This window comes from Miscanthus floridulus, chromosome 13, assembly GCF_019320115.1.
Source record: "Miscanthus floridulus cultivar M001 chromosome 13, ASM1932011v1, whole genome shotgun sequence".
NCBI classification, from domain to species: Eukaryota; Viridiplantae; Streptophyta; class Magnoliopsida; order Poales; family Poaceae; genus Miscanthus; species Miscanthus floridulus.
In genome coordinates, this window is record NC_089592.1 from 71582198 (window position 1) to 71720789 (window position 138592).

Genomic DNA, 138592 nt, shown 5'->3' on the forward strand with positions numbered 1-138592 from the left:
CAATCCATATCCATGGCACACGCCAACATATCACACAAGAGGTGAGGGACTTATCCATGTCAAGGGATAGGATATCCTAGACTTTGGCTTTTTCTAGGCATGGCCATTTTTATTCTAAATCAGGCATCCTACGATTTAATTTCATAAATCAGGACCATGTCATTTACTGGATGTAGCAATTGCCTTTTCAAAAATTTCAGCATGATAACACTATACGCAAATAACATATATGAATGATCTGTTCCGTAAAAAAGCATAAATCAAGGTGGTTTGAATTAGGGTTCGAATGCTCAATTTTGCCCAGAAGGAAGGGAAGAGAGGGGGGCGGGCATACCTGGTGTGTGACTGGTGGATGCTCGTTGCCAGCAAAGGGTTCAACAAAGACCTGGGCAGCTGGGAGTAGGGCGGCGGCGGTCGGCATGGCCGTGTTCAGCCGGTCGAATCTAGCCCTGGGGTAGGCGAGGTGAACGGGAGCGGGGCACCGGGAGCCGCGTCGTCGGCGTGCAGGGGCGGGACACTGAGGGCCGGGCACGGGGCGCCGAGAGCCTATGTCATCGGTGCGCGGGGGTGGGCGCCGAGGGCCGGGTGCGGGACCGCTGGAGGCTAAGGCTCCTCGCTCGCCGGCGGCGTCACCGCTCCTCTAGAAACCATAGGGCCAGTGCACGGGAGGGGGCGCGGGTGAGGGGAAGGGGCGCGTGATGGCGTCGGTGAGGAAGGGGCGTGGGCCAGCATCGGCGGGGCAGCCTGACGGCGTCGGAGGAGAAGAGAGCGCCCAAATGAAGACAACACCCGTGCACCCTCGGTTTTATAGAAGGGATGATTTGTAGGGGCGGTTCATGATCCAGCCATTGTAGGGGCGGTTCCTGATCCAGCCGCCCCTACAAATGCATTTGTAGGGGTGGTTCCTGATCCAGCCGCCCCTAGAAATATATTTTTATTTTTTTAAATTGTTAATTCTATATTATAAAAACAATTATGTATATATAAAACAATTGTGACCAAAATAAAAGTAATATAAAAACAATTATGTATATGCACAAATATGATATTTTGTATTATTCTATATATGAAGAAATATATATATAAACAATTGTACTCAAAACAATATAGAAAACAAAAAAACAAAAATTAAAAATTTAAATTTTAAAACTTCGACTACAATTTTATGACATTAAATAAAAAATATAATGAAAATGTTGTAAACATAAAAGTTGTATAACTCATCAATATGTACAACTTTTATTTTGGTCATCTTGTCATGTGACTTTGTTTGAACGATTCAAATTTTGAAATTCAAACAATTTCAACTTGAAATAATATTTTGAAAGAGTAAATGATTTCAGATAAAAAACTCATGAATACCAAAGTTGTAGAACTCATCAATATATACAACTTTTATTTTGATCATATTTTTATTTGACCAAATTTAAACAGTTGAAATTTTGAATTTTAATAATTGGCAACTTCAAACAAGATTTTGAAACCTTAAATGATTTCAACAATAAAAGTCATGAACACAAAAGTTGTTGAACTCATCACTATCTATAACTCATCAAGATCTCCTACTTTTATTTTGGTCATTTCTTCATTTCATAAAGTGTTAAGTGATATCATAAAGTTTTAGTAGTAATAGAGTGGATGTTCAAATAGAGTCATCTGGATGTTACAAAGGGTAGTCTCACACACATGCATAAATATAGTCTCACACACATCCAAAAATATGTAGTCTTACACACGTACGTAAATATATAGTCGCACACACATCCATAAATGAAGTCTTACAAACACACATTTATATAAACACTCTATGTTCAACAACTAGCTAGCCGGTGTAACGGCTTTTCCCTTGACACCTTTTCGTTCTCATAGCAATATATTTTTGAGGAGGTTCTTTTCCACAACACTGATCTTCTTAGAAAAGTCTGTGAATAGCGGCATCTCATCATAGTTATTGTAAGCTTCAACATCGTCCATGCCATCAACTCCAATAATGTACTGTTTCTCGGAGGCAACCACGTGCTTTGTCTTTTTCTTTGGGGGGAGGTTACTTTGTGGGTCAGACGTATAGAAAACTTATGCAACATGTGAAGCGAGCACCCAAGGGTCATCTTGGTAGCCTAGATTCTCGAGGTCCAGGATTCTTAATACAATCTCGTTCAGTTGGTATTGTTTGATCCAGCGGCTTCGAAATAGGGCCACCGTTATATCCCTTCCATAGTCAAGTTCCCATATCTCTTCAATGATGCCAAAGTATTGGATCTTTCGCCCCAATTCATCGAGAGCCTCTATTCGAACGCCGCTGTTTTGGTTCATATATTTACTATCCTTTGCGTGTGTATAGTACGTATACCCATTAATGTCATAAGCATTTCAAGATGTCACTTGTCTTGATGGCCCCTCTGCTAACCTACTAATGGTAATAGAGTCTATGGTTTCTCCAGGCGGTATGTTTTGGTCCTTCAACCATGTAGTTAGTCATTGCTTGTGTTGTTTCATGACCCTAATCATCCGAATGGTTATTTCTCTCCGCCATAATGATAGCCAAGTGTTCATCAATGTACGGTTGCATCAGTTGTGTACTCTGCAAGACACTATAATGCGCCCGACTCACCTCTTTGTAATCATGGTCGATGAACACTTTTCTATCACTGGTGCCCTTCCCAGCCAGCCTACCCTTGTGATGAGAATCGGGTTTACCAATCTCTTTTTGTACTTTTAGGTACTCTTGACAACACTCAACGACTTCTTCAGTACTGTAACCCTCTATTATGGAGCCCTCAGGGTATGCTCGATTATGCATGTATTGACTTAGAACTGACATGAACCGTTCATAGGACCACATTTTATGCAAGTAGCAAGGGCCCAGCGCCTGTATCTGATGAACCATGTGAATCATGAGATGTGGCATTATATCAAAAAAAGCAGGAGGTAAACACATCTCCAGTTGATTTTGTATCTCCACCATAAATTCATGTAGGTCACTCAGCTCTTGCTTGTCAATCGTCTTCTGTGAGATCTTCGAAAAGAAGTAGCACATGCGGGTGATGGCCATTTTCAAGAACTCTGGCTTTCTAGCCCTGATTGCAATAGGTAGAAACACTATCAGCATCACATGGCAATCATGAGCCTTGTAGTGTGTTATTGACGAGTCCTTCATCGACACTAGCTTCTTCACATTTGCTGAAAACCCAGTCGGGACTTTGATCCCCCTCAGGAAAGTGCATATAGCGCTCTTCTCATTTGGTGTTAGGTTGAAGCACGCCATGGGCAGAGTGTATTTTCTATTAGCCTCAGGTACCAGGTGAAGCTGTTACATCACGTTTAGCTGCACCATGTCTTTCTATGCTTTCATACCATCCTTTGACTTCCCTGTGTCCATCAAGGTAGCAATGAGACTCTCAAAGACATTCTTCTGCACGTGCATAGCATCAATAGCATGGGGGACCTCCAAGTCTGGCCAATAAGGCAGATACTGAAAGAAGATCGATTGTTTCTTGAAAGGTACACCTTCGACAGGAGGTGTGCTTCTATCTCTGTTCGTCTCATCTGGATTCTTCTTTCCATAGACGACGTGTATGATTTTCACCATTCTGTACACGTGTTCTCCGTTATGACATCTCTTCAGAGCGGGTTCAATCTCTGGAGCATTGTCATAAAATCTAAAGAACAATTTGCTATGGTACTTGTGACTTGTCTCTAAGAAGCGTTGGTTCCTTAGGTAAACTATCTTCTTGGATGCATCCAGGTACACCTAAGTAGTACCATCCAAGCAAACCAAGCATCCCGTCTTCCCTTTGATCTGTCCAGACAAAGCAAACAACGTGGGGTAAAATCATTGGTAGTAACAAATATTATTGTTCTACATATAAAGTCCTCCTTTCAGAATGTATCGTGCATCTGCTCCCCATGCCTCCATAGCCTCTCCATTTCTTGCATCAAAGGCACGAGGAACACGTCTATATCAATGCCTGGTTGTTTAGGGCCAGAAATAAGAATAGTGAGGAGAAGGTACTTTCTCTTCTAACACAACCATGTTGGGATGTTGTACATGGTCAAGATCACTGGCCATGTGGTGTGGTCGCTCATCCTCTCATTGAAGGGATTCATTCCATCGGTGCTCAAGCCAAACCGTACATTCCTTGGGTCATCGTTGAATTCTTTGTGCTTCTCATCAAACCTTTGCCACTGACTACAATTAGCCGAGTGTGCAATCTTATCATCATCCACCTTACGCTCATCATCCCACCATGTCATGAGTGTGGCTTCTTTAGGGTTTAGGAAGATACGTCTCAAGCGGTCGGTCACTGGCAGGTACCACATTACCAAGGCAGGAATTCTTCTCTGCTTTGCATCGTTGCCTAATGGAGTGTCCTCTAGGGGCTGAGATTTTTTATACCACCTTTTTTGTACCCTTCTTATTCCTCTTTTTTCCCGTGGAGGCTTTGTCCCTACCGTAAAGGTCATTGTTCTTGTACCGGCTGGCCCCACACTGGAGACATTTATCCAGTGACTTGAACGTTTTACCACAAAAAAGTATACAGTGGTTGGGGCATGCATGGATTTTTTTCAACCCCCATTGTCAATGGACATATGACCTTCTTCGCTTGGTATATGTTGGCGGGAATTGAGTTTGGTTGTGGCAGCACCCATGATAGGAGATGCAATAGATCATTGAAACTACAGTCTGACCAGCCATACTTAAAGCCTTCAGGATGAGCAGCTCAAGCACAAAACGTAGCAATGTCCAATGTGTCGGACAACCCTTTTCAACACCATACACAGTCTCCTTCGATGCTTTTATCATCCTTTCCAAATTTTCTAGACCTTTCGAGCTATTTAGTAAAATCTCTGGTCTAAGGGCTCGAATCATGTCCTCCAAATCATCTTTATCCCCGACACATGCTCCACCATCATTATTGGCACCACCTTCATCGTTACCATCCCAACCACCAGCATCACCACCTTGTTTATTGTCAAACTCGAAATCCATTCGTACATCAAGCTTTGTTGAATATTGGGACAGGGAATTCTATGGTTTCGTTGTCGTATTCCTCCTCATCCTCGTCGTTAACAATAACCGTTTCACCATGATAAATCCACACTGTGTAGTCCTCAACAAATCCTCGTATAATCAAATGTGATCTGATGATAGTCACATCTGTCCATACTATACGGTTCTTGCAATCTTTACAGGGATAAATAATTGTATCCTTATTCTCTTTCAATGTCGTTGCATGCTTCTTTGCGGCTTCAATAAATTTATCCACCTCTTCATGAAAACCTGCTTTGAACCTTAACAAACCATACATCCAAGAGTTCATGTACTCTATCTTTTACAACAACAACAAAACAAACATTAAAGGACTACTTTTTCATATATATATATAAAATGAATCAAATTAATAATTACTTGAGAATAATTGTATATACTTCAGATATATATGAATATAAATCTAATATAATTACATTAAGCATACAAACACACTATGGTAGAGGAAAATTAATTAATGGCCCATTTATCCATAATTAATTAAAATATATATTTATTGATTACAATAAACAATTTTAAAGACAACAATTGGCAACAATTATACTTTACCCAATATCTTTCATACAAACCTTAGTCTAAAATTATAAAAACGAAATTAATAAAAAAACCAAACCCTAGATCTAGATCTATATGCACAGGAAACATGCATAAAACTAACTAATTGTTCACTAAAATCAAGAAACATGGACCAAATAAGAGTATGATCTTGTTCCCCTCCCTAATTTACCCTAGTACATTTGAAACTTGGGTCTAATTTACTTCATAAGTAGGTCAAGTACCATAGAAAAGAGAGAAAAATAAAACTTTAATTACTCACTAACCAACCATTAAAACTACAAAAAAGTGTGGAATAACATTTTTTTACCTTCTACAACCTCTCCATCAAAGGATTTGAGACCAAAACCTTTCCCCCTAGTAAAGCAATTTTTGGGAGGTGCCCAAGACCTCCCTACCTTTCTTTCATGGGTTGAAGTGAGTGACTCGAGGAGAAAGCAGGTGCAACAGTTGTTTTATATGTTGATCATTTATAGGGGCGGCTGATGATTGAGCCGTCCCTATAAATCGGAGCTATTTATACAGGGGTCATTTGTAGGGGCGGCTGGTGATTGAGCCTCTCCTACAAATCAGAGCTATTTATACGGGTGCCATTTGTAGGGGCAGCTCAATCACCCGCCGCCCCTACAAATAGAAACGCCGGGAGCGGCTGGTGAGTGAGCCGCCCCTACAAATTAGATCCATTTGTAGGGGCGGCTCGTATCACCAGCCAGCCTCTGCTGTTCCATTTGTAGGAGCGGCTGGTGTCTGGGCACTTGAGCACGGCATTGTAAGGGGCGGCTCCATCACCAGCCACTCACTATAAAAAATTCGACCCGTTGCTCAAAATCGTTTTTTACGTAGTGAAATGCACACCTTCTGATTAAAATGTGAATAGCATATACATGCAAAGTACCAAGCACAGTGCTGCACTGCTGATAACCATACTTTGGAAAACCCTGCTCATCATCCATCCACACTAGGGATCACACACAATCAGTATCTGATCAATGGAGCAAGCTAGGTTTTGATGGATCATGCATGGATCGGATAATATACTGATAGACTCTATGCCGCCGAGTGTGACGCATCACGCATGACAGTTTGTACTAGCTATTTAGATGGAGATGAAGAGTTGGGACTTGCTGGGAGGTTGAAGCACTGCCAGTCGTACACGATGGCACACCTGCAAATATGCTAAAAAGCAACAAGATCGCATCTCTCCCAACCTCACAGAAAGTCCTAGCTAGGATGTCGATCGTATCGCGCACCTCACGAATCGGAGCATAGATAGTTATCTCATGGCTGGTTCGCCTGAGCTATTTTTCAGCTATAGAACTATATTTTTCTCTCATAATATTTTAATATAAATATTAATATAAATTAAATTTCAGCATAAACGAAAATGACCCGTATCTGACAGTATCGTGTCAATGGCAGGGAACATTGATGCGGTGGGATAGGCGGTTTCGTCGGTTACTTTCACGGGTTCTTTAGTCCTGGGAAAGAGGCAAGACGACGCTCGTGAGCCGTGATGCATTATTGCATGAACATACACGTTCAGAGCCGCACACCCCACCGCGTAAATAAAATAGTTTTAGCCGCGCCACGGGAAAAAAATCACTAAAAAAATCAGTGCAATTGGCTGTAGTCGCGCAGAGATCGGGAGCTCGGGCTGAGCTCCATCTGTTTGGTCGATCTCTCCACTGAGATTAGCTCAACGGTCAATTTGTATCTTGATTCGCGTCCTGGACGTTCAACCTTACATGGTTGGTGGATTCTGTCGCACTGCGCTATATAAAGATGAAGGCGGTGGCTCGACAACGAGATTCACCGGTTGCCACAGTATCCCACCGACAAAACTATAATCCAATCTAAGGGCAGCGGCGGCGGGAAACGGCGCCACCGTCCTCCTCAACTCGCCGCCACCTGACGCCTGTCGTCATTGGACTGTGTCGCCCCTCTCCATTGAACCCAACTCGACAGCGCCTTCTTCACCGACGCCATGGCCAGCTCCTCCGCCAAGGCCACTGATGGTCGGTAACACATCCCCTCTCTTTAGTCTCTCCCTCTGTCTAGTTCATGATCTTTGTCGTTTTATCTCGAATAGAAGCATGTACACCCACTCATCTATGCTAGTTGACCTGGTTTATGCTTACACCGTCAATATGCATGGCTGCGGTGGTGGTGAGTGGTGGCTGAAGGTAGACCGTGACGCCTAAGAGGGGGGTGAATTAGACAACTTAAAATTCTAACTCTAAAATATGGCTTCTTTTTCTAACCCTAGCAAAACCTATATAAAAGATAAATTATCTAAGTGTGCAACTACGGTTTTGCTAGTGTGTTGCTATCTCTACCGCAAAAAGAGTAATACAATCAATGTAAATGCGGAAGCTAAAGAGCAAGGTAGAGATATGCAAACTCCCATCGACGACTCCGGTATTTTAATCGAGGTATCGAGAAGCGCACAAGCTTCTCCCTAGTCATTGTTGGAGCCCCTCGCAAGGAATCCCTCACAAGGACCAAGCTCCCGGTCGGATAACTCTGTGGAAAGCCTCGGGCCTTTCCCACGCGCAAGTGGGTCTCCAACGTGCCTTCCGGCAAGCCTCTCCCGGATGCTCCCCGCCGTCTTCACTATCAAGCTTCCGGCCAAAACGCCGCGGGCCTTGTTCCCTCCAGTACACGGTGGCGGTCCACACCACAAACACGGTTGGTGTGATCTCGTAAGACTACAAGCCCCTGCGATGTACAATAATGGTGCGCGCAAGCACCGAGTGGTAAGAGGTATGCAAACCTCACTAAACACTAGGCCTAAACCTAGAGCAAGTGCATAAGTGATGGTCTAATCAACCTAAACACTTTGCAAAGCACCTATGCTAATCACCTAATGAAACACTAAGCACTATACAAGTAGAGATCACTAAAATGGTGTATCAACACCCTTGGTATGTTTCCTCAGCTCCACACACCTCATTTGGCCGGTTGGGGGTTGTATTTATAAGTCCCACTGAGAAAGTAGCCGTTAGGGGAAGAAATCCCGCTTTTCTGCTACTGACCGAATGCTGATCACGTCCTGATCGGACACGTCCGATCGTCCCGACCGTTGGAGCCGTGAACTACTGATCGGACGCTGCCAGTGTCCGGTCACATGCCATCGGACGCGTCCGGTCGCATTTTCACCGCTCTGGAACCTCTCTATACTCGATCGAACTCTGTTGTCCAACGTTCGGTCGATTTTGCTGCCAGCGTCCGGTCGCTGCTGCTGACGCCTGTTTGCCGAGCCTCTTAATCGGAGCGTCCGGATCACTTCTGTGAGCTCGTTTCTTCGTGATCTTGCATACGATGTAGGTTCCTATCTTCATGCTTGGACTTTGCTTGATGTCTTGGATCTTCTCTTGTGCTTCTAAGGTCTTGCTTATGGTGTTGATCATCGGATCATCACGTTGCCTTCGTCCAAGTCACATCTTGCATCCTATTGAACTACAAAACAATCACTTGCAAATTCATTAGTCCAATTTGGTTGTGTTGATCATCAAACACCAAAATCCAAAGTAAATGGACCAAGGGTCCATTTTCCTTACAATCTCCCCCCTTTTTTGTGATTGATGACAACACGACCAAAGCAAGCAAATAATGAATTTTGAAATTAAAAAGCTACCTACTTGCTAGGATGTAATGCAAGGGGCAAGATTATATGATACTAAAAGATACTACTTGTAAGACTATATAGAAACTTATCTTGCCCTTGCAAATGTCCCCATGTGGTATTATGGATTTAAGCCTTGCTTCCTACAAGTTTTTCCCATTACTTAGGCTAATCCATAATCCAATATCCTCTCTTTCTCGGACCATTACTACAAATTAATGCTTGCTTTTGGTCCTCTGAATTCTCCTCCTTTGGAATCAAACACCAAAATAGGAAGACATTAGTAGCACAAGGGAGGGTCAAACTTTGTGATCCTTTGTGTGTAGAGTGAAATAGATCACAAAATTTGACTCTCACATTATATAGACAAAGCTCCCCCTAAATATATACTCCCTCCATTCCTTAATATAAGCCATATAGTTTTTAGCACCAATATTAACGCACAGCTTGAGGAAGGATACGAGACCAAGGAAAAAAAAGGAAAATCAGGCCATCTTCTCTCTCCCAATTAGATTACTTCCTAAATCTAAGGAATTGGATGAGGCAAGTGCTATGTACGGTGGGAATGTTTCTAAACTAATCAGTGTGGGAGCTGATACGTACCTATATTTTGGAATTTTCTTTAGAAATCTATATGTCTTATATTAAGGAACGGAGGGAGTATAATAGAAGACAAAGCATATGCATAATTGGCAAATTTTTGCTCAAGGAAATTTTATCTATAAAATGCATGGAGAAAGCATATAAATATCAAAATGAAATCAACATGATGATATTGGTTTAGAAATACCACATGCGAAAACCAATTTGATTTCTACCACTTGCAACTGGTGGTGGATCTTTAAAGTATGATGCTTAACTCTAGGGACTCTATTTTCCTTGCAATGAGACTACTACACACATGATAAGATTGAAAAGGTGCTAGTCTCAAAGCATCCAACTTGTAGAGTAACCTCCCTCTAAATTTGTGCACACAAGTGTGGGATACTTGTAGAAGTCATGCATATTGATTTTAGAATCAATAATACCACTTGAAAGATGACGTCTCATGAATGTGAGAATCATTTTTGAAGATGATATTCGGGAGAAATTATCTACAATTTGGACTTTGCCACATATTAGATGAACAATTAGAGGACAAGCTATGTGCCGTGCTCCTAAACAATTTTAAACCATGTAGGATTGCTCCAAGGAATAAGAATAAAACCGAGCAAGCCTACCATATGAAATACCTAGTGTATGCATGACAAAAGATATAAGCATGCAAATACAAACCTAGGCATGAATAGTAACTAGATGCTAAAAGATACCAATTGTAGGAAAATTAAAATCTAATACCAATTGAAACAAATAGAATCTAGTTACCTAACATGGGTAGAGGAATTTGGGTTTATAGTATTCACTAACCCACTTAGCAATGACTTTGTCCATCACGATGCACCCCATGAAATGCATCCACACTTTGTCAAGTCTCCAAATTCCTCGAAGTCCATTGGACTTCTCATTTCCTTTTGGGATCCAAACTTTTTTGGTGCTCTTCATATTGGAGATGATTTCCTTTGGCACCCAAAAGCGTTTGACCCCATTGTTGGCTTGCTTGTTCACCTTGATGGCCATCACCTTGTCATTTTTCTTCTTCTTCAAGAGATAAGGTGTGGAGGCCTTCTTGTCCACCTTGTTGGTATAGGTGTTGGAGAGCTTGCTTGTTTGCTTTTTCTCCTTCTTCTTTGCTCCTCCCCTATTCTTCACCTTGCACTCATAGGACTTGTGGCCTTCCTTGTGGCACACGTAGCAAATCACGGTTTGTCCTTCATCAAGCTTCTTCACTCCCTTGACGGTGTTATCTTGATGAAGTTGGGCTTGCTTTGCCTTGCCTTTCACTTGAGTCAAGTCCTTGGTGAGGTGAGCTACTTCTTGCTTGAGTTGCTCATTCTCCTTTGCAACCTCTTATGTGCATGTATCTACAACAACTTTCTCAACACAAACTTGATTGCACAAATATGAGTCTAAACATAAATCATTACAAGAAGTAGAGGCATCCTTTTTAGAAATGTTAGAACTTTTCCTTTTAGATGCCTTAGTGGGAGTTGTAATAACGGCTTCAAGATTAGCAACTTTATTAGTTAGCTCATCACAATGTTTGCACATGGTTTCTATTTTAGCAAGAAAACTTTTATAAGCATCTTGTGAGCTAGCTAATTTTTCTTTTAATTTTTCATTTTTCTTTACAAGTTGCTCATCATTGATTGTGCATGCATTTGTTGTTGCACTAGCCTCAAGTTGCTCAATTTTAGTAGATAGTTGAACATTAAGATTAGCAAAATTCTCATATTGTTCAAGCAAAGTTTTGTATGCTTCTTGTGAACTATCTAGCTTTTCTTTTATTTTTCCCGAGCTTCTTTTGTTGACTAGTGCAAACTTTAGCATAATTAAGATTTTGTTGCATAATTTCTTCATAAGAAGGTATTTCATCATCACTATCACTCTCATTAGAGGATGAGCTTTCATTACCTCATGTCATAAGGCACACACGAGAAGAGCTTGATGATGAGTGCTTGCGCCCTCGCCTCTTGTGATGATGTTCTTCTTTACTTGAAGAATTATCACATGATCTTATTGATGTGAGAGCTTGGTTCTTGCACGCCTTCTTCTTTGTCTTGGGTGTGGGCTTGTTTGGACAAACTTCAACAAAGTGCCCCAACTCGCTGCATCCATAGCATCCTCTCTTTCTTTGCTCATTTCTTTGATTGGTGAAAATGAGATCTTAGATTTGGATGGGCACACCCTTGACATTGAGCTTTTGGATCATCTTCTTCACCTTGTTGATTAGTTTGATTGATTCTTCATCAAGGTCAGAGGTGGAGAAGGAAGATTGATCATCATCACTTGAATCTTCTTCATCATCATCATTATCCTCATCTTCTTCTACTTCTTCACTTGAGGAGCTTGAGCTTGAGCTTATCTCAACTTGCTTGCTCTTCATCTTCTTCTTGCCACATGCAAGAGCTTTGCCTTTGCTTGATGAAGAGGCTTCTTCTTGACCCATCTTGCGTGACATTTCAAATGCCACTATCTTGCCAATGACTATGGCTGGGGTCATGGTGCTCAAGTCCTCCATGTTGTGAAGGATGGTGATGATGCTTACGTATTTCTTTTGTGGTAGCACAGAGATAATCTTCCTCACGATGTATGCATCATCTAGCTTTGTTAATCCTATAAAATGGAGCTCATTGATAATTAGATTCAAACGAGAATACATATCATGAACAAGCTCATCATCATTCATTTCAAAGGAATCATAATTTTGTTTAGCTAGACAATATTTTTGCTCATGGATACTACTTGTGTCGTCATGGAGCTCTTGGAGTTTTAACCATATTTCATTTACCGTATTTAAGGTAAATACTTGGTTAAATACATCCATGCTAAAAGATTCAACCAAGCAATTTTTCGCTCTAGCATTAAAATGAATTTTGTTTTCATCACTCTTCGTGGGTTTATCGGGATTCTTAATGGGTTTCATCCCATCACGAGTGACTCTCCAAACTCCTAAGTCAACCGCCTCACGGTAGCAAGCCATTCTAGCTCTATAATAGGGGAAGTTAGTGCTGTCAAAGTGCAGAGGCCTTGAGGTGTCCATCCCAACTACTTTAAATAGCGTCGGCTCAACGATGGTTAAGCCAAAGGTCCAAAATGAGCCAACTGGCTCTGATACCAATTGAAGGTAGACCGTGATGCCTAAGAGGGGGGGGTGAATTAGGCAACTTAAAATTCTAAATCTAAACTATGGCCTCTTTTTCTAACCCTAGCAAAACCTATGTAAAAGATAAACTATCTAAGTATGCAACTATGATTTTGCTAGTGTGTTGCTATCTCTACCGCAAAAGGAGTAATACAATCAATGCAAATGCAGAAGTGAAAGAGGAAGGTAGAGATATGCAAACTCTTGTCGATGACTCTGGTATTTTAACCGAGGTATTGAGAAGTGCGCAATCTTTTCCCTAATCCTTGTTGGAGCCCCTCACAAGGAATCCCTTGCAAGGGCCAAGCTCCTGGTCAGGTAACTCTGTGGATAGCCTTGGGCCTTCCCCATGCACAAGTGGGTCTCCGACGTGCCTTTCGGTAAGCCTCTCCCAGATGCTCCCCGTCGTCTTCACTATCAAGCTTCCGGCCAAAATGTCGTGGGACTTGTTCCCTCTGGTAAACGGTGGCGGCCACACCACAAACGCGATTGGTGTGATCACGCAAGACTACAAGCCCCTCCGATGTACAACAATGGTGCGCCCAAGCACCAAGTAGTAAGAGGTATTTAAACCTCACTAAACACTAGGCCTAGACCTAGAGCAAGCGCATAAGCGGTGGTCTAATCAACCTAAGCACTTTGCAAAGCACATATGCTAATCACCTAATGAAACACTAAGCACTATGCAAGTGAAGATCACTAAAATGGTGTATCAATAGCCTTGGTATGTTTCCTCAGCTCTACACACCTCATTTGGCCGGTTGGGGGTTGTATTTATAAACTCCACTGAGAAAATAGCCGTTAGGGATGAAATGCCGCTTTTCTGCTACCAGCCGAACGCTGATCACGTCCTGACCGGACATGTCTGGTCGTCCTAACCGTTGGAGCCGCGAACTACTGATCGGACGCTACCAGCATCCGGTCACATGCCACCGGACATGTTCGGTCGCATTTTCTCTGCTCTGGAACCTCTCTGTACTCGACCAGACTCTGTTGTCCTACATTTAGTCGATTTTGTCGCCAGCATTCGGTCGCTGCTGCTGATGCCTGTTTGCCAAGCCTCTTGATCGGAGTGTCCGGTCACTTTCCTCCAGCGTCTGGTCACTTCTGTGAGCTCGTTTCTTCGTGATCTTGCATACGGCGTGGTTCCTATCTTCATGCTTAGACTTTGCTTGATATCTTGGGTCTTCTCTTATGCTTCTAAGGTCTTGCTTATGGTGTTGATCATCGGATCATCATGTTGCCTTCGTCCAAGTCACGTCTTGCATCCTATTGAAGTACAAAACAATCACTTGCAAATTTATTAGTCTAATTTGGTTGTGTTGATCATCAAACACCAAAATCCAAAGTAAATGGGTCAAGGGTCCATTTTCCTTATAGTGGTGATATGATGCAGTGGGAGAGAGGGCACGAGAAGGGGTAGAGAGGCGACAGCGTGCGCGCGTGGAGCTCTAGGAGCCTTTTATAGGACGGAGAGGGGGAGGTGCTGGTCGTAGACCTCGTCTTCCCACTAATGGCGGCCGATGTTTTCACTCATGATTGATCGATGGGATGAGCAGAGGAGTATGATTGCATGGTGATTGCGGGGTGGGCTCGGCTGAGAATCAAGGTGGTCAGTGGTCGGAATCCTGTCTGGATTCATGAGCAGCAAAGGAGAGTAGGAAGGGAGAAGGAAATTAGAGCCGGCAGGAGGTGGAAGATGATGGGCGGCCCTGCTTCTTGATGGCGTGAGAGGGGAAGGAGCTGACTGGTAGGGCCCACGTGTCGATTGCATGTGAGAGGGAGGCGAGATGGGTTGGCTCCACATGGGAAGAGGGCGCGCGAGTGGAGTGGGCGGGCAAAAATGGACCAAGGCCCAAGCGGAGGGGGAGACGGGAGAGGGAGGAGCTAGGCTCCTGAGCGGGCCAGCGCAACTTCTGGGCTAAGGCCCACGGGAAAGGGTGTGGGACCGAGGTGGGCTTGGGAAGCTTTCGACCCAGGTGGTTAGGATGGCTAGGACAAAATGGAAATGAAAGTTTCTAAAAAAACATGGGTCCCCAATTCGAGTGGATTGTAGATGTAAGCATGTCTCCTCCTGCTTCCTCAATTTTCTTCCCCGGAACGCGGTGGCACATGGCCCACGCGGCCACCTGGAGGCACGGCACGCACGGGTCTCCCTCCTCGTGGCCTCAGCCTTCTGTTCCTATGGTCTCGGTCTTCCTTGCCATGGGCTCCATCTCTGCTTGAATCAGTTCTATCATATATCCCTCCCTGCACTCTCCTCTAGTGGTCAAGACTGGCTCTTTGGCTGGTGGTGAATCTGCCTTCTCGGGCAAGCCTCTGCTCGACCAGTGGTGGATCTCCCTGGCGCAAGTGAGGCGAGGCGTTGCTCAGATGAGCGAGGCCTCCTCATTCCTCCTGCGTTGAGATAGCTCAGTTGGTAGAGCGTTGAGAATGATGAGTGAGTCTCGATTGTCAGTGTCTATTAAAAAGATTTGAGGGCTCTGATTCGAGGATTCCTACTGAAATAGAGCCAAAAAATCAAACCATTAAAAATAAGGGAGAACTCTTAAATAAAAAATAGGGACCCTGTGGTGGAGTTGCTCTTAGAGCTCTCACTTCTCGTTCTACCATTTAGGCCTGTTTGGATCCGATTGGATTTTAAGAATCTGGATTAAAAAAATTGATGCATTTTATTAGATTATGTGCATGTATGTTAAAAATGCACTAAAATCCTACCCTATTTAGGGGGTGTTTGGTACGGATCCAGATTCTCGAACAAACATTTTGGATCTAGATTCTCTCATAAAACGTTTTGGATGATAAATCGGAATTACTAGACCGTTTGTTGTAGGGGCTGGTTTTTTATGAAAAAATGGTTTTTTCGTGATCGGGGAATATAGCTCGTTTTTCATTAAGAAGAGAAAATTACACGATGCAACTACGAGAGAACCCTCGTAGCATATATTATAAACCACCAAGTGTAATACCTCTAGTGTTACGAGCTCGTTTAGCACCGAGGTTTAGGCCTAAGAAAAATTTCCAAAACGAGTTTCTCAGATTTTAAAATTTAAAATATTTGAGCTTATGTTTAAAATGCCATTTTTGGCAAATTATATTGAGCAAAGTAATTAAATAGTGCTTAAATATTTTGTCTCTATGAGTTAGTGTGTAGTAAGAACTTTTGTGGAGGAAATATTTTTGTGCGTAAGGTGAGGCCCGCTTCTTGGCTTTTTGCTCAGCATAGGAACGCCCGACAGCCCACGCCCTACTGTTGTCCTTGCCTCACTGCCTTCTGGTCGTTTGAATACGATGGTGCGCCCCCCTGCTCTAAATCCATCAGTCATCCAATTTATTTGGGTCGCTCCGCGTTGTCGAGTCATTGTTTGCTCTTTCTTTTTCTCTGCTTGTCTGCATCGTCTTGTCTCTTCTCTGTGTACTGGATGAGCACAGCAGCTTCATTAACTTTTCCTGGCACGGCGTACTGCGTACTCACCTTGCGTTGTAATTATTCACCATCTCGTCTCTCGTCGTGGCTCCGCATTTCTCTACATTGCAAAGTCTTCCCCATCCACCCGCATCTGAACTGGTCCACTGCACTGGGCGTTAGGAAGGGGAGCACATGGTCCTTCTCTCCCGCAAGCTTGTCCACAGTGCCCCGCCGCGCCAGCCGAGCCATCCAGCGGCAGCAGACACCTTCTCCCTCGCCTACTACTACTATGCTCGGCACCCTGGCGTCCATGCCCCTTGCCCCTGCATGCCCGCACCTCGCTATGGCCACGCCCGCCGTACCACGCCGCCCGCCCATCGCCTCTCCTAGTTTCCCTCGTGCGCGTGCGAGCATCCATGACACCATCCTAGCTTTGCCTCACGCTGGTCCACAGTTTCACCCACGATGCCTCTTCGTGCATGATTCCACCTCTACTCTCCCCTCTAGTTGCTGCTCGCCGTGGCCGCGTTCGCCTTTGGTCGCGTCCGCCACCGACATTGCCACGCTGTACGTGTTCGCCCGCTGTGCTGCCGCATGACCCGTGCCCTCACGCTACGTCCTTCTCTGCTCCTCCGCCGCTTGTAGCTTCGCCTTGCCTCGCTCTTCCGTGCCTGCCGTTTCCGCCTCCATCGCCGCCACCACGCGCGAGCACATTAGGCTCGCCTAGAGCTGCCCTACCAGCACTGCCCTTCCGCGCTCCCTTCTCGGCCCCGCTGCGCCGCAGCCACCGTGTACCGCGTCGCTCCGCGACAGCACCGCCACCGACTAGTTCCCTGCCTCTGCGCGGCCCTGTTTTAAGGTAGAAAAAGGACTCATGCACTAATAGAATGTTTTACCATGTTCACTTTGCAAAAGCGCTAGACTCATAGATTCACAAAAAAGGGGCTTAGTTGATTTAGAGAAAACTTTGGGGTCTCATCGCTAAAGTGTCGTCGCTGCGCCGCATGTGGCCGGCTTGCTGGGCCGCCAACCACGCGTCCCACTTGGGCTAGGTTGTTGCTCGCCATGCCTAGGCTGTTCGCACTAGCATGCTGGGCCGGACTGGTGCCGCCTGCGCTGGGCTGCGTGTACGCGTTGTGCACTAGGACTACCGCGCGCGACTGTGGGCCGTCCTGGCCGCACGCCTCGCCTAGTCCTCTGGCCACGCGCGCACTATGCACCGCCTTGGCTGCCTTGCCACTGGACCAGGCCGAGCGGGCCGCTAGGGCGATTTGGTGGCCGCTGGCCTTTAGTTTCAAAATCAATTGCTAAATTAGTTCAGAAATAAACTTGTAAAATAAAAATAAATTTGTGTAGTTGTTCAAAAATTATGAAACTAATTTTGTTGAGTTTCTAAAATCATGATCTATCTAATAGTATATTTTGTTCGCATAGGTTCGGTATGTTTTTAGGATTGCTCTAATTATTTTAAACGGTTTAATATTGTTAAAATGTGAATTATAGGAATTTCTGTGATAAATCGATGATAGTGTTGACTCTAAAATTTTTACAGTAAATTACTAATATTAGTAGCTGCTCACTGTAATTTTTGTAGCTCTAGAATAATTAGTTTGCGAGGTAGATAAGGATGCCCTATGTCGAATAAAGATTAAATCGATAGAATGAAATAAAGAAACACCTTGGAATTATATAACTAAAAGATTTGTTAGGAAATAACGTCTTATTCAACCATATGGATACGCTGCCTAAGTACGGTGGTCGTTAGAATTAGTTCGTTGGCTTGAGTGGCGTAAATCGTAATTTACGAGTCACGGTTGCAGTTGATTAATCACGCATTTGCATTACATCGCATTGCATATTATAATAGGGACGTCGATGGATTGTGGAGTCATCGGGAGTTGCTAGAAAAATGGTGCTTTTGGGGATCGTGTCGTCATGATGGAAAGCTAACTTCTAATTATATTTTACCTAGTCAAGCCCTAGTGCATAACCCCTATTATTCTACACTTTAAATTATATTTATGCATTAAGTTTTAAGGAGTTGAATGAAACCAACTTGCATATATATATATATATATCTTTATCCTATGAGTCTTACTAGTATGATAGGATCGTATAGATTGATATGCTATAGGACTCCGGTAGAAGTCGAGTAATTGCCTATCACTCGCGAGAGATAGAAAATATATTACTATATTATTATCACTTGGAAAATATAAATGGTGGAAAAAAGGGTGATCGAGTAGGGATATGGTTTGGGTATTGGTGGGTGTAAGAGGTTGTGTCCTGTGGCCAACGGGCATAGCTTGGTTATACTACTTTCTCTGTTCGTATCGATTAAGGACCGGTAGTTACATAAGACTCTAGGCAAGTCACAGACTTAATATCCCGAGCATATACTTGAGTATGGGCGCTTGAAAGACTGTACTCTTTTGTCATGGGTTCTGGCTCATTCTAGACTGACTGTTAGGGTGGTTTTTAGGTTAGGAGGTCCTTGCACCACACTGAGTCTAGGACTCAGGGGCGGGGGCTTAGAGTCCTAGTTTGGACGGGGACCTAGACCCCATGACAGAAGGGTAGTGGGTTGGTCCTACTTGTGTGTGGGGTACAAGTGGGGCATATGTTTTCGGGGTACCCAGCTGGGGGCATTGATTCACAAATCGTCGGGCAATCCGGTACGACTTGTTTTGGGGTCTAGCACCGTAGGAAGAACTAGAAGATGAAAGATAGAAAAAGGAAATCTAATTACTTACCACTTGCTTGAAAGTAGCACATGCGCTTACATAGAATGGTTAGTTAAGGAACTAATGCACTGCTAACAAAAATTGAATATCAGGATGCACTTTTAGTAATGCTCCTGTAGATGCAATAAACCCACAAGCCTGATAGCCTTGCATATCCTTTGAGTCTTTTCTTTCCTTCTGTCGAGTAAGTCTTGCTGAGTACAATTGAGTACTTAGGGTTTTATTTTCCCCTGTTGTAGGTGACAGGTGGAGGCTATAGCTGACCTTTGTATGTGGATTCCTCCTGGTGGGCTTAGAGAGGATTTTTATTATGCTGTGATCATAGTTTTATTTATAACTCTCACTAAATGTTTTTATAAATGAAAGTTTTATATTATGTTGTCCTAGTTATTTATCAATGCTTCATCATGCCATTAATAGCTATTTGTTTTTGCTGTAATTTTGATCACATGTTTATATTTTGCTGTTAATTTAAATTATTTATAACTCTGATAACATGTTCATGTTCCACTATTATAAATAATAAATATTATACTCTAATGTTATATTAAAAGTGATATAAGAAATGGTTAAAATGATGTAAGCTTTATTCTCTCATTTATGATCCTGATGGGAAAATGTGAATTTTTTTGTTCTCCCTTAGGGTGTGCCCAACGGAACCGCGTGATTTATTGTCCTCCCTGGAGTACTTAGTGTCTAATGGTAGACGAGTACTCCTAGAATGCATTAGATTAGGCGGTTCTGCCATAGGTGGTATCAGAGCATAAATGAGAAAATAAAGCTTCGAAAACCTTTTCTAAAATAAAATTTAACAACAAATTCTTTTCAAAAGAATATGATGTTTGTATGCGAAGTTCTATAAGTAGCCCTATTACTATGGTTATGTATCTAGGATAGATGGCGCTCTACTGACTTAGATAGACTTAATCAATTTTTCTGCAGGTACACTGACCCCGAGCATAGTCCGATAGTATCGACTAGCTACAGGGAGAGAATGATGTGCCAAAATCTGAGAATGGTTGTCCTATATGTTGGCAATAGTGAAAGGACGTATAGGACGTGCATTCATGCATATCCTGTTTGTGCATTATAGTGCTCATATTGCTTGTGGATACGCCATCCATAGGGGTCACGCGTGTCGTATTATGCATGATTGACTCGTCCGTGTTCCAGAGTTATTTCTGCACTATGGCTTTGTGCTCCGCATTCGCCCGTGGTTCACGCCGGTCATGACTCACGTCTCCCCATACTCTTTTCTACACTATTGTTGGACCCTTGCCCTGTAGTCATACTAGTCAGTAATGGCCTCGAACATCGCTAGCCTTAAACACGCGAAAATTTGGTCGATTCATTCATAGCGATCCACGCCGGAACCATAGGTGGACCTCACTAGGGCCATTGACCGCTCCGCCTTTATAAGCAGAGCCTGACTTAGCCATTGGTACCACCACTCGATGCACTTTAGCTCACTTAGCTTTTCTTTTGAGCAAGCCTTTCACTCAGTCTTCCTCACCACCACTGCCAGAAATGGCAGGAGCCTGGGTTAGTAGTTACTGCTTGAATGTTGAGGGTTTTTCTAGAATCCTGCATGCCACCCTACAAAAGCTCAGAGTCAAATATCATCCCGAGTATGAGGGCCATGAGTATGAGGAGCATGGCACCGAGCGGTGTGAGGCTACCGTCTACATCGGGAAGAGTGAAGAGTTCTCTAACATCACCGAAGCCTAGAATGTGACCGCACCCGAGTTTTGCTTCGTCGACACCTACCAGGTTGTGGCCCACAAAGCCTTGTGGTACCTTTGCCAGATCTATGAAGAGCCCATTGCCCGTACCCCCATGAGGTTCTTTCCACCTTTAGACAAGAATCGGTGGGCATGGAGGCCTCGCATGGAGGCTTTACAAGGGCGGGATGCGCAAGAGGATAGTCCAATCGTGGTGCACTTGACCACATACCTACTTGCTCTAGATGAGCAGTATGACTAGCAAGCCTCGGAGCTGAGGAAGTGCCTCCGTCGAACTGAGGAAGCCGAGATTTTCTCCAGGATGCTCCAGGTGTAGCTCACCGAAGCACATTCTAGTGCGGCAGCCGCTGAGAGTTAGGAGACTACCATATCAGAAGCCTTAAAGGAGGCTAAAGATCGGCATGTTGTTCAGTTGGGTGTGGCCTATCTTGTCACCAGGGCCAAGCGAAGGACGCTGGTTGCTGAATGGCAGGATCCCTTGATTGTAGAGGGGATCCCTGTCCACCCACTAGAAAGAAAGAGAACCGGTGTTGCTGTACCGCCAGCACCTCCACCCTTGAAAGTATCAGAAGTAGAACCCTTGGTTCTTCTCACTCAGCCACGGCCAAGAGAAGAGGCAGCTCCCTAGCCAGGGCGATGGAAGAATCCACTGAGCCTAGGAATGAAGTTGCGTTGTCCAGAGTAGCTTAGTTGCCTTGGATGCTATACCCATAGTAGTAGTGCCTTTCGTTGATGTCCTTCGTATTGTACTATTGCCATTGTTTTCGTCCATAGTTGTTGAGACCATCCACCAGTAGGGAAGGTGAATGACATGTTGAGAAGGAGAGAGTGAATGCCTATATGATGTACCAATATAAAACCGTTTGGAATACATATTTTGTTTATTTTGCTGTGTTTATTATGACCATCTACTTTAAGTCTCGTTAGACATGCTTAGAGTTTTCAAAGACGATGTTAGGTGGGTTACAAGAGAAACTACCATTCAAATGTCAGCAGACCATCCATGATTGGATAACATAGAACGTTGTATCAACTAATTGTGGATGTCCCAGCAGAACACTTGAATCTCTTTAAATCGAATCCGTCGTTGGATTCAAATTTCTTGTCCCTTGTTGTGAAGGGAACCCTTGTTGTTTGAATCTTCCCTTGCAATACCCCTCTTACTCTGTGGTCTATGACCCCACCGCCTTCATGGCATGTAAGTTGGTAATAGTTGCCTGGTTAATAGCTTATGGTGCCGCAATGAAACAGAGGGCTCCCTATGGAACAGCTGCCATATGGTGACGCTGCTCGGCATGTGCTGGTATCGAGGTTGTTGACCAAGTACCTTTACCGAGTTACACCATCGTACCACTTTTGTTACAAATATTCTTCTTAAAAATATTTGGGTGTTCGAATGGGAAATCCACAACAGGTTGATGAAATAGTGTCCTCTCAACGTAAACAAGAGAAGGTGGTTTTGGAGGAAGAACGTAGGACATGGTCTAAGTTTACATGAAAGATGGATGTGGTCAAGGAAGGAAAGGAAAGAAGAGTAGTAAGGAAAGTTAGCTGTGGGTAGTCAGGAGTGATTGTAAAAGCCTGAGCGGATGTCATGTCCCAAGCCCTGTGTTTAGTTGACCACGCTACGTATGCTGAGTTATTGCACAGCGTGCCCTACGGACGCTGTTTGTGTCGGGCCCATTAGCACCCCGTTTTCATGTGGCCGCGGCATCATGCCGCACTCGCTATCCTTGTGCACTGTGCACATTTCCTTTTCTGTAGCATCTGGTCAGCTCTCGACCCCCACACATCATCCCTCATACCGAACCCCCCCTTCCCTCTCATTTTCTTCTCTTAGCGACACGACCACCCATACAACTGCCTCGCTGAGTGGACCCCCCCCCCCTCTCCTCTCCTCTCCCTTATCCTCTGCTCGCTCGCATAGGGAGCGCACCATGACCGAGTTTATCCCCACAGCATGAACTGTCTATGTATCCTATCCATGCCATCTCCACTTCTAGTGTGTTGCGCTCCACCTCCGTTCGCCACTATAAGATACCCTTGGTCCTTGCTCTTCTTCCTCATCCCCATCCCTTCGAACACAATACAAAACTATGAGATCCAGTCGTCATTATGGACTAGGTTCGTTAGTCCGCGGTGATTATGTAATCCAAGAAGAAGAAGGATTTGGTTTTTGAAGAAGTTCAAGTCCACCGTTGGTTAGTTTGGTCTTAGGGTTCACAATGTTTGACTTCTCAGTCTCATGTTTCTAGATCTGTTGGACCTACGCCATGTTTTGGATAATCATTATCTTATTATTTCTCCATTACCCTCGTCTATCTCGACTTTTGGATTAGGCCTTGGGTGTATTAGGTTGCTCTTAACCATGTATCTCTAAATCCCCGTGTGGTTTAGTATTTGAAGTCGTGCAGTCTTTCGTGTAATCCCTGATCTACGAAATGTAATCGCGTTTCCCCTCTTCTGGTTCTTGCTTCAAATCTCGGGACAAGATTCTTTTTAAGGGGGGTTGGTTGTAACACCTCTGATGTTATGAGCTCATTTAGCACCGAGATTTAGGCCTAAGAAAATTTTCCAAAATGAGTTTCTTGGATTTTAAAATTTAAAATATTTGAGCTTATGTTTAAAATGCCATTTTTGGCAAATTATATTGAGCAAAGTAATTAAATAGTGCTTACATATTTTGTCTCTATGGGTTAGTGCGAAGTATAAACTTTTGCGTGAAATAATTATTGGTGGAAGTTAATCGTGCTAAAACTTAAAATAAAATAATTAGGAATGAGAGTGATATGTGGAGGAAATATTTTTGTGCGTAAGGTGGGGCCCGCTTCTTGGCTTTTTGCTCAGCACAAGAACTCCTGGCAGCCCATGCCCTGCTGTTGTCCTTGCCTCACTGCCTTCTGGCCGCTTGAATATGATGGTGCGCCCCCTGCTCTGAATCCGTCAGTCATCCAATTTATTTGGGTTGTGCCACGTTGTCGAGTTGTTGTTTGCTCTTTCTTTTTCTCTGCTTGCCTGTATCGGCTTGTCTCTTCTCTGTGTACTAGATGAGCGCAGCAGCTTTATTTACTTTTCCTGGCATGGCGTACTATGTACTCGCCTTGCATTGCAATTATTCACCATCTCGTCTCTTATCGTGGCTCTACATTTCTTTGTATTGCAAAGTCTTCCCCATCCACCCGCATCCGAACTAGTCCACTGCGTCGGGCGTTAAGAAGGGGAGCACGTGGTCCTTCTCTCCCGCCTACTTGTCCACAGTCCCCCGCCGCGCTAGCTAAGCCATCCAGCGGTAGCAAGCACCTTCTCCCTCGCCTACTACTACCGCGCTCGGCGCCCTGGCATCCACGCTCCTTGCCCCTGCATGCCCGCACCCCGCTATGGCCACGCCCACCATACCGCGCCGCCCACCCATCGCCTCTCCTGATTTCCCTCACGCGCGTGTGCAAGCATCCACGGCATCGTCCTAGCTTTGCCTCATGCTGGTCCATAGTTTCCCCTGCGCTACATCTCCTGCACGCGAATCCACCTCTGCTCTCCCCTTTGGCTATTGCTCGTTGTGGCCACGTCCACCTTTGGTCGTGCCCACCACCGACATTGCCGCGCCGTACGCGTCGCCCGCTACGCTGCCGTATGACCCATGGCCTCGCGTTGCGTCCTTCTCTGCTCCTCCGTCGCTCGTAGCTTCACCTCACCTCGCTCCTCCACGCCCGTCGTGGCCGCCTCCATCACCACCATCGTGCGCGTGAGCGTGTTAGGCCTGCCCAGAGTCGTGGAGCCGCCCTACCGCCCTCCCTTCCCGGCCCCACGATGCCCCACAGCGTCGCAGCCACCGTGTACCGCGTCGCTCCACGACAGCACCGCCGCCGGCCGGTTCCCTGCCTCTACGCGGCTCTATTTTAGGGTAGAAAAAGGACTCATGCGCTAATAGAATGCTTTACCATGTTCACTATGCAAAAGCGCTAGACTCGTAGATTCACAAAAAAGGGGCTTAGTTGATTTAGAGAAAACTCAGGGGCCTCATCGCTAAAGTGCCATCGTTGCGCCGCACGTGGCTGGCTTCCTAGGCCAACGGCCGCGCGTCCCGCCTGGGCCGGCCTATTGCTCGCCGTGCCTGGGCCGTTCGCACCCGCGCGCTGGGCCGGACTAGTGCCGCCTATGCTGGGCCACGTGCGCGCGCTGTGCACCGGGACTACCACGCGCGACCGTGGGCCGTCCTGGCCGCACGCCTCACCTAGGCCTCTAGCCACAAGCGCACTGTGCCTCGCCTAGGCTGCCTTGCCACTAGACCAGGCCGAGCAGGCCGCTGGGCCGATTTGGTGGCCGCTGGCCTTTAGTTTCTAAAGCAATTGCTAAATTAGTTTGAAAATAAACTTGTAAAATCAAAATAAATTTGTGTAGTTGTCCAAAAATTATGGAACTAATTTTGTTGAGTTTCTAAAATTATGATCTATCTAATAGTGTATTTTATTTGCATAGGTTTGGTATGTTTTTAGGATTGCTCTAATTATTTTAAAATGTTTAATATTGTTAAAATATGAACTTGTAGCAATTTCTATGATAAATCGGTGATAGTGTTGACTCTAAAAATTTTACAGTAAATTACTAATATTATTAGCTGCTCACTGTAATTTTTGTAGCTCCAGAATAATTAGTTTGCTAGGTAGATAATAATGCCCTATTTCGAATAAAGATTAAATCGATAGAATAAAATAAAGAAACACTTTGGGATTGTATAACTAAAACATCTATTAGAAAATAACGCCTTATTTGATAACATGGATACGCAGCCTAAGTATGGTTGTCGTTAGAACTAGCTCGTTGGATTGAGTGGTGTAAATCGTATTTTACGAGTCACAATTACAATTGATTAATCATGTCTTTGCATTGCATTGCATTGCATCGCATATTGTAATAGGGACATCGATGGATCGCGGAGTCATTGGGAGTTGCTGAAGAAATGGTGCTTTTGGAGATCATGCCACCATGATGGAAAGCTAACTTTTGATTATATTTTACCCAGGCAAGCCCTGGTGTATAACCACTATTATTATGTACTTTAAATTATATTTGTGCATTAAGTTTTAAGGAGTTGAATGAAACCCACTTGCAGATATATATATATATATATATATATATATATATATATATATATATCTTTATCCTATGAGTCTTACTAGTATGATAGGATCGTGTAGATTGCTATGCTACAGGACTCTGGTAGAAGTCGAGTGATTGCCTGTCACTCGCGAGAGATAGAAAATATATTACTGTATTATTATCACTTAGAAAATATAAATGGTGGAAAAAAATAGTGACTGGGCAGGGATATGGTTTGGGTATTGGTGGGTGTAAGAGGTTGTGTCCTGCGGCCAACGGGACATAGCTTGGTTACACTGCTTTTCCTGTCCTGTGTCTATTAAGGATCGGCCGTTGCATAAGACTTTAGGCAAGTCACAGACTTATTATACCAAGCACATACATGGATATGGGCGCTTGGAAGACTTGTTACTCTCTTATTATGGGTTCTGGCTCTTTCTGGACCGACTGTTAGGGTGGTTTTTGGGTCAGAAGGTCCTTGCATCGTTCTGAGTTCGGGACTCAGGAGCGGGGGCTTGGAGTCCCAGTTTGGATGGGGACCTAGACCCCATGACAGGAGGATAATGGGTTGGTCCTGCTTGTGCCTGGGGTACAAGCGGGGCATGTGTTTTTTGGGTATCCCAGCTGGGGGCATTGATTCGCGAATCGCCGGGCGATCCGGTACGACTTGTTTTGGGGTCTAGCACCGTAGTAAAAACTAAAAGATGAAAGATGAAAAAAGGAAATTTGATTGCTTACCACCTAATTAAAAGTAGCACAGACATTTACATAGAATGGTTAGTTAAGGAACTAATGCACTGCTAACAAAAATCAAATATAAGGATGCACTTTTAGTAATACTTCTGCAGATGTAATAGACCCACAAGCTAGATTGTCTTACATATCCTTGGAGTCTTTCCTTTCCTCCTGTCTGGTAAGTCTTGCTGAGTACAATTAAGTGCTCAAGGTTTTATTTCCCCCTGTTGCAGGGACAGGTGGAGGCAAGAGCTGATCTTTGTATGTGGATTCCTCCTAGTGGGCTCAGAGAGGATTTTCTTTACGCTGCGATCATAGTTTTATTTATAACTCTGACTAAATGTTTTTATAAATGAAAGTTTTATAATATGTTGTCCTAGTTATTTATCAATGCTTCATCATGCCATTAATAGCTATTTATTTCCACTGTAATTATAATCACATGTTTATATTTCGCTGTTAATTTAAATTGTTCATAACTCTGATAACATGTTCATGTTTTGCTATTATAAATAATAAATATTATAATCTGATGTTGTATTAAAAGTGATGTAAGAAATGGTTAAGAATTATGTAAGCTTTATTCTCTTATTTGTGATCCTGATGAAAAATGTGGATTTTTGGGATCTCCCTTAGGGTGCGCCCGATGGAACCGCATGATTTGTTGTCCTTCCTGGAGTACTTAGTGTCTAATGGGAGACGAGTACTCCTAGGAGACATTAGATTAGGTGATTCTGCCACACCAAGTTAGTGGTGAGTGACTTAGAATAGAAACTAAGAACAAGAAAAAGGATACAAAAGAGGGCGACTGCGCACAACACCTAAAACCTATGAACTGAGCCTGCAAGATAAAAGGATACAACATCGCAATGGTCGCCTACACAGAAGACCGTCCAACAGTAATGGTGGGCAAATCATTCGCCAATGAACCAAACGGCGGCAAAGCATCCACCAACGAACCAACCGGCGGCCAAGCATCTACCGAGGAAGAAGCGAAGACACCCATTACGGCAAAGCATCCATAGCGGGGGAAGGGCCAGGTCACTCTCGGTAGCAAAGCATCTGTAAGAGAGGAGGCCGACGACAACGGCGGCAAAGCATCCGCCAACAAACCAAACAACGACAAAAGCATCCGCCAACGAACCAACCAACGGCCAAGCATCCACCAGGGGATCAGCAGTAGTGGCAAAGCATCTGCTATGATATCCACAAGAATAAAGTAGGCAAGGTCAACAGATGTAGGATAGACCAATATGAGTGGAAATGAAGCACAATAGGCATAGTAAGGGACTCCTTAAGGAACCGATGGCAAAACTAGGCCGATTCTTCAGCGACGCCTTCAGGAAGGGGAGGACGCCCATGGCAGTGACATGGACACCGTTGCTGCTGGCCTTAGAGGCCTCTAAGGCAGGGCTTTCACCTAGAATCTGGCGCTGGTGGCACTGGAGCATAGGGCTCGGAGAACGACGCCTCTAGGGACGTAAGTGGCGCCAAAGGCGTCACCGTCATCTACTCGGCCACCACCAAACTGAGCTTTGGCCTAGAGCACTGTGCATCTAGAGGCACCACCCCCATGAGGGGGAGAAGCGATGCGCCACCAACCGCAAAGTAGTAGATCTAGGGCAGAGTAGGGTAGATCCGAGCACGAGAGGCCCTGATCCACCTCGCTGGCCATCCGGTTCACCGGAGGAGGTAGGTGTCAGGGATGGGGGCGGACGGCCGTAGGCTAACCCTAGCTAGCTGCATCCTCCAGCATGTTTTGGGCAGCCACAGATGGGCTAGCCAACAGAGGTGCACGAAGCACTACAGCAGGGTCCCCACCGCATGCGTCGCGACCTCGGGCTACGCAAGCTGACCCCGCCCGTCGAAGATCCAGCCATGGGGAGGGCAACCCGACGGATGGCCTGGCCGCCGGAGAAAGGGCCCGACACGCCATAGACAACCCACCACGGCTGAAGTGACCCCAAATAGGAGTGACCGCACCCGTCGAAGTTCCAGCGAGGGAGAGGGTAGATCCGGCCTCGAGGGCCCCGGATCCGTTCGTTCCGCTAGCTAGCCTCATCACCAGAGAAGGCACCTCCGGGTCGTGCCGCACGGATCCCCATGCATGGATCTAGGTAGGCACCCCCTGGATCCTACCATGGAGACTCGGGATCTGACCCGTCCTGGCCACTCCGACCGCTGGCCACCATGGAGCAGAGCGAGGTCGGATAGAGGAAAGGGACAGGGAGGGGAGGAAGAAGGGGGCTACGGACGTCTGCCTTGTTGGATGCCACCACGAGCCGTCGTCACCGCTCGCAGGTGAGCAGCGACGGCGACCAGGGGGTTGCACTGACGAGAAGCTTTGGTGGCGGTGGCAAGTCGCCCCTGAGTCACCCTGGGGGAGACGACACGGGGGGCTCTAAGGTCTAGAAAAAATATAAAAATGCTTTTTATACAAAATTATATAAATGAAAATATGCTTTAAAAATTTCAAACTTTTTTGTGGGCGAAGAACAACTTAAATACAAACTATTTTAACTTGTTGTGCCTAAAAAGAATTAATTAGACAAAATGACATGAGAAGGAAGAATCAGAATCATGTGAAACTAAATTTTCGTGGTTTCATGTTCGTAAGCAAAACATTGGGATTCCTTGGTGTGCTGTTTGGCTTTGATTCCCGTGATTCTCTTCAGAATCAGAAACGGTTCAAGATACCAAACACACCCTTAGATGGCAATATAGGATCCTAGGATTTTTTTGGAAATACTAAAATGAAAATGTGCAGGATGTGAGGCTTCAACCCACACACCTACGCTCGCTACCCGCACACCCCACCCCCTGACGCCCGCTGCCCGCACACCTCTCTGCGCCCGCGCCCCACTGCCTCCTCGCGCCCCACCGCCTCCCCGCGCGTGTCCATGGCGGATGCGACGACGGATCCGCTGGATCCGGCGGCAGTGGCGGTGGATCTGTGCCAGTTAGGCCTCCTCCTCTCTCCTCCTCCTCCCGGATCTGCTTTCTAGGGTTTCGGCGAGCTCTCTCTATCATCTCTTCCAACTCCGGCGAGCTATAGAATGGCCGACCGAGGGGAGGCAGGTAGGCCGGACGATGGGGATGGTCGACGGACGGTTTAGGGGAGCTGGCGGCGGTAGGGGCGGTCGGCCCAGATCGGGGTGGGGGAGCTCCGACCATGATGGTGGTGACGGCGGGGGGGGGGGGGGGGGAGGGAAGAAGGTGGTGCCACGAGCGAGCTAGGGTTTCGCAACGTGGGCGGGGGAACTCACACGCTAGCAACATCCGTTTTTTTTTAATGTGGATTCTTAGACTCTTGTTCTAACCCAACATCACTTTATTTTTGGGCTAGCACTTATTCTCTTTCGGAATTCTGCGGAATTGCAAATATCAGGACGAAGAAGCCCTCCAATGCTAACCAAACGTTACTTTTCGGGCTAGCACTGATTCTCTTTCGACATTCTGGCGAATTGCAAATATCAGCACGAAGAAGCCGTGGGCCGTGCTTGGGACTGCTCGTTGCATGTCATTGTGTGCAGTGTCCACCACTCCGCCCACCCGCATCCAGACCAGAACAGCCACCCACACGCCCGCGGCACCCACGCCGCTCGGACACCCGCAACCTGACCGGAGAGAGAGAGAGAGAGAGAGAGAGACGGAGAAGAAAGGGGACCAGGCGACCAGCCGGCCCTCGGCAATGGGGTCCTCTCCTCCTCCTCCGCCGCCGCCGCAGATCGATCGTCTCCTCTCGCAATTTCCCATCACCTCCAAACCCGACCCCGACGGCCCAATCCCTGCGCAAACCCCCGACCACGTCGCAGCACGGTCGGCGCTGATGCTCGCGCTCACCCCGGAGCTCTGCAACGTTCTCCACCGGGAGCTCGCTCCTTCTCCCGACGACGATCCCTTCTTCGCTCGCTGCCTTCGCCAATCCCAGCTCCGCCTCGAAGCCCTCGCCGCCAGTCTCAGGCCCCCCTCTTCCTCCGCCGCCGCCGCACCTCTTGCACGAGTCCCTCCTCCGCCTCCTTCTCTTCCCCTTCAGCAGGAGCTGCAGGTGCGGCTGCCACAAGAACCAGGCGCAGGCGGCGGATCCAACCCCTCCGGCTCCAAGAAGAACGCGCGCGCCGCCACTGAGGTGGTGCGCGCCACCCACCTCAGCCCGGCGGACCATCTCCGCTACCGCGCTCTCGTCCGCCGCGCGCGCCTCACCTTCGAGGCGCTCCGCAGCAGCTACCAGCGCCAGGAGACCTCTAGCGGCCTCCGCAACCGCCATGACCTCCGCGCCTCCAGCCAGATGCTCTCCGCCGGCCACTGGCTCCACCGCGAGGTCCGCATCGTTGGCGACATCCCCGGCGTCCTCGTCGGCGACGCCTTCTACTACCGCGCCGAGATCTGCGTCGTCGGCCTCCACACCGCGCCTCAGGCCGGCATCGGCTACATCCCCGGCAGCCTCCTCGACGAGGGCCACTCCGTCGCCACCAGCATCGTCTCCTCTGGAGGGTACCTTGACGACGAGGACACCGGCGATGTCCTCGTCTACACCGGCAGCGGCGGCCGCCAGCGCAACCGCGTCGACCACCACGCCGACCAGACGCTCGAGCGCGGCAACCTCGCGCTCCACAACAGCTACCTCTACGGCGTGGAGGTGCGCGTCATCCGGGGCCACGACATCGATCAAGGTCCCCACCGCAAGGTCTATGTCTACGACGGCCTCTACAGGGTCATTAGCTCCACCTTCGGCCCCGGCAAGTCCGGCCACGACGTCTGCAAGTTCAAGCTTGTGCGTCTCCCCGGCCAGGACGACCTAGCCAGCAAGACCTGGCACACCGCCAAGCTGCTCAAGGAGTCCATGGACGCCAGAATCCGCCCGCCAAGGTACATCTCCCTGGACCTCTCCAAGGGGGCGGAGGTCCTTCGCGTCCCTGTCTGCAACAAGCTGGACGACGACAGGTCTCCCCTGCTATTTGACTACATTGTCCACCCTGAGTTTCCAGTGCCGCCAGCGCACGCGCCAGTCAAGCAGCACAGGGGCTGCCACTGCGCGACGGGCTGTGGCTCCAAGTGCAGATGTGAGAGGAGGAACGGCGGGGTGCCAGTGTATACTGAGGATGAGACTCTGGTGATGGGAAGGCCGGTGGTGTATGAATGCGGTGCTCTGTGTGGGTGCCCCATGACCTGCGTGAACCGTGTGACGCAGCGAGGGATGAAGCACCGGCTGGAGGTGTTCCGCTCCAATGAGACAGGCTGGGGTGTCAGGGCGCTTGACTTGATACAGCCGGGAGCTTTTGTGTGTGAGTACACTGGGCATGTGGTTGTTATGGATGATCAGCCAGGCAGTGCGCTGATGGAGGGTCGCAGCATCATCGATCCAAGGAGGTTTCCGGAGCGATGGAGGGAGTGGGGAGATGCCTCGGCTGTTGAACCAAACATGAAGAGACGCCAGTTTACCAAGTTGGCAGGGCCAGGTTATGTTCTTGACGTGTCACATAAGAGGAATGTGGCCTGCTACATTAGCCACAGCTGCACCCCTAATGTGTTTCTTCAGTTTGTATTGCGTGGCAATGAGGACGAGTCGTTCCCTCACCTGATGGTTTTTGCCATGGAGACCATCCCACCCATGCGTGAGCTGAGCATCGATTATGGAATTGATGGGGAGTTGAGTGCAAGCTGATACTGGTTCTGAGGCATCAATGTGGCGAAGGCTTACTGGACTTTTTGGATGATAGTGTAGGCGAGGAACTTTTTTGGGATAATAACCATACATGATACATTGGTTTAGTTTTGCCCTAGTTTGCACCCTCTCAATAGTTAAATTCTAGACTTGAGAGTATCAAAAGGTGCTCACATTTCTGTTGTTGTCACTAATCCTTTCTTCAGTTATAGGGCTTACCTGCAAAAGGCATGCTAAATCTGTTTTACTAGTGTTGTGTTGATATGGTTAATGGCTGGCACAAAAAAGACTATGTTTAGCAACTGTGTATTGTGGATGTTTGTGAACTTACCCTGTGTTAGTTGCATGAATGAACAGCTGCTTTATTTTGGGATTTGTTTGCTTTGTGTAAAACCCTCAATCTGAACAATTTTCATGCATATTGAGTCATTTGTGAGCATGAATCACTTGATTGGTGGTCTTGAGATGGTTTAAAACAGTCCTGTTTACTGGGACACCATGCTGTTTGAATGAGGTTGAGGAAGAGGTATATAGATTCCAGGTGTAGTCCTGATTCCTGAGGATAGGAAGTACATCCATCTGGAATGGTGGAGTTGCTGTTTAACTGGGGTTTTAGGTAGCTAACTTAGTGCAGTATGTTTTTTACATGCCTGGGGGATGAATTGGGATGGACACTTTTCTCTTGGTATTTTTTTTTGGATTGGATTATTGAACAATATGAAAATGTAGCATTTGGCTGGGAATGTTTTTGTTCTTCAGTCTTGGTGTAGAGTTGTGGTTTCACATCACAGATGAGATGAATTTGAAACAGGCTTACTGGACTTTTTGGATGATAGTGTAGGCAGGAATTTTTTCAGGATAATAATCATACATGATACATTGGTTTAGTTTTTCCCTAGTTTGCACCCTCTAAATTGTTAAATTCTAGACCTGAGAATATCAAAAGGTGCTCACATTTCTGCTGTTGTCACTAATCTTTTCGTTGTCGCCACTGCTTCAGTTATAGGGCTTACCTGCAAAAGGCATGCTAAATCTGTTTTACTAGTGTTGTGTTCATATGGTTAGTGGTTGGCACAAAAAAGACTGTAATGTTTAGCAACTGTGTATTGTGGATGTTTGTGAACTTACCCTGTGTTAGTTACATGAATGAACAGCTGCTTTGTTTTGGGATTTGTTTGCTTTGCGTAAAACCCTCAAGGGCGTACCTAGTGCAGAGAGCTTCCGCTCCGTGCGGGGCCTGGGGAAGGGTGTTAGTGGCAAGCCTTACCTTCGCCTGTGCAATGCGAGGAGACCGCGACTCGAACCCGGGACCTTCCGGTCACAGACGGTAAGACTCTACCGCTTGCACCAGGCCCGCTTTGCGTAAAACCCTCAATCTGGACAATTCGCATGCATATTGAGTCATTTGTGAACAACTGACCATGAATCACTTGATTGGTAGTCCTGAGAGGGTTTGTAACCAGTCCTGTTCACCGGGACACCATACTGTTTGAATGATGCTGGGGAAGAGACTCCGGCTGTAGTCCTGACTCCTGACTCAATGACTCCTGAGAATGGGAAGTACCATATTACGTTTTGGCTTTTCTTGCTTTTCTAGATAAATAGCCTTTGTATGAACTTAGATATACACTAGATAGATTCCGGGTGTAGTCCTGAGTCCTGAGTGACTCCTGAGGATAGGAAGTACTCCCTTCATTATAAAATATAAGACGCTTTAGCTTTTCTATAAATAGTTTTTGCTATGAGCTTAGATATACACCATGTCTAGATATGTCGGAAAACCAATGTATCTAGAAAATTCAAAACATCTTATGATTTCGAACGGAGAGAGTACATTCATCTGGAACGGTGGAGTTATTGTTTAACTGAGGTTTTAGGTAGTTAACTTAGTGCGGTATATTTTTTAAAATGCCTGGAGGATGAGATGGGATGGACACTTCTCTCTTTGTATTTTTTGGATTGGATTATTGAACGTAATGAAAATGTAGCTTTGGTTGGGAAAGTTTTTGTTCTTCAGTCTTGGTGTAGAGTTGTGGTTTCACATCACAGATGAGATGAGTTTGCATATATGATTGGTTGCTCCCAGCATACTATGCATGCACGGATGGAGCTCGTTGAGTGGCATATGCATTTTCGTTGAAGATGCATTCGTCTCCATTTCTTTTTTTGATAAACATTCGTCTCCATTTCGTTTTGCAAGGCAAAGAGTCCTCCAAGGCTCCGAACTTTCCTCAAAGGGTGGAGATGGGCCGAAATTTATGCGGTGGCCCAGTAACATTAGTTTGTCTTAAAGGCCCAAGGCATGGCTCCTCCATCTCCACTCGATCCTCCTCCAAGTCCTCCGTCTTATCACCACCGGTGAGACGTGATGAGCTCCGCCACCATGGCGTCCACCTGCCTCTCCCTTTGCTTGCACGCCTCCTCGCCCTCGCCCTCGCCCTCGCCCTCGTCCTCGTCTCCCGGACCCCGCCGATCCTCCCTCGCCTTCTCCTTGTCCTCCTCGTCCTCCAAGTCCAAGAGAACGCTCAAGGTCAGGGCCAAGGCGCTCAGGGAGGACTGGAGGCAGAAATCCAAGCCCATCCCTCCTGGCGCCGTCTACCCTGCCAAGGACCACTGCAGGTATGTGCTGTGCCGTGCTGTGCATTCCTTTGTTCGTTCGTGTGATTATGCGATGCGATGCTTACCTCTGTTCCTATTTCTGCTTTTGTGGCGACCCAAGCCATTGTGGGCTCTGCGACACATACTACGTTGCGCATGTCAAGACTGCCTGTGCCTTCCTGGGAGACGGCATGTCCCGTGTCGAGGTCACCTCCTTCATCTTAACATTACCTATAACAGCTCAAACAGTTTGCTAAATGGAAATGAAATAGCTCTGCTAATCGTTTGATCAAGCAATGGGCTGCACGCAATTGCTCCCTCCGTCCAAAATTGTACTTCAACTTTTCTAACTTTGATCAAGTTCATAGAAAGCATCTACAATATCAAAATAATTTCATTAAGTTCTCCATGAAATATGTCTTCATAGTGCATTTATTTGAACTTGTAGTTGTAGATGATAATATGTATATTTTTTATAAAAACTTAGGTCAAGTCAAGCAAAAGAAGTTTTGATTTGGAATAAAGCTAAAGTGAACTATAATTTGGAACGGAGTTGAGTAGTAATGCTTGACACAAATTGTACGCTTTGTTTCAGCAAAATAAAAGTGGGGAACTCCCCTTTTCCCTAAAGAAAAGTTGACACAAATTTACAGATACCAACACTCTCCTCACTATATTTAGGATCTTGAGCCACAAGTCCACGGGAGAGGCCGGAAGGAAGGCATGGATGAAATGTACTTTGGAGTCTATGATCAACTCTTGTATGCCAGGAAGACCGAACCTGTTCAAGGTAGCAACTTACCTTTTACAAGTTCTTATCCTTCAACAGCCGCCTGCATCCGTCTAAGGAAGCACGCATATGCAATATACCACAGTCTTGCTCACTGGCCTGTCTTAACAAACTGAAACCAAATACACCTCGAGTGTTGCATCTTATTTCCTGCACTATCTTGATATACTCGACAAACCTTTGTTAGACAAAACTGTACCTTGGCAACTTATGTTCTGTACCCTTTAACATATATGTGCCTTGCAACAGGAGCTCAGTGGACGGGAATAGTGACAACAATCGCAGTTGAGATGCTGAAAGCAAATATGGTCGATGCTGTGGTTTGTGTACAAAGGCACCCAAATAAGATTCAAATGCCACATAATTCTTTCTCAGTGCAATGCACAAGCATTACCACATGGATTCAAATAATGTTTTTTATCCCCTCTGCAGTGATCCTGACGACAGGCTTGCTCCAAGGCCGGTTTTGGCCAGGTATTGTGAAACTGATGGCTTTCAGAATTTTTCTTTATGGCTTGTGTATAACACTCCTTGACTGGATACACATTTGCAGTTCCAGACTTTCTGTAACTATTTTGAGCTTAAACTTTTGTTATTAGTCCATTCATGAATTAATCATGCTAATCATCATGCCCCTTGCTTTCTAGAATGGAAGTAACATTTAATCTCGGTAGCCATGCTCTTTTTTTAACATAAGGTAGCCATGCTCTTGTAGGACACCAGATGAAGTAATTGCAGCCAAAGGTGTGAAGCCAACATTATCACCAAATCTCAATACGCTTGCCTTAGTCGAGGTAAATCGTTCCTTTTAACGCTATACTTTCTTCCCAGTCCCCCTTATTTTCGATGCAAGCTATGGCACCATGCCTCCTTTCCCTTCCTATAAGTATAACATATAGAAGTGATAATGGGTCATGGCAGCAGATCTCTGAGAGAACATCAGCCGTCTTGTCATTAGTTTAGGGTTACTTGGCCCTGATATTTGTTCCCATTTCCCAGTTCAAGAGAATTAGAAGTAGTTCAATTATATTTGAATTTGTTGCTTGGGCAAGGGTAATTCTGTTAGCCTATTCAATCTGGAGCAGCCCCGTTTGACTCCACATTCCATTGGGTTTCAAAGTCCATTCCAATCATCACTCTAACCATAATGAGACACATCCTATAGTGAAAGCATTATAGTGACCAATTTATAAATCCAGAGAGGTTCATGGTTTCCTTTGGCAGGCAGCTGGTGTAAAGCGGCTTCTTTTCTGTGGTGTGGGCTGTCAAGTGCAAGGTGTTTTCCTTCACCTGGCCTTCTCTTTCTATTGGTGATGTTTTATCAAATATTCAAATGTCAAAGTTGTTAAAGTTATTGTTTGAACTACAGCTTTGAGATCTGTAGAAAAGTACCTTGGTTTGGAAAAGCTTTATGTGCTTGGCACAAACTGTGGTAATTTCGATTTCTCCTCTAAAACTAGTCAATCTTTACAGTTTCTGTCATGGAAGATATATTGTAGCTCTGATATACTGTAATTTTTCTTAGTTGACAATGGTACACGTGAAGGGCTTGATAAATTCTTGAAAGCGGCAAGCAGTGAGCCAGAAACTGTTATGCATTATGAATTTATGCAAGACTACAAGGTATGACATTGAAAATAATTAGCTGCATACATTCTTTTCCCCATTTTGGTAGTTTCATGTATGGAAAATCAATAGGATAGGAATGCAGTTTACCTTTCCATATCAACAGCTCAAGAAGCAGTTTTAGGATCAACACAAGAACACATGGCATTCATGGAATTGCCATGCTTTTCCTTTAGAATTTTTTAATGTATGATTGCATTGTATAACTGAGAATATTTACAGGTGCACCTAAAGCATTTAGATGGGCACATTGAAGAGGTAAATATTTGTTTGCCTATAATTCTGAAGCTTTGTGTCTTCCACAATGGACTATTTAATTCAGGGCCTAATTCGAAGCAGGTTCCCTATTTTTGCCTGCCAGCAAACGACCTGGTAGATGTTATTGCACCATCATGCTATAGGTATTATCTGTTCAGTATACCAATGGGTTGTCATTTTCTTTTCCAAAATTTTTATGGGCCGTTCACAGGTGAGCTAATGATTTGCTTATACCAACTGCAGCTGCTTTGACTACACAAATGGCTTGGCGGTAAGGTTTCCATCATTTTGAATTTGAATAGGGTCTCTGTTTTGAATAGAAACTGTCTTTCTGAGAATCATCTGGTTTTGTTAGACAGAAGTTGTTCCTCCTAGTGCTCATCTACAGAAATAGAATTTGTTGGATCACGTATTGTTTAGAAAAGCTAGAATAATACTGAAACACACTATATTGGATCACTATGTGTTGCATGATGTGCATTGCTCTTATTATTAGGCACTAGCATAGCTGAACTAATTCTCTTGACCTTGAGTTGCCTCGGTGCTTCTTCAATCTCATGTTCAGAATATCATCTGTTCTGAGAGATTAGCTCTTTATTCTTTTACCTGTTACTTCTAATTAGCTGCTTTCCTCTTATCTTGCTAATCTTCACAGTCTGCTCTCTTGGAGCAGAGAAGCAGTTCAGATTCACTATGTTGTTTGGTTAAATCTCTGCAGGATTTGGTGGTGGGATATATGGGAGTACCAAAATATGCTGGAGTCTCCATGACACAGCATCCTCAGTACATTACAGTCAGGTAGAGCGAGTAGGATTGTGCAATTATATTGTAAGCAGTAGCTGGTGAGCATCACTGGAACTCTATCCCTTCAGGAACGATCGTGGATGGGAGATGCTCAGGCTGGTAGATGGCCTTCTGGAGAGCACACCTACAATTAGCAGTGTACGCATGTATCCCCAGCAATAGAACTGGCACAACATTCTTCGGAGGCATGCAGCTTAGTACTGGAGACTGACAAGGGTGTCGTGTCTGTTTGTTTCAGGGCTCCAGGCAACCATTTGTTATGGAGACAGTGAAAGCTGACGATGCTGCAAAATTGGGTACCTCCCCTAATCATGCCTATTAAATACTAGTACTTTGCAGTGGTATAAAACTAGTAACAATGATGTATTTGGCTCACATTCATGTAAATAAACGAATGAATCTACAGGGAAAGGCCCTTCGAAACCAGCTCCTAGATTTGTCGGTGACATTCTGGCCTTCCTGCTGAACCTGGTTAGTTCTTGGTCGTGTGCAGGGGAGGATGGCATGAGATTTGTAATGTTAACTGAACACGAATAAATAACCAGATTGTATTGTACGATATGCTGTTTCAGGTTGGACCCAAGGGTCTGGAGTTCGCACGCTACTCTCTGGATTATCACACCATTCGGAATTACCTGCATGTTAGGCGGGCATGGGGAAAACAGAGAGCTGAGCAGCACATCCCCGGGTATGCCAAGAAGATCGTGGAGGCCTACGACAAGGACGGACGGATCGAGGCAATGGTTACGCAGTCAAGTGACTGACTCACCAATTCACACTCTACTAGCTAGTTGTATTTGCATTGCAAGAATGTGGCAGCATTATGTTTGTAATGTGACGTAGCGGTGATGTATACAGTAGAATGTATAGGCTGATCTGTACATGCTTGCCAATTTCTAGTTTGCATTTGCATGGAACCCAGCTGAGATATGTGAATTCCTGCTACCTTTTTTGAGCATGTCTTTTTGTTCGAAAGTATTTGTCTTGATGATAAAACAAAGATAAAAGAAGCCACAAAGTTCTCTCTCAAATGTTAGAAATCACCAAGTTAATTAGAGAAAAAGAGGAAAATCTAGACGGGCCCCACGTAACAGCTCTGAGACAGGGTTTGGTTGGAGAACGCTGGTAATCAAATGCAGGCATTGGTTCACTCCAGTAATAAAATTAGAATAAAACTTGACCAAGATTATTAGTATTGATTGAGCACTACTTGTACTTTCCACATGTCATGTATGACAAGCTGAGTATTATGTTTTGACCGGGTAATCAGACAGATTTAGGTGTCTGATGAGGGGTAGCTAGTAAGATGCTAGTACTCATGTGCTTTACGACCATTCATTGGACGACTTAGCCAAATATGGAGAAGGTTGAGGTAATGAGTTTCCCCCAAGGACCGGCAGGTTGTATGGACGATATACTTGTTCTTGTATGGGAAAAGATATACACCTCTTGCAAGACGTTGCTTAATCCTTTCAAAATGTCACGCTCTCTGTTATGAACAAGCTCTTTGTTGCTTCTGTAATGTAGATTTACCGTGTTGATGAACTTGTGGAAGATCAAGCTCACCCCTCAAGTTATAGATGTCGTTGTTCATATTAAACCTAGAGTAGTTAAGATGAGTCCTATGCATTGGACTTCATGCACAAAAGCTTTTATGCAAAACCGACTTGTTCATCTTGCTATAGCTCAAATGCATATTCCTTTGTGTATTATGTTTGGTACGCCATGAGGAGTACCCACGTACTCATGTTGCTTCCATTAATTGCAGGCGAACAAATGCTGGTCTATGGCTACTCTTTTTTTTTTTGAAACTTATGGCTACTTTTACACCCTCTTGAGCCCTCTTCTGACTGGGAGTAGAGTGTCATAATAATAAGTAGCTTGTGGGTGGTGGCATGGACCACAAGATGTACCACCGTTGTGTGTGCTTGATGTTGAACTAAGTGTGTGCAACACTTTTTTTTGTGAGACCTAATTACAGATGTAGCCACTCATATACACGGGCGCACACTTACCCCGACGAACACACGCACGTATACATACCCCTATGAGCACCTCCGAAGAACTGAGTTGGACCAGCAAATCTCGAGATTGATGAAGTCACCACAGGCGCCTCGTTGTCGACGGATACGTCACGTATCACTGAAAGATTAGCACCATTAAATCCTGAAATAAATCCAGAAAAATACGAGCACCTGGGTCAAGTCGAGGACTTAAACCCGGGTGGGCAAGTTTTACCACACAGAACCCAACTAGATAAGCTACGCTCAGTTCGCAAGTGTGTGCAACACTTTGTTTGTAACTGAAGCTACATTTTATGCATTATAATGAGAACTCTACATATATGTCGCATGCACATAGTGGATAACACCGGATGGTGTGTGTCGGTGTTTTCGGACCACCGATGAGTAAATTTGTATTTGCGCGTCTGGCTCGGATGGTGTGCTCGGAGGACACAAGGGTTTATACTGGTTTAGGCGGAACGTCCCTATGTTCAGTTCACTGCTGCTCGTGTTACAGACACTTGGTTTGCAGTAGGGGTTACAAACAGGCGAGAGAGGGACAGGATCCCAAGTCTCTGGTGGAAGGAGTGAACGGGTGCTGAGAGCTCGCTTGTCGCTCAGCCGTGTGCTCATGTTGTACTCTTATGTTCAGATCCCCCTGTCCAGCCCTCCTCCATGGGGCAGCCTGCTTCCCTTTTTATAGATGAAGGGAAAGCGTGGGTTACAGAGAAGGAAAAGTAGAAGAACGAGAGAGAAGAAGGCTTCCAGGGTTGCCGGGTCCTTCTTCTCCTTAATGCAGGTCCCGTGGATCCTGTAGATGTCAACAGAGACGGCTCCATGTCGTGGCCCTATTCATCACTGGCACTATGCGCATGCGTCATCTGCCGGTCATGGCATTCCATTCCATCTCGGCAGACGTCGTGGTGAACTGATGCATCTGTCAGCGTTCGTACGAGGATTAAGCAGAACAGCACCGGCACGCCCGACATCGTTCTTGATGTGAATCTCCAGGTATGGCTCGTCATGGCCACGGGTTACATCAAGGCGTGCCAGCTTCTTCCCTGGTATCAGAGTTTTGACCCAGGCCTATACGCTTGGACCTAGAGTGGTTGGCGACGGTATGGGTCCCCGTCGGATGAGACGGAACCCGTGTCCTCGAGGTCAGGCGGGGCGGAGCCCGTGACCTTGGACGAGACGAAACCCACGTCCTTGGGGTTGGGCGAGATGGAGCCCGCGGCCTCGAGGTCGTGCGAGATGGAGCCCGTGTCCTTGGGGTCGAGCGAGACAGAGCCTGCGGCCTCGAGTTCAGGCGAGACGGAGCCCACGGCCTTGAGGTCGGGCGAGATAGAGCCCACCGCCTTATGGTCAGGCGAGACCTTTTAATACGTCTCGAGCCATCCAGGGAAGTCAGCGTGGATGCTAACTTCCTTGCTTTGGGTATCCCTAATATCAATACCCGACAGTAGCCCCCGAGCCTGCGGAGGAGTAGGATACTCCTTTGGAGGTTTTTCTGGGCCGGAGGACTCTGAGGGCCTTAGCCTTCTTTTTGTAGCCCGCGGCGTATCCTGGTAGGACGGTGATTACCTTTTGTCATGATCGGTCTTCTTGGGGATATGTAACCGTAGGATTTGGGAGGTCGTAAAGATTTTTCTTGATTTTGGTCCCCTAGGATCCGATCGGTCCGCCGTCGTACTATGTCCGCATGTTCGGTCTCCTTGTGAGTCCAACTTTCCTCAAGCCCCCATGCGTAGTAGGGGTCCGGTTGAGGGTCGGCTCGTCTTTGTGATTGTCATCCCTCAGGCATTTTTTAATAAAACAGAGGGGCTGAGCCGTGCCATGTTTTTCCTCTATGGACGAAACATGGTGCTTGGTGAGCTGTTAACGGGCTAGTCCGAGTGGGGCCCTGGCTTCCCATTCATGGGGGTCCAGCATGGGTCAGCCGGTGACCGACTCTAGATTCTTAGTGGCCAATCCATGTAGTTCTTGGGTTCGTTCGACCGGTCCCAAGGGCCCATTGCCTTTCTTTGAGAAAAAACCATAGACTGGGAACCGACCAAGACTCGAACGTGGGCCGAGATGCCCACGGCACTCGTGCGCCCAGGTACTAGCCGCTAGTGGGCCCATCCCTTTTCACCCCTCACTCTAAGGGCGCCCCGGAGCGGCTGTGAACCTATTGGAGGGCCAGCCTTTGAACTCCTAGGCTTAAATGGGCTGTAGGAGCATTTTTAGTTCCGTATCCCTCCTTACCTGTGACGGTTCTCGCGCTTGTCTACATCGATGCTGAGTTGGACGACATCGAGAAGAAGGTGGCCCCTCTGGCATAGGACTTACCTACCGAGATGGAGGATGGGATCATCCTCCAAGAAATTTGTTAGGTAGATAAGCCATACGACAAACTGTAATAAGTGGACAAGCTCTTAAATTTTGTTATGGCCAAACAGATTTTTAGCTCTTCTTTCCTTTTTGTATAAAAAGGTTAATGTGTTTTGATCCCTTCCGTCGTTAAGGCTGTAAAGCTCAGGGTGTGGGTGAAAAAAGTCTGATCACGTTGTTAAGCAAAAACGTCATAGTCGCTGGGGCGTAGGTTTCTTACAGTCCGACCAGTTTTACTCAACGTTCGTTTCCGCAACCCTTACTTCTAGATCTTAACGTGAGAAAGGGTCGGACGTAGAGAATCTCTACCGGATAGATATACTCTTTAATGTGTTCTGACTCTTTCCGTAGTTAAGGCTAAAAAGCTCAGGGTGTGGGCAAAAAACTCTGATCACGCTGGTGAGTAAAAACGCCGTAGCCGCTGGGGCATAGGTTTCTTGCGGTCCAACCAGTTTTACTCAGCGTTTGTTTCCACAATCCTTGCTTCTAGATCTTAACGTGAGAAAGGGTCGGGCATAGAGAATGTCTACCGGATAGATATGCTCTTATCAGCTCCCGAGTGAGGCTCGACCCCTTATCGTTGCTAGGGTCAGGTGTTACTAAAGATCGAGGAGTCAATAGTGAAATCGATAAGAGAAAGCGTGCGTAGATTAAGGGTAAAAGTGACATAGCCGTTTGATGTTCCAAGCGTTGATGAAGACTTCGTCGTCGATGGTCCTGAGCACCTTGCTGTTGCTAGGGTCAGGTGTCACTAAAGATCAAGGAGTCGATAGCAAAACTAATAAGAGAAAGCGTGCGTAGATTAAGGGTAAAAGCGACATAGCTGTTCGATGTTCCAGGCATTGATGAAAACTTCACCGTCGATGGTCCTGAGCTTATAGGTGCCTAGTCGGAGCACCTCTATGACGATGTACGGTCCTTCCCAGGATGGAGAGAGCTTGTGGCGGTTCTTGTTGCCCTGGATGAAGCAGAGTACCAAGTCCCCGATGTTGAAGGCCCGACCCCGTACTCGACGGCTATGGTACCAGCGCAATGCTTACTGGTACTTGGCTGAGTAGAGGAGGGCAACATCACGCGCTTCATCGAGCTAGTCTATGGCATCCTCGAGGGACGCCTCGGCTCCCTATTCATCGTACGCCCTGACCCTCGGCGCTCCATAATCAATGTCGGTCGGGAGGATAGCCTCAGAACCATAGACCATAAAGAATGGCATGTAGCTAGTGGCCTGGCTAGGGGTCGTCCCTAGGCTCTAGAGCATCATGGGAAGCTCTGTGACCCATCATCTACCAAACTTGTTCAACCGGTTGAAGATCCTAGGCTTGAGGCCTTATTGGACCATGTCGTTTGCACGCTCGACCTGCCCATTCATGTGGGGGTGTGCCATAATAGACCAATTGACATGGATGTGGCTTGCATCGTAGAATCGGAGGAACTTTTCTTGGTGAACTGTGTGTCGTTGTCCGTGATAATGGAGTTTGGGACTCCAAAGCGATGCACGATGTCAAGGAAGAACAATATGGCTTGCTCGGACTTGATTGTGGAGATTGGTCAAGCCTCTATCCACTTTGTAAACTTGTCTATGGTGACAAGCAAGTGCATATAGCACCCGGGTGCCCTCTTGAGAGGTCCAACCAGATCGAGCCCTAGACCACGAACGACCATGTTATGGGGATCATTTGGAGTGCTTGGGCCGGCAGGTGGGTCTGCCAAGCGTAGTATTGACACCCTTCATGGGTGCGCACAATCTATTCAGCACCGGCTACTGCGGTCGGCTAGTAGAAGCTTTGTCGGAACATGTTTCTTCCTATGCCCACTTCGGTTGACCGTCACCGGATGCGACTCAAAGTAGTGACACAACTTCCTCTTGGCGATAAGGATGACATACAGGAGTTTCTGGATTTGGAGGTAGCGAGTCTTGGAATCAGACAAGACCTCGCTAATGAAGTACATGGGATGTTGCACTTTGAAGGCGTGTCCCTCTTCTTCTCGCTCTACCACCAGGGTGGCACTGACCACTTGTGTGGTGGCCAAAATGTAGAGTAGAAGTAGTTCCCCGTCGATCGGGGGAGACCGGGAACGAGGCATTCGTTAGGAGCTGCTTGACCTTGTCAAGTGCCTCCTGGGCCTTGAGCATCCATTTGAAATGGTTGACCTTCTTTAGAAGCTGATAGAGGAGGAGACCTTGTTCGCCGAGGCGCGAGATAAAGTGGCTAAGCGCGGTGAGGCACCCTATAACTCGTTGTACCCCCTTTATGTTCTGAATCGGGCCCATCCTCATGATGGCCGAGATCTTCTCTGGGTTGGCTTTGATGCCATGCTCGGAGATGATAAAACCTAGCAGCATACCCCTTGGGACCTCGAAAATGCACTTCTCGGGGTTGAGTTTGATGCCGTTTGCTCAGAGTTTCATGAAGGTCTGCTCTAGGTTGGCTATGACCTGATCAGCCCATTTGAACTTGACCACGATATCATCCACGTAGGCCTTAATGGTCTATTTGATGAGATCTCATAAACACTTGAGCATGCAGCGTTGATACGTAGCCCTCATGTCCTTCTGGCCGAACGACATTGTGATGTAGCAGAACAATCTGAATGGGGTGATGAAAGATGTCGCGAGCTGGTCGAACTCTTTTATCGCGATTTGATGGTACCCGGAGTACGCATCAAAGAAGCAAAGGGTTTCGCTCCCTGAGGTTGAGTCAACTACTTGGTCTATGCATGGCAAAGGAAACGGATCCTTTGGACACGCTTTGTTGAAACCCATGTAGTCAACACACATTCTCTATTTCCCACTCTTTTTTCGTACAAGAACAGGATTGGCTAACCACTCAGGGTGGTATACTTCCTTGATGAACCCGACCACCAAAAGCTTCATAATCTCCTCACTGGTGGCCCTATGTTTCTCCTTGTTGAAGCGACGCAGGTGCTGCTTTACTAGCTTGGAGCCTAGCCTAATCTTTAAGGCGTGCTCAGTGACTTCTCTCAGAATGCCTGGTATGTCTGAGGGTCTCCACACAAAGATGTCTTTATTGGCGCGGAGGAAGTCGGCGAGCGCGCTTTCCTATTTGGAGGAAAGTGTGGTGCCGATGCGCACCACTTTGCCCTTGGAGCCACGGGGGTCTATGAGGACCTCCTTGGCACCCTCTATAGTCTCGAAAGACCTAGCCAACTGCTTGGGGTCGAACGCTTCTTTGATGACCTCCTCCCTGATGGTCGCAAGCTCTTTGGAGGCAACAATTGTCGTGGCATGTTCGCAGCACTCGACCTCACACTCGTAGGCACGCTGGAAGGAGGTGCTGATGGTGATGACCCTGCATGGACCCAACATCTTCAACTTTAGATAGGTGTAGTTGGGGACGGCCATGAACTTCGTGTAGCATGGAAATCATAGGATGGCATGGTAGGTCCCATGGAACCCGACCACCTCAAAGGTAAGGGTCTTCATCCTGTAAGTGGTTAGATTCCCAAACATGATGGGCAGATTGATCTGCCCAAGTGGTATGGCCTGCTTTCTAGGCACGATGTCATGGAAAGGTGCACTGGTCAGTCGAATGCACAATCGGTCGATGCCCATGTCGTCGAGCATTTCAGCATACATGATGTTGAGACCGCTGCCTCCATCCATCAGCACCTTGGTGAGCCATGTCATACCGATGATCAGGTCGACCACGAGTGGGTATCTTCCTGGCTATGGGATGCTTTCTGGGTGGTTAGTCTGATCAAAGGTTATGGCGGACTTCGACCATCGGAGGAAGGAAGGCATGGTCGGCTTGGCCATATAGACCTCGCGGTGCGCAAGCTTCTGGCAGCGCTTGGAGTCATAGGCCGCTGACTCTCCGAAGATCATGAGGCAGTCATCCAGTGTTGAAAATCCACCGTCCTTCCCCTTGGCATCATCTCCGGCTAGCTTGGGCTCCTTCTTATGCTCCCCCTTGTTAGAGCCTCTAGACAAGAACTGCTTCATGAGGACATAGTCCTTGTATAGGTGCTTGATGGGGAAAGCATGGTTTGGGGTACCCTCGGTGGGCTTCTGACCCCCCCCCCCTTGCGGTTGGTAGTGGCCACGAGTGAGCCCTCGTGCTGCTGCTTGTTCTTCTTCTTGTTGGAGTGATTGGAGGCGCCTTCACCGGCATCCTCGTCCCACTTTGCCTTGCCCTTGGGGTGGTCAAAAATTGCCCTAACCACCTCCTCGCTCGAGGCATGGCTAGTGGCGACGTCGAGGAGCTCCTTGGTAGTTTGCGAGCCCATATGTCCTAGCTTGTAAACCAGGGACTTACAGATGGTCCCAGACAGGAAAACTCCTATGACATCGGTGTCGGCGACGTCGGGTAGCTCATTGCACTACTGGGAGAAGCGTTGGATGTACCCATGAAGAGTTTTCCTAGACCTCTATCAACAGTTTTTGAGATCCCATGGGTTCCTAAGATGCGCATATGTGCCCTAGAAGTTTTCCATGAAGATCTCCTTTAGGTCCACCCAACTTTGGATTCAGTTGGGCGGAAGGTGTTCCAACCACGTTCACGTCGAATCAGCCAGGAATAAAGGAAGGTTGCAGATAATGAAATTGTCACTATCTGCTCCACCAGCTTGGCAAACAAGCCGATAATCCTCAAGCCAAATTCCAGGGTTTGTTTTCCCAAAGTATTTTGGGATGTTGGTCGGCGGTTGATACCACGGTGGGAAGACAACATTGAGGATGTGTTGGCCAAAGGCCTGAGGTCCCAACAAGTCAGGGCTTAGGCTTCCGTCCTCACCACCATCATAACATCCGCCACGACGAGGGTGGTAGCCATAGCTAGCCTCCTCCTTCTCATCGCCATGGGCACGCATGTGGGCATCGAGGGTGTTGTGCGCATCATGGTGGAGGCCAAGACACTCATGCACTGAGACCGTGGCTTGTGGCCTACCACCTCACTGCGCCTGGTGGACTGACACATCCCTGTCGGGTTGCTCTAAGGGTGTGCGTTGGCTGGCATTGAGCTCACGTCATTGGGACAACGAGCTCTCGGCCTGCTGCGCCGCCGCACGCTCGAGTAGCATGCAAATCTCGCGATGGGCCCGATGATCCTCGGGTGTTGCGGGCTCTAGAAGCCCTCGGAGCAAGGCCATCGTGGTAGCGATGTTCTGGCTTGCCAAGGTGAAGTGTGGGAGGGCTTTGTCATCCTCAATGATCCTCTGGTTCATGTCACAGTCCATGGCGCGTGCACGCCCACTGTCTCCGTGGAGCTCAATCTCTCACTCGAGCTCCGCGTGTTCTTGCTCAAGCTGGAGTCATGCTTCTTTGAGCTCTTGGTGCCATGCCCTCAACTGCTCTACTCATAGGTGAGGTGGGGCCCCTGCATCCCCCTCGACCTCATTGTTGAGGCTGTCTATTGGGGTAGCCACTCTCTCGTGGATGCTTTCGATGTATCCCTCAGGGGGTGCCTACAATGAAACCTTCTCACGAGGGGTGATGGCTCCCCCTGCTGGAGTCAGAGTCGGAGGGCGACTCTGATTCTCCCACGAGAAGGTCATGGAAATATTATGTGATGTATTCGGTCATCCCCATGAACTCATCATTCGTACAGGGTGGGGGCATGCGCTATGCCACAAGGTGGCCAACGGTCTCTACGGCGTTGCACAGACCGAACGGGAGCATTGTCAAGGTGCTCTAGATGAGGTATTCCAGGTAGAGCAGCTCTCCTCTAGTAAGGCACGTCATGACATTGGCGAATGAGAAGGTGAGGCAGCGCAGGTCCTCCTGGGACGGTCGGGGTCCCTGCAAGGTGTTGAGCTGGCGCTCTAGCCTCCCATAATCGAAGCCGAGGAGCCGGTCGCTCCTAGGGGCGTGGGCCTCCGGTGTGTGTAGCTGTAGCTCCTCAAGTGCCTTAGCGATCGTGTCGAGGCCGGCGGAGTGGAGAGGTTGGATGATGACGAGAACCCGGGCCAACTCTCCCTCCATTGTAACGATGAAGTCTAGGTTCTCGAAGCGCATGTGCGTGCCTGAGACCTAGCTGACGTCGTGACTAGCCATCCAAGGCCTGATGTGGACATTGAGACACGCAAAAAGGCCCTACCTGGCACACCAACTGTCGGTGTTTTCAAACTACCAACGAGTAAATTTGTATTTATGCGTCTGGCTCGGATAGTGTGCTTGGAGGACATAAGAGTTTATATTGGTTTGGGCGAAACATCTCTATGTCTAGTTCACTGCTGCTCATGTTACTGGCACTTGGTTTGCAGTAGGGGTTACAAACGGACGAGAGAGGAAGAGGATCCCAAGTCTCTGGTGGAGGAGTGAACAGGTGCTGAGAGCTCACTTGCTGCTCAGCCGTGTGCTTGTGTTCAGATCCCCCTGTCCAGCCCTCCTCCATAGGGTGCCCTGCTTCCCCTTTTATAGACAAAGGGAAAGTGCGGGTTACGGAGGAGGAAAAGTAGAAGAACGAGAGAGAGAAGAAGGCTTCCAGGGTTGCCGGGTCCTTCTTCTCCTTCATGCGGGTCCCGTTGATCCTGTAGATGTCAACAGGGATGGCTCCATGTCATGGCCCTATTCATCACTGGTGTCATCTGCCGGTCATGGCATTCCACTCTGTCCTAACGGATGTCGTGGTGAACTGACGCACCTGTCAGCATCCGTACAAGGATTAGGCAGAACAGCACCAGCACACCCGACACTATTCTTGATGTGAATCCCCAGGTATGGCCCGTCATGGGCACGGGTTACATCGAGGTGTGTCATCCTCTTTCCTAGCATTAGAGTTTTGACCCGGGCCCATACGCTTGGACCTAGAGTGGTTGGTGGTAGTATGGGTCTCCGTCGGACGAGACAGAACCCGTGTCCTCGAGGTCAGGTGGGGCAAAGCCTTGGGCAAGATGGAAACCGCATCCTTGGGGTCAGATGAGATGGAGCCCATACCCAAGGGGTCGGGTGAGACAGAGCCCGTGGCCTCGAGGTCGGGCGAGATGGAGCCTGTGGCCTTGAGGTCAGACGAGACGGAGCCCGCATCCTTGGGGTCAGGTGAGATGGATCCCACACCTAAGGGGTCAGGTGAGACGGAGCCCGCGGCCTTGAGGTCGGGCAAGATGGAGCCCACGGCCTTAGGGTCGGGTGAGACCTTTTAATACGTCTCGAGCCATCTATGAAAGTCAGCATGGGCGCTAACTTCCTTGCTTTGGGTATCCCTAATATCGATACCCGACAGTGTGATTTTAGGGACAACCAGATTAATTAGGTTAAGTTGAGCTGGTATGCAAACATGCTAACTTTCCAATAGGCAAAGTTCTTTCCCTCGAACTTGGGAGCAGATTCCCATTCTTTGGCATTTTTCTAGGTAGGCTAATCCTTTGAGCAATAGACTTTGGTACCAATTAAAAGGAGTTGAATGGCCCAAGGGATGTTGAATTAGGAATTAGGATTAAAAAAATTAAAGTGACAAACCTTAACATAATAGAATACTTGACCAAACTTCCCTTGCTAGCCTTAACAACTAACAAGACATGCTAAATTAAGTCACCATGGTCGGTCACATTAAACAATGTCCTTACCACAATCCATACTAGTGATAGAGCCCTTCATCTTGTAAGAAAGTAAACTCCTTAATCTATATCTATACTATAAAGGAGCGAACGAATTGTAAAATACTTTTTACTTTCAAAACATCCTACCCACTTAAGATCTCCCTTGATATAAATCCTACATATGGGCCCAACGTAAAAGGAAGGCAAAACACTTAGGAACATGCGTGTTTCGTCCTCTCAAACGTGGAGCGACGTCTCCCTTGGCATTTTTTGTTTCACCTAGAGCCAGCATACTCGCCCGTGTACCCACCCTCATTTCCTTTTCTCTAGGGCATCGATTCACGCAAGAAAATAATTTATTTTGCCGTCTCCGTCACATCCCCTCCTCTCCTCAACGCTTCTCGTCCCCTCCACAACCTCCCCTCCCCAATCTGACCTCGGCGTAGTGCCGCGGCCACCTCCCCATGATTCGCGCTAGCGTGGCACGGCGCACCAACGCGAGCGGGCCCCATCGACGGCCGCTACCGTGGATGCCCCGCCGCTGCCTGGTTCCATCCGTCCGCTTGCTGATTTGGTACCCCTCCCCCTCTCTCCTTACCTCTCTCTATCAGATCTCCCTCTCCCGATGCTCGTGGATGCTCGCTCTAACAGGGCTCTTGGTCCTCGTGGCCATAAGCCCCTACTGTGGGCGCCCCCCATGGCAACCCCAACACCGGCATGCCCGGTCGTGGCGGCCTAGGTATGGGCCACGACGATGGATTCCTCCATGCGACAGCGGCGCTCCTTAGGCCCTTACCCCCTCCGATCCCCACCCGCGATGGCACCCCCTCTCCTTCAACATCACGTCCAACGGCGGCGGCGGTGATTTTGGTTTGGATAGTTGTGGTCTCACCCATCTCGCCCTTGTTTCAGCTTTCCTCTTTTTCTCGCTGTTTGCTTGTGTTGTTCAACGCTGGTTTGATGATTTTTGTGGCTGCTGGATTGATGCAGATGAGGAGACACAAGTTCCGCATGGAGGAAGCCATCGCCATTGCCCATCCCTAGGCCGCTGCGGCCGGGCATGCCCGTGTTGGGGTTGCCATGGGGGCGCCCGCAACAAGGGCTTATGGCCACGAGGACCAAGAGCCCTGTCAGAGCGAGCATCCACGAGCGCTGGGAGAGGGAGATCTGATAGAAAGAGGTAAGGAGAGCGAGGGGGAGGGGTACCAAACCGGCGAGCGGATGGCCGGGACTAGGCGGCACCGGCGGCGCATCCACAACGATGGCCGTCGGTGGGGCCTTCTCACGCCGGTGCACCATGGCCCCGCTAGTGTGTATAATAGGGAGGAGGCCGCGGTCACGCCCGTCCACCGCGCCGTGCCGAGGTCGGATTGGGGAGGGAAGGCTGTGGAGGGGATGAGAAGCGTCGGGAGAGGAGGGGAGTGGACGATGGTTTTTTTTTCTTTGAGGCGACGGATACGACAAAAGATATTATTTTCTTGCATGAATCAACGCCCCTCGGAGAAAAGGAAAGGAGGGTGGGTACGCGGGTGGGTATGCTGACTCGGAGTGAAAAAAAAGTGCCGAGGGAGACGTCGCTCCACGTTTGACTGCCTTCCTTTTACGTTGGGCCCATATGTAGGATTTATATCAAGGGAGGAGATCTTAAGTGGGTAGGATGTTTTCAAGGTAACAGATATTTTATAATTATTACTTCGTTCCTTTGGAGTATAGATTTGTGTCCATGGCATCTGTAAGATGTCACACCCTTTTTCACCTTGGAGATCATCCTCAGTTGCTCCCAACGGCCCCTTGATCCATATCCTTGTTTGTGCTGAACTCTGATTCCGTTTTTGCTTTGGTTACCGCTTCTTGATTCGTTTGTGATTCTATTTTCCATTTTTTTGGGGTATAAAGTTCCATGGTTTTGTCTTTCCGGTGAGGAGATGATCGAATTGTTTCCCTATTGGTTTGATTGGCCGCCATGATGGCTACTGTATTAGCTCTATCTGATCATTTCCTTCGCCATCTGATTTCCAAAACCACCGAACCATTTATTTAATTATTACTTTGTATTGTTTTAGGAAACCATTTATTAATACGACATTAAAACTGTTGAGTCACTACTGCTGGTTTCACAATCCATTTTATCATATATAAAAACTTAATTGTCAGTAAGGGCTGCAACCCCTCCTGTTTCGCTAAAAAAATTTGTGAGACGATGGCGCCCATCCCCTCCCTGGCCCCGTTCGCTGGTCTGAAACTTGGCTGAAAAACACTGTTCCGGCTGAATTGTTGTGAGAGAGAAACACTGTTGGCTGGTTTGATGAACAGTGCAATTGGAGGGGAACCAGCCGGCTGAACTTTTCAGTTCAGACCAGCGAACTGCCCCAGGGGGATGGCCTGTCTTCAACGTGTTGAGGAGAGGTTCAATTTTTCTCTTATTTATCTCGAAACCTTTATTTCCCTGTCGATCTGAGGATACGATGGATTTTATTGTCATTGATGCTCTCTCACCAGACCAAGCTCATGGATCCAGTTTTAGTACTTCTTTAAAAGCTATGCATATTTGTTCACCAATGTATAGGGAAAAAATCAACTTCTTTCCGATATGGAGTACAGAGAAACAAACAATTCCTATTGCAAGACTCTGCACTAATGGCTGAAGCTACACGCCTGCACATCATCATGGATTACTCAGATGAATCATTTCATGGTATATCTCAATGAGTAAGTGGATCATCAATGCCTGAACAGTACTACATGATTTATAGTACCTCTGTCTCCTTAATATACTTCATACTTGTGCCTGTGAACTCTGAATCTTTTGTGAACATTGGAATTTTGAAAATGGTGTAGCACATATGTTTCATTCTTTCTCACTCTGTTCGCTTGAGCTTATTCAGAACTATTTTTCAGTTATGGAATAGTATTTTCCTCTCACAACATTTCAACATAAGCACTAAAATAAACCAAATTTCAGCATCATCGCGCAGGACTGTGCTTTTTACTTTTTACTCATGTGCATATTGTTTTTCAAACTTCAGGGTATATTTTAGGTTAGGATTCAGGCAAGCTGGAGCACGGGTGTTTCACACTTGCACATCTGTGGGAGGGGAAATAGGATCACTTGGCCTTTCTTATAGGAGAACTGTCAAGGAAACATGAGCATTATGTCCTTTTCCTGAATTAGAGCAACTTCAATAGGGCACCTAAATCCGGGTCTTTACTTTTGATTTGAATGCTTTCTCTATTTTTGTTGATTCATTTTTATTGCTTCCACTCCAACAGGAGCACCTAAATTTAGACCCCTAAATCTATTTCAGTATAGGATGACAGACGGGACCCACTTGTCATGGTCTCTTCTTCTTCCTTCTACTAGGGAGCAGGCACCGCGCAGCTGGAGCAGGCCGAGCGCGCCGCGTAGGGGAGGGGAGGGGCCGCACGGCTCCTGCGCCGCCGCGTCCGCCGGAGAGAGCCGCCCAGAGGGAGGGGCGGGGAGGGGTGGTCGTGCATGGGGATAGATAGAGATCCGAGAATGCTGGCGCGGGAGAGGGAGAGGGAGACACGCCGATGTCTGCCGGCCAACAGAGGGACAGGGAGCAACGGCCTGCGTGACGGTGCAGAGCACCCGCGCGGCGGGGGCGGCGTGCCCGCGTGGCGGGGGGAGATCTGCCAGAGCCGCCGGAGATGGAGGAGCCGCCGGAGCTTGCCAGCGCCGGGGCGTCGGGCGCAGACCTCGTCGTCGCCGTCATCGGTTCGCGGGGCGCGGTCGTAGTCCTCGCCGTCGTCGGTGCGGCGGCGCAAGCGGGGGAAGGAGCGAGCGCACCGGGGAGAACGAAGGCACGCATGAGTTAAAAGGAAGGCCAACGGATTTGGGGGCTTGGCCTAAAGCCAACAGCGATGTGTCTTGAGGCTGGATTTGATGCCCAACTAAATTTCGGACCCTACGAGGGGCCGTTGGAGCACGTTTTTTTTTCCGCTTGAGCCTCTATATTTAGCAACAGGTTGAAGTAGAGGCTTGCTGGAGTTGCTTTTACCTGTTTTTAATGTTTAGGTACAACAAAAAAGCAATAGACCTAGAAATTCAATTTGAGCATCATACAATCCTGTTTAATGCGATTATCATCTAGGAGTATGTGCCTGGGAGTATGTTGCTGCAACTAATATTTTTCTCCTTTCCAGATAACTATTTTTTGCGCGATTTGAGAGTTGTCTAATCATTCCAGATCTTAGGTTTCTTAAATATACAGTCAATACACGTGGAATGAACTATTTTTCTTTAAAGTGAAAGATCTTCAATCTGGCATGTCATCTTTAGTTCACCAGGAGTTTAGCATGGGGCTTGCAACAATGAAAGCTTATTTTACACTGTCTACAACGAGACACTACATCCTCTCCAGTAATTTCTCGTCGTCCACCAAAGGTGATATATATCCTATTGTTACAAATCTTTAACTATTTTGGTCATTTTCTGTTTTTAAAAGCCTACACGTGGCTGCCAATTCTAACACAAGGACAACATCTGAAATGATTTATTTTGTGGATCTTTGCATTTTACAAAAATTCAGAACCATTTTGGTAAAATACTAAAATATAACTAGATCTATTTCAAGTGACAGCTCTACTTTTTTAGAAACATTTACTATCATATTGTCTAAAGCCTGTTTCGGCAACTAATGCTACATGAATTGTTGGATTTTAGTTAGCGGCAAAGATCTGACAGATCTGCATGCAGAAGGAGGATCATAATGCAATTCCAAATTTTATATGCTGAAGTGTTTGTTAGAAGATTTGGGTGGCCAAAATAATATCCCCAAATAAATCCTAAAAAAGGCCTACTCACACATGCATGGTATGATTGGGGATTTTATTCCCACATGGCTACTCTATAAGGAGTGAGGCCAACTTAAATAGTTGAGTTGTCTTCAACTAGTTGAAGCTACTGGCAAGAGGAAAATGAGGAAACACACGTGCTTCGCCTTGCCTCGCCTCACTGGGCCGGGCGGGGCGATAGGCATGGGAGCGCTACATAGTGCGTGAATGGTCCGACGATTTCTCCCTTCGACCTTAAGGGTGCGTGGCTTCCTTTTGCTACTGGATATTTTTGCATACATGGAGAAAGTTGTGCTAGCCTATTTTGATAAGTAATTATTCTCGCATTAATGGTGATTGCACTAATTTCTCTAGTCAACCAACGGCAGGTCAATCATCTTAATGATGTGATTGCGCAGGCTAATTACTTTCCTTAGCTGCGACGCGTGTATATATTGGGACGAGACGTCGTCCTCAGTATAGACAATTTATCTCCTCCTCGTGCCACTGTGCTGCGCTGCCGCCGTCCGCGAGAGCAAGTCTCCGAAGCCTACGTCCCCTTGTGTCCCTGCATGAGTAGGGGCCATATCAGGTTTTTGGGAAGCGCCATCGTGACTTCTCACTTGACGACTTCCTCTCTCTACGCCGGTGTTCGCGGGTCTACTTCACCTACTTTTGCGTTAGCGTCGACAACCGCACTGTAAGAATGTCTTTATTCGCTCTAGTTTTTCTTTTGTTACTAACGCTAGGGAGTTTGAGTTTATCTCGAATCGTAGTGCTAGTGTTACATCACACATCTATGATACATGTTGTTGTTCTTTTCCTCAATATCGGAATCAATTTATGCATCACTAAACTGCTATTATTTCCAACAGTGTTTTAGTTTTTTTTAAATTTGGCGAGGCAGATTAGATTGAGATAGATGATTCCCTGTTACACGAGTGAGATTAAGAACATTTTTTTCCACATTTCACGTGCCAGGTTTCTATGAAGTTAATATTCGCCAGCAAAACTTTGTTTATTTAATCTTGTAGGTATACAATATAGTTATTATTAATTCAAAAAATATATATAGCCACGTGTGTGTCGCACGTGCATGTCCAGTTGACATTCCTTACCATATATATTTGTACCATCATAAAGCACAAATCTTAACTCAATCTAATATCTCAAAATCTATGAGTTGGTGGGCCCTCTAGAACACTTAAGTGAAACTTTACTTTTCTTTTGACAAGAGATGTCAACAAGACCATTGAATACTAGAAATGAACAACATATAGAACATATATATGGTGGAGGCACAACCAAGGTTGGTGATAAAAAACACTTATATAAGTCACATCATGGGTATTACTAGCAAATATATCTATGCTTTGCAATAGGAGAAAACTTTGCACACATCCCCTCGAGCCAGCGTCACAAGGTTCAATGGATTCAAGAAATGGATACATAGGACGTGAATCGACACCTTCTAAGGCCCTAATACATGTTGTATTTCCTTTTAGGACATTGGACTAAGAGAACTTTTGATGTTTTATAGAGAAAACCTTCCACCTTGGCCAAATTTCAAAAAGCAACATACAATCAAACAAAATAGAGGGTGTTGGTTCCACAACACGTTAAAGAAGGGAAAATGCTAGAATCAATGCATCGGATGCGGCTTCTCTGTGGAAAACATATTGGCCCACCTACTATAGCAATGTGTATATCTATATCTATACCTAAAAATATTAAAAGTGGTGGAAGTCGCTTCTCGAAGACTCTCCCACCGTGCGAAGTCTCTTTGCGATGACCACCGTCCATAACCAAGGTTTGAGTCACATGATGGCGTAGGCGGGTATAGCAGTAATAATGTAGGCACCGCATTTCGGCTAGAGGATATGTTGTGCTAGATCACATCATTAGGGGTCGTCTGGTGTAGATTATTTATGAAAAGCTGGATCTAGGAGAAGGTGGTTGTTTGTCGACCCTTGTTTTCTGAAAGGGGGATTGTTTGACCTGAGTGTGCAATGACTTGTATGCCCTCGGTTTATATTAGCAACCTGTTCTGACGATGAGTAGTATAGAATACATTTTTAGTATTGGTTAATTGTTATTTTCATTAGCGTAATGCTATCTTACACAATTTATACATAAGTACATCCTTAGAATTACATTAGACATATTTACAAAGTAGTAAAGGAAGGCAAAATGTTACACACATTTGTAAATGTTACATACACGTGTAAATGTGTCACACACTTGCACACATTTGCATGAAGGGCAAGGGCGGGCCGGACCAGCAGTGCCCCTACCACGGCGTCTGCTAGTGGACCTAGGGCAAGTGGGTGGCCGAGATCCGTGAGCCCAACCGAGGTGCACGCCTATGGCTCAGCACCATCGGTAGCACGCTCAAGGCCATGCACGCCTACGACAACGTGGCCAAGCATCTCTACGGTGACTTCACGTGCCTCAACCTGCAGTTGCCTCCTCTGGCAGTTACGATAGGCGGAGGAGGAGGAGGAGGAGGATTATTGGTCATGGTGTCATCTCTGTCCCATGACACCATGGTAGCTTGCCCTGTTGGTGGTGGTGGTGGGCACAACCGCCACCACCAGTACCTCCAGCAGTAGCACTAGTAGGCCACCATGGCGACGATGCCTATGATGATGATGCACTCTTCCAGCTACTCTATCGATGCGTCATCGCCCAACTCTGACTCCTTTTCTAACTCCATCTTTTCCAACCCAACTCTACCTCATCGCCAGTGACCACGGTGGCCTCGCCCACCACCCACCACCACTAGATGTCGTTCTAGATGATGCCATTGTCGCCATCATCATATGACATGATGATGGTGGCCAACGTGCCACAGGCGTAGGGTTGCCATGTCGATGACATGACCACCACCATGACGATGGGGTTGCAGCGTCACCAGTAGATCATCAGCGAGCTAGCGACAGCGCCTCTGCACCAGGAGCTAGAAGACTTCGAGGACTTCATGACACGACTACCCAAGGTGGAGGAACTTTGGCCTGTAGGTCTTCTAGGAGGTGCCCCCCGAGGTGTTCGATGAAGCCACTAGCATCTAGGACCACACGGTGGCCGCTTAGTCAACCCCCACCATGATGATCGACTCTGCCACCGGCGCCACCCAGCACCAGTAGCAGGTCATCAGTCCCTCTACTTTGACTCTTATCTATCGATGACGTCGCACGCCCTACACCAGGTCTGACCTGAAGTGTGCAATGACTTGTATGCCCTCGCTTTATTTTAGCAACCTATTCTGACGATGCGTAGTATAGAATACATTTTTAGTATTGGTTAATTGTTATTTTCATTAGCGTAATGCTATCTTACACAATTTATACATAAGTACATCCTTAGAATTACATTAGACATATTTACAAAGTAGTAAAGGAAGGCAAAATGTTACACACATTTGTAAATGTTACATACACGTGTAAATGTTACACACATTTCCACACATTTGCATGAAGGGCGAGGGCTGGCTGGACAACTAGTAGTGCCCCTACCATGGCATTTGCTAGTGGACCAAGGGCAAGTGGGTGGCCGAGATCCATGAGCCTGACCGGGGTGCACGCCCTTGGCTCGGCACCATCGGCAACGCGCTCAAGGCCGTGCACACCTATGACAATGTGGCCAAGCATCTCTATGGCAACTACGTGAGCCTCAACCTATAGCTACCTCTTACGGTGGCTATGACAAGCAGTGGAGGAGGAGGACTATTGGTCATGGTGTCATCTCTGTCCCTAGACACCGTGGTAGCTTGCCTTGGTGGTGGTGGTGGTGGGCACAACCGCCACCACCAGTACCTCCAGCAGCAGCAGCAAGCCGCTATGGCGGCGATGTCTATGATGATGATGCACTCTTCGAGCTACTCCATCGACAGTGTCATCATCCAACTCTGACTCCTTTTCTAACTCCATCTTTTCCAAATCCAACTCTACCTCATCATCGGTGACCACGGCGGCCTCGCCCACCACCCACCACTACTAGACGTCGTTCTAGATGACGCCACCATCGCCGTCATCATACGACATGATGATGGCAGCCACCGTTCCATAGGCGTAGGGCTGCCATGTCGATGACACGACCACCACCATGACGATGGAGTTGTAGCGTCACTAGTAGATCATCCGTGAGCTAGCGGCAGCACCTCTACACCAGGAGCTAGACGACTTCAAGGACTTCATGACATGGCTGCCCAAGGTGGAGGACTTTGGCCTGTAGGTCTTCTAGGAGGTGCCCCTCGAGGTGTTCGATGAAGCCTGCTAGCATCTAGGACCACACGGTGGCCGCTTAGTCAACCCCCACCATGATGATCGACTCTACCACCGGCACCGCCCAGCACTAGCAGCAGGTCATCGTCCCTGTACTTTGACTCTCATCTATCGATGACGTCGCGCACCCTACACCAGGTCTGACCTGAGTGTGCAATGACTTGTATGCCCTCGCTTTATGTTAGCAACCTATTCTGATGATGCGTAGTATAGAATACATTTTTAGTATTGGTTAATTGTTATTTTCATTAGCGTAATGCTATCTTACACAATTTATACATAAGTACATCCTTAGAATTACATTAGACATATTTACAAAGTAGTAAAGGAAGGCAAAATGTTACACACATTTGTAAATGTTACATACACGTGTAAATGTTACACACACTTCCACACATTTGCATGAAGGGCGAGGGCTGGCCGGACAACCAACAGTGCCTCTACCGTGGCGTCTGCTAGTGGACCAAGGGCAAGTGGGTGGCCGAGATCCGTTAGCCTGACCAAGGTGCATGCCTCTGGCTTGGCACCATCGGCAACGCGCTCAAGGCCATGCACACCTATGACGATGTGGCCAAGCATCTCTATGGCAACTACGTGAGCCTCAACCTACAGCTGCCCTTACGGTGGCTATGACAGGCGGTGGAGGAGGAGGACTATTGGTCATGGTGTCATCTCTGTCCCCTAGACACTGTGGTAGCTTGCCCTATTGGTGGTGGTGGTGGGCACAACCGCCACCACCAGTACCTCCAGCAGCAGCACCAGCAGGCCGCCATGGCGGTGATGTCTATGATGATGATGCACTCTTTGAGCTACTCCATCGACGCGTCATCATCCAACTCTGACTCCTTTTCTAACTCCATCTTTTCCAACTCCAACTCTACCTCATCATCGGTGACCACGGTGGCCGCGCCCACCACCCACCACCACTAGATGTCGTTCTAGATGACACCACCATCGCTGTCATCATATGGCATGATGATGGCAGCCACCGTGCCACAGGCGTAGGGCTGCCATGTCGATGACACGACCACCACCATGACGATGGAGTTGCAGCGTCACCAGTAGATCATCCATGAGCTAGCGGCGGCGCCTCTACACCAGGAGCTAGACGACTTCAAGGACTTCATGACACGGCTACCCAAGGTGGAGGACTTTGGCCTATAGGTCTTCTAGGAGGTGCCCCCAAGGTGTTCGACGAAGCCGCTAGCATCTAGGACCACACGGTGGCCGCTTAGTCAACCCCCACCATGATGATCGACTCTACCACCGGCATCGCCCTAGCACCAGCAGCAGGTCATCGTCCCTCTACTTTGACTCTTGTCTATCGATGACATCACGCTACCCTACACTAGGTCTGACCTGAGTGTGCAATGACTTGTATGCCCTCGCTTTATGTTAGCAACCTGTTCTGACAATGAGTAGTATACAATACATTTTTAGTATTGGTTAATTGTTATTTTCATTAGCGTAATGCTATCTAACACAATTTATACATAAGTACATGCTTAGAATTACATTAGACATATTTACAAAGTAGTAAAGGAAGGCAAAATGTTACACACATTTGTAAATGTTACGTACACGAGTAAATGTCACACACACTTGCACACATTTGCATGAAGGGCGAGGGCCGGCCAGACAACCAGCAGTGCCCCTACCGCAGTGTCTGCTAGTGGACCTAGGGCAAGTGGGTGGCCGAGATCTGTGAGCCCAACCAGGGTGCACGCCACTAGCTCGGCACCATCGGCAGCGTGCTCAAGGCCATGCATGCCTACGACAACGTGGCCAAGCATCTCTACGGCGACTACGCGCGCCTCAACCTGCAGTTGCCTCCTCCGATGGTTACGACAGGCGGAGGAGGAGGAGGATTGTTGGTCATGGTGTCATCTCCATCCCCTAACACCATGGTAGCTTGCCCTATTGGTGGTGGTGGTGGGCACAACTGCCAGCACCAGTACCTCCAGCAGCAGCACCAGCAGGCCACCATGGCGGCGATGCCTATGATGATGATGCACTCTTCTACCTACTCCATCGACGCATCATCATCCAACTCTGACTCCTTTTCTAACTCCATCTTTTCCAACTTCAACTCTACCTCATCGTCGGTGACCACAGTGGCCTCACCCACCACCCACCACCAGTAGACGTCGTTCTAGATGATGCCACCATCGCCGTCATCATACTGCATGATGATGGCGGCCACCATGCCACAGGCGTAGGGCTGCCATGTCGATGACATGACCACCACCATGATGATGGAGTTGCAGCATCACCAGTAGATCATCCACAAGCTGGCGGCGGCGCCTCTGCACTAGGAGCTAGACGACCTTGAGGACTTCATGACACAGCTACCCAAGGTGGAGGACTTCGGCCTGCAGGTCTTCTAGGAGGTGCCCCCTGAGGTGTTTGACGAAGCCGCTGGCATCTGGGACCACACGGTGGCCGCTTAGTCAACCCCCACCATGATGATCGACTCTGCCACCGGCGCCGCCCAGCACCAGCAGTAGGTCATCGTCCCTCTACTTTGACTCTCGTCTATTGATGACGTCACACACCCTGCACCAGGTCTGACCTGAGTGTGCAATGACTTGTGTGCCCTCGCTTTATGTTAGCAACCTATTCTGACGATGAGTAGTGTAGAATACATTTTTAGTATTGGTTAATTGTTATTTTCATTAGCGTAATGCTATCTTACACAATTTATACATAAGTACATCCTTAGAATTACATTAGACATATTTACAAAGTAGTAAAGGAAGGAAAAATGTTACACACATTTGTAAATGTGTCACATGCTTGCACACATTTGCATGAAGGGCAAGCGCGGGCCAGACCAGCAGTGCCCCTATTGTGGCTTCTACTAGTGGACCTAGGGCAAGTGGGTGGCTGAGATCCATGAGCCCAACCGAGGTGCACGCCTCTAGCTCGACACCACTGGCAGTGCGTTCAAGGCCGTGCATGCCTACGACAACGTGGCCTAAACATCTCTACGATGACTACGCGTGCCTCAACCTGCAGTTGCCTCCTCTAGTGGTTACAAAGGGCGGAGGAGGAGGATTGTTGGTCATGGTGTCATCTCCGTCCCCTAACACTGTGGTAGCTTGCCCTATTGGTGGTGGTGGTGGGCACAACCTCCACCACCAGTACCTCCAGCAGCAGCACCAGTAGGCCACCATGGCGATGACGCCCATGATGATGATGCACTCTTCCAGCTACTTCGTCGATGCGTCGTCGTCCAACTCTGACTCCTTTTCTAACTCCATCTTTTCCAACTCCAACTCTACCTCATCGCTAGTGACCATGGCAGTCTCGCCCACCACCCACCACCACTAGACGTCGTTCTAGATGACTGCCACTATCATCGTCATCATACTACATGATGATGGTGTCCACCGTGCCATAGGCGTAGGGCTACCATGTCGATGACGCGGCCACCACCATGACGATGGAGTTGCAGCGTCACCAGCAGATCATTCGCAAGCTAGCGGTGGTGCCTCTACACCAAGAGCTAGACGACTTCAATGACTTCATGACATGGCTTCCCAAGGTGGAGGTCTTCGGCCTGTAGGTCTTCTAGGAGGTGCCCCCCAAGGTGTTCGATGAAGCTGCTAGCATCTAGGACCACATGATGGCCGCCTATTCAACCCCCACCTTGATGATTGACTCTACCACCGGCGCTGCCCAGCACCAGCAGCAGGTCATCATCCCTCTACTTTGACTCTCGTCTATCGATGACGTCGCACGCCCTGCACTAGGTTTGACCTGAGTGTGCAATGACTTGTATGCCCTCGCTTTATGTTAGCAACCTGTTCTAACGATGAGTAGTATAGAATACATTTTTAGTATTGGTTAATTATTATTTTCATTAGCGTAATGCTATATTAAACAATTTATACATAAGTACATCCTTAGAATTACATTAGACATATTTACAAAGTAGTAAAGGAAGGCAAAATGTTACACACATTTGTAAATGTTACATGCACATGTAAATGTTACATATACTTGCACACATTTGCATGAAGGGCAAGGGCAGGCCGGACAACCAGCAGTGCCCCTACCGCGGAATCTACTAGTGGACCTAGGGCAAGTGGGTGGCCGAGATCTGTGAGCCCAACCGAGGTGCACGCCTCTGGCTCGGCACCATCGGCAGCATGCTCAAGGCCATGGATACCTACGACAACGTGGCCAAGTAGCTCTACGTCGACTACGCATGACTCAACCAATAGCTGCCTCCTCCGTCAGTTATGACAGGTGGAGGAGGAGGAGGACTGTTGGTCGTGGTGTTGTCTCCGTCCCCTGACACCATGGTAGCTTGCCCTGTTGGTGGTGGTGGTGGGCACAACCGCCACCACCAGTACCTCCAGCAGCACCACCAGTAGGCCGCCATGGCGGAGACGCCTATGATGATGATGCACTCTTCCAACTACTCCATCGATGCATCGTTGTCCAACTCTGACTCCTTTTCTAACTCCATCTTTTCCAACTCCAACTCTACCTCATCGCCGGTGACCATGGCGGCCTCGCCCACCACCCACCACCACTAGATGTCGTTCTAGATGATGCCACTGTTGCTGTCATCATACTGCATGATGATGGTAGCCACCATGCCTTAGGCGTTGGGCTACCATGTCGACGACATCACCACCACCATGACGATGGAGCATAGAATACATTTTTAGTATTGGTTAATTGTTATTTTCATTAGTGTAATGCTATCTTACACAATTTATACATAAGTACATCCTTAGAATTCCATTACACACATTTACAAAGTAGTAAAGGAAGGCATAATTTTACACACATTTGCATATGTTACATACACATGTAAATGTTACACACACTTACACACATTTGCATGAAGGGCAAGGGTGGGCCAGACTACCAGCAGTGCCCCTACCGTAGCGTCGACCAACAGACCTGGGGCAAGTGGGTGGCCAAGATCCATGAGCCAAACCACAGCGCACGCCTCTAGTTTCGGCACCTTTGGTAGAGCACTCGAGGCCGCGTGCACCTACGACAACATGGCCAGGCATCTCTACAATGACTGCGAGCGCCTCAACCTGCAGCTGCCTCCTCCTCAGGTGGTTGCGATAGGCGGAGGAGGAGGAGGACTGGTAGTCATGGTGTCATCTCCATCCCCTGACACCATGGTAGCTTGCCCTGCTGGTGGTGGTGGTAGGGCACAACCTCCACCAATAGTACCTCCAGCAGCAGCACCAGCTAGACGCCATGGCGGCGGTGCCCATGATGATGTGTACTCTTCTAGCTACTTCGTTGACGCATCATCATCCATCTCCAACTACTTTTCTAACTCCACCTTTTCCAACTCCAACTTCACATCCTTGCCGGTGACCATGGTAGCCTCGCCCACCACCCACCAACACCAGATGTCATTCTAGATGATGCCGCCTTGTCATATAGCATGATGATGGTGGCCATCGCACTGTAGGTGTAGGGATGCCATGTCGACGACACCGCCACCACCATGATGATGGAGACGCAGCATCACTAGCAATTGATCTGCGAGCTAGCGATGGCTCCTCTACACTAGGAGCCAGATGACTTCAAGGACTTCATGATGCGGCTACCTAAGGTGGATGACTTTGGCCTATAGGGCTTCCAGGAGGTGCCCCAGAGGTGTTCGATGAAGCCACCAACATCTAGGACCACACGGTGGCCGCCTTGTCAACCCCCACCATGATGATTGACTTCGCCGCTAGCGCCACCTAGCACTAGCTGTAGGTCATCCTCCCTCTACTTTGACTCTTGTTGATCGATGACCCCATGCACCCTGCACCAGGTCTGACCTGAGTGTGTAATGACTTGTATGCCCTCGGTTTATATTAGCAACCTGTTCTGACGATGAGTAGTATAGAATACATTTTTAGTATTAGTTAGTTGTTATTTTCGTTAGCGTAATGCTATCTTACGCAATTTATACATAAGTACATCCTTAGAATTCCATTACACACATTTACAAAGTAGTAAAGGAAGGCAAAATGTTACACACATTTACACACATTTGTAAATGTTACACACATTTGCATCAAGGGCAAGGACGGGCTAGACAACCAGATGTGCCCCTACCATAGCGTCCGCCAGTAGACCTAGGGCAAGTGGGTAGCCAAGATCCACGAGCCTAACCACGACATGTGCCTCTGGCTCAGTGTTGATGATTCTTAATGTCCATCATAAACCATTAATATATCCTACATATACACTTAATTCCATCACCAAACATAGGTATAGGGTTTTAAACTAATGAATTCCACAAGTTTTGGTGAATATGTGAATGCAGGAGGATTTATCTAGAAAATAGCCCTAGGACCACTCTCAAACACTCCTAACAAGCAAACCGATGACAACAAGTGATTCAACTCATGAAAACTACAAAAGTTGACTCAAGACGGAGCCTAGGATCCACCACCCGAAGGGGAGGCCCACCTACCACAATAGCAGGCCGGTCGGACCAGTGGTGAGGCCAGCCAACCCATTACAGAGGCCCCTCGCCCTCTGCCACCTCGTATGCCTTTCTAAGATCTGGACCCTTGATTTTAAGGTGGTTTTATATCAGTTTATCCAACGGTGATCGAGGGAGTTAACGCGGATCGATGATGTGGTGATTCCTTGTCCCCTACTCCATCTCGATTCCTTGCCCCCTACTCCACCTCGATTCCTTGCTCCCTACTCCACCTTGGCCTATATAAAGACACCTAGACCCCCTCTAGGAGGCACACATCTACACACCCTATGCTCTAGAGCTTCATTATTTCATACACATATTGTAGTAGTGTCCCTCTAGATGATTCTCATGTAGTTGAATTATAGAAAATAGGGAGAGAGGAGAGGAGAGAGATCTGAGGAGAAGCCAGATCTGTCGGATTCTTCTCAACTTTGTACCTCTACAGATTTGATTCATCTCTGAGTTACGTCTTGGTTCTTCTATTGGTATTTTTAATGTCTCTATTTAATTGAATTTAATCTTTACTATATTTTATTTATGGGAACTCCACTTGCATTGAGTGCTCTAATTATAAATTGTGATTAGTAAATCCTAGTGTAGACATGGTGTCTAGGCTAGAGTTTATCTGAGTTTACGCCTAATCTCACGGTTAGTTGTGGTAGCCTCAGAGGTGACAGCTCTGTTAGGCCATTGCAATCCACCACATTCAGATTGGTGTTTCGTAGAGCTTAGGCAGCCTTCCCCCGATTACTTTTCTCACCTCCTTCAAGAGTCGAAAAGGTACTGTTGCTCCAAAGTAAGTAAAGTATAGTAAGCTTGATCTTTAGTTTTCTAGTTTAAGCCTAGAAAACCCCTCTTTACCCACAAAAACACTTTTCAATCTTTACCCTTAGACAACTTTGATTCTTGCTAGTACACTTCATGTACCCTGTGGATAAATACGATACTCTAGAATACTCATGGGTGAAAGCTACATCGGTATCTGTGTGCTTGTGGATTTTTCTGTGTGCATTAACAAATACCAACAAGCTTTTTGGCGCCATTGTCGGAGAACGGTAGCTATGCTAGTTTTGAACCAAGTTTGTCCATATACCCCTTTACCTTTTTCAACCACCCCTATCACATGGATTCCACACCTATCATTCAACTCTTGGCTCTAAAGGGCGAATTATTGGAGCCTCCACCATCTTCACACCCCATTCTTACTAATGGCTATGAGCTTCAGCTTGCTTTCATAGCCATGGTTTGGGAGCAATCCTTCTCAGGCATAGAAGACAAAAATCCTTACACCCATCTTAGGGAATTTGAGCAACTATGTTCTTGCTTGACTATTGCTAGCATGACACAAGAGACCATTAAATGGAAATTTTTCCCATTCTCTGTTTTGGGTAGAATGAAATAATGATATGCTTATACCATAGGAGGAGTAAATGGAAGTTGGGATGAACTTCAAGACAAATTTTGTCTTGCTTTCTTCCCCTTTGTCGAATTGCCGCTCTACAAATAGAAGTTCTTACCTATCAATAGAAGGAGAAGGAAACATTAGGAGCAGCTTGGGCTAGGTTGATGAGCCTTATTAACTCTAGTCCAAACCTTTCCTTGTCTGACCGTGTCTTTTTACATCACTTCCATCTTGGTCTTAGCAAGGAAGCTGCTCTCCACCTCGATATATCTTCAGGAGGTTCATTCTCGCAAAAAACCATTAGTGAGGGGAAAGCTGTTCTACAAAAAATCCTTAAAAACACCCCCTACACTAGCATTTGTGATGAGTTTCCTAAAGAAGAAGTCGAGCCAAGCCCCGACCAACAAGAGGAGGCACAAACAACCGAATATGAAATTCCTTTAAATCATATTCATGATTTGGTTGCTGAAGAACCTCCCACTGTGGGAACACAACATACTTTAGAGGATGATGAACCCCATCTTTCCATGTTCCCCTTTGAAATCGAGGAAGATCTCTTTAAAGATTTTGGGAATACCTCGAATTTACCAATTCAAGTAAAGCCTCTGGTGCACTCTGCACCATTTGAGGATGACAATGGTCCACATGATGATTCCTTTTTCTTGGAGCACATCAAAGGACTTTTGGCCATCATGAGTCATGAGTGGTTGGCAGAAATGGAGTTATCCACTGAGGTAGCCTAAATCATTGCCCCCTTAGATGTTCTAACTTTCATCCTAAAGAAAACAACCATAGAGGCTCACTATAGTCCTACCATTGGGATGAATATCATTTCAAAGGCTTTGGCTGAAAAACTTTGTCCCAACGAGTCCTTGATCCCATCTCATAAGCTTTTGATAATTCCTTCTGGAGTTACTCTTGAAAGCTATGGGGTCATAAGGTCTATTCCTTTGTGCATAAGAGGCTCCAAGTATCTTCTAGATTTTCACATCTATAACATCTTAGACACGTCCCTCTTGATTGGTGTACCTTTAGGGACACTCTTCCAAGAGAGACCAAAACAAGGTCTCTTGAATTTAAAGCTGGGAAATTCTCCTATCGTCATTTCGCTTGCACGCTCAAACAACGCTGATAGTAGAACCCAAACTCGAACAAGACCCTGTTGAGGACATCTTAATGGCATCTCTAGAAGACATGGCCCAACCAGCTCTAAATGATGAACACTTCATTCAAGAAGAGGAAGAGCTGGCAGAGCCTGTCAAACTAGATCAAATGGAGGTGCCATCACAACCCTCAATTGAGCTAAAACCCCTTCCTTCTGGCTTGAGATATATCTTTCTCAATAACAACCGCGAAACTCCTGTCATCATAAGTGACAAGCTTTCCCAAGAAGAAATCTATAAACTTGTCGTTGTTCTAGAAAGACATAAATCAGCCATAGGCTACTCACTCCAAGACCTCATAGGGATTAGTCCCACTCTTTGCACTCATCGTATCCCTATCGATCTTGATTCTTCACCATCAAGGAAACCACAAAGGAGGCTTAACAACGCTATGTGAGAAGTTGTTAAGAAAGGGGTCCTTAATCTTTTACATGCTGGGATTGTCTATCCCTTGCCTCATAGTGAGTGGGTTAGCCCTATCCAAGTTGTGCCAAAGAAAGGAGGTATGACGGTTGTTAGGAATGAGAAGAATGAACTCATTCCTCAACGTACTATCACCGGGTGGAGGATGTGCATTGACTACTAGAAACATAACAAGGCCACTAAGAAGGATCACTTCCTGTTGCCATTCATTAATGAAATGTTAGAACGTCTTGTGAACCATTCCTTCTTTTGTTTCCTTGATGGGTATTCTGGATATCACCAAATTCATATCCACCCTGATGACCAAAGTAATATCACTTTCACATGCCCGTATGGAACTTACGCATATCGATGAATGTCGTTTGGATTGTGCAATACTCTAGCTTCTTTCCAACGGTGCATGATGTCCATTTTCTCTAACATGATTGAGAAAATCATGGAGGTGTTCATGGATGACTTCACCGTCTATGGCAAAACCTTCAATGATTGTCTAGGAAATTTAGACAAAGTCTTACAACGGTGTGAAGAAAAGCACTTAGTCCTGAACTAGGAGAAATATCACTTTATGGTCTAGGAAGGGATAGTGCTAGGGCATAAGGTGTCTGCTCATGGGATAGAAGTGGATAAAGCAAAGATTGAAGTCATTGAAAAGCTTCCACCTCCCATGAATGTGAAAGGCATTCGTAGCTTTCTAGGCCATGCAGGGTTCTACAGGCGTTTCATCAAAAACTTTTCTCAAATCACTAGACCCTTGACTAGCCTCCTAGATAAAGATGCACCTTTTGTTTTTAACAATGAGTGCCATGAAGCTTTTTAAATCCTCAAGAAAGCACTCATTTCAGCTACAATCATCCAACCACCCGATTGGAAGCTACCCTTTGAGATCATGTGTGATGCTAGAGACCTTGCGGTAGGAGCCATTCTAGGCCAAACAAAGGATAAAAAGCACTATGCTATATCCTATGCTAGCAAAACCTTGTCTAGGCCGTAGCTCAATTATGCTATCACTGAAAAAGAGTTGTTGGCAGTTGTCTTTGCAATAGACAAGTTTAGATCTTACTTAGTGGGGGCAAAGGTAATTATTTATATAGACCATGCTGCTCTTAAGTACCTCCTCACTAAGAAAGATGCTAAGCCTTGGTTGATCCAAAGGATTCTCCTACTCCAAGAATTTGACATAGAAATAAGAGATAAGAAAGGAGTAGAAAACTCGGTAGCCGATCACTTGTCTAGGCTTCAATATAAGGAAACACATGAGTCACCTATTAATGACTATCTAAGGGACGACACACTCCTCAAGGTAATAGACTCTGACCCATGGTATGCAAATATTGTGAACTATATGGGTGCAGGTTATGTTGCACTAGGGGAAGACAAGAGGAAACTTAAGCATGAAAGTTGTTTCTACTTATGGGATGATCCATATCTTTTTTGGGTCTATCAAGATGGATTGCTACGGAGATGTGTCCCCATGGTTGAAGCTATGAAAATCATAGAAAGATGTCATGCATCACCCTATGGAGGACATTCTGGAGCATTCCATACAAATGCTAAGATTTGACAAAGCGGATTCTTCTAGCCAACGATGTATCAAGATACAAGAGAGTTTGTTAGAAGATGTGCCAGATGTCAGAAACATGGAAACATCAATGCTCGGGATGCAATGCCACTCATGAACAACCTCCAAGTGGAGTTGTTTGATGTTTGGGGGATTGACTACATGGGACCATTCCCAAAGTCTAGAGACGTTGAATACATCTTGGTGACGGTAGACTATGTGTCCAAATGGGTAGAAGCATTACCATGCTGAGCTACAATTCCAAGCATGCCAAGAAGGTGTTCCATGAAGTGATATTCCCATGATTTGAAACACCACGATTGGTCATTAGTGATGGAGGGTCACATTTCATCAACAAGACCTTCCAATAGCTCTTGGTAGAATATGGAGTCAAGCATAACATTGCAACTCCATACCGTCCCCAAACAAATGGTCAAGCTAAAACATCAAATAAGCAAATCAAGAACATTCTACAAAAGACCATGGATAAGATGGGGAAGAAATGGAAGTATAAGCTTCATGATGCATTATGGGCATATCGATTAACATATAAAACACCCATAGGTATGTCACCTTATCAGCTTGTATATGGAAAAACATGCCATTTGCCTGTTGTAACATCCCTGATGTTATAAAGTACTTAAAAGGTGATCATGTCATCATTATGCATAATCATCATGTATCAACTCATGAATGCATTTCATGTTTAATTTATAGCATGTAAATGTTGTTATGAAGTGTGTTATATGTTACATGAAATAATAGTGATTAAGAAACTTTGTGAATTTTAATGTGGGAATCTATTAAACAATTCAAATTCTTCCTTAATAAAAGTTTAATAATTTTTGTTGCAATACTTGGTGTGAATATTGTTTTATGATATGTGTTGACTTGTATGGTTGAATCAATTTCAAAACAATTGTGTTGAATTGGATTTTCGAAAACCCGAATTTTCAGCATTTAAGTTTACCCTGGAAAACCCATTTCAAAATCTAAGTATATTTTGGGGTTGAGCCTTAAAGCAAAAGTGTAGAGCTTGTCGAGATGTACAAAGTTGGTTTTTGGAGTTTTCAAAGTTGTTTTATGAAATTTGAAGTAATTTGAAAAGGCGTGATTCTTTAAATATTCCCTTTTTGAATTTAAACTTGCATTTTAAAATGTAGACCGAATTTGGGAATGGTTATAAAAGCAAAGTTGTAGAACTTTAAATTTTGAGCAACTTTTGTTTTTGGAGATTTTTGAGTTGTTATACAAATTTGGGAGTAATTTGGAATTTTTAAGCGAGTGGCAAATCTGTAATTCTGGTGAACAGTGCCCGCGGCAGACACCTCATCGCCGGCGTGCTTCGATCAGCTTCCAGGCGCAACTGTGGCCGCCCTCGGCGTCGTGCTGGCGCGGAGAAGACTCCTACGTGGTTTCCTCTTGCTTCCTAGCCGTCATATATAGCTTGTGCCGTCGCCGTTCTCCTCCTTTTCATTTCCTCTGTTCGCCGTCGCCGTCGTCCATTCTTGCCGGCGCACAGCACGTCCACCGCTCGTCCTCTGGCCGAATTGAGCGCGTAGAAAGCTTCGCCTCTCCCTTGCGCATCGCCTGAGCGTCTCGCCTCACCTGGAACGGCCGCGCCCACCATTCGCGCCGCGACCAGCAGCCATGGCCGCCGTGCCACTCCGTCGTCGAGCAGCGGGCTCGCGTGGCCAGGCCGTCACGGGCCACGACCGGCCGAGCTGCGACCATCCTCAGGCTCGCCTCGCCACCCCGTCGCTCGACCACCCCTCCAATTGCCGCCTACGAGCGTCAGCCGGCCAGAAATCGAGCTCTCCGGCGTCCTCTGTTTTTCTTCCTCGCGACCAGGGACTTCAGCTTCAAATTCGAGATTTGTGAGGGGCTTTTCTGTGAACCGCAGACTCATATAAATAGTGTCGTTTGGACCTGTTTGCTTTGAAATCGGCTGAAACTTTGAAAATTCATAGTAATTCATAGGAAATTCGTATAATAGCAAATGAGGACTTTTTGGAATCCTTGTGAAATTGTCTATGCAGTAGATCTATAATATGGCATGTTTTAGTTTAAAGTTTTAGCTGCAAAAATAGATTTGTGCAGTAAGGTTGTAATGCTAATTGAATTTGTTATTTTCCATAACTGCAAATCTAGGGCTCCAAATGAAGTGAAATTTTTGTGGCATGCTACTCATGTGATAGTTGATGTGTGGTAAACATTTCATGAATATTGAATGAAGTATGAGTGAGTTTTTGGTTTATCTTGCTCTCACATGATTTCTTGCAATAGCAAATTGTCTTTTTCATAGAGGCAGCTATACTTATGCAAATGGTATGAAATTTGTACAGTAGACTATTGAGAGGATATGTGAGCTACTGTAATTTTTGTAGAAGTTATTGTGCATTTTTGGTATATGTTCATAAATACACCTTGATGTCTAAATAAATTAAGAAATGTTTTAAGAAAATTTATTTAGAGGTGAGCACCATGCTTTCTGGTGTTCTTTAGTCATGTGTGAAATGTTGGTGAAGTTGGTTTTACCCAATTATGTGTTTGCAACATAAGTTAATAATTATTTTCTTGCAATTGTCGTTTCGGGACAGTTTTTGGGACTGTTTGGATTACATCATGATAATGATGTTTTTCGAGAAACTTGTTAATAACAAAGTTGTAGATAATCCATGTATCTAGCTGCTGTTAAAATTTGGTGGTATTTGGCCTTGTGGTTTGTGAGTTATGCCTGTTTAAAGTTGGGTTTCAGAAATGGCTGCTCTCTGTCATTTGGGGACCAGTTTCTGTAAATGGGTATATTTGACTTAGTTAACTTGAGAATCATGCTAAGATGATTAAAGATGAGTTGTACAAAATTTCATAAGCTTTCCAGAATGTCTTGTTGCATGGCTATTGGATTTGTATAACTCTAGTTATGATCCAAACATGAAGCTGTTGTTTCTAGTCCTGAAATAGACATATGTTAGTTAAATAGCAAACCTTAATGACTTAGGTTTTGATTGAATTTTTGATTGAGTGATGTCCTTGGATCATTAGTTGGTAATGATCTTTGGCAATTGATGTTAGTATTCTGGAAAGGTTTAGTTAGTTTTGACTTGTAACTGTACCGTGAAGAAAAGTTGTATTCAAGTTAGTTAATCTTTTATGCTTTCACCAATGCACCTCCATGCATCATGTCATGCAATCCATCATGCTAAAGCATGCATTATTTATTTACGTGTAGTGCATACGTGAGTGAGAAGGTTCGTGTTGACTAATCTTCGGATGAGTGTCATCATTCAATGGTGCTCGCGTTGATCAAGTGTTGGAGAAGGTTCATCCATCAATGGTGATGCTGTCAAGTCTAACTCCATAATTTCTCTGTGGAACTAACCTTTTCCGTCAACGAAGGCAAGCCCCGGATGCATTTAAACCCTACCTTGTGTTTTACAAATTGATTTCGCTTTTGCTTTCATATACTGCATTATGTGATTAGGAGTTAAGTGAAAACCTAATTGATGCATGACCAACCTTGTTTTCCTTATCTACCTTATTACCAGTTTTAATTCGTATATGGCTAGTTATGCTTAGTCATGCTTAGATAAATAAAGGTCGGGTGATTACCTGTCACCTGCGAGTTTTAAATGGAACTTTGGTTACTTATGTTATCATGTGATATGGGAATGTGAAGTAATAAATCTAGACCGGGCGGACTCGGTGTGTGTGAGCCACAAGACCTGGTAATGTCTTGTGAGCGGGTTCTTTCCGCCTGAGTCGGTTAAGGTCCGTACCGTTGTTGAACTGTGTGCGGTGAGACTTTGTAGTACTAACCACATACTCCGGTAAGCCTTAACTTGGCGATTCTATTACGAGAATGGCTACTCGCGCACTGGGAGTGGAGAGATGGCGGGAATAGCATGTACCCACGTGGCAATGGGCTGGATTGGTGGAGTACTATATTCTTGGGTGGCGCGGACCCGTTCTTATTTTAGAGGACCTGAGGGTAGGTTGGTATATGTAGGTCAGGGACCTGCATATGTCGTGTGGTCTGGAATTCCCAGCTGGGTTTATAATCGGTTCGAATCGTCGTTGCTCCTCGGTTATGGAGACTCACTTCTCTGTTCATCATCGTAGTTTAATAACTGAAATTTGAGAAGGTGTTGGATATGAAGTTTCATGATCTCAATACGGATCGTGTCAGCTTTGTATATGATCTTATAAAGTTTTACATGTTAAAATAAAGAATTTCATTAAAGAGCTTTTACGCAAAAGAACTTTGATTATTGCTAAAGCCATACCTTGAATCCCTGAGCCTGCATTCCTGAGTTCTATCAATTTTTATTTCGGTTAAGTCTTGTTGAGTACTTTTGTACTCAGGGTTCGTTGACCCTTGTTGCAGGTGAGCCTCATGAGCAGGTCTATTTTGGGCCGTGTTGCATGACGGTTGTTCGATCCGATGATGATAAATAAATGTGTGGCCCTTGGGCAGGGCAGTATTATTGCGTGTTTTGTATTATGTTATAATGCCACTCCACTACTATGGTTTGGAATATTAATCGAACTTAGTTTATAAGGTTTGAAACTACTGTTTTGTAAATTAAGTTATTGTAAGACTTCCGCTATATTACTCTGATGTATCTATTTGAATAAATTGTTGTAATACTACAATGACTCTGTAATGGGATCCTGCTCGGAAAACGTGGATGATTCGGGGTTCCACGGGGACACCCGACAGTCTTCTTAAGTTACTAGGAACATATGCATAGTCGTCAGAGGTCGTTGGACAGTGACAGGTGCATGTGGGTCCTATAATTTAGGAGGTTCTGCCACAGAATGGTATCAGAGCGATCGTTACAAGGTTTTTGTTGTATTGTTTTACGAAAACTTCAAAATGAATTGGGATGACTAAATTTAACTTGTTAATTTAGTCCAAATTGCTTCCGACTTATCTTATTTCATTCTCTCCATTCCATATTTGATTAAAAAGGCTTTGTGTGGTGGAGTAATAATCTTATTATGCCCTATATAATAACAACTATTGTTTATGTACCTTAGGAGCTTTGATGTTTAGTAACGTAAGAATCATTCATGCATCATGTCATTAATGAAACACTGCACATATTCCAGTTATAATCATTCATATGAAGTTGAAATATAATGATGTTTAGAACTTCCTCCTTCCATTCAGGGAATGGCTATTACTTGTTATAGCTATTTTGTCCTAATGAATCTGGTCATGCACCCGGCTTTGCTAGTAAACCACTCTTTGCTTAATTTTGCTCATAAGTTCCACATCTTTGGGAATTTCTTGATACACTTTAATTTTTCCACCTACTCAATGTTGAAACTTGGGACTAATCCTTGACTTCCCAAACCTATGCATGTGTTATGTCTTGGTCTCTCCTCATGCAACACATGCTAATTCCTTGATCTTGCTAGCTTGACAAGTGTTACTTGTGAGTTACTTTAGTTGTGCCCTATGGTGGTGCCATGATCCATGATTTACGGTGCCGTGTCGAAACCTGGGGTCTCCTATGGACTGCAGCCATAAGGAAATACTGCTGGGCGCTCGTTGGTATCGGGGTCTGCGGTCATGATCCACTATAGCTTCGTAATTAATGTGATTCACTCATCTTGGAACTCTCATTTGGAATTCATGTTCCATCATTCCATTGAAGTTACTAAATCCTTTGTCCCTTTCAACTGTCATTTGATCTCGTTTACAATTTCAAACCAACCTTTGTTGTTTTGTGAACAATTTGCAAGTTAATGTGTTTGACACATTTCCTTTTCCACCATTCAACCCAACGCTTTTCGCACTTTGTAAATCTCGGGACGAGATTTCTTTAAGGAGGAAGGATTGTAACATCCCTGATGTTATAAAGTACTTAAAAGGTGATCATGTCATCATTATGCATAATCATCATGTATCAACTCATGAATGCATTTCATGTTTAATTTATAGCATGTAAATGTTGTTATGAAGTGTGTTATATGTTACATGAAATAATAGTGATTAAGAAACTTTGTGAATTTTAATGTGGGAATCTATTAAACAATTCAAATTCTTCCTTAATAAAAGTTTAATAATTTTTGTTGCAATACTTGGTGTGAATATTGTTTTATGATATGTGTTGACTTGTATGGTTGAATCAATTTCAAAACAATTGTGTTGAATTGGATTTTCGAAAACCCGAATTTTCAGCATTTAAGTTTACCCTGGAAAACCCATTTCAAAATCTAAGTATATTTTGGGTTGAGCCTTAAAGCAAAAGTGTAGAGCTTGTCGAGATGTACAAAGTTGGTTTTTGGAGTTTTCAAAGTTGTTTTATGAAATTTGAAGTAATTTGAAAAGGCGTGATTCTTTAAATATTCCCTTTTTGAATTTAAACTTGCATTTTAAAATGTAGACCGAATTTGGGAATGGTTATAAAAGCAAAGTTGTAGAACTTTAAATTTTGAGCAACTTTTGTTTTTGGAGATTTTTGAGTTGTTATACAAATTTGGGAGTAATTTGGGATTTTTAAGCGAGTGGCAAATCTGTAATTCTGGTGAACAGTGCCCGCGGCAGACACCTCATCGCCGGCGTGCTTCGATCAGCTTCCAGGCGCAACTGTGGCCGCCCTCGGCGTCGTGCTGGCGCGGAGAAGACTCCTACGTGGTTTCCTCTTGCTTCCTAGCCGTCATATATAGCTTGTGCCGTCGCCGTTCTCCTCCTTTTCATTTCCTCTGTTCGCCGTCGCCGTCGTCCATTCTTGCCGGCGCACAGCACGTCCACCGCTCGTCCTCTGGCCGAATTGAGCGCGTAGAAAGCTTCGCCTCTCCCTTGCGCATCGCCTGAGCGTCTCGCCTCACCTGGAACGGCCGCGCCCACCATTCGCGCCGCGACCAGCAGCCATGGCCGCCGTGCCACTCCGTCGTCGAGCAGCGGGCTCGCGTGGCCAGGCCGTCACGGGCCACGACCGGCCGAGCTGCGACCATCCTCAGGCTCGCCTCGCCACCCCGTCGCTCGACCACCCCTCCAATTGCCGCCTACGAGCGTCAGCCGGCCAGAAATCGAGCTCTCCGGCGTCCTCTGTTTTTCTTCCTCGCGACCAGGGACTTCAGCTTCAAATTCGAGATTTGTGAGGGGCTTTTCTGTGAACCGCAGACTCATATAAATAGTGTCGTTTGGACCTGTTTGCTTTGAAATCGGCTGAAACTTTGAAAATTCATAGTAATTCATAGGAAATTCGTATAATAGCAAATGAGGACTTTTTGGAATCCTTGTGAAATTGTCTATGCAGTAGATCTATAATATGGCATGTTTTAGTTTAAAGTTTTAGCTGCAAAAATAGATTTGTGCAGTAAGGTTGTAATGCTAATTGAATTTGTTATTTTCCATAACTGCAAATCTAGGGCTCCAAATGAAGTGAAATTTTTGTGGCATGCTACTCATGTGATAGTTGATGTGTGGTAAACATTTCATGAATATTGAATGAAGTATGAGTGAGTTTTTGGTTTATCTTGCTCTCACATGATTTCTTGCAATAGCAAATTGTCTTTTTCATAGAGGCAGCTATACTTATGCAAATGGTATGAAATTTGTACAGTAGACTATTGAGAGGATATGTGAGCTACTGTAATTTTTGTAGAAGTTATTGTGCATTTTTGGTATATGTTCATAAATACACCTTGATGTCTAAATAAATTAAGAAATGTTTTAAGAAAATTTATTTAGAGGTGAGCACCATGCTTTCTGGTGTTCTTTAGTCATGTGTGAAATGTTGGTGAAGTTGGTTTTACCCAATTATGTGTTTGCAACATAAGTTAATAATTATTTTCTTGCAATTGTCGTTTCGGGACAGTTTTTGGGACTGTTTGGATTACATCATGATAATGATGTTTTTCGAGAAACTTGTTAATAACAAAGTTGTAGATAATCCATGTATCTAGCTGCTGTTAAAATTTGGTGGTATTTGGCCTTGTGGTTTGTGAGTTATGCCTGTTTAAAGTTGGGTTTCAGAAATGGCTGCTCTCTGTCATTTGGGGACCAGTTTCTGTAAATGGGTATATTTGACTTAGTTAACTTGAGAATCATGCTAAGATGATTAAAGATGAGTTGTACAAAATTTCATAAGCTTTCCAGAATGTCTTGTTGCATGGCTATTGGATTTGTATAACTCTAGTTATGATCCAAACATGAAGCTGTTGTTTCTAGTCCTGAAATAGACATATGTTAGTTAAATAGCAAACCTTAATGACTTAGGTTTTGATTGAATTTTTGATTGAGTGATGTCCTTGGATCATTAGTTGGTAATGATCTTTGGCAATTGATGTTAGTATTCTGGAAAGGTTTAGTTAGTTTTGACTTGTAACTGTACCGTGAAGAAAAGTTGTATTCAAGTTAGTTAATCTTTTATGCTTTCACCAATGCACCTCCATGCATCATGTCATGCAATCCATCATGCTAAAGCATGCATTATTTATTTACGTGTAGTGCATACGTGAGTGAGAAGGTTCGTGTTGACTAATCTTCGGATGAGTGTCATCATTCAATGGTGCTCGCGTTGATCAAGTGTTGGAGAAGGTTCATCCATCAATGGTGATGCTGTCAAGTCTAACTCCATAATTTCTCTGTGGAACTAACCTTTTCCGTCAACGAAGGCAAGCCCCAGATGCATTTAAACCCTACCTTGTGTTTTACAAATTGATTTCGCTTTTGCTTTCATATACTGCATTATGTGATTAGGAGTTAAGTGAAAACCTAATTGATGCATGACCAACCTTGTTTTCCTTATCTACCTTATTACCAGTTTTAATTCGTATATGGCTAGTTATGCTTAGTCATGCTTAGATAAATAAAGGTCGGGTGATTACCTGTCACCTGCGAGTTTTAAATGGAACTTTGGTTACTTATGTTATCATGTGATATGGGAATGTGAAGTAATAAATCTAGACCGGGCGGACTCGGTGTGTGTGAGCCACAAGACCTGGTAATGTCTTGTGAGCGGGTTCTTTCCGCCTGAGTCGGTTAAGGTCCGTACCGTTGTTGAACTGTGTGCGGTGAGACTTTGTAGTACTAACCACATACTCCGGTAAGCCTTAACTTGGCGATTCTATTACGAGAATGGCTACTCGCGCACTGGGAGTGGAGAGATGGCGGGAATAGCATGTACCCACGTGGCAATGGGCTGGATTGGTGGAGTACTATATTCTTGGGTGGCGCGGACCCGTTCTTATTTTAGAGGACCTGAGGGTAGGTTGGTATATGTAGGTCAGGGACCTGCATATGTCGTGTGGTCTGGAATTCCCAGCTGGGTTTATAATCGGTTCGAATCGTCGTTGCTCCTCGGTTATGGAGACTCACTTCTCTGTTCATCATCGTAGTTTAATAACTGAAATTTGAGAAGGTGTTGGATATGAAGTTTCATGATCTCAATACGGATCGTGTCAGCTTTGTATATGATCTTATAAAGTTTTACATGTTAAAATAAAGAATTTCATTAAAGAGCTTTTACGCAAAAGAACTTTGATTATTGCTAAAGCCATACCTTGAATCCCTGAGCCTGCATTCCTGAGTTCTATCAATTTTTATTTCGGTTAAGTCTTGTTGAGTACTTTTGTACTCAGGGTTCGTTGACCCTTGTTGCAGGTGAGCCTCATGAGCAGGTCTGTTTTGGGCCGTGTTGCATGACGGTTGTTCGATCCGATGATGATAAATAAATGTGTGGCCCTTGGGCAGGGCAGTATTATTGCGTGTTTTGTATTATGTTATAATGCCACTCCACTACTACGGTTTGGAATATTAATCGAACTTAGTTTATAAGGTTTGAAACTACTGTTTTGTAAATTAAGTTATTGTAAGACTTCCGCTATATTACTCTGATGTATCTATTTGAATAAATTGTTGTAATACTACAATGACTCTGTAATGGGATCCTGCTCGGAAAACGTGGATGATTCGGGGTTCCACGGGGACACCCGACAGTCTTCTTAAGTTACTAGGAACATATGCATAGTCGTCAGAGGTCGTTGGACAGTGACAGGTGCATGTGGGTCCTATAATTTAGGAGGTTCTGCCACACCTGTTGAATTAGAATTCAAGGCCCATTGGGCAATCAAGAAGTGGAACATGGATCTCCATCTAGCTGGCAAGAATCATCAGATGCAAATATCTGAGCTAGAAGAATGGAGAGAGAAGGCTTATCATAGCTCTAGGATTTACAAAGAGAGAATCAAAACATGGCATGATAAGAGAATCAAGTACAAGGAGTTCAAGCCTAGAGATAAGGTTCTACTATTCAATATAAGAGTAAAGCTATTCGATCATGGAAAACTTCAAAGCAAATGGGAAGGGCCATTCAAGATGATTGAAGACTCATCACATGGTGCCGTCACACTCCAAGATGATAGAGTTAACACCTTCAAGGTAAATGATCAATGTTTGAAAGTTTTTCTTGAACCTAAAAAATTAAAAGAAATTGACTTGATTGAATTTTTGCAATTTAATGATCCAATCTAGAAAGTTCAATTTTGTTCTTATTTCCTTCTAGATATTAGGCTAATTCAATAGTTCAATAAATTTTTGACTCTCTGGTGTCCCACACCAGAAGAGTCCCTTTTGTTTTCACCATTTTATGTCTATGAATAAAAGCCAGGTATAGTTTTGAAGAAGTGTGGGGGTGTGTAATACTCCCATTTTGAACAAAAGTGTTGAAGCACATCATGAACTAATGAAGGAGCCTACACACAGCTTCTAGAAGTTGGTTTGATCCTCTCTCACTTGTTCATGTGCTTCCTATTTTTTGCACTTGTTTAACATGCAAATTAAAAAGAACCAAGTTTCACACTTAAAGTTAAATTTTGAAAGTGAATATGAATATATCTCTTTAAGATTGGCTTGTATAATGTTTATTCCTTACATATACTTGTTGCTTGTGGGAATCATATCACATAAGAAAATCATATTCACTAAGTTGTTGTGGAGTGTGATATACCTCTGGCTTAGAAATCCTACCGGTTCGAGTCAAAGTACTTGGAGAATTTATTTTTGATAAAATATTATAAAATCATAGTGTCACATACTCCTCAATAGTGATAAATTCCTACCAGAGCCATATACATAGTTCTAGGATACAAACCTTCCACATAAGCTGCTTGCTTTGTGTTGAGTTTTGTCAAGTCTTGTTGACCCTTGTTGAGAGATTTATCATGCTCCCAAGATCAAGATCACGTACACGCCACATATATGTGCTGCTTCTACACTGGAAGTATGCAAAAACATGCTTTTCATCCACCTCAAAATGTTTTACTCCTACACTGGGGGTGAATACAAAAATATGTTTGTTAGGATTCCACCAAATAAATGCTCCAAGTTATTATGAATATCTCTCTTGGAAAGTTTTATTGCAGAAAAGAGACATGGGGCTATGCAAAAAAAGAAAGAAAAAAATGGTTGAAAAAAATGGACACAAAAGTGTTCGAGATATTGAAAACAATGGGTACTTAGATGCCCGCCTAAAAAAAAGAGAAAACAAAAATAGCCCTACTCTTGCAAATATTTGAAGTTTCAACAAGAGAGATATGTTTTCAAGGAGCGTAGTAGAATTAGGTTAGCCACAAAATCTTCCACACACATGCACATCTTGATCTAAGAGTATGACATTTCCCTTCTTGGATCCAGGATTTGATTTTACAATATATGCAAGGTAAGTATGCTACATGTTTTATCCCTACCTAAACTCCACATAAGCTTTTCAGAAGTGGGAAAGAATAGAAGGCAATGCTAATTTATGCCTTGGTGAGGAATTATACACCATTGAATGATTTGAGAGTACCATTTGAGGAGTATAAAAGTGAACTATGTCTTTCTTGTGAAAACTTTAAAAACTCCAAGTTACTGAGATGAGAATTTGGGAAGATGACTTTGCTACGAGAGCTGTTCTACTTTTAAATCACTCAAGGAGATATGTTAGCCACTCCACATATCCCGCAGGTACAAGGAATGTTTTGGAATAATCCGTATGCTAGCCCGATATCTTGAATGGTTATGTTTATGTTTATACTAATCTTTACTTGAGAACGAGCAAAGAACAAGTGTGGGGAAACTTGTTGATGGTTGTTAATGTCAATCATAAACCATTAATATATCCTACATATACACTTAATTCCATCACCAAACATAGGTATAGGGTTTTAAACTAATGAGTTCCACAAGTTTTGGTGAATATGTGAATGCAGGAGGATGTGACAAGTGGAGGAGGAGGAGGAGTGGCGGTCGTGGCGTCATCTCCGCCCCCTAACACCATGGTAGCTTGCCTATTGGTGGTGGTGGTGGTGGTGGCACAACCACCACCAATAGTACCTCTAGCAGCACCACCAGCATGCTGCCATGGTGGCATCACCTACGATGATGATGCACTCTTCTAGCTACTCCACTAACAGCGTCATCATCCAACTCTGACTCCTTTTCTAACTCCACCTTTTCCAACTCCAACTCCACCTCATCGCTGGTGACCATGGCGGCCACGCCCACCACCTACCACAACCAGATGTTATTCTAGATGATGCCACTGTCATCATACAGCTTGACGATGATGGCCATCGCGCCATAGGCATATGAAAGGCCTAGTTTGGTTTTGGATAATTTATTAAACCTAGGACTAACCTTTGATCTAAGTGTGTTAATTAGACAAGGTGGTCCAATCCAAGTGATGGAGCAAGATGAGGTCCATGGTGATGAAGGTCGACATGAATTAAAGATGATCAAGCTCCAACTTGGAAAAGAAGAAAGAGAAACAAAACCAAGGTGATCAAGGTAAATGTATAAGATAGGTTTTGTTTTTAGTGATCAAGACACTATAGAGAGTGTGATCACATTTAGTATTGATAGCCGTACTATAAAGAGGGGAAATCTTTGGTTAAACGGTTATCGAGTGCCACTAGGTGACATGATTCTTGCATATGCATTTAGGAACCTAGTGTCCTAACTTTGACCCTTGTAAAATGCTTTAAAAAATGCTAACACATGTGCACACAAGTTCTACACTTTGTGGTTAGTAAGTTGGAAGCAAGGGCAAAGTAGTTGTGGACTTAGAAAAAGAAAAGGAGCTAAAAGTCCATGATTGGACGCTGGCCGCGGGGTGACCGGACTCACCCTAGCGTATCCAGTCATTAATAGCGAGGTGGCGTAGTGTTGGCCAAGAGCGCAAGGAACACAATCAGATGCTGGACCTGACACGGGGTCGCGTTCGGTCACACACAGCAGTGGAGGCATGGCGCTCGGTGGCACGATCAGACATAGGTGCGTTCACATGATCAGACTGCACAGGAGTAAAGCAAATTCACTGACGTACGCTGACGTTGCGTGCATAGATAGGAGGCTAGTGTGGACCGAATGCTCTAGTGTGTTAAGGTCGCCTTTGACCTGACGCATTAGGTCAGTAAAAAGTGGCTCTAGAACCTTACTGGAACTGACCGAACTCGGCTTCGCACGACGTCAGGTCGTTGAAGGTGCGTGTCCAGTCATTCTTTAATAGCGCTGGCTTGGGAACTTGACCGTTGATATCTAACATGCAAGGTTTAAAGCTCATCCATGTGGCTGGCCATCCGAGGATCGGACGTAGGTGACCAGACACTAGGGTGTGTTCGGTCAGGCGAGTCCGGTCATCCCGAGAGTGCCTAATGGCTCTTTGAGTCTTGGGGCTCTATAAATAGAAGGGGCACTGCTTGGGCTCACTCTCTTACACATTTTCACCTATGATATATCCTTGTGAGCCTAGGCAAAGACCTCCCACTCATCTCCATTATTAATTCATCATAGTGAGATTGGGAGTGATTCCAAGTGCATGTGCTCGAGTGATTGAATCTAGCAGCACTTGGGGGTCAGTTGTGGCTATGGATTTCTTTTTACTCTTTGTGGTTGCTGCCACCAAGATCGCTTGGAGCAGTGGAGGAGCTTCGGCACGTGTTGGTGATTGTTTGTGGTCGGCTCCGATGATTATGAGGGGTCTTGCAACTTCCTCGGCAAAGCGCTGCAAGGTAGCTCTAGTAAATTACTCGTGTCATTGAGTTACCTCACTTGTGGGTAGGTTCTTGCGGTGTCCAATTGTGTGGACTGAGGTTCGTGCAACACCTCTTAGCCATCGAACCACCAAGTGTTGGTCAACACAATGGGGACTACCGTGCCGGCAAGCACGTGAACCTCAGGAAAAAATTGCTTATCTCTTGTCCATTGGTATTCTCCCAGTGATTGAATTGGCATTCATATTGTGACTGGTTCATCCCTCGATGCGGCGGTATAATCACCTTACTCACTCCATTACTTCCTAGCAAACTAGTTGTAGCAAGCTCTTTAGTGTAGCTAGAATTGAGAGCTTGCTTTGTAGTTTAGTTTCATCTAGTGGAGCTGTTTAGTGTAGCCTTGTTGAGAGCTCTTAGTGAGTAGTGACATAGCCACTTGTGTAACTAGAGATCATAGCAACTAGAATTGTTGGGTAGGTGGCTTGCAACCCTTGTAGAGCTAGAGCAAGTTTACATTTCGCTATTTGTTTTACTAATCAAATTACTCTAGTGGTTTTATAGAACTTTAAATAGGCTATTCACCCCCCTCTAGCCATATTAGGACCTTTCAACTGTTGGGCTGCCACATCGACGACACCACCACGACCACGATGATGGAGAAGCAGCTTCACCAGTAGATGATCCACGAGCTAGCGGTGGCTCCTCTATATCGGGAGCCAGACGACTTCGAGGACTTCATGATGCAGCTACCCAAGGCGAAGGATGTCAGCCTGCTAGGCTTCTAGGAGGTGCCCTAGAGGTGTTTGATGAAGCCACCGGCATCTGGGACCACATGGTGGCCGCCTGGTCAACCCCCACCATGATGATCGACTCCGCCGCTCGCACCACCCAGCACCAGCAGCAGGTCATCATCCCTCTGCTTTGACTCACATTGATCGATGATGCCGCGCGCCCTGCACTAGGTCTAACCTAAGTGTGCAATGACTTGTATGCCCTCAATTTATATTAGCAACCTATTCTGACAATGAGTAGTATAGAATACATTTTAGTATTGGTTAATTGTTATTTTCGTTAGTGTAATGCTATCTTACACAATATATACATAAGTACATCCTTAGAATTCCATTACACACATTTACAAAGTAGTAAAGGAAGGCAAATTGTTACACACATTTACACACATTTGTAAATGTTACATCCACGTCTAAATGTTACACACACTTACACACAATTGCATCAAGGGCAAGGGCGGGCCGGACAACTAGACGTGCCCCTACCGCATCATCCGCCAGCGGACCTAGGGCAAGTGGGTGGCCGAGATCCGCGAGCCCAACCATGGCAGTGCGCCTTTGGTTTGGCACCTTCGGTAGCATGCTCGAGGCCACATGCACCTACGATAACATGGCTAGGCATCTCTACGTCGACTGCGCATGCCTCAACCTACAGCTGCCTCCTCCTCTAGCGGTTGCAACAGGCGAAGGAGGAGGAGGAGGAGGACTGGCGGTCATGGTGTCGTCTCCATCCCTTGACACCATGGTAGCTTGCCCTGCTGGTGGTGGTGGTGGGCACAAAAGCCACCACTAGTACCTCGAGCAGCAGCACCAACAGGCCACCATAGCGGTGGCACCATGATGATGATGCACTCTTCCAGCTACTCAACCGATGCGTCATCATCCAACTCCTGACTCCTTTTCTAACTCCACCTTTTCCAACTCCACCTCATCACTAGTGACCATGGCGGCCCCGCCCATCACCTACCACCACCAGAAGTCATTCTAGATGACGCTGCCTCATCATACGACATGATGATGGTGGCCGTCGCGCTGTAGGCATAGGGCTGCCACGTTAACGACACCACCACCACCATGGCGATGGAGATGTAGCGCCACCAGCAGATGATCTGCGAGCTAGCGGCGGCTCCTCTACATCGGGAGACAGACGATTTCGAGGACTTCATGATGCGGCTACCCAAGGTGGAGGACTTTGGCCTATAGGGCTTCTAGGAGGTGCCTCCCAAGGTGTTCGACGAAGCCACCAGCATCTGGGACCACACGGTGGCCGCCTGGTCAACCATCACCATGATGATCGATTCCGCCACTGGCATCGCCTCGACACCAGCCACTTCGTTCCAAGCTGCATCGATGACCCTAGCCGGTGCACGTGGCGAAGTGAATCATCACGCGGGTGATGCATGCACCCAGTGGTTCACAAATATATGTATGCTTTGCAATATGAGAAAATGTTGCACACCCCCTTGAGCCAACGTCACAAGGTTCGATGGATTCAAGGAATGGATACATAGGACGTGAATGGACACCTTCTAAGGTCCTAATACATGTTGTATTTCCTTTCAAGATCATTGGACTAAGAGAACTTTTGATGTTTTACGAAGAAAACCTTCAACCTTGGTCAAATTTCATAAAGCAACACACAACCAGTCAAAATAGAGGGTGTGGGTCCTAGACACAACACGTTAAAGGAGTGGAAATGCTAGAATCAATGCATCGGATGTGGCTTCTCCGTGGAAAACATATTGGCCCACCTACTATAGCTATGCATGTATCTATATCTACACCTAACAATATTAAAATCGATGGATGTCGCTTCTAGAGGACTCTCCATCAGTGTGAAGTCTCTTTGCGTTGACCACCATCCATAACCGAGGTTTGAGTCACATGCTGGCGTAAGCAGGTATAGCAGTAATAGCACAGGCACCACAATCCAGCTAGAGGATATGTTGTGCTAGATCACATCACTAGGGGCCATTTGGTGTAGATTATTTATGAAAAGCTGGCTCTAGGAGAAGGTGGTTGTCTGGTGACCCTGGTTTTCCGAAAGGGGGTTTGTTTGACCTGAGTGTGCAATGACTTGTATGCCCTCAACTTATGTAATAACCTGTTCTGACAGTGAGTAATATAGAATATATTTTTAGTACCGGTTAATTGTTATTTTCGTTAGTGTAATGCTATGTTACACAATTTATACATAAGTACATCCTTGGTGTTTGGTTCAATAAAATGTAATGTAATTAGATTGCAGAGGGGAACGGATGGTGCTACAACTATTTGGTTCAGGTCAGGCCATTATTGAGTACCATATAATCTTATACGGGCCCATTCACGGCCGATACCGCCCCTCCGCAAGCCTTATCGTATTATGCAATAGCTACCGTGACTAGTTTCTATTACATTTTTGCAACCAAACAAATCACGGGAATCAAGATCCCCTGTTGCTCCCCGCACGATCTGTTTCCATTAACATTAAGGTTTCCATCCATGGAACCAAACGCCTTTAGAATTCCATTACACACATTTACAAAGCAGTAAAGACTGGCAAAATGTTACACACATTTGTAAATGTTACACACACTACCCTAGTTCTTCACATCACTGTCGGTTCAAAACCTCCCTTCACTGTTGGATTTTGAACCGACAGTGGCATACTGGCAGTGATGAGGGGGCACATCACTATCGGTTCTAAAAAACCGACAGTGATATGGTTTTCAAAAAATTCCAAAAAACAGGCTAAAAATAGGGGAAAATTATTTAATACTGGGAGGAACCACACTAGACAGCCACATGGTCGTGCATCGCAAGTCACACGATTTTCTACACGAAAAACGCACGCTTTATGACCGCTGGCACTCGAACTCCAAACCTCATGCTACGCATGTTCGTTCCCTAACCACTCCATGTGTAAGAAGTTTATGTCCAAATGAGACTTTCGTCCTAACCATTTTATGTTCATCTGATTTTGAAATGAGTATTTGGGATCCTAAACTGAATTCGAATGAAAAAGTTATCAACTACAAAGTTTTATAACTTTTCGAGATCTACAACTTTGGTTTTAGTTATTTCTCCATCCGATGTCATTTGAAGAATTTAAATTTCAAATTTGAGAAAATTCAACTGTATTTTACACTACATAAATGATTCGAATGAAAAAGTTGTCAACTACAAAGTTGCATAACTTTTCAACGCTACAACTTTTGTTTCGGACGTTTCTCCATCTAAGGTCATTTGAAAAATTCAAATTTTAAATTTTAGAAATCAAACGTGATTTACGTTAGATAGATGATTTCAAACCAAAATATTGTCAACTTCAAAGTTGCATAACTTTTTTAGATCTACAACTTTTAGTCTTGGTCTCTTATTCATCCGAGATCCTTAAATATCACTACACACTCACTTATAACTGTAAAACATATGGCCTTAGTTGGTGTTAACTTATATGAAATCTTGCCAATCAAATAAAGGGACATCATAACGACTTCAAACAAAAAGTTGTGAAATACAAAGTTGTATAACCTTTTAAGATCTACAACTTTTATTTTGGGCGCTTCCACATCCGAGATCTTTAACTACCACTCCACACTCAATTATGACTATGAAGCATATGGTACTCCTTTAGTATTAACTCTATAAAATCTTGTGGTGTATATTTGGACATCCAGACGGTATCAAATTAAAAAAGTTTGAACTACAAAGTTATAGATCTTGTCGGGTACTGCAACTTTGGTATAAAGTTCGTCTTTATCGGACATCATATGAGAAAGTTATGAAGTTTTTATCACTATCAGTTCAAGCCACTGAACCGACAGTGACAATATCAGTGTCAGTTATTGGCTAAAACCGACAGCGATGACCTAACATCACTGCTGGTTCTTGGCTAAAACCGACAGTGAAATACCTAAATATCAATGTCGGTTGATCCTATCACTACTGATTTTATCTAAAAACCTACAGTAATGTACTGTCACTGTCGATTTTTTTAAATCCGGCGGTGATGTTACACACATTTGTATTATTATCAGCATCTGCCCGGGCTAGCTAGCTAGTCACGCTGTATACACGTGCCAATTTAGACGGGCAGACAACAGTTGGGTTAACAGGTGTGAGTTGAAAGTGGCGACACGCATTCCATCCAGCTGGTGTCGTGGCAAACTGGCAACAGGCAGCGTAGAACAGATTTGAGCGCGATCAGGCATGCATGGTCCTCCATGGATGGATGGATCATCATCATGCATTCATGGAGCAACCCAACGAACGCAGCATGCGCGCTCGACAAGTCAACAACAGAGCAACACATGTCTTTAATCGCAGCAGAGCAGACGCAGGGGACGAAGACACACGTACACGGTCCGTACGGCCCGGAGGCCACATGGGATCTGGATAGGCACAGAGAGGCGAGGCGATGCCTCCTCCATGGCCATCTGCATCGCATGGGCAGAGCACGTGCAATGCATGCCTACTGCCCTACTGCCGCGAAAATATACGGCTTTATTTAGTTCCAAAAAGTTTTTCCAAAAAGTGCTACAGTGGTCATCACATCGAATCTTGCGATACATGCATGGAGCATTAAATGTAGACGAAAAAAACTAATTGCACAGTTTGGTTGGAAATCACGAGACAAACGTTTTGAGTCTAATTAGTCCATGATTGAATACTAATTGTCAAATAAAAACGAAAGTGCTACAGTAGCTAAATTTCCAAATTTCATCCCACTAAGGCCCTGTTTGGTTGGGCTTTTGGCTTTGGCTTTTGGCCCCAAAAGCCAAAAGCCCAACCAAAGGGGCTGCTTTTGGAGGGTGTTTTTTCAGAAGCAGCTGCTTTTCCGTAGTTCATTTTTGAAACCTGGTTTGACCCTGCTTTTGGCTTTTGGCTTTCTGCTTTTCGAAATTGGTAGAATAAAAAGCTCTTCCATACTTGTTTCAAGAGAGATAAAGATAAAAGATATATTTTATACTTGTTTAACCAAACAGCTTTCAGCTTTTCTACAGCTCACAGCCCACAGCAGCTTTTCCACAGCTCACAGCTCACGACCCACAGCAGCTTTTTCCCACAGCCACAGCTCAATCAGGACCTAAACACAGGAAGAGGGCAGAGGGCAAAGTCGTCAGTCCGCCGTTGCGTGCGTGCGGAGAGCCGGAGACCAGGGTCAGCGGTATGATGCAGGCAGGGTCGCAGACCAGCCAGATACAGATCCATATCCATATCCATATCCATATCCATATCCATATCCAGATGCCCAGCGTCCAGCTGCCAAGCCATGGCTGTGGCTCGCGGATCGGCGCAGCAGTCCATGGATGGATGGAGATGGATTCATGGATAGATAGAAGACGGCCGATGGCAGGCAGTGGCTGCATCTGCATCTGCATCTGCATCGGCGTCCACGGGCTGGGCGGGCTGCGTCAGCGTGACCTCACTAGAGCTGGCCCGGTCGCCACGTGGGCCTTGGTGCTGCGACTCGTGGAGCCCACGGCGGCGTCCATGTGTCCCGCCCCGCTGGCCCCCACCCCTTCGTGTCACCCGCTTCCCCTTACTTGGCGCGGCGCGCCCCCCGCGTGGCCCCACGCCCAGGCCCCGCCTGGTGCCGCCTCTACACGGAGGCGCCATGCAGTGCCATGCGCCGGCTTCTCTGCCCGCCTGCCTTCATTGCGCACACTGAAAAACTGCTGCCTGGCCTGCAGTGCTGCATGCCAACTGTCTATATATACCAGGCCAGGGAGCCTCACACAGCACACCCCCCCTCCGGTCATTGCTAGCATCCATCGCCGCCGGTCGATCGCTATATCGATCTGCGGACGGACGAAGCTGGTCCAGATGGATCGGTCGATCGCCATGGACGTGCCGGCGATGCAGCGACGGCGACAGCAGTTCGTCCACCACCTGCAGGTCCAGCAGCAGCAGCAAGGTACGCACCACCAGCCGCTGCCACCGTCGCCGCCGCCGCACCATGGCCAGCAGCAGCAGCACCAGAACAGCGGCGGCGGCGGCGGCAGCAGCAGCAGGGCCGCCGGCGGCCGAAGGTGCTGCCCGCTGCGGCGGTCGCGCAAGGGGTGCATGAAGGGCAAGGGTGGGCCGGACAACCAGCAGTGCCCCTACCGCGGCGTCCGCCAGCGGACCTGGGGCAAGTGGGTGGCCGAGATCCGCGAGCCCAACCGCGGCGCGCGCCTCTGGCTCGGCACGTTCGCCAGCGCGCGCGAGGCCGCGCACGCCTACGACAACGCGGCCAGGCAGCTCTACGGCGACTGCGCGCGCCTCAACCTGCAGCCGCCTCCTCCTCCGGTGGTTGCTGCGGCGGCGGCAGGCGGAGGAGGAGGAGGACCGGCGGTCGTCGTGGTGTCATCTCCGTCCCCTGACACCGTGGCTGCTGGCTCTGCTGCTGCTGGTGGTGGTGGGCACAACCGCCACCACCAGTACCTCCAGCAGCAGCAGCAGCAGGCCGCCATGGCGTCGGCGCCTATGATGATGATGCAGTACTCCTCCAGCTACTCCGCCGACGCGTCGTCGTCCAACTCCGACTCCTTCTCCAACTCCTACTGCAGCTCGTCGCCGGTGACGACCGTGGCGGCCTCGCCCACCTACAACTACAACCACCACCAGACGTTCCAGATGACGCCGCCGCCGTCGTCATGCGGCGTGATGACGATGGCGGCCACCGCGCCGCAGGCGCAGCAGTGCTGCCACGTCGACGACACCACCAGCACGATGGAGATGCAGCGTCACCAGCAGATGCTGCGCGAGCTGGCGGCGGCGCCTCTGCACCAGGAGCCCGACGACTTCGAGGACTTCATGACGCGGCTGCCCAAGGCGGAGGACTTCGGCCTGCAGGGCTTCCAGGAGGTGCCCCCCGAGGTGTTCGACGAAGCCGCCGGCATCTGGGACCACACCGCCGGCGCCGCCTGGTCGACCCCCGCCACCATGATGATCGACTCCGCCGCCGGCGCCGCCCAGCACCAACCGCAGCAGGTCGTCGTTCTTCTTTGACTCTCGCGTCCATCGATGACGCCGCGCGCCCTGCACCTGCTACTTCAATTCGTTTTCCAAGCTGCATCGACGAACTGGGCGGTGTACGTGGCGAAGTGTTTCGACGCGCGCGCGATGCATGACGGATTGACGGCTCGTGAGTTACTTACACCTCAAGGCGTACATATAGAACTGTATGTACGTACCAGATGGTTACCCTGCTATAGACTGCTATGCTACTTGTTTCTCCTAGTTCTAATCGTGGGTTCTATATTTGTTGGATAATGTTTCAGGTTTGTAAAATATAATATATACTGTAGTATTGGTGCCTTAAACATATAATACTCCTAGCTATGTACATATAGTCTTTGTGGGTTTGTATGTGTGGTATATGCATGGGCGTCTAGCTTGCTTGTCTATATGTACTACCATACCTAGACATATTAATATTATTAATTTCGTTTTTCCTAATTATTTATGGTTTTCGTTTAATTTGGATCTGGTTCAGGTTTTGTAAACAAAATATATATACTATAGTCGTGTCCTAAAAATATACTCTCCCCGTGTATATATATATATATATATATATATATATATATATATATATATATATATATATATATATATATATATATATATATATATATATATATAGGGAGAGGCTATTCAGTAGCCGGCTACAAAATAAGTTGTTCTGTAGCCACCTCCATTTACTATAATTTTATATACTAATTTACCATAATATAAATACATATTTACGATAGTTGGGTTACTATAACACATGGGGATATTTACCATAACGTTATATTAAACCACTTAGTAAGGAGTTACTATAATCTCGTAAAATAACATAGTAATTATCGTAACTCAAAGTGGCTACAGAATAAGTTATTCTGTAGCCAGCTACAGGATAGTAGTTCTATATATATATATATATATATATATATATAGTTGCATTGTATAGTGTATATAGTACATATGTGCTGTAGAGCTAGAGAGATAAATACTTACTGCGCGCCAGTACGTGCGTACGTGCTGATTTACATGTAGAGTACAGTACTAGTGCTTAAGCGTAGTCACAGTACGTAATAATCACCCTGTTGGCTATGCTGAAATTTAGCTTATGCTAAAATGGTGTGAGAGAAAACTCTAGAAATTTTGTGAAACTTATAGAAAGACATATATAAATCCAATTGACATGAGTAATTTCATTAGAACCATAATAATGTTATTCTCTACATAGGGGTGCAATTGGTACAAATATTTTCCGACCAGTCCGAATCTGTTTAGAGAGGAGTTTAAATCTGTCCGCATCCGAGTCTGGATATTCAAAACACCCGACGCCATATCCATATTCGAATATTCAAATCACATATTTACGATGTCAACATCCATTCGTATCCTATCCATTCATATCCTATTCGACGTAGTTAAGTAGCTGATCCTATTTGTATTCGTATTTGAATCCGAATAGAAATATAAAAACAAATATAATATCAACCTTATCTGTCCGTATCCGATTCGTTTGCACCCCAATCTCTACATGATAAAAAATGCATTGAAAAAATATTTGCCAAAAGTTCTAGAAATAATTTTGGGAAGAAGCTAGTTACCTTGTGCATGAACTATATCACGAACGTGCATATACAGACATGCCCATCCAGACCGATTGGTGCTCTCGCATTTTTTTACAAAGCCGGTATATGCAAGGTTCCACAGCCATTTCGAGGCATACGCGAAGCTGGGATTTCAAGTGGCCAACATTGAGTACGCTAGAACCGATAATCACTGTCGGATTAGAAATTTCCATCAGTCACTGTCGAATTGTTTATGGCAGAGGATAGCGTGTTCTGGCGTTATGAGTGATAATAATTAATACCGCACTATTTGTTGTTGCATGCAATGTTTCTATTGTGAGAGTGCCTAAGCAATGGGTCAAGAGGAAATATTCGTTAAGGGCAACTCCCCGCACGAGAGGACGATATTAATTAGCAGCTCAATTGGATTTATAGCTATTGCAAAAGATGGTTAAGATGTGCCCATGTGTATTGTGATGATTAGTAATTGTCAAGAGATGATCAAGCTGCTAGGCCGGCTAGGAAGGCGGCTAAGCCAATTTCATCAGAAATCTGAATCGACTCTCATTTAAGCCCCTTTGGCCACCTTTCCTCCGGTTTCTAATTTTATATTACAATATTTTTTTTGGGGGGTTGGGGGGGGGGGGGGGGGGGGGGGTGTTAATTCGGAATCTTACGTATTTGCATCAAACATAATAGATGACATTATGAATCTAAATCAAGCTGATCTCACGTTAATATTCAATTTTCTATAAAATTCACAAAATATTAAACGCATAAAGTACAAACATGGATGTGCACGAGTAGTAGCTTTCATAAGTTCTTTAACTAGGCGTGAATTTGTGCAATGCCGAGCTAGCCAACCTCAGTGTTAAATAACTCCACGCCGAGCTTTGCCGTGTTTGCCACGCTGGCAACGACGTGGCATGGTTAGCGTTAGATCAAGGAACGCCGAGTCGCATACCTTGGCGTGGTGCCTGCGTACGCTGAACTTTCGGTCTATTTCTGCAAATAGTTATGCCAGAGGTCTATTTGTAGAAATAATTTGTAAAATGGGATAAAATAGAAAAATCCCACTTGGCTCGTGGAGTCCAGAGTCGGAGGAAGTAGCTTCATGCAATGCCACATGGCATTACTATAATATAAGTAGCCTACTTCAGCCGTGTGACGACTGAAGACGCATGCATATGCGCCACGTGCGGCTATTAAAAGGGTTAATTGTATAATGATATATACTACTAGTAGCAATAATAGCAAGGAAGGGAGAAAAATGCATGCAATGAAGGATCAAGAAATAAGTCCGCAAAAAAGAGAGAGAAATTAAAGGATCAGGAAATATATATATAATTGAATATTAGGCCATCCCTGTGGGATTTCATATCCCAATTTTCAAGACCCTTCATATGTTAGATACTCCACTACAGCGTAGACAATTTCATTCTCATAAAATTATAAATTATTTCATCTCATGATCATTTTCATCGTCTCTTTTCATATATACTATATATCCATGTTAGTTTATTTATCTATGAAACTGTCATGAAACCCTCACCAAGACTGGCATATGTTAGATACTCCTACACTACATGTAGACAATTTCATCCTCATAGAATTATAAATTATTTCATCTCATGATTATTTTCACCATCATCTCTTTTCATTTATACTATCCATGTTAGTTTATTTATATATGAAACTATCATGAAACCCTCATCAAAACTGCATTTACGAGGCACTATACAGGCTTGCCGCCGCTTGGATTTGAGTAGATGGTTACTGTGCTGCAAAAGCTCCTATATTAATATAGGAATAGGAGAATCTCTTATCGTAACAAGTTGAGATGGCCGAGTTGGTCTAAGGCGCCAGATTAAGGTTCTGGTCCGAAAGGGCGTGGGTTCAAATCCCACTCTCAACATACTTTTTGTTTTTATCATATAAACATGTTTTCATATTTTTTTTGTTTTACTCATATAAACATGGAGCAAACCATATTTTTGGTTTTCCTCATACACTCTCAACATATTTTTCATACATTTTTGTTTTTCTCATACAAACATGGAGCAAAACCATATTTTAACCATATTTTTTTTGTTGTACTCATACACTGTCCACATTTTTTTTTGTTTTCCTCATAAAAACATGGAGCATTTTTTTTCTCATACAAACTTGGAGCAAAACCTGCTCGTTCGTTCCGTAATTTAATTCCTTAGCCTAGAGATTTTATATATGAATAGTAAGTGCTTGTACCATTGTCCCGCATGCATACAAACATGGAGCAAACCATGTTGGTTCCTTCCAAGTAATTTAGGGGCTATTTGGGTACTATTCTGGGCACAGATTGCCTGACCTGTACCACATTTGCTTGCAGCCCTGGTTTCTTGCCAGGTCTGGACATTCTAGACACGCACAAAAAAAAAAAAAGAAAAATCGGCGAATGGTTTCTACGACTGATAAGCCAGCTGAAACTAATTTATTGTGAGAGAAAAACATTGTACTATAACTGATAAGTTCAAGCGAACAGGGCAAAGTTGTTAGACATAGGCCCCGTTCGGCTTACCCTATATTCAGCTTGTTTGGCTTGTTTTTTCCAGCCGGAACAATGTTTTTCTCTCACAACAATTCAGCCAGAACAGTATTTTTTAGCCAGTTTCAGCCAAGATTTAGACCAGCGAACGGGACTTATTCTTCAAACCAAATAAAATATATGTGATGTAGCCTGGGCAGGCAAAACCAAATGAGTTAATAGGCAACATCTAGGCCGTCATTTTTCTTAGGCAACGGTCCTACGGTTACATCCAAACGTGCCCTTATAATGTGCTATAGGTATTTTATATATGTACAAAGTGATATTATATGTCAACTAACTCAGCAGATAGGTGATGAAAATCTTGACAACTGAAATCCACTACGAGTCTAAAAAAAGTGATGTCTTTGTCTCTTCTTTTTGTCTTTTAGTAAAAAATCCATTTTTTCGCGATGAATTATATGTTAAGGAAAAGGTACTAGCACATCACACCTCAAACATTTGTAAAGAACGACCTGGAATAATGAAAAATTATGACTCTAATTTCTAGACTTTCCTTACCAACAAACTCCTTCCCGTCCGCCGTCGATGAACATCAAAACTAGCAGACAAGATCTGCCTCTCATCTCAAAAAGGGACACCAAAACTTGGATCTGTAGCATGAACCATCCAACATTTCAAATCAATGCTGTTGAAAGAGCATCGACCGTCAACGCACCAAGAATAGAATGGAAGAGGAAAAGAAGTCCAATACTAACCAAGAAGCTGACCTAAACAACAATTCACGGTTGCAAACCACATTAATACCCAAAAGGCAATCCACTAACGGGGATGCCAATATCTCCTATCCCTCCAAAACAAAGTAGAAGTAACTCGCGCTATCGCTGTTGGAGAAATTGAAGAGCTCGCCATGCCACCTATGAAGACAAAAGCGCCTGTGATGCATCCGTCCACACAATCATTGGAGATAAAGTGGAGGAAACCAAAGGACATATCTGATGAGCAGTGATCTGGAGAACCTACTATCAGAATAAGCTGGACGTTTGGCTGTGGAGATTATTTTGGCAGCTTGGTGGAGGCTGCCGGGACCTTGAGGGAGGTGGCCGAAGCTTCAGGCGGGAGGCAGGTGGCCGGTGAGAGCTCAGAGGAGGCCGAAGTCTAGTGCAGCTTGCTGGCGTCCTGGAGCCCGGTGGAGGCCGCCCGCTATCGGGAGGGAAAGGAGGCTGCCGGCTACCGAGAGAGAGGTGGCGTCCTTCGGGAGGCCAGATCCGGTGAAGGATGGCGTCCCAGAGGAGGCCGCCAGCTGCCGGGAGGGAGGCGGCATCCTTCGGGAGGCAAGATTCGGCGGGAACTGGTCGCCGCCGGCGGATCTGGGCCAGGGGAGTCGACAACTGGGGCGGAGGGAGGCGGCGGCGGGGGAGGAGTGTCAGGGAAGGGGCACCTGTGCACGGGAGAAAGGGGCGAGCACGGGCGGGTGGCAACGCGAGTCGCATTTTCTAAATCATGGGCCTGAGATCGGGTTTCGAACAACACTGCGGGCGATGCTCCAACACGGACGTGCGGTTGTGATGAGCGGGCAGTTGCCGGGCGTTTGGCTAGCTTTTCTGGCTTATTTGGCTCAAACGCACCGCGGTTGCGGAAACAAACAGGGCCTAAACCATCTGCTAAAAATCATGACTTTTCCATCCCCCAACACTGAAGAGGTTGTTTGAGGCGGGAGAGAACAGACGAGACCTGTGTGTGAACATAAGTCACCTTCTACCATAGCAAGGGGAAAGAGGAAGGACAGGGAAGGCACTTTGCTTTTAGTAGATGGCAAGGTTGCATATTTACTATTTCTCCCAACGATTATCTTAGATTTGGCAAGGTTGCATATTTACTATTTCTCCCAACGATTATCTTAGATTTGCCATTATAGAAAACCAAAATTGCAAATTGCCACAAAAAAGTTGTAGTTATTCTATTATTGCAGATTTGCCATTATGGAAATAAAAATTGCAATTGTGCCGTAAGAATTGAGCATTATTCCTTGGGTTTGCTGCTTGTTGTTTCTTCCATCGTAATTACTGTATATATCCGAGGCACAAAAGGCATTCACCAAATTAACGAGGAAGAGAATAATGCCACGTGAAGACTAAAGTGCACGTAAACATTTTATCTCCCTTCTCTTTAACTAGTGACTCCCTAGTGTCGTGAACTCTTGCGCGGATGTCTCTCTCACATACATAAACTCCATACGGTATCCATGCAATATTGCAATCTAATTACAAGGGACTCCATTATAGCTCATGTTAAACCAGTTAGCACGAAAATCTACTCATGTGTCTTTTGTTCACGTAAGCTGGCTCATGTGATGGCTCGGTCGAGTGAGCTCTCTGATAATATGGCCTATTGACATTATATCTGTTTACATCTATGATATTGTATACTCTAAAAAGTTGTGAGTTAATATAATGAACAAAGACAATCTTATTTAACTAAAAAACATCGTAGCCTAGATCTTGAAATCCTGCTTTGTCCTCTCTAATCCACTAATAAATAACCTAAAAATGAATCCAGTAATAAATAACCTCAAAATCAGTTGCAGTTGACAATACAGTGGATGAAGATTAGCGGATTAGCATTGAGGAGGACGGTAGAAATAATCAGCCAAAGAAGATAGCGATGTTCATATCAAAGAAAAAAAGAAAGGGCTATTTCAATTCATTAGAGCAACTTCAATGTTAAACCGTAGTTCTATGTCCCGACGTCTACATCCGCATGGAGTTTCGACATCAGTATGAAAAGTGTTTTTCGTAGACAGAGACAAATAAGCTCCTCGCAGAAAGAGCGACTGTTTTATCCAACAAAAGGTGAAAGCTATTGTTGAAGAACACATAATGTGGCCAAAGCCGGGTTGGATCATGTGTTTTCTTCGGATCATGAGCAAGTGCAAAACTCTCACGAAGAGAAGATGAAAGTGGGTTCCTATAGAGAGAAATTGCGGGACTAGCAATTAATTAATTTATAATTTATACGCAAGTATTAGCAGTTTATACTGAATAGCGGGACACGTAGAGAGAGGTCCACTGCGGCAATCCAACGCCAACGCAGCGCGCAGAAGTCAGAGGACAGGACAGGACAGGAGTCGTCGGGAGGTGCTGCCCGCAGTTGCCTTGCTGTTTCCTCTTCCTCGTCTCGCCTAGCACGAACAGATCCATCCAATACTCCAATCCAAGCACGCCGATCCAACCACGAAGCCATGGACGCCGGCGATGACTGGCGCGCCCAGCTCCAGCCCGCGGCGCGCGGCAGGATCGTGAACAAGATGTACGCCCACTCTCCTTTCTTCATGCCTCCTTCCTCCTTCCCCGCCACCCTCACACTTTAATCAGACGCATATCTTGCATTCAGAGTACTGACTCTGAGGAAGCATCTGCCGGTATCAGTGCCAGAGGGGCTGGTTGAGCTTCAAAGAATTGCCGTGCGATTTGAAGACAAGGTGTATGCTGCAGCCACTAGGTGCCTTAACCTAACTCTGCTTCTACTTTCCGCTCAGCGCTCAGCATGAGTGGGTGGGTGGGTGCATCAATCATAGTTTCTACATTCTCGCACGAAAAAAAAAGGAAAAAAATGCAAACCTAGAAAAAAACATGGAAAAGAGCCATCTATGAACAATCTGCTACCAGGATTTTAGGCTAATTTTTACATGCCTGTAGCATTTCCTTTTCTCATCATGTTAGCATAAGTCGATAATATGCATGCTTACTGTGCTAATCATACTAGGGCATGCAGGAGGAAAATATTGACCCTGCACTTAAAAAAACTTATCAATGTGAAACTACAGCTCCAATCCTTGTTTTTGTATTTGTATCATTCAGAGTGATTACTTACGGAAGATTTCTCTCAAATTGCTGTCAATGGAGAGTTACACAAATACACAACAGAACCCCGGTCCAGGTACCATACACAATAAATCCAATATTACACTTTGTGCTATCTATATATTTATTTTTATTTTTTACTATAAAAAATAGACTATGAGTAAGATATTTGGGCCACTAGGGGAACGCGAGGGATGCATTTTTCTTCAAAATTTACATGTTATCTAGGTTGTTCCCAGCTTTCATAATCTGAGCATCTAACTTACTTCAATTTTAAAATGGGCTTGTGGGGGCAGTTTTTTCCTAATCCTAAGAATGATGCCGTGAAATGGCAGTGTTCAGCCCATTCGCTTGGTTGAGGCAATGGGTTCCATTCTCAGCCTTGGATGAGACATTGTCTTTTCACAGCTGCCGTCCAAAATTTTCCTCTACACAAGCCTTTGTTCAACTTGAAGCCCTAAATTCCAAATTAATCGATGTGTGAAATTTACAAACGAAATGCATGTGCATGAAATTCAAGTCATGGTCTGTAGCAAACTAGATCAACTTAGGAGGAATCATAGGTATCCAGATTCTCCTTGATGATGACTCTAGATTAGGTGGGTTAGGTGTGCCTCCATATCATCAATGAACTTTGATAGGCTCAGTTCCTATGTCCAAGTCATGATCTCATAGGTTTTCTGGAATCTGGATTGTGTGGACACTGAACTGATGAGAAAACATGAGGTTGCTGTGAATGTCCAGTAGAATGACAATTTTATGGACTCTCTGAACAGGTCACATCCGGCAGGAGTAAGTGATCGCCCTGATTCCACTGTCAAAGGGGCATTGGGTACAGGTTGGCTCCAGAGGCGGACCTAGAATTGCAAAGCATTGATGTCACTACCATTGGTGTCATGTCTATGTCAATCGTTGCCTCTTATGTGTACAATAACTTACCATTGATTTTATATAAGCCATTGCTGTCAGATGACAGCAACATTAACACTCTGAATTCGCCCACATCCCTAACGTCCTGCTCAGGATTCAAAGTAACTTCCTTGCATGCTTAATTATGAAACTCTAGTACTCTATGTGCCTAATTAAGAAAAATCTTTAAGTTGTTTGTATCTAAATCTTTACCGTTTATTCATTGTCACTGTATCTCTATAGGGATTAATTTGCTGTTGCTAATTTCACAGACTCACAATTAAATGTTATTTGATGGTGTGTAAAGTGATGCACATGAACTGTAAATGGTTATACATGGCAATCAATTTTCATGGTGGATAATGGTGCCAGCAGGTAGTAGCAGCAAAGGGAAGAAGCAAAAGAAGTTGAGATGCCATTTCTGCAAAAAAGGTGGCCATTTTAAGAAGGATTGCTTGAAGAGAAAAATATGGTTTGAAAAAAAAAAGGTGTATACAATATTTTTCTGCATGCTTGGAAGTTAGAATCTACTCATTATAGGTCCTAGTAATAATACCTATTGGTTAGATTCTAGTGCTATTACTCATGTGTCAAATGTTGTGCAGGAGTTGCTATGATCCAACCCATAAGTGGACTAAAGCACATGAGAATAAAAATGAAGGCACTGTATTGAAGGGATCAGGACTCGCAGAGTAATCCATGTATATGTCTGTATGTCTGTGATTTGTACTTAAAGAGTGTATGTATGTTTTTCGAATGTAGCAGAAATCTTGTGTTTATGAGAAAGTTGGATGTACTAAGTTTTAAGGTTATGCATGTAGACGAGAGAATACATATTATTGTGGTCCCAGTACTTTAATTGATCAGTTATGCCATTTCAACCTTCATGATGTTTTTTCTAAAGCCATGCTGAACAAGTTATGAAAATAAGTGTGATGCACACAATGATATGCTTTCTTTTGGCACAAGTGATTAGGTAATAACATAACAAAATGAAGATTTTGTTGGCCGGCATGTATGTGGATTCACATTAAGGGCAAATAAGACCCCAAGAATATCGAAGCAACCATCTGCAAGGAGTTAATACAAGGTTCACATAAACTGTTACGATTGAACACACAAACCATTTTTGTCCATTTGACGTTCCTTTTTATTGGGGTGGTGAAAATATTAATTTCTCTTTATTGATGAATTCTCATGTTATTGTCTTACTTAGCCAAGGACATCTAAGGATTACCTGTAGCAAGTGAAGAGATTGGTTGATAGAAAGTTTTTGTTTCTACAAACATACTCCCTCCGCCCCACTTAACAAAGAATGTCATTCTCACTTTTCAAGAAGTCAAATTTTTTTAAAACTTTGATCAATTACATATAAAAGAAAATTTATATTTATAATGCATAATTAGTATCATTAGATAAATCGCAGAATATATTTTTATAATAATTTTCTTTAGTGATACAAATGTTGCTAATATTTTTTCTATAAAGCTAGTCGAATTTAAGAAAGTTTGACCAGTACGCATATCATAACGCCATTCTTTTTGGGACTGAGGGAGTACACGCTTTGAATTAATTTATACTTTAGCCTCACCTACACAAACCAAGTAACCAACATACAGAAAAGAGTAACAAAAGTTTCAGGGTGCATCCCTTCATGGTAGTAGTAATATGTTCCGAATACAAACATTGTATATCAGCAAACACCGGTCCTGGACAAATCAACTTGAGCACAGTGCACTATCTAGAATTTTGAGACGATTAAATTTCCTAGGAATCTACCCAATATTGCATCTCAGTCTGTTCAATACCCTGTAGATATATCAGACCGACTACCACTTCCACTACAGCTGTTGTTTAGTCTCTTCCTCTTCTGTCAATGGGAACTGAACAAACGTGACGTAGATTCAGTCCCAGCACAAACCACACTTGAGCACAACAAAACTGCTAGCATGAAAAGTTCGACTGCTCTTGAACTTCACCAACTGTAGAGACAAACAAATCAGGTCTAATACAATTAGCATAGAAGCCAGTAATTCACAAGGTTACACAGCAAGCGTACCAGGAAGTTCTACTGCAAAGTTAGCTTGAGCATCAGCAGCCGAGTTATATTCCTGCAAAACAAACGAGGCAGCATGAATGTCAGGGGTATCATGGTTTAGCTACTGACATTTTTCCCTCTTTTTGTTTTGATAGAGAGGGACTCTCCGACCAACATTAAATTCAGTTAAAAGGGACTCTTGCAGAAAGTTATGTTTTACTGAAGGGGCTTTCAGATGGTCTTATCAATCCATAGAGAATTAGAGATGCCAATCTAAATGTTTATCAAATAAAAAAAATCGATACGTATTAGACAGATAGAGGAAATTGCTCCAATAAATATGTTAATTAGCAGTTGAGTACTTGACTCTGAGGCAACCTGAAGCAATCATGAACTGGCCATGCAGCGAACTTGTGTGTCACTTTTCACTACTTCAACCGCAAGAAAAAAATAGTGCCATGCTAATGCGCACGAAATAGTTGTTATGCAACACCCATACAGTGCCTGAATGGATTTTATTTTCAAGCACGCACGAGAGTTGTGTATCGTTATATTAAGATAGGAGTCTAAGAAGACTCATACAAGTAATTCCAGGTTATGCCATCTTTTTTGAGGGGCAGTTTCTGCCATGTGGTATCTTTTGAGAATTGATTATATGTGATGTCAACATAAAACCTTGCATGGCCAGCATAATGGTGCCAGTAGAATATGATATGGTGCAGCACATGAACATAACAAACTGCAAAGCTGGCTGGTCTAAGAGAAAATTGAACAAGGTCAGAAGACAGAGGAAAAAAGTGACACCTACCCTCAAAACATGCCTGATTTGAAATAAATGAAATGTCCAGCATAATGGTGCCAGTAGAATATGATATGGTGCAGCACATGAACATAGCAAACTGCAAAGCTGGCTGGTCTAAGAGAAAATTGAACAAGGTCAGAAGACAGAGGAAAGAAGTGACACCTACCCTCAAAACATGCCTGATTTGAAATAAATGAAATGTTCCCTTTAGCTCCTTAACTTTCTTGCACAAGCCAGCCATATTCTCATTCTTAGCACGCCAGAGATCTTGGACCTGCTCCAGAAAGCACAATGTGTTACTTTTGTCAAGAAAAAAAATTAACATCAGTACAATTTCCAGCTGCTCGAGACTCTCACCTGAAAGCTCTATAAACTAGGTTTCACAACATTTTTATGAAAAAACAGGTTTTTACCAGATTATGTATGCAGAGATTTTGAGATAAAGTCTTTATTTCAATGTGAGCTGATTTGAACAAGGGCTCTTTGAACGAAATGATAACAAGAATGAAGAAAATTGTATGGCAAAATCACATTCGAAGTGTTATTACCTTAGTGGAATTTGAAGTCAGAATGGATTGCACAGTGCTAAATCTCTATTGATAGTTCACAGTGGAACAAAGAACATATAAGCTACAAAATAACAAAGCTATCACCACTGACCTGGTTACAGATAAGCTTAGAATCGCCTTGAGCACGAATATACTTGAACCCTTTCTTGGCCGCATATGTCAGCCCTAGGATCAATGCACGATATTCAGCAGCGTTGTTGGTTGCAATACCCAGACCCTCACGTAGTTGAGCAATCTTCAGTAAATAAAGATCATAACACGGTAACCAGCTAGGTATGATAATTCAGTATAAATAGAACACATCAGTTTAGCTACCAGTTGGCTACATACCACAGAACCATCTATCCGCCTTATTATTGCTCCAGCACCAGCTTTCCCTGGATTTCCTTTAGAGGCACCATCAAATTCAAGAATACAAGAGAGCTGCAAAAAAAGGTCAAAACTGCTGATGAGCACAGGTTCATGTATCATCACAGCAAAGATAAGTTGAAAATATACATGTTAGTAACAAACCACAACTACAGAAACGAGCCAATAAACAATGCATAGAGTGCTGGTTGCAGTATTCATACTCACATGACTATCAGGTAATTCCTGCTCATCAACTTTGGGATGCTTCTTTGATGGTGCAGTTTCCTTGAGAAAATGATTTTTTGGTGCGAGTAAATGAGATATATATAGAGGTCACTTTTGAATGGAAATGGATCACCTATTCACACTTATAGTGACAAAGAAAAAATGCTACTCACAATCTCGTGTGACCTTTTCAATGTAGAGGATGCACCTCCATCAGGTTGCTGAAACCACAAGTAGCACAGTGAACATCCCATGAGATGTTACGCCGAAAGTCAGGTAGTATAAAACTGAATATCATGTACAGAAATGACCAGCAATCAGATCCAACTAGTACATAAGATGCAACCCTAATTACATAAAAGCAAGCAAACGGTTGGTGGACGCTAACATTGTAGAATCTCCTCACAAAGCGTGGCTCTGAAGCAGCTGGAACTTACAATTACAAGCCCAGAGCATTGTTTGCGTTACCTGGAAAGGACAGGGAACTAGATCGTCGAACAATTCATCTCGTGCATCTGCTGCGTCAATGGCGTAGAGAGCGTTCCTTAACCCCCGCGCCGCGAGGTATTCCTCGGTGTCTTTACGCAGAGAGTAACCTTTGAAGACAGTGACAGAAGGGTCGCGAACCTAGCAGCAGCAGCAGCAGCAGCAGCAGCAGCGGTAGGGGCATGGTCAGCGACAGCAGGCCAGCAACGGAAGGAAAGTCACGGAAGGCAGAAGGCAGATACCGAATTGCCGACTTGAGCTTGGCATTCGCTGAGGGTCTTGTAGATGCCGATGACGTCCCCCTTGCGGACGACGTAGAAGGGTTCACCGGCGGGAGCCGAGTCCATTGGCGTCTTTGCGGCGGATCTCTTGGTGGAGCGCCGGGAGGAGGAGGAGAAGAAGCGCGTGGGCGGCTGTGGGAGTGGCGGCGGCGGCGGCACGGGAGGCCTGAGAGCCCAGAAGAGGGGGTAGTGCCTCCTCCACGCCACTCTGGAAATCAGCAACCCACAGTGGAAAGAAGAGCAACTCCGAATCACCATTAGAGAGGCGGAGGAGAAGCACAGAAGACACAGAACGGTGGCTGGGACCGGAGGTGGGGCTTACCAACCGCCGCCGCGCAGGAGCACACGCAGGTGCTCTCCCCTTCCTCCCCGGTGGGGGAGATTTAACTTTTTACCATTACATTCTCAGCTAGCATCTCAACGGTTGCCGCTATATTTTTATCAACAAAGACGAAAAATAGATACAAAATACCACTTTTGCTTATGTAACACGCTTTCCCTTGCGCCAGCAGGAAAGTCATCGTACGGGCGTCAAATGTCTCTCTTACCCGTGCTCTCTCCTTCTCCACCTCTTCCCCTCTGCCCACGCAGCTTGAGGTCGCAGACGCCGGCCAGGTACTCCATCAGGCTGGAGAAGGCCTGCACGCCTTCAAGCTCTGATTCCGAGCCACCTCTCCCTCTGTCGCTCCGCAATAGAGCACGAGTAGCACAGCCGGCGGCCAACCAGCCACTGAGAAGGTAAGGCCTTGCCAGCCACTGGACGCGCTCTTCGCGCCGTACGCGGACATCAAGGGCCTCCGCTTCGGCGCGCAGCTCGTCCACGTAGGCGCTCACCGTGCGCCGCGCCGTGCCGCTCGAGCTCCCGCATCTCCTCCGCGCCACCCCCACCCCCTCCTCGGCCACCGCAGCACGCGAGTCCTCGAACCAACTTCGCCATCCTGGCGCACCACGTGTGGCACATGCTCACCCTGGGTCTAGGCACCAAGAACTCCAAGGCCACCACCATGAAGGCCGCCGCGGACGCGGCGTGGCCGGGCGTCGCCCCGCTCGACGACGTCGGACGCCGCCTCATCCGTGCAGCCCCGGGGAGCCCCAAGATGGCGCGCTTCAAGTTTCGAAAGGGTTGCGTCACCTTCTACGTCTACGTCGTCCGCACCACTGGCTCGTGCGGGTTCGCTCGTGTCGACGAGCTCCGCGCAGTCGTGGAGGCCGTCACCAGGCTCAAGGACTTCCTCGATGTGGACGCGGGAGCAGCAGAGCATGGTCGGCGGGGCGTGGCCCAGTAGCGCGGCCACAGCACGAGCCCTACGCGCGAGTCCTCGGACCTAGAGCGGAGGAGGGCCCGCCGCGGCTTGCGTGGACAGGCGGCATCCCCGCGGCGTGTGCTGCCGAGGGTGGCCATGGACGGCTGAAAGGGTCGAGATGACGACTAGAGGGGGGGGTGAATAGTCCTTTTTAAAATTAATTGCGTCGGCTAACCGAAATAAGTGCGGAATTAAAACTATCGGTCTAGCCAAAACTACACCCCTCTATCTATGTTCACTAGCACCTTGCAAAGATACTAATCAAGCAACAAAGGTGCCGGGCTAGCTAGAGCTCACCTAACCAATTCTAGGAGCAAGATCACACAAACCTATGCCACTAGTACTTTAAGCAACAAGGAAGCTCCTACACATGCTAGTAAGCAAAAGCACAAAGTCAACTAAGCTCACTAGCAATGCCCAATAACAAGGCAACCAATGCCAAATTTAGAAGCGTAATTACTTAGCTACACAAACTAAGCAATGTGACTAATAAGGTTACACAAACCAAATTAGTCATGCAAGGGGGCTACTTCTATGCTACACAAGCAAGAAGGTAACTAGCAAGCTACACAAGCTAACTAATTACAAAAGCAACAACACAAGCTCAATGTATATGAATGTAATCGCAAGCTTATGTAACGGGGATGCAAACCAACGGGAAGAACAAGGTTGACACGATGATTTTTCTCCTGAGGTTCACGTGTTTGCCAACACGCTAATCTCCGTTGTGTCGACAGCTCACTTGGTGGTTCGGCGACTAATTGGCATCACCCGCCAAGCCCGCACGTCGGGCGCCGCAAAAACCTACCCCGGAAGTGAGGGTAGCTCAATGACACGCTTTACTAAAGTTGCTCTTCGCGGTTCCCGCGGGGCGAGCACAATGCCCCTCACAAGCTCTTCTCCGGAGCGCCGCACAAGCTTCTTGCGGGCTTCGACGGAGACCACCACCAAGCCGTCTAGGAGGTGGCAACCTCTAAGAGTAACAAGCACCACCGGCTTGCAACTCGATCACCTAGTGCCACTCGATGCAACTTCATGATGCAATCGCACTAGAATCGCTCACTCACACAATCGGATGATCACTATCAAGTATGTGTGAGATGGAGGGCTCCTAAGCACTCTCAAGCATGGACACAAATTCCCCAAGATGCTCAGCACTAGCCATGGCCGAGACCCACTTCTGTTTATAGCCCCATGGGCTAAAGTAGCCGTTACCCCTTCACTAAGCAAAAGTCGGGCCGACTGGACGCTCCGGTCGTGTTGATCGGATGCTGGACTTCAGCATCCAGTCGCCCGCTGATGGCCACATGTCCCGATCCCAACGATCACTTGACTTGATCGGACGTAGTAGCTTCAACTGACCGAACGTCGAGCCACCAGCGTCCGGTTGTTTCCAGTAAGGTACCGACCTTAACCGGACACGTCCGGTTGAACGTGATCGGACGCAGCACCAGCGTCCGGTCACTCTCCAGCAACACTGCTTCACTCGACAACAGGACCGGACACTACCTCCAGCGTCCGGTCACCTCTAGAGCCAGCGTCCGGTCACTTGACCGACGCTGCACTCTGTCTGCCACCACTGACCGGACGCAGGCACCCAGCGTCCGGTCACCACGTGACCAGCGTCCGGTCCACTCTGTGAGACCCTGTCTTTTCTATCTAGGGTGCCGGTGGCACCGTCGGACTGTCCGCACTCTACGGACGGACACTCCGCCGGTGGAGTACGAACCTTTCTCGCCTCCATTCCATCTTTGAGTTGATCCACATCAACTCCAACTTCATCTCTTTTGTAAATGTGCCAACACCACCAAGTGTACACCACCATGTGTATGTGTGTTAGCTTTTCACAATCATTTTCCAAAGGGTTAGCCACTCAACTTGCCACGCCACTCAATCCTAGTGATGATGCAAAGTTAGATCACTCGAGTGGCACTAGATGACCGATATGCAAATAAGTTTGCTCCTCTTGATAGTACAGCCATCTATCCTAAACCCGGTCATAAACTTCTCTACACACCTATGACCGATGAAATAAAATGCCCTAGGTTATACCTTTGCCTTGCGCATTCCATTCCATCTCCTCCAATGTCGATGCAACACATGCACCAACATAATCATCAATGATATGATCCACTTCATATCACCACATGATCTTGTTGGTTCATCGATCTTGACCTCACTTGCTTTTCACTGTTGCCTTCGTCCATCGGCGCCAAGTCTTGCTCAAGCTTCACCGCCATGCGGTCCATCACTCCAAAGCCTTCGACTTGCCCTTCACGCTTGCAACCGGTCCATTAAGCCAAGTCTTGTCTTGATCTTCTCCACCTTGATCACATGACTCAATGTCATGTCTCATATGTATTTAAGCTCCTTCATCATCACATGTGTGAGCTTTGCAACATCTCTAAGCCATTTTTACCTTTATGGCATATGTTGCTCACACACATGTACCTGTGGACTAATCACCTGTGTATCTCATATAAACACAATTAGTCTACCTAAGTTGTCACTCAATTACCAAAACCACACAAGGACCTTTCAACGGCTCTACGTGCTGTGCGATCGTGGAGTAGTCAGCACCAGGGGCAGCGCCGTCGACGACCTTGCGTGCTACGTGACCTCAGCTCCTACATGGGCAACCAGGCAGAGTACCAGAAGACGTGGTCCTCCTCGTCGAGCTCGCCTCTCGGGACGACACCATCATGTAGACTCTCACTAGGGTCGACTACGATGTTGACTTCCTCCTCTTGCAGATGCCGGAGCAGCTCGTTGAGATGGACATGGCGGAGGCCATGTCCTGGAGCACTTCGCCATGCGTGGCTGGCCCGTGAGCGACGTGATGAGTACTGGGACTCGTGGCTTGGACGTCCGCCTTAGCAAGGGCTTCAACGTTGCCGTCGTCACCACCATGACGAAGGACCATGGGCTAGTCACGGCGGAGTCCATGTTCCTCGCCACGCACGCTGTCTCATCAAGCTCCTCTTCACATGCTAGCGTGTGGGACTCACGGCGGTGCCCGTCGTGCCCTCTGACCTAGCTAGGTATGGAATCAGAGGCCCCACGCATGCGTACCTCCTATGCGTCATGTTGCAGGCCAGGCCGACGACCGTCGTCGTCGTCTCGATGTCATCTAGGAGAGCGCTGGGGAGGTCGGTGCACCGGGCGTGATAATGAAGGGTGATGAGAAGTTGTCGGGTAGGTCCCCGGCCTACTAGGGCCTGGATGCATGGCCCTACGATGTGTGCGGCCCCAAGGCAACGTGCCTCTACTGCCGCACGGACGCGGCATTCCATGGGCAGGAAGAAGGCGCCACAACAGAGGTGTTCTTCGCGGACTCCGACGTAGGTGTCTTGATCTTGCCGAGGTTCGCCGCCAGCACCGTTGCCTAGCTATCAAGAACTAGCTTGATGGGATCGCCTTCGTCTTTTGGTGCCGGAGAGCCTCTTCAGATGTTCTGCCGTAGCCTATAGTTGGAGATCGGGGAGCGCCCATATGGCTTCCATGTTTTGGCCACCATAGCTTGCGTTGCATGGGGAGCTTTCTGGAGAGCAAAGGAAGGAGAAGTCATCCGTAGCCATTGAATGCTTGATGGACGACTCAGATCTTAGTCAACCAGGGTCAATTGTGCGATCAACAAATAGCATGCTAGTCAGCAACGCTGAGTTGCAAAGAACGCCTTGTAGTTTTTCATTTTTGCGCTAGTGTACATGAAGAAGGGAGGGGTAGGAGGGACATTTTGCATGACTCGCAGGATCATATCCATGCTGGCGTGCGTGGCTGGCATGCCACGCAAGCAAATGTGGTAAATTTGTATCAGTTTTTCTATGTGCAGCTAAAAACGTAGTGGCAACCGTTAAGGTGCTATCTCAAGAGTGGCCATTTGATATAATGGTAAAAAGTTAATAATCCCTCCCAGTGGAGATGGGCAGACCGAGATGGCGATGAAGATAGGGTAGGCCGGGTAGACTACTGGGATGGGTTCTCTTTTAAGCCCACTAAGTGATGGGCCTTTTCTGTAAGAGAATATCCAAAGCCCATGACGTCTAGCGTGTTAGCTTTAACTTCGAGCTTTCTTTTTCTTTTTCCTTCTTGCCTTTCTTGGTCGCTCCTTCGCTGCACGGCACTTCTCGCTACAATTGCTCCTCTCCTTGTTATCGGAGAGGGGCCAGAGGAGGTGCTCCCTCTCCTTCGTCGACCAGCAGATCGATCGAAGTCAGCAATCGAATCCGAAAAAGAGCAAGAGAGGCGCCCGAGTCAAAGCCATGGACAGCGCCGCCAACTGGTGCCCCACGCAGGGGGACTGCCTTGCCACCATCGCTGACGTCGGTGGTGTCGACCCTAGCGCGGCTGCCCTGGCCGGTGGCGACTAGCGCACCCAGCTTCAGCCCAAGGAGCGCAACAGGATCGTCAATATGATGTATGTCCTCTCCATCTTCCTTCATCACCCCTCTTTGCTTGAACCGTGGTGGCTCCATGTCGCTGCTTTTACGATTCGATCCCCGTGGACACTTGCTTCCTCTGTACTTGTCATGATTCCAGGGTAGGGTTTGCTGATCCATCCGTGCACTCGTTTGTTTCCCCATAGATCGCCCACTCGTTTGTCCGTGACATATGGCTCCATATAGTCGCATTGATGGCATCCAATCCATCATTCTTTATAAGACTATACATCTCAAAATCACCAGTAGAAATATAAACTACTTGTCTAGTTGTTTAAAGATATCTTTATAAGGCCATCTCTGCACCATAAACACACATACGAACATACACAGGTGCATATCGTGTGAGATCTAACTCTTGCATATGCACATGTGACTACTCTTTTTTCATCAGCCACGAGAGGAGACATTAATGTGCATTTGAGTTTTTTTAAGGTATGGGAGTAGAATGCAACAACCCAATACTTGATTTTTTTTCAAATGTTCGTTATCTCCAGTGAAGGGTGGGCATGGCGCAGCAGCAGACTAGTGACTGTCTCCACTTGTGTCAACCTCCTTGCAAAATAAGCAAGGGTAAAACCATCTAAAAGTCCCCTTCCCTAGACCCTCACCTTGTGTGGGAGCTTTTAGCATTCGGTAAGGCTTAGTTCAACCATATGTATGTGCATTAGTGGTCCACAAATTTCATGCCACTTTTGCCACTAGTACACTATTTATGTACATGTACTGGAGTTTCTGGTTTACTGGGCTAATTAAATGGTAATCAAACACATTTTTTTAGTGTATCTCTCAATATATAACATCTTGCATTGTATATGTAGAATGGAGACTCTGAAGAAGCATCTGCCAGTATCAGTGCCAGAGGGGCTGGGTGAGCTTCACAAAATTGTTGTGCAATTTGAAGAGAAAATTTATACTACAGCCATCAACCAGGTACATTTAACCTAACTCTAGTATGCTCCTGTACAGAGTCAGAATGTTTAGTCATGGGGTAGGTCAATGATATAAAAGTTTGATCTATGAATAATCTGAAAGGCTTTTAGGTCAACTTTAGATGCTTTTAGCATCTTTTTATCATGCTAACACACATGACGGGCAATGCGTGGATACTGTGCTAGTTATACTTAGGAGGTGTGGTACCAAAATATCTTGGGCCCATGCATCTTGCTCATGTAAATTGTATTGATGCAAAACCACAACTTGAATCTTCTATTTGTATGACTCAGTCTGATTATTTGCGGAAGATTTCTCTGAAAATGCTGTCCATGAAAATTCCGACAAAGACCCAACAGAACGCTAGAAATGCTCAAGTGATTCCAAATCAAAACCCTCTTGGTCCAGGTACCATACACAGCAAATGCAACATCACACTTTTTTTGTGCCATCAATGTATTTACTTCTAAAAAAAGAATGCAGGTAAGATATTCAGGGCATAGTTAAGTTTTCCACATTAAGAGAGTTTACTTTTCACTGGTGGAATGCATGCCTTTTATTTTCACCTGCTTCCTAATATGTTTGTATTTGTATCTTCATGATTGTTTTGTCACTTTATTATTGTTTTAAAGGCCAAATTTGTTATTGCTAAAGTTTGTTGGCTATCATCATATAGTGCCATAGTTTTAGAAAAACTATGGTATGAAGTAGCTGTAGTTTTATATAAGATGATGAGGAGGTTTCTTTCTAATGAAAAGAACTCCGAGGGATTAAGTGCTAAGGGGCTTCACAACTCCATAAAAGCACACTTTAGAAAGGTTTTCCTTTTTGATAAATTAATTAATTCCCGATATGATGGGATAAGTGGTTTGGGTAACCACGTTAAAATCTTTTTTGATATGGCTTATGAATTGAAGGCACTTCGATTAGATGTGTCCAATGAGTTTATGGCAAATTGCCTTATGAGTTCTATGCCAGAAAACTATACCAAACATGCTCAAAATGATAAGTTTTCAATGGTCTGCAAATTTTGCAAGTTACCATTGATGATAAGTATAAGAATGGCTTCGAAATACAAGTAACTTAAGTTGTCTCATAAGTTTTATTTAAGATATTTCCCCAACATATGGTGGATTAACTAAGGTGCAATAATGCATATCTTAAATTCTCCTTCAGGTCTTGCCAACCATAAGTGAAAGGGGAGAAAAGTCTAAGGAGCCATTGATGGAATAAATATGAAGTCGAGCCTTGGAGCTTCGCATTAGATCAAATTTAAGTTTAGCTTTTGATGATGCATAAGTTATCTTAGTTTTTGATAAATACATTGTATTCTGAACAAATGTTCTTGAGTTTGGAGTTTATGGACACATCATCAAATTTATTCCATTATTATTTTTTTTATTAGTTGGCAAAGAGATTTATTTCCTATAATATGAGTTTTCTTTATGTCAGTTTTATCTTTAAGTTAATCATTAGTCAAGATGATGAGACCTTGTCGAAATTGTGTCACTACTATTAAGCCACATTTCGAAGGGGAGTCTCATCAGGAAAGAGATGCTCTATTCAATAAGATTTTAAAGCATGGTACTTGAGAAATAAATAATTCATACTAACTTTTGTCCCTAAGTCTAACATTGGTCTCTAATTGAAGTATGACTTGCTTTCACTATTTTTGGCCAAAGCTGATTAGTGTTTGTATGTTCACCAAGTATCTTGTTCTAGTTATTCTGGCCAACACTGATTAGACTAGTTCATAGAGCTTGTTTTTGGAGACTTATATGTCTTATGTTTGTCATTCTAGCCAACGCTGATTGATGAATATTTGATCATAAAAGTTTTACTAGGCAAAACCTAAGCAAGACATATGTACAGTCTAGCTAAGGATAAGAAATGTGATTTTAAGTAAATGAGCTGTCCACATGGTACCTTGATTATGTTTCTAGAGAACGCATAAATCAGTGGGAGCAAAGTTCAAGGGACTGCATTTTCTGCTGTTATAACTATTTCACTAAGTTATGTAATGAATGTGTCCCTAGAGAATGCAAGAATCAGTGGGAGCTAGTGGGAGTTCACAAAGGAGGAAGATTAAATCTTGGAGAGATACAGGTTTAGTTTTCTGTATCAATGACTCAAGAAGACATAAATATCTCAGTTTGTGCCATAAGTCATTAGTATACCTCCATTTAAATTACTACAATTTCTATTGTGGATTTTCAAGAGTCAATTAGTATGCCATAATAGATATATGTAGCAAGCATTAGTTGATAATTAGGCACATGAGTAAACCTCTATTGTTAATAAATTGTTTGTAATCCATGATAAATATATAAGATGGTCACATTAGAAGAGGAATTTTGTTATTCTAAACTAAGCAATTTTATGAGCTTAGGTCCATAAATATATATATAAAGTGCAGGTGTTAATAAGTTTTCTAACGAAGTCAAAACAGTAGGCTATAAAAGGGTCTACAATTTTATGTGTGGCTTCGAAGAGAGTTTTGTAAGATTAAAACTAAGAACATACCAAACTATGGTTTAGAATTTCATTAAGTGGAGAATTATGTTTATAAGAAATGGTGGAAAAGCTTATTGTCCTAATACTCTACATGGGTGAAGTTTACTTACGTGGCAATAGAAATGCCACATAAGAGTTTTCTACTCACCCAAATTTTTAATATGATATATTTTGATGAAGCCGTTGAGTTTTTGGCTATTGAAATATACCAATACAGGACCAATTGAGTACTAGGACTATCACAAAAGGATATCAAATGAATGCTTAAGTGATAGAGTTTGAATAAGTAATGCCATGCCTGTTTATTTGCACAGTTGCACAATGCAGTAAGATTAATTATCCTAAATAATTCTAAGAATAAGTTAGTAACAGTTGAAAGAGGAAGATGTTCCATATGTTTCGGCTGCATTAACTTTAAGAATGCTAAGTCAATACTATTAGACTTGGCATCGGGATACCTGACAAAAATATTAGTTTATTAATCCAGAATAGGTCCACTGCAAGGTGCCAAAGAATTTTAAGTTACTGATGAGGCACCAAAAGAATCATTCGGTGACTTATAAGAATTAAGAATTAGTGGTTTGCCAATTCTCTTGAGTATGTATAAGAAAGTGCATAGTTAGATTATACATACTCTTGCAGAAAAGGATAATTTCACCGAAAGCTCCAAATATAATTAGTATTAAGATGAACTCAATTAGTGGCATGTTTAAGAATGAATACGACAGGCCACGTGGTTTAAGAGATATTGTCTCAAAATTGAGTATTGACATACTGCTATAGGCCTACAGTTAAGTTGCAGTATTATTTTGAGTAACAACAGATTAAATGCCGATGCCAAGCAAATTGATTAAATGTTGTGAAAGAAAGAACTATTGATCAAATTATCAAGCTTGAGAAAAATAAGAACTAAGATGATGCTAGCATATTTGATTATTTGAGGCTTAACACTTATCCTATTGATAAGCGCGTAAATCAATTTGGGTTTTAGTGCAGAGTCTCTAACTTGATTCCTGATAATAGGGTCATATACTCCCAATAAGTAATAAGCGTTCTAACAAGGTATTACAGTGAACTATGGGTAATGGAGTCCCAGTGGCGATTAATGCTGCTGATGATGCATTGGTCTAGTCTTACTGTAGTACTGAGTGTGAACATAAGTGTAAGGCGAACATTAGTTGCATAAGTGCATTAGCCGTTCGATCAAGTGGGAGAATGTTATGATATGATCAGTTCGGCTAGTCCTAAACTTAATTATGAGATTAATTAAGCATTAAGTTTTTTATCCACCTATCATTTATTTTCAACTAAATAAGATCTGCCGTGATCGACAACAACCCTTAGATCTTCTAGGATTTGGCCCCCTGGCCCACAGCGCATCTATAAATAAGAGGAGACGCCCTTGGCGGCTCCACCCACGTGAAACAAATCACATAACCGGTCACTAAGGCGCCAGAGGGTTTAGGAAGACCATCTACCCATGTCTAAGTACAATTGTTGCAGATTGGATCTACATCGAGTTCTTCATCAAAAGAGAGCATTGGTTTTCAGATTGGCGAAGATAAGTTCATCTACATCAACTCCTATGTCGGGTACACGAGCACAGATGGCATCTACCGACCCTGGTTAGTATCTAAACCCGTGTTCAGGTGGATGAAGTTTGGAATTTGGGCTACTGTAGCACTTTCGTTTTTATTTAGCAATTAGTGTTCAATCATGGACTAATTAGGCTCAAAACGTTCGTCTCATAATTTCCCACAAAACTGTGCAATTAGTTTTTTTTCCGTCTACATTTAATGCTCTATGCACATATCGTAAGATTCGATGTGATGGATACTGTGGCACTTTTTGGAAAATCTTTTTGGAACTAAACACGGCGTAAGATTAATTTCTGCATTAAGATGAGTTAGTGATCATGTTTAGGCTAAGATAAGATCCAATTAGTCTGAGTTCTAATTCAACGGGGTGTAGGAATACTTCAAAAGAAGTGGTTCATTCAACTGGAAACAAGTGCTTCCAGCGGACCTGGTATGACCCTCTATTCTGCCATCAGCTTCTTCCATCCACTGGGGCTGTTCACATACATCATATTTTCCCATCTGCTTCTGTTTGGATCCTTCAGCCACTATCAATTTTCCCTCTTCTGCCTAAGGAAATCGAGTATGCTTGACCATGAGAGTAGCGAGCGTTTTTAATGCTGAAGCGAACTCAAAAGGTAAACAACATCACTAGGATGTTACGTCAACAGAATTAACACATGATAAATAAGAAATACGAGACCAGGGTGTGGTAGAATTTAGGGCCTGTTTGGATAACTCCACCATGTAACACCCCAAATTTTTAATTTTGGGTTGTGAATAGAAAACACTAAATAAAACAAATGATTTAATATTTGTATAAAACTTGACAAGACTAATTTGAGTTTTTACAAATTTAGTTATAGAAAGTTGTGTATTTTAATTTTTTCCACATTAATTTGATGGGCTCACATATGGTGTGTATCTGGTTTTATCTTTAAAACTGAGTGCTACACACCAACTCAATCTGCACCACTACAAAAGCGTGACAAATTCTTATTTGGCATGTCTTGTTTCCTAGTCTCCATTACAGAAATGAAATCAAGCTCATGATCGCTAACTACCTCTGAAATGTACCGGTATTTAGCCAAGTCTAAGAGACCTAAAAAAACCTTTCATGGAGAAACTCTTTTTTTTTTGTTTTTGTTCCCACCCTTCCGGGTTTTGTGATCCTCTTGAATTAGATTTTGATTTTCTTGTGGTTGCCATGAGATCACAAATTCTTATGTCAATAGGTCCACATCATCAAAATTTACTTCAGACACATCTCTAACCAAGTGTGCAAGTAGAGCACTATCTGGTTCAGCACCCTCATCATCACTTGTATCCAAGAGATTTAGTTTACTAGAAGAGGCTTTTAAGTCACCTACTATTTGCGTTTTCTTACTAGATGTGACACTAGTTCTATCGATCTCAATATGTTTTAGAGCATTAATATACATGTTAACTTTACTACTACTGTTTCCCAAATTGAAATCCAAATTACTTAAATTTGTAACACAAATATCATTGGTTAGAGTAGCAAAAGAGGTAAAAGATATTGTGTCTAACATACCTGTATGTTTGACTTGAGAAGTCAACGACGATTGTGGCATACCCCTATGGTTAGCCATCGCTTTCTACAACAGTAATACCATCCGCAGACTGAACATTAGTTCACGTGCTGCAGCGTAAGGTAAACTGAATTATCATAAATATCCTTTGCCAAATTAGAATCATTACCAGATAATATACTCGGAGTAGTAGGAGTAGATTTGTTCATTTCTGTTGGCAGCACATGTGGGCTGCATGTACTGCTCTCAGTCTGCAACAATTTTGGTGAATCAGCAGGCTCAATAAAATGCTGCTCGCTGGTCTGCAGGTCCTCATCAACTACCACAGGTTGGTGCAGTTCAACATCAGGTGAAGTCTGCAGCTGCAGTTCAGCACTCCTGGTAGAAGTGTTAGGAGGCAAACTATCCTTTGGTTGATTTGGCATCAAGCTCATTGCCCCACCACCAGTGCGTTAAAACTTGAGCTAATTTTTGCTACGCCATCATCAACCGCCTAGTTTCAGCCCCGGGTGATAGTGGAGTCACCAGAATAGGTGATGAACAGGTAACCTGAGGAGACAAAAATGGAGGGTGGTTGCTTCCCGAAGGCGTCATTGCAGCTATTTGCATTGGCACTGGTTCATCCTCCTCCTGTCTAGATGTCGATGGATTCTTCTGCTTCTTAGTGGCTGGTTCTGTATCAGGTCCTTCCATATCCCTGTCTTTCTCTGTCCCATCACCATCCTGATCCTTAGGATCATCATGAGCAGGTGGAAAGGCTGGCACAAAATCACTATTACACTCAGAGCTTTCACAGCCATATCGTAACTCCTACGACATTTTGGCCTCGGCAGTAAGCTATCGGCAGTGATGATCATAACCATCACCGTCGGAATATGAGACTGACTGTGGTGTACACTACACCACCGTATTGGCTTATGATCCATCCATGATAAGGTCCTTACTTCCGTCGCATTGGAGCACAACCCGTCTGTGGATATACACTAACACCGCCACATTGGCAAACGATCTGCCTGTGTGGAGGCTATCATCACGTCGTGTGGGCACATCAACGGCTAGTGTAGTGGTCATCAGCACCACGCTTTGTATTTCAATGCGACTGTCTACGATTGAAAGGTCCATAGTTTGGTTTTACTAATTGAGTGACAACCTAGATGGACTAATGTGTTTAAATGTGAGATACATAGGTGATTAGTCCATAGGAACACTTGTGTGATCAACACATGCCATGGAGGTGAAAATGACTTGGATTTGTTGTAAGGCTCACACATGTGATGAAGGATCTCATTGTATATGAGACATGACATGGAGTCATGTGACTAAGGTGGAGAAGATCAAGACAAGATTTGGCTTGATGGACCGGGTTGCAAGCGTGAAGGGCAAGTTGGAGGCTTTGAAGCAATGGACCACGTGGCGGTGAAGCTTGAGCAAGACTTGATGCCGATGGACGAAGGCAACAATGAAAAGCAGTGAGATCAAGATCGATAAACCAACAAGATCATGTGATGATATGAAGTGGATTATATCATTTATGACATGGTTGGTGCATTTGTTGCATCAACACTGAAGGAGATGAAATGGAATGCGGAAGGCAAAGGTATATTTGTAGGGCATTTCATTTCACCGGTCATAAGTGTGTAGAGAAGTTTATGACCAGGTTTAGGATAGATGACCATACTATCAAGAGGGACAAACTTGTTTGCGTATCAGTCATCTAGTGCCACTCGTATGATCTAACTCTACATCGTTGCTAGGATCGAGTAGCGTGGTGAAATGAGTGACTAATCCTTTGAAAAAATATTTATGAAAATAATAACACACTTGCACTTGGTGGTGTACACTTGGTGGTGTTGGCACATTTGCAAAGGAGAAGTTGTTGGAGTTGTATTAGATTAACTTGAGAAGAGAAAGGTTTTTTTGGTGTGCTCTGAACTTTAGGATGGTCCTTGGATTGGAATTCTACATTGATCCATTATGCTTTGGATCAAATATGCAAGTGAGATGTGTAGCCCTCTGGGTAAACTTTTCAAAATGTCTAAGATCATTGAAATCAGAGTTCGGAGCTAAGAGATATAGTCGTTTTAACAATGAAAGGTCAATGACCGGACGCTGGACTGGACGCGAGTCCGATCAGCACCTACGAGTCCGGTCAGTGTTCCTGTGAGGGCTGTTTTGGGGCTGCGATCAGACGCTAGCACTTGGGTGCGATTGGACGCACCCGTGCCACTGTTTCGGGCCTGGAAATGATGAGGGAAAGCGATCGGACGCTGTGGCGAGTCCGGTCAGTGTTGACCAGACGCGTCCGGTCGATGAAAAACCTCTATGGAACCTCTCTATTCGCAACTGGACACTAGGTGATGGCGAGTCCAGTCGATCGACCTAACATAGAGTTTGTTTGCGCACGTTGGGAGCCGTTGGCGTCCAATGATAACATTCAAACGTCTAGTGCACGTGGCGAGTACAGCATGACCGGACTCTAGACTGGACTCTGGGGTGAGTCCGGTCAGCGAGTCTGGTCAGTGCGTAGAAATCAGGTTGATGGGGGTAACAACTATTTTAGCCCTTGGGGCTATAAAAGCAAGTGTGTGCCTGGCCTTGGCACATGCTTGGCACCCTTGGAACTTAGTGCCCATGCTTGGGGAGTGCTAGGAGAACCCTCTAACTCACTTGTGCTTGTAAGAGTGCAAATCGATTGTGACTAAGTGATTCTAGTGCGATTGCTTTGTGAGATTGCTTCGAGTGGCACTAGGTGTTCGAGTTATAAGCCGGTGGTTCTTGTTACTCTTGGAGGTTGCCACCTCCTAGATGGCTTGGTGGAGGTCTCCGTTGAAGCATGCAAAGAAGATTGTGCGGTGCTCCGGAGAAGTGATTGTGAGGGGTATCGTGCTCCCCCTGCGGGAGCCACGAAGAGCAACTCTAGTAGAGCGTGTCATTGAGCTACCCTCACTTTTAGGGTGGGTTCTTGCGGTGTCCAATATGTGGGCTTAGCGGGTGATGCTAATTAGCCATTGAACCACCAAGTGAGTGGTCGACACAACGGAGACTAGCTTGGTGGCAACCAAGTGAACCTCAGGATAAAAATCATCATGTCATCATTTTCCCATTGGTTTGCAATCCCCATACACAAGCTTGTATTTACTTTTATATATATTGCACTTGTGTAGTTGCTCTTATAATTAGTTAGCTGTGTAGCTTGCTAGTTACCTTCTTGCTTGTGTAGCATAGAAGTAGCTCCCTTGCGTGACTAATTGACTTGAGTAGCCTTGTTAGTCACATTACTTAGTTTATGTAGCTAAGTAATTTGAGTTATCTCATTTGGCTTGTGTAGCCTTGTTATTGAGCATTGCTAGTGAGCTTAGGAGCTTTGTGCTTTTACATACTAGCATGTGTAGGAGATCTCCGGTTGCTTGAGTACTAGTTGCATAGGTTTGTGTGACCTTGCTTCTAGAATTATTTAGGTGAGTTCTAGCTAGCCCGACACCTTAGTTGCTTAATTAGGATCTTTTATAAGGTGCTTGTGAACTTAGATAGAGGGGTGTAGTTTTGGCTAGACCGATAGTTTTAATTCCGCATTTGTCTCGGTTAGTCAGTGTGTTTAATTTTTAGAAAGGACTATTTACCCCCCTCTAGTTCACCATCTCGACCCTATAACGGTGTAGCTTCGCTGTCGCTTCGACGACCGAGATGTTTGTAGAGGTAAACATCATCGTCGCTTCAGCATATGAATCGTTAATACAAAGGTCATAGTCACCGTCGCCTTGCACCACGATCCGCCTTTGATGATCGTTTAGTCGACGTTGGGTTACTAAACGATTCAGCGGTGATACACTTTTATCCCTGTCGCATAATACGTATAGCGACGGTGTTGGACGTTTGCACCACCAACGACGGTGGTGATAACAAAACAATAAACGACCCTTAATAGCTTACTGAACACAAAGCATACAGATATAATCATTGCATTCATAAACCATGTTCTTACAATAACAATGGACACTTACCATAATATCTTTCTCAACTGATGTCCTAACACAAGCGGTACATAGATTATAAACTAAAGATACTGATCTCTACATACTTACATAATGAAATGATATAGCTATGCTCCTCCTATGTGGCACTCCTGCGTGCTAGGCAAAATTCAAATTGGTAGGTAATGCACCATGGAACCCCTCTTCTTCCTCCTAGCCAATGCGGAAAAATTATTCAAAAGCACTCAGACTCCAACTACACAAAGTAGCCCAATTAATAATATTCAACACACTATTCCTTTAGTTATGAAGCCCAAATTGGCCTATATAGAATCAAAACAACTACCTACCTGAACAAAGGCGCATGACGTAATTACAATAAATTACAGCATATGCACCTTTACTGCTCTGCTAATGACTCCATGAACAAGGGAACATAAGGAAGATAGTGAGGTCCGTCGCTCATACATAATAGTTTCTAGGTACTTCTAGGATAGCCGATGGCTCAGGCAAGGAGGACATGAACTTTACTATGATTCATGTCATATACAAGCAGTGATTTGTCCTCCCCAACAAGAAAAATCAAATTCCATTCTGGATGAACTACAATCACTCTATAGGCTGCATCACAAACCTCGGTACCAATTTCAATATTCTTCTTTCCAAATAGCTCCAACGTGATCACCTTATACTTCAATGTACATTTACTAGTACCATAGTCTTCAAGCATCTAGATTGAAAGCTCATACCTATTCAAAGTATCAGCAGTACATAAACACAACTGCCCCTGAGCTTCATGGATGGAGATTGCATCACCAGTTGGCCTACAAATTTTCCTCCATGTCTTTCCCTCCATATCAAGAGCAACTATCTAGGTGAACTCCAGCATGTGCATAAAACTATTAACAAACACACCTTTTCCATATGTGGATACTATAATACCCTTGCCCCATTCAGATTCTTTAAAGATCCATGCTCCAGTTTTAGATGAGTAGATGTTGACACCTAAGGAGTCATCATCGTTGATCATATATTCAAATACATGGAAGTGTGAGGAGACTATCGGATTGAACCCCAAGTGAGCTGAACCACAAGAATGGTTGCTACTCGACAGTAGCAACCATTTCTTAGTCACTGGATTGCAGACAACATAGCGAAACCTAGAGTACCAGAAGAGGATGAGGCCCCAGAGCAATCTGAGATCATGACATCCTGAATGGGGAAGGGCAAGAAGGACAAGGAGGGGTATTCACCTTTGATGCTGGTGAAGTTGCGTTTGCATTTCCAACTATGGTAGAAGAATCTAGTGAGAATCTAGGCAGCTCCTTACAGTACTCGGATCCCGAGATGAGGCTATTTCAGGAGCGACAGACACACTTGCAACTACACAAGGAGCGGGTGGTCAAACAGCTAAGGATGAGGACCCATACATGGTCTATGAGGATGGCCACTTTGTTCCTCTTGTTGGGGGCCTCCTCCATCTTGACAAGTGTCTAGTGGAGTAGGGACGACGATAGAAGCGGCGACGCTATCGCCTGATTCAGAGAAGGAGTGACTATGAAGATGTGTTCGTGAGCTCGTTAATAATTAGATGGAAGCTTCATTCGTACTCAGATGGGTGAAGAAGGGAATAAAAATCCAAGAACAATGCATAAAGGAAGTGCGAAAGCATTACCATTGCCTTTAGATCTTGTGGCATTGAGCTCGAGCGGCGATGACGGTGATGAGTACCAGCCTGGTCACTGGTAGATCTATGCTGTCTACCTGCCAGTGAGACATACCAACATGGAGCACTAGCTTGTCGGTGGTGACTAGCAGCTTGCATGTCGCTGAGTAGGGGTAGACGCGTAGTTTGGCACTAGGGAGTAGGGGCGGTGTTGAGGAAGAGAAGCACTGATGAGGAGGAAGATATGGTGGGGAGCATCCTTTGTAAGCAACTATATCAGATGCGGGAATGCAAATTTCTGCAAAACTTTGTAAATACATGCGGGAGTAACGCGTTGGACTCACGCTCAGGCTTGGAAATTGATGAAAGCGGCGGGGAAGGCTACCGGCGGTGATGATTGATAGATGTTAACACCTACTAATGACAGATGTGTCATACGGTCTATGAACTCTAAGGCACACAATTGGAATGTTCAAGTCACAGCAAACAGAGATGAACTCAAAATAATAACTACTAAATATTATAAACATTTTTATTCAGAATGAAAAGGCATGTTACAATCGAACTACTCACAGGGAGCATTACGAATGATGTCCTCTACATCCACCATGGCTAAGACGCCATTGCCCATGGCAGAGAACTTGTCGATCAGGTTCTCACACTACTAATAGCTCGTCTCTCCTAGGAACCTGGCTCCACCATGGTTAGGTCCTCACCCAGCCAAAGCTGGGCGACGGCCATGGCCGACGCGACTGAAAGCCCTAGTTTGGTTTTGGCTAATTAATGAAACCTATTTGGACTAATCATTGCATCTAAGTGTGTGACTAGATAGGATGGTCCAACCCAAGTAAAGGAGCTAGGTGGCACTCATGGATGTACTTAGCCACATAAAGTGAAGTCCATGGTGGTGGTGTGGACATGTGATGATGATCAAGCTCTGGGACTTGGAAAAGAAGAAAGAGAAAAATAAGATGGGCTCAAGGCAAAGGTGATATCAATAGGGCCATTTTTTGTTTTCGGTGATCAACACACTTTGGAGAGTGAGATCACATTTAGGATAGATGGTCATACTATTAAGAGGGGAGCTCTTATAGAGAGTGTGCCACTACGTGTTTGAAAACTTGCATATGCATTTTACGCCTAGTGCACAATCGGTGAGAAGTGATGAACCTTTGAAAAATGATTGTGAAAATGCTAACACACTTGCACGTGATGGTGACACACTTGGAGTGTTAGCACATTTGCAAAGGTGGTGTGAAAGGTGAAGAAAAGGAGGCAAAACTCAACTTGGGGTGTTGCCACGGAAGCACTGCCACCCCTTGTCCGGTGCACCGCCACCCTTGTAGCGGTGACTGGCTAGGAGGTCGAGAGCAGTGAGTTGCCTAGGGGGCACCACCACTATGTATCTAGTGGCACCACCACCCCTAGGGCAGTGCCCACCTAGACATGGCCGAGACTCAGGAGAAGTGAAGCAGACACCATTGTGTTCGGTGTGCACCACCGCCCTGAGAGTGGTGCACCACCCATTCACCACCACGAGGAGGGCGGTGTCACTGCCATTTTCTTCCAGAGACTGGTGAAATGGGGTTGGTCACCGTCATGGGCACCGCCACCCTAAGGGCAGTGCACCACTATAAAAATCTAGGGAGGGGGTTTTTGGGCAGCTGGCCAGGTGGTCACCGCCACCCTAGTGGCGGTGCCACCACCTCTCTATCCGGTGACCACGGCTAGTCAAACTAGCCATTGGATTAGACCATTGGGGGCACCACCGCCCCTAGGGCGGTGCTACCACCGCCATGTCCAGTGCCCTCGTAGAGGTTGGCTCCAAAGGGTAATTGCTCTATTTATTTAAGGGCTTATAAATAGAACTAGTGGCCAGCCTTAGCCACTCTCTTAGCACTTCTAACAGCAGCATGCACCCTTTGAGAGCTGAGCACACCACTCCACTCACTTGCACACTTGATTTCATCATCTTGAGTGAGATTGGAGAGCCTCTAGTGCATTGCTTAGTGTTATAGCATCTTGTGACACTAGTTAGACGATTTGGGCTGGTGGAGATCTTGTTGCTCTTGGTGTTTGCTAACACCTAGATGGCCTGGTGATTGATTGATCATCGAGCGGAGGAAAGTGATTTTCTCTAGCTCCGATCATTGTGATTGTGAGGGGTTCTTGTGCCTTCTCCGATGGAGCACCAAAGGCAACTCTAGTGGATTGTGCGTGGCTTGTGGATCCTCATCTTGTGTTAGTTGTGTGGCACCCAATTGTGGGTTAGGCGTGTGTCAGGGACCAAATACTAGGGTACCCAAAGAGGAGGAGCTAATAGCCATCAAACATTGATGCTTCTGAATAGACAAGAACGCAACTACACTTCTTGCCCAACGACCGAAGGTTGGCTCCGCCTTGCCCGACCCCTGAGGGCTGGCTCCACCTTGCCTGACCCCTGAGGGCTGGACTCTGCCTCGCTCGACGTTCGAGGGCTGGCTCCGCCTCGCCCGATGTCTAGGGGCAGACTCCGCCTCGCCCGACCCCTAAGGGCAGACTCTGCCTTGCCCGACGTCTCAGGGCGGACTTCGCCTCACCCGATGTCTGGGGACAGACTCCACCTCACCCAACATCTAAGGGCAGACTCTGCCTCACCCAACGTCTGAGGGCAGACATCTTAGGGTAGACTCCATCTCGCTCGATGTTTGGGGGCAGACTCCGCCTCGCTCGACGTCTAGGGATATCGACTGGACACGCGTCCACCCAACCCGAGTACCTTTCCATGGCATCGTGTCCAGAAAGTAGGCCATGCCGCTTGGGTAGATCAATTTGCCCATTACCTTTGGGGATCCATCTAATTATAGGACGGAAACCCTCACCTTCAAGGTGGTCAGGTTCCCTGGAACCTTCCACACCATCCTAGGACATCCATGCTATGCAAAGTTCATGGTCGTCCCCAACTATACATACCTCAAGCTAAAAATACCAGGCCCTGGCGGGGTCATCACCGTCGGCACCTCCTTCCAGCGTGCCTATGAGTGCGAGGTCTAGTGCTACGATCATACTGTAGCAATCGTCACCTCCGGAGAGCTCGCCACTATCAAGAGGGAGGCCACCAAAGAAGCGCCCGACACCAAGAGGTCGATCGGGTACTTTGAGCCAGCGGAAGGCTCTAAGGAAGTCCTTATGGACCCTAGGACCACCAAGGACAAAACGGTGTGCATTGGAACCATGCTTTCCTTTGAATAGGAAAGCACGCTCGTTGACTTCCTCCGCAACAACAAAGACATCTTTGCGTGGAAACCCTCAGATATGCCAGTCATTCCAAGGGAGGTCACCGAGCATACCTTGAAGATCCACTTAGGCTCTATGCCAGTAAAGCAATGCCTGCATCGCTTCAACGAGGGAAAATGTAGGACCATTGGTGAGGAGATAGCAAAACTTTCGATGACCGGATTCATCAAGGAAGTATACCGCCCAGAGTGGTTTGCCAATCCCATTCTTGTATGAAAGAAGAGTGGGAAATGGAGGATGTGTGTCAACTATACGGGTCTCAACAAAGCATGCCCAAAGGATCTATTTCCTTTGTCGTGCATAGACCAAATAGTTGACTCTACCTCGGGGTGCGAAACCCTCTGCTTCCTTGATGCATACTCCAAATACCATCAAATTGTGATGAAAGAGTCTAACCAGCTCGCGACATCTTTCATCACCCCCTTCGGATCATTCTTCTATGTCTTAATGTCGTTCGGTCTGAAGAATGCTGGGGCTACATACCAGTGTTGTATGCTCAAGTGTTTTGAGGACCTCATCGGGTGGACCGTTGAGGCCTATGTTGATGACATCATGGTCAAGTCCAAGCAGGCTAACCACCTCATTGCCGATCTTGAGCAGACCTTTGCAAAACTCTGAGCGAATGGCATCAAACTCAATCCTGAGAAGTGTGTTTTTGGGGTCCCAAGGGGCATGCTGCTTGGTTTCATCATCTCCGAGCGTGGCATCGAGGCCAACCCAGAGAAGATCTCAGCCATCATAAGGATGGGCTCGATTTAGAACATAAAGGGGGTACAATGGGTTATGGGGTGCCTCACCGCACTCAGCTGCTTTATCTCGTGCCTCAGCGAATGAGGTCTCCCCCTTTATCGACTTCTAAAGAAGGCTGATCACTTCGAATGGACGTCCGAGGCCCTGGAGGCACTTGACACGGTCAAGCAGCTTCTGTTAGTGGTTGAGTGCGGCCACCACGCAAGTGGTCAGCGCCGCCCTGTTAGTGGAGCGGGAAGAAGAGGGGCATGCCCTCTAGGTGCAGCATCCTATGTACTTCATCAGCAAGGTCCTATCAGACTCGAAGACCTACTACTCCCAAATCTAGAAGCTCCTGTATGCCATCCTCATCATAAAGAGGAAGCTATGCCACTACTTCGAGTCACATCCGGTGATGGTCGTGATGTCATTCCCCCTCGGTGAGGTCATCCAAAGCCAAGACACTATGGGAAGAACCACAAAATGGGCACTCGAGTTGATGGATCAGGGTATTACGTATGCCTCCCGAACAACGATCAAGTCCTAGTTGTTGGCGGACTTCGTTGTGGAATGGACCGAGGTCCAAATACCCTCAGTGGTCATTGATCAAGGGTACTGGACGATGTACTTTGATGGATCACTAATGAAGAAGGGCGCTGGTGTGGGGCTAGTCTTTGTGTCACCCCTAGGGGTACGCATGAGGTACATGATTCACCTCCACTTTCCCTCCTCCAATAATGTGGTCGAGTATGAGGCACTCATCAATGGCCTATGCATCGCCATCGAGTTAGGCATCCGACGCCTCAACGTTCAAGGAGATTCCTAGTTGGTTGTCAACCAAGTCATGAAGGAGTCAAGCTGCCACAATGCTAAAATGGCTGCATACTGCTAAGAAGTCCGACGGCTGGAAGATAAGTTTGACGGCCTCAAGCTCAGTCACATCCTGAGGTGCCTCAATGAGGTAGCCGACATGCTTGCGAAAGTGGCATCTGGCCAAGAGCCAATGCCAATAGGGGTCTTCGCCAGTGACCAACACAAGCCCTCAGTTCACTACGAGTCATTGGAATAGGCCAATGATAGTCCACCCGATCTAGGCTCAGGGGCCGATCAATCCTTGGCTCCATCCGGACTTGAGGTCATGGAGCTTGAACAAGATCCAGTAACAGAGCCCAACCCTCTGGTCGACTGGGGAACACTCTATCTCAACTACCTACTCCATGACACACTACCAATGGACAAGGCGAAGGCTTGATGGCTCGCACACCATGCCAAGTCCTTCGTCCTTGTGGAGGGCGAACTCTACAAATGAAGCCACACTGGGATCCTATAGTGCTGCATCCCCATTTAGTAGGGGAAGTGCTTGCTGAGCGATATCCATGGGGGGGTCTACGGTCACCATGCCGCGCCTAGAACCCTAGTTGGAAACACATTCTGACAGGGCTACTATTGGCCCACTCAAGTAGCTGATGCCGAGCAGATTGTGCGCACCTGCGAGGGGTACCAGTACTATACCCGACAGACTCACCTCCTGGCTCAAGCACTCCAGATGATCCTCATCAAGTGGTCGTTCATGGTCTGGGGGCTCAATTTGGTTGGACCTCTAAAGAAGGCTCTCGAGGGCTACACCCACTTGCTTGTCACCATAGACAAGTTTATAAAGTGGATAGAAGCTTGGCCGATCTCCGCGATCAAATCTAAGCAAGCCATGTTGTTCTTCCTCGACATCATCCATTGCTTTGGAGTTCTAAACTCCATCATCATTGACAATGGTACACAATTCACTGAAAAAAGTTCCTCCGATTATATGATGAATACCACATCCAGGTCGATTGGGCCATCGTCGCACACCCCCGAACAAATGGGTAGGTGGAGCGCGCAAACGACATGGTTCTATAGGGCCTCAAGCCTAGGATCTTCAACCGGTTGAACAAGTTTGACGCACGGTGGGTCGCCGAGCTCCCCACGGTGCCCTAGAGCCTAAGGACAACCCTCAGTTGAGCCACCGACTACACACCTTTCTTCATGGTCTACAGTTCTGAGGCCATCCTCCCATCCGACCTTGACTATGGAGCTCCAAGGGTTAGGGCATATGACGAATAGGGAGCCGAGGCATCCCACAAAGACACCATGGACTAGCTAGACAAAGCTCATGACGTCGCCCTCCTCCACTCGGCCAAGTACCAGCAAGCGTTGCGGTGGTACCATAGCCGACGGGTGCGGGACTGAGCCGTCAACGTCGAGGACCTTGTTCTCCACCTCGTGCAGAGCAACAAGGACCATCATAAGCTCTCCTCGCCCTAGGAGGGGCCATACGTCATCACAAAAGTACTCCGGCCAGGCGCCTATAAGCTGAAAACCATCGATGGTGAGGTCTTCACTAATGCCTGGAACATCGAGCCGCTACGTCACTTTTACCCCTAAATAAATGCATACTTTCTCTTATCAGTTTTGTTATCGAAATCCCCAATCTTTTGTGACATCCGACCCCTGCATACAGCAAAGGGTTGAACCTCACTCGGGGCTGATGTGAGCTCATTTAACTGGCAAAACATTCTCTACGCATGCCCTCCTTTTTTTATGTTAATTCCTAAGAGCTTGATTTACGGCAACAATTCCTGAGTATGACTGGTAGGACTATGGGAGACCCATGCCCCGAAGGCAATGGTCTCTTTGCTCACTAGCGTTATCAGAATTGACTCGCCCGCACTCTGAGCTTTTGCGACCTTAACCACGAAAAGGGTTGGGATGCGCTAAGCCTTTTTTTATAGAAAAAAGGTGAAAAGAAATAAGAAGCTATTTGCTGTAATGAAATTTGAAAGCTTGTCCATTTGTTACATGTTTCATCGCCTGGCTTCCCTGCTCAAACTAAGTTCTCACATGGGATGTCCACATCCTTTATATCCGCAGGAAATTCTTGTTTCAACAGGTAGCACGAATCGACTGAACAGCATGACCATTACCAGGAAACGGATGGGACGAGCATCCCCTTATAAAGTGATTTCATCACGAAAAGGGACTGATGTATTCATGAATATAGAAAACTGTTCACACGAGGGCTCCCCCACAACTTAAACAGTTACATTTGCTAACCACTTCTACTCTAAATACTACTGTGGCCACCCGACGGCATTGGCCAGTTCATCTACTGTAGCCGCCACGCCACGCTCTCCATCAGCAACGTCCTACTGCTCCGTGGGATTCCTAAGGGTGCCATCGTCTACAATGTCGAGCACCACAACCCTGACAATGGCACCTCAAGACGAGGCAGCTCCTAGACAGGGACGCTGTCCGTCGAAGTATGGCCACCATGGCTGGTGGATGTCTCCGACATCTCATCAAACTTTATGAACTGATTGACCTAGGCTGCTGTAAGGGCGAAACCCCCCATCGGCACGGTCCTAGGAGGCTTCCCCACCGATAAGGCTCACCCAAAGAAGCTTCGTCGGATGAAGCCTACGTACGGCTCCATCCCGACAAAAGGCCTCGTGGATGGTGACAAAGCCGGCAACGTGCAACACCCTCCAGTGTGCCTCCTCCTTTGGTGAAAGCGGCCCCTTTTAGATGAAGGCAGCCGACACCATCTTATCTACATTGGATGACCACCAGCTCGACATCGCGCTCCGGATTCATGAATGGATCTGTGAGTTCTCCTCTCCCTTGCTTTACCCTCTCTCACTTAGGAACCACCACGACGCACGAATGCACTCAGCAAGAAGGAAGGAGGAGAGGCAGCAGCTCAAGAATAGGCAGAGGAACAGGATGAGAACCCTCTCCCTTCCCCTATTTAAGGAGACACAACAGTTGGAGAAAGGCAAAGGATTAGAGCAAAAAATCCTCTCCCTTCCCCTATTCAATGTAGATGGGAATTCGATGGGACGTGTCTTGATCAACGGGACGCGCCTTGCTCGACAAAATGGCGCCTGGTCAAATGGGACATGGCCTAGGCTTGGCCCACCACTACCATACACCGAGCATGAGAAACAAGGCGCAACCGCATGTAGGTGGCTCTCCGCCTTCCTAGGCAGAACCTAGAAGGGCCCAACGATGGAAGCTCAATCAAGGGGAGACAAACAGGCATCCTGAGTCAATCAGACGGCCTAGGCGAACGCTGAGCGACAGGGTTGAGGAACCAAATGGTCACCGACAAATAAGCACCCTTATTTACTTACTTTATGTATCAATTTCATTACCGAGCCTCTGACCCCACCAACGGTAGGGGCGCGGACATCACTCAGGGGCTACTGAGAGTGTCTACTCGTTTAGACATTCTCTTCCCCTAACCCCTCCATATGTTTAAAAATCAGAGGCATGGTGTGCAGGTGTAAACTTTGAGTAAAATTGGTCGAACCGCTAGACCCTATGCCCCAGCGGCTATGGCATTTTTGTTCACTAGTATGATCGAATTCTTTGTCCCTGTACCCCAAGCTTTAGCATTCACCTTCTCAAGAAGGGTTTGGAGGGGTCTGCCTGTGGAATCTCCTTCAAGGAGAAGCTGCCAGGTCACCCAAGTCGATCGAACGGCTCAGATCGCTGCCAAGAGACAGAAATGAAAAATTATGATGCTTGTGCAGGTTACACCGGCCCCGTCGCAAACATCGGACCTGAACCCCACACGGACATGTCCTGTAAGAGCTCCCCATCACTCATGCCACCAGGGTAACATCATCGACCCATGCCTTCATTTCTATTATATCATACATTCATCTAGTACATCAAAACATTGCAAATGCGATTACTGCATCGTAGCGCTTCGTGTTGCGTCGCGAAGTGGTACTCATCTCATTCGATATGAACGGCGATAGAACAAGGTTCAAAGGCTAGCCTGCGAAGGGCTCAAGGCCGCCTCATGTCAAACAATGCCAGGGGAGAAAAATTGAGATGAGCCCCAGCAGCCTTGCCCGACCCCGCTCAGAAGCGGACAAGGACATCTCAACCTTTCTTGTTCGATTCTAACCTTGAGCCAAACCTATAGAATCTCCATTGAAGAGAGGCCAACGGGCCACTCGAGCCTATCGAATGGCTCAGGCATCTGTCGAGGAGTGGGTTAAGAAATAGTGGAATGCAACATGAGGGCTCTACCAACCCCTTCAGCGGATGATGGACCTAGATTCCACTCGAACATGCCCATTAGCGAGCTCATTGAGCGCGACACTCGAGCCATCGAGGCAAGTGTCTTTAGATCAGCCCCTCCGATTACAGAAACCGAGGATGGGATAATGCATGAAACACGGCCGACCCCTATCAGACCCCAAGGGGCTCAGGGGCTCGAGCCACCCAATCCTAAATTGATAGGCCGAGGTTCAAAGGCTGTCCGCGAAGGGCCTGAGGCCGCCTTGCATCAAACAGAGCTAGGGGAAAAGGCAGATGAGCCTTAGTGGCTAGTGCCCATCCCGCTTAGAAGCGGACAAGGCTGTCTTAACCTTCTCGTTTGATCCTAGCCTCTAACCGAGCCCATAGAATCCCTATTGAGGGGGAATCTATTGGAAGACGAGTTAAGGAGCAACGGAATGACCCCCCAAGGGCTTTGTCAATCCTGTCACAGGCAACGAAACTGGATTCTGTCTAAACATCCCTGTTAGCGAGCTCACCGAGTGCGTCACGAGCCATCGAGGCAAGTGACGCTAACTCAACACCTCTGGTTGCAGAAACCACGGATGGGGCGACAATCACAAAAATGAGCCAACCCTTGACCAAACCTCTGCTATGCACGAGGGCTCGAGGAAAGTTGGACTTACAAGGAGACCGAATGCACGGTCGCAGAACGATAGCTAACATCCTAAGGAAGGGGGTACATGCAAATACAAGAGTAGTTTTGTTGTCCTCTCTTCGGTCTTCAGTAACATTCGACCCCAGCAACTACAAGGGGTCGGATCTCACTCGGGGGCTAATAAAGGTATAAAACCCCCTTTTTTTTGAAATAGTCATTGCGTTAGACCTCTTTCTCTCATTAAGGTTAATGGCAAGGTTTGTGGGAATGAATAACTGAGCGTGCCTGGTCAGACTGCAAAAAACTCATGCCCCGATGGCTACGGTAACTTTGCTCACCAGCATAATCAAAGTTTCCCTCTTACACACCTCAAGCCCTATGGTCTTAACGAATGGAAGGGTCAAATTGCATGAGCCCTTCTTTTTCGAATACAAAAAGGGAAGAAAGCAAGTTCAATCAAACAAAATAAAATTACGAATTTGATTAATGAAATGAAATTATGAATATGTTTTTAAGATACAAAAGGGTCAGCACTTGTCCATAGATTATAGATAATGTCTATCAGACCCATTCGACTAACTATCCCCTTCGGGGGAGAACTATGTCTTTGATTCTGTTCGCCAGGTTCCACGCAATAGGAGTTACTGTCGTCTCGATGTCATCTAGCTCGGAGGCTTCATAGCTAGACGTGAAGCCGAGGCTCATTGTCTCCAAGTCAATGCTCTCCACATAATGAGAGCGGGCAACAACAAAGGCTTGGGTGATCCCGGTGTGAAAAACGTCCTCCTTGAGCTAGCGCACCCACATCATGATATCTATGGCACGGGCCATAAGCGAGCTGGTTCCCTCCAGTTGTGCCACCTCTAGGTCATCGAAGACCACCCCGATGGTAGCGCACAGGAGATCATGCTCATCACTCTCAGCCTATAGGATCCTCCGTGCCTCGACAAGCTCTGTGACTAGCTCGGTGGAGATGCTCTCAGCCTCCAGCCTTTGGGCTACCGCAGTTCCAAGATCGGCCTGGAGGGAGCTGGCCCCCTGCTGTACCTCATCGCGCTCTCGGACAGCCTAGTCACGCTCCTCATGGGCCGCGCTATGTTCTGAGCAAAGTCTCTCCATGGTCTAGCGCAGCTCATCTCGCTCCTTGTGTAGCCGGGCTATCGCCTCGGCGTCTAGGCTCGCCCTCTGCTATAGGGTCGTGGACCTCTCCTTGGCTCCTAGCTTGAGCTCCCGCTCATTCTCGGCCTCGGCCAGGAGGTCGAGGATTCGCTGGTGGGCCTTAGCATCCCTCTAGAGCAGCTCATCCTGCTCCTTCCAGACTCTGGCGGCCTCCTCCTCATCCCACCGCATCCTCTTTGGGCAGGGCCATTTGGGGGATGAACCCCTAGGTCCCTGCTCTGCCTCATTGAGGCAGGACCGTTTTTAGCCTACCCCCTGCTCTCAAGCAGAGGGGCTCGCCTCCCTTGCCTCTAGGGCCACGATGGTGGGGCCACCCCCCTCTGTCAGCACCTCGGGCGCGATGATAGATCCGCCCGTCCTTATTAGCTCTTGGGGCGCGGCAGCAGAGCCACCCCCCTCCACCAACACCTCGGGCACGGCGGTAGATCCGCCAGCCCCTGCTGCCTCTTAAAGTGCGGTGGTGGTGCCACTCCCCTCCGATGGCACCTTGGGCATGGTGGTAGAGCTGCCCGCTCTCACTGGTCCTAGGGATGGGTCGATGGTTTGGCCCATCTCCGCCGACCTCACGAACTCACTCCCCCCCCCCGCATGAAATGGGAAGGGTCCCTGCATAGATGAGTGGGTACCTATTAGCGTATCCTCGCTCTCCAGGTCATCCCACTCGGTGTCAGCAACTACCTCATCGTCTTCCTCATTGTCGTCATCACTATCAATCTCCTCTCCTCGCTCCTGTGCCTATAGCTTTTGCTGCTTCTTTTTCCTCTCGACCTTCTTCATCTTCCTCTACCACTCAGCCATGGCACGGTTGGCCACCGCCATGAATAGGTCCTTCAGCAGTAGAGTCAGGTGATCCATGAGGGTAAGTTTCTTTGGCTGGTCCACCTATCTCAATATTTGCTTCAAAGGGGTCAGGAGTTCAATTAAAAAGGAGACACGAGGAAAAAAACTTATAAAGGCAATGTACCCTAGTTCTGGCCACATAGGTGGGTGCCCCAGCACTAGATACATAAATTGAGGATGGAGCCATCATCATCGCACAAAGGCTCCATCACCTCCTTGATGCGCTATGCCACTTCTGAGGGGGAGAGCGCTCCCTCGATGAGGGTCATCCCATCGAGTGATGCTCTGGGTTCCATCATGTGCAAGGGAAGCATGCGCCTCATCAGCGATGCTACTCTTCGCGTATGGTAGGAACCAATGATCCCTGACCCCTTCACGCCCCTCTCCTTTAGAATTCGGATGGTGGCGAGATGGTCCTGGATTTTCTTCTTGTCTTTATCCAGGACCCCCCCACTTCCTCCACAATTTTGGGACCTCTTCAATGAGGTGCCTGGTGAACGCTGGAAAGGGGGCGGTTGCGTCGTCCTTGACATAGAACCAATGCGAATGCCACCCCATGTTGGAGGTCGACAGACGCATCGGTGGGTACTCATTGACCCGGTTGTTATGGTGCTAGATGCCGGTGCATCCCATTGGCATGTTCAACTCTTACCTCTTCTCCCGCTTCTTCAGGAGGGTGATGGCAAAGAAATACCACCATAGGTCAAAGTGGGGACTAATCCCTAGGAACCCCTCACACAGGGAGATGAACGCCATAATGTGTTGTATCCCATTGGGAGTAAGGTGTTGTAGCTCCACCTTGTAGTAATGCAGCAACCCCTGAAGGAACTTGTGGGTGGGGGTGGTGAATCCCTACTCATAGAAGTGAGCGAAGGACAAAATGTAGCCTTTGGGAGGCGACAGCGCGTCCTCATTGCTGGACAGACGCCACTCCTCAGTGGCGGTCCATGCGCAGAGAAGGCTGCAGCGAACGAGGCCCTCTAGGTGCTAGAAGGTGACATTGGATCTACACCAGGGCTCCATTAAATGACTAGTGTGGATGGATGTGAACATGACAGCAGCTGAGATGCGGATACGGGAGGCTTAGGCGATTGGTGGCAAAGGTTGTAGATGCAAAGGCAAGGAAGTAATGTACGAAAGCCTGGGGGTGAACCCCTTGGTTTTATAGGGGCGATGGATGCAAGGAAGGCAACCATCCACCTAGATCTCTATGCCTGCCATGATTCGCCACCACATCACCATGTAGGATATGCGCCCGCAATCCCTATCATTTCCCTCTGAAGACGCGTCGAACGTTTTGCCTTCCCAGGTAGACCAGGACTCTTTACCAGCAGTATAGATATGGGTCAAAAAGCGTTCCTCTAGCCCACCTAAGCCCAGGAGTTCGAGGGCTGGCCCATCAATGGTTTCGACAACCGTCCCAAGGCATCCTTTCGTCGAAGGATGGGCCCACGAGCAGCCAAAACCCAAGCACACGAGTGCCACAAGTATCTCGACCCACGATTGAGTCTCAGCCAAGCTAACTCTTGCTAGATCCCCATGAATAGGATACCAGGACTCCAATTGAACTGTCTAGTTATCGAAACACCAAATCTCATAGCCATACCCGCGAAGGGTCCAAATTACCCCTCGGGCGATTCTATCCAAATCACCTAGGGGCTTAGGGGCTACACCCGATGGGTGCGCTTGCACGCACCCTCTAGCAAACCAAAATACTCCCTAGGAGATTCTATCCAAATCACCTAAGGGCTCAGGGGCTATACCCATTGGGTGCGCTCACGCGCACCCTCTGGCGAATCGAAATACCCCCGGGGTGATTCTATCTGAATCACCCAGGGGCTCGGGGGCTACACCTATTGGGTGCACTCGTGCGCACCCTTTAGCAAGTCAAATCACCCCTAGGCGATTCTATCCAAATCACTTGGGGGCTCGGGGGCTACTATCGGGGACCAAATACTAGGGTACCTAAAGAGGAGGAGCTAATAACCATCAAACGTTGATGCTTTTGAACAGACAAGAACGCAACTACACATCTTGCCCAATGACCGAAGGTTGGCTCCACCTCGCCCGACCCCTGAGGGCTGGCTACGCCATGCCCGACCCCCGAGGGTTGGACTCCACCACACCCAATGTCCGAGGGCTGCTGCTCCTCCTCACCTGACATCCAGGGGCTGGGCTCTGCCTCGCCTGACGTCCAGGGGCAAACTCTGCCTCGCTCGACATCTAGGGATAGACTATACCTCACCTGACCCTCGAGGGCAGACTCACCTCTCCCGATGTCTTAGGCAGACTCTGCCTCGACCGACGTCTAGGGGTAGACTCTGCCTCGCCCGATGTCTAAGGGCAGACTCCGCCTTGCCCGATGTCTAAGCTTAAACATCTCAGGGCAGACTCCGCCTTGCCCGATGTTTGGGGGTAGACTCTGCCTCGCTCGATGTTTGAGGGCAGACTCTGCCTCGCCTGACATCTGAGGGCAGACCCCACCTCACCTGATGTCTGGGGATAGACTCTGCCTCATTCGACATCTATGTGCTACTCCTTCATAACTACGCGTGCAGATAAGGTGGGGCACTCAAGTCAACCATAATACCAAGGACCATGCCCTACATGCTTGTAGGAAAGTATCGTTAGGATATGACAAGATGGGCGCTTTAAGCCCTTCTAGGCATGTTAGAGCCCGAACAGTGTTGTGGGTGCCGATATTTGTCTTACAGTGTTATGGGCGCTGGCATTTGCCCTTGGACTCGGATCCTGATGGAAGCATACAACAACTGCTATGGTCTAAGAGAAAACTCACATCATCTACAGTGACAGACGTGTAGTCACTGCACCATCCACTCCCCGTGGGGTTGCGGATCAACACCCCGATCCATCGCGCCGCCTATCAGGACGGGGTGGAACGTGACCACTTGCTAATCAAGTTAGAGTGCGGCATCATCCACAGATAGACGCCCAGCATGGAGCTATCCTTGGCACCATTTGCCATGTCAGCACGGCTGGCTTAGAGGAAAAGGAGGACCCGACACCCGTGAAGGACCTTCTTGGCCTTTGGTTTTTCTTCTTTCTCCCATCTATAATCCCTGCTCCCCCATGGTCTATAAAAGGGAAGGTAGGGCACCCCACCAAAGGGATGGATC

At 45.9% G+C, this 138592-nt stretch overlaps 5 protein-coding genes, 2 non-coding genes and 7 pseudogenes across 10 annotated transcripts; 13 read left to right on the forward strand and 1 right to left on the reverse strand.

Annotated features, from left to right (window-relative positions):
• The first annotated feature begins 30274 nt into the window (after positions 1–30274).
• On the forward strand, positions 30275–32694 carry LOC136501101 (histone-lysine N-methyltransferase family member SUVH9-like). Its single transcript, XM_066496596.1, has one exon. The coding sequence runs from the start codon at positions 30391–30393 to the stop codon at positions 32362–32364; it is 1974 nt and encodes a 657-aa protein (XP_066352693.1). The 5' UTR covers positions 30275–30390; the 3' UTR covers positions 32365–32694.
• Positions 32695–34686: 1992 nt separating this feature from the next.
• LOC136500468 (7-hydroxymethyl chlorophyll a reductase, chloroplastic-like) lies at positions 34687–39409 on the forward strand. The gene is made up of 17 exons (XM_066495818.1): positions 34687–34983; positions 35084–35168; positions 35644–35752; positions 36002–36086; positions 36185–36226; positions 36468–36546; positions 36977–37028; positions 37122–37184; positions 37278–37375; positions 37601–37636; positions 37718–37779; positions 37880–37907; positions 38355–38434; positions 38509–38578; positions 38679–38736; positions 38847–38911; positions 39013–39409. The coding sequence occupies exons 1-17, from the start codon at positions 34733–34735 to the stop codon at positions 39202–39204; spliced, it is 1455 nt and encodes a 484-aa protein (XP_066351915.1). The 5' UTR covers positions 34687–34732; the 3' UTR covers positions 39205–39409.
• A 12819-nt stretch (positions 39410–52228) lies between these two features.
• On the forward strand, positions 52229–52311 carry LOC136502416 (small nucleolar RNA Z102/R77). The gene has a single exon (XR_010770557.1). It is a non-coding gene; the product is annotated as a small nucleolar RNA Z102/R77 (small nucleolar RNA).
• A 5024-nt stretch (positions 52312–57335) lies between these two features.
• On the forward strand, positions 57336–58295 carry LOC136500001 (uncharacterized; annotated as a pseudogene).
• Positions 58296–58580: 285 nt separating this feature from the next.
• Positions 58581–59491, forward strand: LOC136500002 (dehydration-responsive element-binding protein 2C-like; annotated as a pseudogene).
• A 301-nt stretch (positions 59492–59792) lies between these two features.
• On the forward strand, positions 59793–60721 carry LOC136500003 (dehydration-responsive element-binding protein 2C-like; annotated as a pseudogene).
• A 258-nt stretch (positions 60722–60979) lies between these two features.
• On the forward strand, positions 60980–61918 carry LOC136500004 (dehydration-responsive element-binding protein 2C-like; annotated as a pseudogene).
• Positions 61919–62200: 282 nt separating this feature from the next.
• On the forward strand, positions 62201–63108 carry LOC136500005 (uncharacterized; annotated as a pseudogene).
• A 22494-nt stretch (positions 63109–85602) lies between these two features.
• LOC136500006 (uncharacterized) lies at positions 85603–86652 on the forward strand (annotated as a pseudogene).
• A 4344-nt stretch (positions 86653–90996) lies between these two features.
• Positions 90997–92163, forward strand: LOC136500007 (dehydration-responsive element-binding protein 2C-like). Its single transcript, XM_066495459.1, has one exon. The coding sequence runs from the start codon at positions 90997–90999 to the stop codon at positions 92161–92163; it is 1167 nt and encodes a 388-aa protein (XP_066351556.1).
• A 3390-nt stretch (positions 92164–95553) lies between these two features.
• TRNAL-AAG (transfer RNA leucine (anticodon AAG)) lies at positions 95554–95634 on the forward strand. Its single transcript has one exon. It is a non-coding gene; the product is annotated as a tRNA-Leu (tRNA).
• Positions 95635–99353: 3719 nt separating this feature from the next.
• On the forward strand, positions 99354–101897 carry LOC136501240 (mediator of RNA polymerase II transcription subunit 15a-like). Its single transcript, XM_066496741.1, has 6 exons — positions 99354–99552; positions 99637–99744; positions 100104–100182; positions 100883–100898; positions 101391–101503; positions 101621–101897. Exons 1-6 carry the CDS (start codon positions 99485–99487, stop codon positions 101630–101632), a joined length of 396 nt encoding a protein of 131 aa, XP_066352838.1. The 5' UTR covers positions 99354–99484; the 3' UTR covers positions 101633–101897.
• A 687-nt stretch (positions 101898–102584) lies between these two features.
• LOC136501239 (uncharacterized) lies at positions 102585–106206 on the reverse strand. Of its 4 annotated transcripts, XM_066496740.1 has the most exons (11): positions 106090–106206; positions 105729–105975; positions 105469–105627; positions 105174–105221; positions 105001–105060; positions 104755–104847; positions 104516–104659; positions 104022–104129; positions 103862–103952; positions 103075–103126; positions 102585–102997 (listed from the first exon to the last, which is right to left on the reverse strand). In XM_066496740.1, exons 2-10 carry the CDS (start codon positions 105831–105833, stop codon positions 103119–103121), a joined length of 816 nt encoding a protein of 271 aa, XP_066352837.1. In that variant the 5' UTR covers positions 105834–105975; positions 106090–106206; the 3' UTR covers positions 102585–102997; positions 103075–103118. The 4 variants fall into 4 exon arrangements, 3 of the variants coding, with proteins under 3 accessions (XP_066352837.1, XP_066352835.1, XP_066352836.1); XR_010770206.1 differs by having other exon boundaries at positions 103862–103964; positions 104075–104129; positions 105729–106150; XM_066496738.1 differs by having other exon boundaries at positions 105729–106149.
• Positions 106207–106302: 96 nt separating this feature from the next.
• LOC136500009 (uncharacterized) lies at positions 106303–107053 on the forward strand (annotated as a pseudogene).
• The last annotated feature ends 31539 nt before the right edge of the window (positions 107054–138592 follow it).

Excerpts from the sequence above, each read along its gene's own strand:
- LOC136500468 (XM_066495818.1), top strand. The coding sequence starts at position 34,733 with ATGAGCTCCGCCACCATGGCGTCCACCTGCCTCTCCCTTTGCTTGCAC. Across the intron at positions 35,169-35,643 it reads ACGGCATGTCCCGTGTCGAG|GATCTTGAGCCACAAGTCCA; the intron begins GTCACCTCCTTC and ends CACTATATTTAG. Across the intron at positions 37,908-38,354 it reads ACTACACAAATGGCTTGGCG|GATTTGGTGGTGGGATATAT; the intron begins GTAAGGTTTCCA and ends AAATCTCTGCAG.
- LOC136500007 (XM_066495459.1), top strand. The coding sequence starts at position 90,997 with ATGGATCGGTCGATCGCCATGGACGTGCCGGCGATGCAGCGACGGCGA.
- LOC136501101 (XM_066496596.1), top strand. The coding sequence starts at position 30,391 with ATGGGGTCCTCTCCTCCTCCTCCGCCGCCGCCGCAGATCGATCGTCTC.
- LOC136501240 (XM_066496741.1), top strand. The coding sequence starts at position 99,485 with ATGGACGCCGGCGATGACTGGCGCGCCCAGCTCCAGCCCGCGGCGCGC. Across the intron at positions 99,553-99,636 it reads GGCAGGATCGTGAACAAGAT|AGTACTGACTCTGAGGAAGC; the intron begins GTACGCCCACTC and ends TCTTGCATTCAG. Across the intron at positions 99,745-100,103 it reads GTGTATGCTGCAGCCACTAG|AGTGATTACTTACGGAAGAT; the intron begins GTGCCTTAACCT and ends TGTATCATTCAG.
- LOC136501239 (XM_066496738.1), bottom strand. The coding sequence starts at position 106,025 with ATGGTGATTCGGAGTTGCTCTTCTTTCCACTGTGGGTTGCTGATTTCC. Across the intron at positions 104,130-104,515 it reads CTAAGCTTATCTGTAACCAG|GTCCAAGATCTCTGGCGTGC; the intron begins GTCAGTGGTGAT and ends TTTCTGGAGCAG. Across the intron at positions 103,953-104,021 it reads AAATCAGGCATGTTTTGAGG|TTTGCTATGTTCATGTGCTG; the intron begins GTAGGTGTCACT and ends CCAGCTTTGCAG.